Source organism: Candoia aspera, chromosome 4 (assembly GCF_035149785.1).
Source record: "Candoia aspera isolate rCanAsp1 chromosome 4, rCanAsp1.hap2, whole genome shotgun sequence".
In the NCBI taxonomy this organism is placed as follows: Eukaryota; Metazoa; Chordata; class Lepidosauria; order Squamata; family Boidae; genus Candoia; species Candoia aspera.
The window spans coordinates 93645363-93757753 of NC_086156.1; the positions used below are offsets into that span (position 1 = coordinate 93645363).

Consider the following 112391-nt stretch of genomic DNA (forward strand, 5'->3'; position numbering starts at 1 on the left):
TCTGGGAGTTGAGGTCCACACATCTTAAAGTTGCTGAGGTTGAGGAACACTGCTCTAAGGCGAGGGACGGAGGAAAGACTGAGGGGCCAAGCTGTCTCCCGGCGTCGGTTCCAACGGGGGAAAGGAACGGTCGTAGTCGTTTCAATGCTTCCAAAGCGGAGGAAAAGGCGGACGAGGCCGCACGGCCAAGAAGACTCCCTCGCTGCATTCACTGGTCCCGTCGGGCGCAGCCTTCGGATCGAGGCTCGCGCTGGTTGGTTGGCCCTTCCCGAGTGAGGGGCGGGGATAAACGGGGATTTTCCGGGAAAGCTTCTGCTGGTCTTTAATGAAAGAGGAAAAGGCAGCGGCTGTTCAGATCCTTTAAGGTAAGCGAACCTTCCTGCGTAACGGAGCGCTTTCTTGCACCCTTCCCGCAACTGCATTTTTTACTGCTTCGTCTGCAGGAGAAAAAGAACATAGTGTAAGCGTACCCTCCCGATGCGTGGCCTTCGCGGCCTCCCGTCCTGGATCTTTTGCGAACCACCACAAAATAAGCCCCCGCTTTGCTTCTCCGACTCCTCCCGTTTCCACCGAAGTCTCCCGAGGAAGCAAGCCACTTCTGTCCCCTTAATCCACCTAAGCCTGAATTTCTATTTCTCTGTTCTCCTAATCGCACATACGGCTTCTGGTATTCTGGGTCCTCCCATAGAACTAAGCAGACAGACAGACAGCTTTGCACGCATGCTTTCGAGTCAGTGTTGACTCCTGGCGACAGCCTGGACCTGTCCCTGCAGTTTTCGTGGCAGAATTTCAGGAGTGGTTTGCCACTGCCTCCTTCCTAGGGTTGAGAGAAGCTGACTGCCCTATGGTCACCCAGCCAGCTTGTACCTCACGTGGGACTAGAACTCACAGTCTCCAGGTTTCTAGCCTGGTGCCTTAACCACTGCACCAAACTGGCTAAGAATTTACCCCTACCATAAATCTGGAATTTCAGACTGTAACACCCATATGCCCAGACAGGGTTGATGGAGATCATGGGAATTGCAGTCCAACACTCCTGAATAGCATCTGGTTGGCGAAGACAGGTCTATATTAAGTGGCACTGTCAACAGCCCCCACCAGGCCCGCCTTGTTTCTCGACATGTTTATTCAGGCTGAACTTTCAAAATGTTTGCCAAGCACTAGACCCTAGGGTGGATTCCTGCGGCCTAAGGAGAGCGAAGAACGAGACCGAGTGCCTTTTAGACTAGTGCTGAACAGCTAATGTTTCCATTCCAATTCCTATGAAGAGAACTTGCCCATCAGTCAGAGGGTGAGGCAGCTCTTCAGGGTTCCCCGCATTACATCAGAAGTCTCTGCTGCAGAGATGTCTGTTGTGTGGCAGAGTGGCAGTTTAATTACAGGCTGGGGGGAAAGTACTGCAGTATTTGAGATGTATGTTTTCTTCCTTTCTCCCCTCCCTTTTATTGATTAATGTCTGATCTGTTTGTAATGATTCTTTTTCATTCTCATTTTGTTGCTTCAGGAACAGCAGCCTTCAGTGATAAAATTCATGCTTTGCACACCTAAACCCCTGATCAAACCCCCTGCCTTCTCCAGAGAGTTGGCCAACAGCCCAGTCTAAAATCTCAGAAATTCATTGCTCTCAAAGATAACTTCTAGGAGTTATAGCCAACCTCTTAAATAAGAGCAAGCAAAATGGCCAGTTGTTACACTACATTTCCCAAAACCTCTGATAATTAATGATGGTGGCATGGGCTGATGGGAATCAGACACACTCCGGAGGGCTACAAACTCCCAGCTGTATTAGATTGCTGTATTAAATGTTTGGGAAAGGTCTTTGTCTCTTACCTTGATACGTGTAGGGAGCCACAGAGATGACCTTGGAAAAGCCATCTAGAAGCTGTTAAGACAACAGGTGCAGACGCAGGGGTTAGACCATAGTTCTAGTTTTCCTGTGGAGTGGGTCTAACAATGTGGTGTAGGGCTGACAGTGCACAATTACATTATGGAAAGAATACGGGGCTTGGGTTTTTTGCCGTTGCCTTTGCTGTTATCTCTTACATCAGCCTCTCCAGAAACATCCTGTTATGCAGCAGGAATTGATAAATATTGTATCTATTTGCACATATTTTGAAATCTGTTCCCGTAAAGAAGAACATGGAAATCTTTTCCCCAAAATCATTTTTATGCTACTGGGATACTGTAACTGTTAGCTTTTCAATGCATAGAAATTGCAAAGGTATTATTTATTTGTGGCTTTATAATTAGGGTGATGTTCAATCTGAGTGACATTAAAGGGGTCTCATTCCATATAACAGAAAAACGGTTCCACTGCAGTAATGGATTCTGCTGAAGAAAGAGAAAAGTATTTGGCAGGGATTAGCTGTAGGAAGTCCTTCTATGGATGAATTCACACATTGAACTAAACTACAGTACGGCTTGTTTATTTTGGCTTACCATGATGTGTAGACAGGGTCAGTAAATAACCCATGGTTTTATAGCAGTAAACTATTATTCTCTGCAGCCTTCCTGATTGCAGATGTGGCATAATGGCTTGTGCAAAACAGGGAAACATGGTTATTCCTAGTCTGTGTTATGGCCCGTCAAACCTCTAATTAACCCACCGAGATGCAAGGTAAGAATGGCTAAAAATGAAAGAATTCACACCAGGAATTAGCCAAACAAGCCATAAGGACTTTGCTCAGCTAAAACAGTCCCTATGTCATCTCAGGAAATCATTTGCTTAGTTGAAACAATCGTTGACTTACAATGATGTTGGAATACAGCTCTTTTCTTAAATTAAAATAATAATGGAGTAATAACTTTTGTCTTCCACAGTTGGCGTGGCTTGCTTCTTCTCCACAGAGCATCAGCTATGCACAGATGTGGCCTTCTCACATTCTTTAAGGAGCCAGGTATACTGAATATCTGATTGCTGGTTAGTGTGGATTAAAATGGCAAGTTGCATATTAATTAAAAATGAAACTATGGTGTCTTTGAGCTTATGATCTGTAATTCTATAGCTTTGCAGGTCATTTGCATACTCTGCCCTTGAAGAATGTCTGGAAGCTTCAGCTGGTGCAAAATGCAGCAGCGCAGGGAGTTTTGTGTGGTTCAAGAACTGCACATTACACCTCTGCTCTGCAAGCTGCATTGGTTGCCAGTTTGCTTCCAGATCCAATTCAAGGTGCTAATTGTGACCTTTAAAGCCTTACATGGCACGGGGCCGGGTTATCTGAGGGACCTCCTCTCCCCAGTTACATCTACTGTCCCATCGGCTATAGCAGAAGGGGCATGCTGTGGATCCTGTCAGCCAAGGAACTTTGTATGGCAGGAGCCAGGAAAAGAGCCTCTTCTGCTGTGGCACCCACCCTTTGGAACGACATTCCCCCCAAGGTGGGGCTGGTCCCAACCCTGTTGGCCTTCCAGAAGACCCTCAAAATGTGGATGTGCCATCAGGCTTGGGGATGCCATGGAAGTGTGGAGCCCATTAAATGGGTTTACTGTGTATAAGCTGTTGTTGTACTTTTTAACTGTTTTAATTGGTTCTAATAGTTGAATTCTGTGACTGTTAGTTTGTACTTCAATTGTGTTTGCTGCCCAGAGTCACATGCAAGTGAGATGGGCAGCCATATAAATTCCATAAATATATAAAGAAAGATCTTGGGGTTATAGATCTTGGGGTAGGGGCACAGCACCTACAAGGGGTTTCTTCTCAGCAGTTAACTCTCAGCTCAGGGTTTTCTGCTCTGGGCCAGGCCAGATATTGAGTTAAATATCCTCTTTTTGCTATTTCCACACCCCAGTGCCTTTGAAAAGCATTTCTGTGGACATCCTTGTCCGCGGTTTCGTGGCTGACATAGTGTCTGAACTCCAGTACCAGAATGAGGAAAAGAACCCAGTGGAGGCCACCTTTGTCTTCCCTCTGGATGATGAGGCTGCAGTATATGCCTTTGAGGGTCTGATCGGTGGGACACGGATTGAGGCCCAGATCCGAGAGAAGAAGCAGGTGCAGAGCGCTAAAACATTTGGGAATACAAGGGTCTAGTCTTGGGAAGGCAGCAGAAGCTACATCACTGCACCCAGATTGTGTCAAGAAACCTCCATGTCACAATCAGCTATACTGTAGAGGTGTAAATACATTTTCTTCAGTCTTAATATATTTTCTTGACCAAATTTGTTCATCTATAATAGTGAACTGTTAAGTGGTGGTAGGAATACCGTAACTGCCCACACATGTCAATGTATCTTCAATTTCCAGGAAGACTATCTGGAAAGGTTGGTAAACTCCGCTTCTGATGACTAGTTTGGTCTAGTGGTTAAAGCAGCGGGCTAGAAACCAGGAGACTCTGAGTTCTAGTCCTGCCTTAGGCATGAAAACCAGCTGGGTGACCTTGGGCCAGTCACCCTCTCTCAGCCCAACTCGCCTCACAGTTGTTGTGGGGAAAATAGGAGAAAGAAAGGGTATTTGGTATGTTTGCCGCCTTGAGTTGTTTATAATAATAATAAAGTGGGATAGAAAATAAATAAAATGCATGCAATCTTCTTGGCAACATCATAGAAGTGGTTTGCCATTGCTTGTTGGGATTTTTTTTTAATTCCCATCAATAGAGTTGTGCACATTCAGAAACCGATTGTGAAGATACACTTCAGAACACATAAGAGAGTGAATGCAATGCATCTTTAAAACAGCTGCATCTTTTTTTAAGCTATTTTAACAAGTCATATTAAAGACACAAATACTTCAATATGTTAACTTATTAAAGCAGCAAGTTATGTTTTCACTCACCAAAGAGGGCCTACTCTTCTGTGCATTTGAAACACCTCTTCCAAACAAATTTTTATGCATGCACAGTTCTAACCAACAAGATAAGCAATATTACAGTTCCCACGCACCGTGATCTCAGTCGGATCTTGCGTGGTCCGTAAATGAAAATATGCTAATGGGCTTTATTTAGACATGTCCAGTTTGCCCTTTCCTTTTGCCTTCAAAGACTTAATGCAGCTAGATAGCATGTGAATCTTACCTTTAAAAATTCCCATACCATAAATAAACATAATAAATAAATACGTATCTTTAGAAATTCATAATATATTGTCATAAGCATAAGATATGATGGATGGTGGAAAACAAACTAAACCCCAAGTTCCAGAGACACTTAATTTGTGGCCACACTAATCTGTGATCTTGTCCTCTTCCTGCCGGTTTCTCCCTCTTCTCCAATACAGGCAGAGCAAGAATACAAGGATGCCCTGAGCGAAGGCCGTCAGGCTTTCCTGCTTGAGAGAGAAGAAAACACCAGTGACATTTTCACATGCAGCCTGGGCAACCTTCCTCCTGGTGGGGAGGCCACACTGAAACTGCGCTATGTTCAAGCACTATCTGTGGAACCGGATGGTGCCGTCCGTTTTGTCCTGCCCGCTGTCCTGAACCCCCGCTATGTTCCTGCAGGTAACTGTCTGTGCTCCCAAGTCCAGATGGAGCCCCCAAAGCAAAGCCTCCACCAGGCCCCTTCCCAGCCCTCCCTGCTCAGGGGCTCCAAGCGCTGGGACGTTATGGAACAGATAACTTGGCTGCACTTTCATCCTCTTCCTCCCAGGCCCCTTTATTTTACGTCTAAGACTGGAACTCAAGAACCACATCTTAAAAGACAACAACAGTGGCTGGATTCATACAAAACTTGAAGCCGTAATAAAGGATGATGCATGTGGCTTGACATGTTCTGTACAGTCATTGTGGACGTGCAGCTAGCAGTGATTCAGTCACATTGTGCAAACACAGCCATAGTTTGCCATAAAAAAAACAGATTCTTGAAGTAAGAAGCTTGAGAAAGAGGCAGGCTGCCACTGATCCTTTCCGCTTAATTTTATTATTTTATTTTTGTTAACGGTATAGAGCTTAATATTGTGTGCAGTTATTAGACCAGACTTTTGCAAGATGGTGCCCTCCAGATGAGTATCGGAAGGTGCAAAGAACTCAAAGTGAGAGACTTTCAGCCATCACATCCCATTATTTTCCTTTCCAATTTTTTTTAAAAAAAATACTGATATCGGGTGCCTTTCTTCCCTTCCGATTTTCTTCTCACGCCATCTTAAAGAAGTAGGTTAGGTTTGCAGGCTGAGAGATTGAGACAAGATAACATCATCTTCAAGTTGATCGGGATTCCTTGTGACTTCATAGACACCCCCTGCACTTCTCTTGGCAGGAGTCTTTACCATTGCTTTCTTCAGTGGTAGCCAAGTAGTAACCATATCTATCCCTGCGCAGCTTTGGAGTCCAAGCAAAGCATCTGCTGGGATCCAAAATCAGAGAGAGACTTTGGCCAAATGGGGCTCTGAACGTGGGCTGTCTTGGTCCAACCCACTACTCACAGCACCATGGTGCCCCTTTCCAGGTTTGATTGGTGTCTGCTGCCCCAGACTCATGCAGCTACCCTCTGGGAATCCCCTCAGGAGCCTCCCCACTTTTTATAGGCAGAGCCTTGCACGTGTTTTCTCTTGGCAGGCTCAGAAGGGGGCACTGTTTCCCAGAGGATACCACGAGTGCCCACAGGAGCTCTGCCCTACACACTCAGCCTCATTGCCAGGGTGGAGTCCCCCTACGGCATCAACCGCATGGACTCAAACTGCAGTCTTCTGCAGAATATGACAGAGGACCACAGTGCTGCCCAGGTAGGACTGCTCAGGACCTGAGAATTTTGAGTTGAAAGAAACTTCTGGGGGGAAAAAATGTCACTTTTCTAGCACCTACACATCTCACACTCGGCATCAATTGTCTGTAGGGACCGAACAACCAAATGAGATACAGAGTTATTCACACCAGTTGGGTTTCCAGGACTGACTTTTAGAAGGAAAAACAAACAGGATGCAGGGTTCAGACTGAGCTGTAAAGCAGTGGTATCGCTGCCCCACTAGAGGGCTCTAAATGCACAGGAGTTACCAGATGTAGTTCCTTTTAGAACTGCTGAAAAAAACTGGCCTGCTGCAGAATGCAGCTGAATGGTTTCCCAAATAATCCTAATTTCCATATTGGGTCCAGAGCTGCTCTGCCAATATTCAGATGTATGGCATGACTGCAGTGACGGTCTGCAAAATGCCAAACATTTTCCATAAGATAAAAAAAGAAAAGGGCGTTGTGTTGCTGCCAGAGAGCAATGAGAGAGAGGATCCTGGGGATTACAAACGGGGGGGTTGGACTATATTGCAGGACATGAGCTAGAGGGAAAGAGGACATTTTGCCAATAACCTCTTAGTGCCTCTCTGAACCATTAGGCCAGGTGTAAGCAACTTTTCTACAACCAGGATTTGGACTTTCAGGTTTATTTGTCAGCATATAAGGGCCATAGCAGGCTGGACAGTGATGTAAATGGCATCACCAGAGTCAGTGAGTTTGTTAGGTTGCATTGAGATAGAGATGGAACTGCCTTAGGTCAATCAGAAGCTTAATGCTCCTGTCTCTCTTCATTTCCTACTAAATGATTCTGCCATTTCCCTTCATATCTCAATGCTGCAATATTGGGGGCTCCAGGGGCTGACTGGGCTGGCCAAGAGATTACCAGTTGCCTGCTCCGCAACCTGGTAGCCTTCAGGCATTTTGCACTACCAGTCCCATCATTCCCAGAAAGCATGGCTTACCCAAATGGGGGGATACCAGGTTTCATACATGGTCTTTCTCACGAAGAGTAGGTGAGCTTGCAGGGCTGAACACGACTTCTGGAACTCCTCTTAAAGGGGAAGTTTGGCTAGGTATCCGGGTGATCTGTTCCTATCAGTGCTCCTATCAGAATTAAAAGGGATCTTCTTAATGGAAGATGTAAGGAAGAAGGCAAGGTAGCATTTAGTAACAAAAGCTTGAGCAGCCTCCTTGGCTTGGATGCTTAGCAATTCAATGCTTCTGGTGGCATTTAGTTTGAGAATTCATGGCCTAGAGTCTTTAGCAGTGTTAGAACTGCAACCTGCAAGCACTTCAGTTTCTCTTATCTTCCCAAAGGTCTCCTTGGCTAAAGGGCACCAGTTTGACCACGATGTGGAACTGCTGATATATTATGAAGATGTTCACAAGACCAGTGCCATTTTAGAGGCTGGGAAGTCTGGAGCTACCCCAGGTGAGCAAAGTTGAAGGCAGAGGTGGGGAATCTGTGCCCCTCCGCTACAACTCTCAGCAATCCCTGTCAGCATGCCTATCAGTGAAGGATGCTGAGGGATGTAACTCAGCAACATCTTGAGGAACACAAGTTCCTCATCTTTGGCATAAGATTATCATGTGGCTGAAGTGGAAGGTTCCTGAGAACTGGAAGGGCCCTGCCTTGAGTGAAAATGCTTATTGATCTCATTTCCTCCTGCAAAATATAGGTTCTCTGATGGGGGACCCGGCCCTTCTGCTAACCCTATACCCCAACATTCCCACTGTCAAGCCAGGTCAGAGTGTTGCTGGAGAGTTCATCTTCCTGCTGGATCGCTCTGGCAGCATGGATACCACCATGGATAACAATTATGGCTCACCCTCACGCATCAAGATTGCTAAGGTACTTTATGGGTGGATGGGTCAGTTGGATTGTGTTAGGAGGAGAATGAACAGTAGTCTGCTACACTCATAGGCTACATGTATTGCTTGTGCAGAATTGCCTCAGATCTTTCAAGATGCTTAAGCTGATGTCCATGGTCCTTTCCCCTGACCTTTTACAACAACTCTGTGAAGTACAGCAGATTTGGTGACTAGGGAAGGTCACAAAGTGAGGGCTGGGGTGAAAATTGGAGCCCAAGTCTCCCAAATCCTTAGCCTACATCCAGACATGACAGTAGACTTTGCAAAGGGAGAACTACAGAAGAGTAGAGATAATAAACATGGAAACTGTCATTTTGAATCTGAAGGGATGTGCTGGGATATCTAAAGTGACTCCAGATGTTTATCTCTCTCTCCTCTTCCATCTCAGGAGACCTTGATTTTCTTGCTAAAGAGCCTCCCTCTGGGATGTTACTTCAACATCTATGGCTTTGGCTCTACTTTTGACTCACTTTACCCGTGAGTATTACAAGATGCCTTTTGGCCATCTTTTTATTTCTTGGTTTCTCCAGGTCCCACTTGTTTATGTGAAGTATCACTGGAAAGAATCAGATGGATAATTTGTGTTTAAAAGAAATACAGAGTTAAATGGAAGAAACTTCAGAGTCAACTTAGGAGTAGGGGTAAAAATTACCCAGTGAACTGTCCTGCACATGCCACTTCCTTGAAATCCCCCTTCTTAACTTGAAAACCTTCTAAAGCCTCTATCATAGACCAGGGACATGTGAAATTTGGGGAATGCTGGGTCACACTTCACCTTTGAGACACTGCACTCCAAAAAGGAAATAATGCCAGCACAAAGAAATGGGCATGGCCAGCACAAACACTAAATTTTACTGACATAAAGAAACTAGTATTAAGAGTAATTTAATTTCTCCCAGTGTTCCTAATAATTTCCTCTTCCATTACACTGAAAATTATAATTGGATGAAAAGTTTGTGCCCTTGAGATCTCATATTGGGTCCTAGATCATGAGGTATTCTCTTGTCCTCTTTGGCCTTCCTGGTGATCAACATAGCCCCTTTGTGTCCTCTACGCTTTTAGGTTCATTAAGGATTAATATTAAGGATGATAAATTATGAAGAATGGCTTTGATCTGCGTGGTTGTATTTTAAGGCTATGAAAAGAGTGAGACGATGAAGAGTAAATGGATGATTCTGGTGGATGTCGGGAATACACAGAAGGTTGTTTGAAGGGACTTGCCTTAACTTAGTAGTAGCTTTCCCTCTCTGGCACCCTCTACAGGCAGAGTGTGGAGTACACCCAGCAGACCATGAACACATCTGTCCAACGTGTGAAGGAGCTGACATCTGACTTGGGAGGCACAGAGATTTTAAGACCCCTGAAGGCCATTTACAGCCAGCCATGCCTTGAAGGACGTCCTCGACAGGTATTCAGAATTCTAATAAGATCTTCTTCCCTTTCATACAGAATCAGAATTTAAGCACAATCACAAAAAGATTTACAGAACAATACATAACAATGCCCACAACTAGCGATATGAGGACTCTTAGAAGGAATTTTTTTACTATATGTTGTAGATATTACAAACATAGTTGTGTTAGTCCCTTTCAGCATATACAGCTGAATAGATTTAGATGACATCAAATCAAATCTAACATACGTACATCTGAGCCCCTTCATCCATAACTAAATCTACACTTTCACTTCTGTACATGTATCAATTCTATTCCACAAGATCAAACCTCCTTCATTTAGATCTATTACATCCTTCTCTTTCTCTTAATCTCACAGGCACATACCTGTTTTTCCCTCGTTCATTTCATTAATCTGTATTCTCTACCATTTACTGCTGTTACATTCTCCCAAATGTGATGGTTGTCACCCCGTGGGCCCATAAATAGGCTTTCACATAACACTTTTTAATAAGATAGAGGAGGTATAGACTAGGTTACCAGCCTTAGTTATACCAATATCATATGCAGCATTCTTTGTAAATGGTAAGCACACTATTGATCAGTTTGGGAGTATTCTGGCCAGTATGTCACCAGAAAAACCGAACTGAGTTTCACTCCAAACTTGCTCAAGCTTTTTTTATCAAGTTAAAATTTCTAATCTAGAGACTACTTTGCAAGCCATTGTACTGTTACTCAGATCCCATCAACACTGATAGAGCAAAGACAGTAACTGTACGCAGAGCCATAAGTAGAACCAAGTAGATTTGGGGAATGTAGAGATGGTTAGACAAAGCCTTGGCTGCTTTCCAGTCCTGTCATCTCTTGAAACTAGCCATAGGAAGTTCAAATTAAATTTCTTCTCACCTGCTTCCAAGAAGCTTGGTGGTTAGGTTAGACTTTTGACTTCATGTCTCTCTCCATCTCCACAGCTCTTTGTTTTCACCGACGGAGAGGTGTCCAATACGAACGAGGCCATTGCTGAAGTTCGACTTCACAGTAGCTCCCACAGGTAAGAAAAGAGGGTGAAACTGTTTCCTTGATGTTCTTTTCCCCTGGCTTCCATCAGCTTCTGTCCTCTTCCTTCCCCCTCAACAGGTGCTTCTCCTTTGGCATTGGGGAAGGGGCCTCCACAGCTCTCATCAAAGGCACTGCTCGAGCTGCTGGAGGCAGTGCTGAATTCATCATTGGCAAGGAACGCATGCAGGCCAAGGTGAGGCCTCTTCCGCTTCACATGTTTTAGCTCTGCTGCGTGTCACTGGCATTAATATATCAGCTATAGCGGCTTAAAACCTTTCAGACAAGGGGGCATCAGAAATTACTTTACATGGGTTCAGTTCTTTGGTGCTGACAAGAACTAACAAGGAAACCCATTGTTTACTTTGGTTTATAATATTCTTCATGAGGCACAAATATAGGAGCATCCTTTTGGGTAGTAGATACACACACTTGCCTTCTTGTTATTTGGAAGATTTGGGGATTAATAACAAGGTTATTCGGACATAGCTCTTCCTAGACTAGAAGCCATCAGATGGGATGACATATTAACCAAAGTTGCAAGGCATAATTCATAGAATCATAGAAGGGGCTGTTTAGGCCACCAAGTCCAGTGCCCCTTTCAGGGCAGGAATCCAAATTAAAGCATCCCAATTTGCTTCAACTCCATCTGAACACATCAAATGAAAGGGAGCCCGTTTACTTCTCAAGGTAATGAGTTCCACTCTTGAACTGCTCTTACCATGAGAATATCTTGTCTAACTTTCAATCAGAATCTGTCTTCCTGTAATTAAATCCACTACTCCATATTCTGCATTCTGGAACAAGAGACGGTAAGTCTTGTTTGTTTGTTTATTGGATTTATATCCTTCCTTTCACTTAGGAGCTCAAGGCAATGTGTTTATTTGTTAAGATGTTTCTAAGGCCACCCAATGCATCACCAACTCTGCAGTCCCTTTCAGCTATTTCAGGAGCGCCACTGTGTCCCTCCTCAGCCATCTTCTCTCAAGAGTCAGCGGACCCAGCTTCTTCAATCTCTCTTCATGGAGCTTAGTTCCCTGACCTTCTTTCCTGCCTTTCTCTGAAACCTGCCCCGGTTTCTTTCGTTCCTTCTTAACGAGTAATGGCCAGAACTGGACACGGCACTCAAGGTGGGGTCTATATGAAGCAGAATAGAGTTGAAGAATTATTTCCACTGATTTGAAAATTACTTTGTGGTTGCAGCCTAAACCTGCATTTGCCTTCTTTGCAGCCACATCATGCTGCTGCTCATATTTGGTTTTCAGTCAGTCAGATCTCTTTTGCCAATATTATTACCGAGCTTGTCTACATCCAGAGGACTTGTCATCTGTGTCATGGGGATGGGGGTAGGGCAGAATAGAACATTTTGTTTAGCCAAAACTGACTGTTTGTGCAGACACTGTTTCATCATCTCAAAGCTATAGCAGTGACAACCTTGCCATTTTTAAGTAAGCATTGACTCTTATTTCTCAGAGGAGCCTAGAATCTTCTAGAGCCTCTTCACAAGATTCCCGTTTTCCTGCAGGCTTTGCAGAGTCTGAAGAAGGCCCTTCAGCCAGCAGTGACGGGGATCTCTCTGAGCTGGGAGTTGCCTCCTGGCCTCGAGGCCACCCTGGTGGGGTCAGGACCTCAGGTCATTTTCCAAGGGCAGTGCTGCCTCATCTACGCCCAGGTCCGTGGGCAACTTCAGGCAAGTGATCCACCTGAGGTCCGCCATCCTGAGTAATCCCTCCCTCCCTCCCGCGGTGTATTCCGTGTCCTGTGCCTGCTCAGCTAAGGGTATTCAGTTGCCCTTCCTTAGCAGCTCTCATCCTAGAACGTACCGATTCTCAGAAAGGATTTCCCTTCTTTTCCCCCTTCGTCTTCTGTTTTTGTACAGACATCAGGTGCCGTGGAGGGGACAGCAGTTGTTCGGTATAATTTCCAAAACGAGACTCCCACAGAAACGACAAAGTTCTCACTCCATCTTGAGGAGACAGACAGGTAGAACCCAAGCTGAGCAAACCCTTTCAAAGAGGCGCATCACAGTGAGTGGGGGCGCATCCAAAGTATTTCTCTGAGTCCTCAAAGCAGACGCCTTTTTTTTCAGATTTGCAGAGTTCCTTCATAAGCTGCTCCCAGCTGACTCTTCACGCATGATGCAGCCAGGAGTAGCTTGTGAACCAAGAAAAAGACGTGGCTGTTTTGCGGATTCAAACCAAGGTGCCTTTCACCTAGCAGAGCCATTTCCTCTTCGTGATCCCCTGGCCTTTGTATTTCAATGCCAAATGAAAGTAGGAAGCCACCACCTTGACCCACTCTATTGCTAGGTGTGTGTGTGTGTCATCTCTTGCCCTCCGGATTCACAGTCCCTAGCCAAGGGCCCAGAGATTTGGCTGGATTCATAATTGTTCCGGCAGTTTTCAGCAAAAGGACATTGTGTGGTTGACGTTGACTAAAACACAGCAGACCAAGCCAGTGCAAAACAAAACATGTGTGTTCTTTCATGTTACTTCCAGGCTATGGAAGGTGCTCCCCCAGGGGTACATGCAGGCTCTGCTTTCTCTCTCTTCAGGGAAGGAGACAAGAAGGAAAGGTCCTTTTATCCCAGACTTTTCAGCTTCAGTGAGTTAAAATCCAAACCAAGCAGTCAGTCACTGTTAACTCTTTATGTTTATTTACTGTTAGCTGACCCTCTGGGCAGAAAGCCACGATATAAAAGGAACTGACAGTAAATTAAGACTCAGTGTGTGGTGTGATGGCAGCCCTTTCTCCACCCCATCCCGCCCCCTTCTGCGCAGGCTCCCTGTTCACCGTCTTGCAGCTCAGGCACTGTTGCAGGAACTAGAGGAGGCCAAGGAGGAGGTGGAGGAAAAGCAGCGCCTGGCACTAGAGACAAGCCTGAGCTCCGGGGTGGTGTGTTCCCAGACAGCCTACGTGGGTGTGAACACGGAGCTGGGCAAGCCGGTCCAAGGGCCCCTCCTCCACAGAGACGTCCCCCTTCCGGGTGAGTTGTGAGCAAAAGAGGGCGGACCAGTCCCAGGCCCCAAGTGGCCGTTGAATCAAACAGGGGTCTGATTTGCAGCTGAGCCTCTCCAGGTAGTCTGGAGTCTTGCCTGGAGGAGCTTCAGTTGAAAAGCCATTGCTCCCTGGACTTCAGCTGTCCAGCAGTTGGCAGAGTGGGTGGCTGGGGTCCACTCTTGTTGGCTGCCAGGTGTCATCTGTTCCAACATGGCACGATCCTTCATATTCTTGTAGTGGCTTTGCTGGATTGCTAGTTTTCTACCTTCTACCTGAGCTGTCAGGCCCTTTGGTTTCTATTATTTGAATGGGAATTATTGATTGTAAAATTATAAGAATGAATCCAGTAATGACTTCTGCGTTAGACCATCTCCTCTTTCCTTCAGGGAGGCAACCTTTCCAGGCATCTTTCGGACTTCCCCTTGTAAGCAGCTGCAAAACTCTCTTGAGAAAGTTAACATCCTTCTTTCAGGCCAGAAGGGCAGCCTTTTAGTGGCTCAGGGTCACAATTAATGATTAGTAGGTGGTACAAGAATTGTGCAGTGATGCACTGTGAATGTAGCCACATAATGCATGTAAATGTAGCTGACATTCCCCATTTTCCCCGTTTTGAGAGCTACAGACTTGTGTCATTCTAAGAGGCAAACTAGATAATCCAGGCTGCCAATAGTTCTTGGGGAGCTTTTCCGTATTCCAGCCTCAGACTTGCTGTCTCGCTTGCTCTCCATCTGCTGGGGTCTAGACTAGCATTTTTCAACCTTAGCAACTTTAAGACATTTGGACTTCACCTGGCTTGGGAATTTTGGGAGTTGAAGTTCACACATCTTAAAGTTGCCAAGGTTGAGAAATACTGGTCTGGAACATCCAGAGCTCACAGAGGACTGGAAGGACACAAAGGAAGGAAACATTAATCTTCGGTTATTACAGCTTTTATTGCAAAAGTTTTTCCTGTGCTGTTTCACTTTGAAATGTCTGCAGCTGTTAGGTTGGATGCACCAAATTACAGAGCAATGTCATCAGCTTCACATATCATGAAGAAGGGAAGGCGTGAGAAGCGATGTGCTGTATCAGAAATGGTATTTTTGGAGTGTTGCTCCTTTGAAGGTAATTCCCATCAGTCAAAGTGCAAGCCTAATTTCAAAAAATGCCATTTTCTTGAACGTCCATTATACTTTGCGTGCAAGCCAGACATGGAATGTATCAGTTTGTGTCAGTAATTACAAAGCCAATAACTAAAATAATAAAATTGGGATATGTATGTACAGTATGTATGTATGTATGTGACGGCCCAACTTGCCAAGGCAAATCTGGGTGGCCAACGTAAAATTAAACAATAACCAAAAGTCACATCAATAAGAACAAAACATACATCCCAGTCATCAGCCTCCCAAGACAGGCACATTTAATATGCCAAATCCCAGGGAGAAAAAGCAGTTTTTTACTGTCTTTTGAAAAGCTAGCAGGGTCAGGGCTAATCAAATTTTGGAGTCGGGGGCAGGTGGAATCAATCCAAAGGGCAGGTGCTGCACAAAAAAGACATGTTTCTTTGATTCAGCCAGATGACATTGACACAAAGAAGAGACCTGGAACATGGACCAATCCACAAGAGCGCATGGAACGGGAGAGAGGGGGTCCCACAAATAACCTGGCTATCATTTCTGTATATTTGTTTTAGGTTATATTGTAGACTCTTCTAATATCCAACCTTTTGCTTTTGTGAGGTTGGTAGAATGGAGTGGAAAAACAATAGGGGTTCAACATTGGATACCTGGGATTTGTGCCTCCCAAAGTCTCATGTCTGGCCTTGCAGATAACACAGAAAGGATCTTATTCCCAGGTTCCAGCTCATGCTAATAAATTTAAAATACAAAGCCTGGTTAACCTATGTCACTGTTTCCCTTCCCCCCCCACCACCACTAAAAATAAAATTTTTAAAAAAACAGCATAAATTCTTTTATTTAAAACCTACTTCATATTATTTAAACATGGTTTCATTTTACTAAGAGTATTCATGGTAAAAAGTTAAGAAATAGGTCAGCAAATAAATATTTTGGATAAAGGTGGGTCTGAGGCCTGAAAAGGTGAAGGTAACATTTGTGAGATGGACAGCTGTATAAAGTTGATTTCATAAATAAATAGTCCAGAGTTACATAAGTAGTAGTTCCCCTCTCAGGCTATGTTTTTCCCTCTGTATTTAGAGCCAGAATTGCTCAGTTCAGCAAGAGGTAAGAGGAAGGGGTAAGATGACATGTTCAATGTGAAGAAATCAGCCAAGAGGAAATTGAAGGTAAACCTTGATGGGTTCTGAATGTGCTGTGCTATTAAGATCCCCTTTTTCGCCAGCTCAACAGGCAGAACGTTCCAGCCCTGAGGAGGAAGAATCTCCTCATCTGAAGTTGGTATCCCTGCAGAATGCAGATGGTTCTTGGCCTCACGGGTCTGCCCTAGCCACCATACTAGGCCTGAGTGAGGCTGAGATGGCAGCCAAAGCACCAGCCCATGTAAGTTTGTGTAAATTTTGCAGCATAAGCTGAAAAAGCTTTTTTCATTTGATTGTTATCTATGGTTAGAAAAAGCTGTCTCAAGTACATGTTCAGCTGGTTTGAAGGAATGGAGTACAGAGTTAGGGTCGTGGTAGACATTCTAGAACCCTCCAGATGCAGTGGGCATCAAGCCCCTCATTGCAGGTAGCAAAGACAGGAGCAAGGAATTATGAGAATTGTAATCCAGAAAATCTGGAGGACACTAAATTCCAGAGTCTGAACTAAACAAAACATTACATAAATAAACCCTCTTCGTGACATTGACAGAGAGTAAATAGGCATCCTTATGAACACGGGAGATGTCAAAGTAGGTGGGGAGGCAGGGCAACACATGCTTACCCTGCCTTTAATCCAAGATTTTGCCATGATGGGGAGTGGAAGGGCACAGCCACCTTATGTGGTCTCTTCCCCTAAAAACCTTAGCATCTTAACTTCAAGATTTCATACATAATATGGGGCATTTAGATGACTCAACAAAGCTATCTCTGTGGTAGGACATGAAGTGGAATAGGATGCAGGAGATGGTTGCCAATAGCCAGGAAGCTGGAGAGGTAGGGAAGCTGTCTTAACTGAGCTTCACTCCATGGAAAATGTAGAGTCTTAACTATTATTAATGAAAACCATGGTATCCATTACCTACTTCAATCCATTGTTTTGAATTCTGGAGAACAGCTAGCTTGCATTTGTGGTTTAGCTATTGAGTAGTTACTTTTAGCCATCATTTGGAAAAATATTTTACACATCTGCACAGGAATAATGTGTAAGGCTCATTCAGTGTCTTTTTCCCACCATTGCTTTCAGGTGGCCTCAGATATATGGGCAACAGTGTTGGCCATTCTCTGGCTTCATTTGAATGCTGCAGAGCAGAAAGATGAGTGGGAGCTGCTGGAAGGAAAAGCTGTCCATTGGCTCCAAATGAACGCAGGTGATATATTGTGAACAGCTAGTCAAGGGAAACCAACACTGGGATAAGAAATAGTGGTGTGTGGCAGTCCTTAGCCTACCTTGCGTGATCATTGGAAACAGCTAAGCAATATCAGACCTTGTTAGTACGTGGATTGGAGACCACTGGATATCCCAGGGCTGTAGCTAGACTGGAAAGTTGAAAAAAAACATCTTAGCCACCATTCTGCACCACTTCCAAGAAGGCTGTCTTGAGATGTCCATGAGGTCACCAGGAGTTGAGTTTGGTTCGAGGGAATTTTATCTTTTATGGAGAAGAGACTTGGTGAATGCAAGTCCAGTAGCAATACTACTTAATGCCATCCTTCTTGTCCATCCAGGTTCTTCTTGGAGTGTTTTTGGGTGGATCGGTTCCCAGAATCCCCCAGCCAATAAAACCATTGCTGAGAATTCTGGGAGTTGACTTCCTGAAGTTTAGAGGGCATCCAGATTCACATGGACTGTCTTTTTGACATTGGAAGATGATGTGCTAAATGCTGTTATATTATTTAAATTGAGGTGGGTGTTGCTTGAGCAATCCTGATTCTTGACTATTCATTTACAGGAGTTCAACTGGCTAAGTGTGTGAAGGCTGGTAATGCAGTTTTGGGAAGCAGAGTCAGCCACCAAGTATTTGGGCTCTGAGCTCACAGTGTTATCCTATGCCTGAAACTGGAACACCTGCTTCTGTTCTTGCTGAAACGTAACCTGCTGCATCCTCCATAAGAGCCTATCAGGTCCTGGGCTGTCATTCTTTCGAAAGTATCGGTGCCTTGCTTACAAACTCACTAAGTTCTAATGTATCCCAAATTGCTTTATTGGTGCACTGATATCCAAGCAACCTATGCATAAATCTATTTATTTCCTATCCCGCCTTTATTTTTATAAATAACTCTAGGCGGAGAACATACCTAATTCTCCTTCCTCCTCCTATTTTCCCCACAACAACAATCCTGTGAGGTGAGTTGGTCAGAGACAGAGAGTGACTGGCCCAAGGTCACCTAGCCTATGTAGGTTTACTATTCCATTTATATATTAAATTGCAAAAAAATCATCACTTAAAAGAACGAAAATAAAACTGACACCTCAGCTCCAACATTTCTACTTTAATTTGCAACCTAAAGTCTATAATACAACTTTGGAACATGAATATGTATCCATCTTCCACTAACTAAAAGGATTCTTTCCCAATCCCAGCAAAGTATGAATCCTGAGATGGCTTGAGATAATCAGTGATTTTCACTGATCTGAGACAGCAATAAAGGATTAAACATTCTAGTTAAGAATCAAAATCCCAAATCAATATTAACCTCAGAAAAAGTTTAGGATTGGTTGTCAATTTCATTATGTGGGCAGTATAAAATAACGGAAGGGATACTTACAAAAAGAGCCAGTTTGGAGTAGCGATTAAGGCATCCGGTAAAACCGGAAGGCTGTGAGTCCTGCCTTCGGCACAAAGCCAGCTGGGTAACCTTGGGCTCATCACTCTCTCTCAGCCCTAGGAAGGAGGCACGGGCAAGTTTGGAAAGAGGAATCGTTTTAAAGAATGTTAATGGAATGTTGAATTATATACCAACATTTGGAATTTATCAATATATAAAGAATTTGGATTTATTGAATTTGAGGTACAGTATACCAAAGGTTATTCTGTTATACTACCCCAGACATACCATCTTGGATGGATGGTACGTGTTCATCCTCTGCTTATGTAATGGAAAGAGTAACTACTCTGCATAAACGTTGAATGCTGTGTTTAAAAAACTGAGCTTTTTTTGTAGCTTGGATATAAATGTGAGTTTACTTTTTGGTCAGGTACTTATTGTGGACGCACCAATGGTATAGATTACTGAGTGAGTTAAATTAATGAAGCTTCTAAGTTGCATTAATGGTCTACTATTTGACTACGTATTTATTCACTTATTTCTCAAATTTCTAACACCGCCCATCTCCCCCCGAAAAGGGGGACTCTGGGTGGTTTACAGTAAAGGTATGCTACTTAGAGCCTTGAGTCAAATACTTTTTCTAAAGAAAAGAGTTTTCTCCTACTCAAATTGTCAAGATAAGCTTGTAAATAACATTACATACAGTCTTTCAGCAGATGGCAGCATCTCTCCAGCTTTGCCTGGTCTTGGAAGATAAGCAGAGTCAGACCTGCTTAAATAGAAGGCCACATGGCTTAGGACTGATATCAACAAGACCGCCCACTGTCTCCTGCCCATCCAGTAAGGAACACGGGATTCTCTCTAGGTCCCTTCTCTTTAAGAAATGTCATCTGCAGGGACCACTCAGTCTTCTTTAGAGTGGTCCAGCCCAGATTTCCTCCTAGATTAAATTGTCTAAATAGGCTCCCGCCCCTTTAGTTTTTCAGAGAGCCATTAAAACCAAGCTCTTCCAGAGACCCTCCCACTGTGGATTTGGATGTTGTGACTATTTTTAGGGCACTCTTATTTTGTTCAGTTTATGACGATTTATTCTGATACTGTAGTTTTTCCTGTTGTCAGATGCTTTGAGTAGCATATAACCTGAAATAAATGAAGTAAGAGAATTCTAGAGCTGTAGACTAAACTGGGAGGCTGAAAAACATCCTCAAAGATAATGGCAAACCATTGCCATACTGTTGCTACGAAAACTGATGATTGTGTCCATGTCACCAGGAGTCAACCACTTTTTATACAGCAAGTCAGGTTTCACTAAAGTGAAGATAGTACTTCCTTAGATCATTGGTCCATTGTCACACTGCTTTTAGATGCTTTTCCTAACATTCAACTGGAATCTATCTTCCTGTAAGTTAAGATCATAACTCCATATAACTTCAATTCTGGGATGATAAATAGGCCACAGATTTTATAAAGCCTATTTATTTCAATATGACCTAAGTGCCTTTTTTTCCATGACTCCTCTTCAGGTACTTAAAGAGTGCTATAAATTCAACCTCTCTGTACAGAACTTACTTTCCAGTGTCTTAACCATCATCTTTGATCTTCTTTACATCTATTCTAGCGTACAGAGCATTTTTAAAGTAAGGTGCTCAGAACTCTATACTTAAAATGGGGTCTCACCAATAAAAGGAACTTCCATGATTTTTAAACAAGATTTCTATTGATACAGCTAGTTCAAACATAAACATCCTTGTCTTACTTGAGCATGATCTTACAATGGATTTGGCATATTTAACATTTTTCTAGACAATGGAGTTGAGATGAAAGATTAGATTTTCATCTTGTTCCATTCTGGAATGAGCAACTGTGCACTTATACATTATCATAGAAAATCAGGAGGTGGAACAACAATGAAACAAACTTACACATCAAGTATCATGGTCACTCATACATTTGATTGAGTCTCATTTATTTCAACATGAACTATGTACAAATAATGGAATCCAATGCAATATTTTTCAAAGCTCTCAGGATATTATATGAGTAACAATTTGACTTTTTGCCAAATATAGCAAAGGTAAAATATAGGACAGTAACTGGGTAATAATCAAATTTTTTAAAAATGATGCAAAAATTATCTAAAAGTCCTCTGGAGTGAAAGAAATGAATGAAGGGTTATAAAAATGTAAACATCCTGGTAAGAGAGTTAGCAGTGCTTCTCCAGAGGTTATATTCTACAACCCATCAGTTCACATGACCAGTAGATGGCAGCAAAGAATGAAATTTCTGTATGTCTGGATTGCCCTCTAGTAGTCGTTCAGGTTTTTGCAGCCCAGATCTTTATAGCCCTATACTTGGATGATTAGGGCTTATCTGATTTTACTCCATGACAACAGATTTTACTAAATCTACAACTTTTGAGGTTGGGCTGTTGGGGAAAAAAATCCTATTCAAAACTTGTCTTAACCAGAGCTCACCCAGTTGCATTAGGTAAAGTCCTAATGTTAGCCTTCCATTTTTAAGAGAGATGCTAAGCTACCTTAAAAGGTTGCAATAAGGTCTGCTGAGATAGTATGGAAATAACTGAAATCGGTGCTTACTTCGTCTTTTTTCACATCATTCTCGAGGTGCTTCACAATTTCTTAGGTGGTATTTTGAGAGTGTTGCAGTTGTTTTTCTTATACATCTCTCAATGACTCTGCAGTGTCCTGGGATACCTAGGCTTCCTAACTGAAAAAGTCCCATGGGAGAAGTTTCCACACAGTGTCCTCCTCTGGGATTTCAGTGAAGCAAAAAAAGCTACAGACCACTGGAGAAATGAGAAATTAAACGCCAGACATTCACACACGCTTCTCAGTCACTTCAGCTCCTTGAAGAATCTCATGTCACTCAACAGTAGTAAGCGCTAATGTGAAATCATTCATTGTCTTAGTTTGGCCAGTGGACATCAAGGGATGCAGTATAATTTTGCATTCAAGCATCTTCCTACAAATACTGCTAAGAACAGAGAGTAGGCTTAGGGAGAGAAGGTACATGGGACTTACCATGAAGGTCCATTTTCTACACTGGTGACAGGTTTGGCTGGGGAATTCTGGGAGTTGAAGTCCACACATCTGAAAGTTGCCAAGGTTGAGAAACACTGCTCTGTATGTATAAACTGGTTACAGATATGCTAGTTCATTGCATCCCTTCCAGATTATAACTTTTGGTGACATTCTCTCCATACCGTATGACACAGATGTGCATCTTCAGGAAATGTTGGAAGCTGGGAGGGCAAACATGACCTACAAAATGACAGGGGGTGCTACGCTTAGATAAAGAATATTTTTCATAGAGGTCCTTGCCTCTTAGGAGAAAACTGAAACACTGGCTTTTAAAGAAAATAAATAATTTGCTTGCTGAACAAAGCTAAAGACCCAAGGGAGAAAAAATCATTACAACTACAGAGCCGCTGTATGAAGGAGATGCCTCACAAAAAGATGCCTGAAAAGAAATTTCAGACTGCATCCCAGATCAGCAGCTGGGACTGATGGGAGTTATATTCCAGAACATCCAGAGGCACCATGTGTGAAGAGTGAACTTCTTCCTAGGAATGCTACTCTCTCCCCCCTGGGAATCCTGTCAACCCTTATCAAAGATGTCCAAAAGATCAGAGACATCTCACATGGCTGCAGATAATACCTTCTCATCGTCAAAAATCACTTCCTCCAACCTTATGCAAATAATTATCAGGAAAGCAAAATGCTTCTAAGCCAGACAAACTACAGGACCATGATCTTAGACTTCTCTGTATTGCCAGAAATCTGAGGGTCCAAACAACAAATAATTACTGGCGCAAAATACAATTGTTACAATAATGGCAGGGAGTCCTTTGACCGAAGCTGATGATTTCACCATGTTCTTTCCTTAGCCACGATACAAAAGGGACTTGCCTTCTTCCAGGATTTCTTTCTTCTTTCTATTCTTCTTCACATCACAGGCTAAGCTATAATGCTGGAGTTTCGAATCCCAAATCTAGTACTAACCAACCCCAACTTTGCTTAGCTTTTCTGAGGTCAGCCAACATCAACTAGGCACTGCCACCTCCCTATAAATCTGCTCTTAAAGGCACAGCTGCAGACTAAACTTGAAAAATGACCATCTTCAAAAAAAACCGGGGGACCATCTAAAAAAAGAATAATGCTACAGCACTCAAGAAAATTAACTAACAGGAATAGGCAGGCTTTCTGAAACACCAAAACGATACAAACATAAGCAAAGAGTGGACAGCAAATCGCTTTATCAGGTCCAAGCCGCTTCTCACAGTAAGCTAAAATGTGGTTAGCTACTTTGTGCCTTAACCTCAGGGTTATGCGAACCAAGCCAGTGGGAATAGTTTATTAGTGTGTTAAACACAAAGACGAGAGACAGCCTGCATAAAATCGGTATGCGAACTGTATTCCAATTTATTTCCTACATCCAAGCTAGCAGTACAATTCGAGTACTGTAGCTAATCCCTACCGTCTTGTTCCAAGAAGCCTCTACCTCTCCGTTGCCCTCACCCCAAACTCACTCTTAAAAGCTCTCCTACACCCGAAATCCTCTATTTTCTTAGAGAAAATAGTTCTTAGTTCTCCAATCGAGCCGGGCGGCTCTAGGACCCCGAAGACGCCCCCCCTTTCACTCGTTCTCACCTTACTTTCCGCTATCTAAGGATTCGCTTGCAGCGCCGGGAGCTGCTTGTCTGCGCAGAAGGCCTCCGCGCTCGGAATAAATGAATAAGCAGCCGAGGGAGGAAAAGAAGAGGGGGGAAAAAACAGCTCCAAACATTTCCAAAATACCTTCCCGTTGCAATGCATCACCGCAGTCAATTACTACATTTTGGGGATGACTAGGGGGAAGGACTTCCCGGGTCAGGGGAAGTGGCTTCCGGGCAGCTTTGAGCCCCGGCACCTTTTTTTTTTTTTAATTTGGAAATTATCCGCCGGCAGAAGCTCAAGGAAAATAGTCTGCGGCATCCTTGGCCAAAGTTGCATTACCAGGATTCCTTATTTTAAACCATGGTCGCGAGTCTTGCTGGGATTGGTGTTCAGTGCACGCTGCTGGGCAGAACTTAATTTCAGCCAGGGCTCGACAAAGGTATAGTTCTCCCCTCTGGAGCTGCTCCATCAGCTGTAACGCCGTAGGTGTTGGGCCGGGTCGAGGGACCTGGCCGCTGCTCGCCTTAGACCAGAGACCTCTGCCTGATGAAGCGTTCTGTGCAACCTGCTAACTGGCTGAGAAAGGGATGGAAGAAGAAAATTGGGGAGGGGTCTAACTACTCTGCTGACATGGTAAATGTGTGCTAGTTTCAAAAGTCCACCTTTGGCTTGAAAGATCAGTTGGGAGAAGGACTTTGTCAGAGTTGTTAACAGTGGGGAAAGGGGGACTTTAGGGCAGGAGTGATCAGAAATACTGTTCAGGAGTCTGTTTCGTTTTTTTTTTTTATCTTCCTCTTAATAATCAATGGGCGGAGCTGAAACACTCCTCCCAGATCGCAGCTTCAGTCCGGCTGTTAGACAAATAACCCTGCATTATTTTGCGGGGACTGAACTTCATTGAATGCAGCCAGCCTTGCTCCTCAATACTGTATACAGGCTTAGGATGGAGGCACAGAAGTAAAATAAGTGGAATTAAAGGGCCGGTGGATCCAGGGGGGCTGTTAATAAAACAACTTTTTGAATCCCAGATTAATTGATTTCATATTTACAAAGTGCAAACTCTTATACAGTGCCTACATAGGTGTAATCCCAGTTGTTTCAATAGGGTGTATGCTTAAGTGCATCTAGGGTTGTGGCTTTTATACATCAACAGAAGATAATGTATTTATTACGCAGATTTATATACCGCCCCATCCCAAGACTCACACAGACCCATATTCCACCCCAAAAGATAGATGTCCTGGCATCTTTTGTATCTAATTGTTTTAAATCTAGATCTAATCTAAATGTAGTTAGGGCAGTTTGGCATATGTATGTTTTAACAGGCCATAATTGTTGAGGGAATTAAGAAAATATCCCAGAAGAAGGCAGTGATGAACCACTTCTGCGCTGTTGCCAAGAAAACTATATGGATGTATCCACAAATTTCTCCAAAATCAGTTCTGCTCTTAAATTGCTCTATCTTTGCAATCTAAACCAGTCCTTGGGGCAAGTTATTTGACTCCATTTGTTTGAGTCATCTGGATAGTCTGTTAACAGCTGTGTTTCGCCCAGTAATTAGCCCACCACATTTTAGCCTAGTATGTTGTGTGAAATCAACCAGTGTGGTCAGTTTGATATATGTACCCAGAAAATTGGATTGAGTTAATTATGATTCAGTTAACCATGGCTCATGCATGACTATAATAATGTCTTTAATGTTACCTTCAGATAAACATCACTCCTAAAAGCTTTTACTAGCAAATACATTTCAGTGAAGATAAAACTTCTTGAACAGACATTTCAAATCTGCATGACATCTTGAAATCAACTAGTAATACCTTTCCTATTTCCCTACTGAGAATGGTTCCAGTGGATAATTTCAGTCCTTTTTCTCCTTGGAATACTAAATTTATATTCTGTTGAAGTTATTTATAATGTTCCTTAACACATTCTTATTACAAGATCCAGATCTTGTTTTTTCAAGTTTGACCCAACTGCAAGCTTTTAAGTTTTTTTGAAAAGTGGAGGTGCTAGATTCTGTGGCGATAGAATGGTGCACCACAGAAAAATGATGTGCATGTATTCGTAAAGATGTTTATTGGGCAAACCTCTGGAAAAAGGAGGAGCCAGCCAGTCTGGCTAGCTGATGGCCTGCTTTTGTGAAGTTAATGCTCTGTTATGGGCTGGGCTTTTGTTTGCAAGCACACCAATGGCATGCATACTAACAGTTTTCCACTGTTTGTGGGAAATCTAAAATGGGTTGAGAGACCACATGGGTGCAGTGAGGCCTAGTCAGTTGCACAACTCTGTTAATCTGAGCATGCTCTGGGGTGAGGGGTGGGATTCATGGATACCAGGTTCTAGAAAGTGAAGGCTGCGAAGGCAGGAAGCAACTAAGTCTTTGGAGATCTGAAACGTAAAAAAATCTGACTTCAAATAAAGCATTTGGAGTGGGCAAGCAGACACATGCTGGACTGAATCTGCAGTTCTTGGTTGGCAAGGATGGATGAGTAGAAGACTCAAAACTTGTAAGATTTCATTATCTCTCTCCCTCTTCCCCCTTTCCCCAATTTATTCTGGCATTGTACTTGCACTTGAAAATATTCTTTGTCTCTTTGAAACTTTCTTAAAACTTTCTTAAAAATCATTTAACTGTTGCATGAATATCTTAAGCATGCCTTATTATCAGTTAGCAAAACTGGTCTTTGAAATGAAGAATTTGTTTGCAGAAGACTAGATACTGGAATGGTGGTCTAAGGTCCCTCTTAAAGAAATTTGGATATTTTAAGAGTTACTTAAGACTCTGATGTATTCCAGTCTTCTAGGTATTTTGATCCCTTCATTCCCCAGACAGCAAGCTATGCATTTGGAAGACCACAGATTTGGAAAGATGGATGTATTCATTCAGTTGGAGTACAGTCCTTTGCCCACTGAAGACTAAGCTCCTAAATCCTAAATTTGCTTTTGACCAGCATTGCATGCTTAGATTTTTCTTGTACTATGGTGTGGACGTTTGCCTAATGGTTTAATCTTTTCCACCATGAACCAATTTTGGGAGGCTTATCTATATAGAATTGGTAAATTTGACACTTTATCCTTGTTAGATTTCTAATGATGCTATTTATGATCTGTAAATTGAGATTTAAGGTAATTCTTGGTTCTGTCTTGCTGGTCAATCTGAACAGAGAACCTTCCTTCCAATTGTCACAGATTATAAAAGGAGTACATCTGGCTGATATTTTAAAAATGCCACCTCCAAAAGATCCTCTTTTTTTCCTTTTTAAACAATGACCTCAGGATGACAGATAAAGCTGCCACATTTTTTTTATGGAGGTAGCTAAAGCATGCTAGTGTTTTAATTTATTGTAAACATAATTGATTGCATTATATATGTTGAATGAATTTATGCCTTTTATTTTTTTATTGTTAGCCTTTAAAATAGTTGATTCCACAGTGATTTCACACCACTAAATTACCATACTGAAACATCTGGTCAGTTTTTGGTACATGCTGAAAAAGTTTTGGTGTTTCTTGGCTCAATGCCTGATGCATCATTCAGTCAGTAGAATTCAGGCAAAGGCCTGAATGTGTTTAATACACATTTTCTGTGTTTCTGTTTGGGGTAAATTTAAAGAAGAACTTGTATTTCTGCTATCTCCTTTTATTTAGAAAAAATATGGAATCTGGAAGGGGGAAGTTGGAAAATGCCTTCTAGAAAGTTCCCTCATTCTTTGGTTAGCCCTTGTTGGCAGCACTTCTCTGGTCAGAAGTTTAGTTCAAACTATTTTATAATTTCCTACGATGTCCCAGATTTGGGCAATCAGGCCCAACTTGAGGGCAAGGGGTAGGTAAGGAGGGCCATGTAGCTTGGGCCTCAGGCTTAAAGGTGGCCTCAAATTTAGACATTTGCTTAAAAAAAACCTTTCTCTCTCACTTGTAGCAGTTGTCTTTTTTTCATGTGGCTTCATTTTTTAATTTTTATTATTGTTGGACACCTTAAATATTTGAAGTGGCCAAGTGAGTTCTAGTCCCACTTTAGGCATGAAAGCCGGCTGGGTGACCTTGGGCCAGTCACTCTCTCTCAGACCAACTCACCTCACTGGGTGGTGGTTATGAGGAAAACAGGAGGAGGAAAGTAATACTAGGAATGTTTGCTGCCTTGAGTTATTTATAAAACTAATAAAGGTGGGATAAAAAAATCTAAAAAAAAATTCCAGGAGATATTTACCTCACTGCTAGTGCATAAGAGGCTCCAGACCATTGAAGTTGTATAAAAGAACCATAAATATCTTAACACAAAAGCAGAAATACTGCAAAAGTTTCCTTTTTATGTATCTAATGGAGCAGGACTTTAATCTTCCGTTACTTTTGGCTCTTTCCCTTAGGCCTTTCTGCACAGTATTAAAAATTTCCAGCAAACCTAGATAGCAAAAACTGGTTTAACGCAGCATCCGCTGAAGAACTAAAAGATTTCTTTCCATGTAGACGGAAGAATTTAGAAGTTTGTATTTCATGCTATCTGGTGTTGAGAATGTAAAATGCTTCCAAATGTTTTGGATTTCAATTTCCATCATTTCCATCAACCTCAGACAATATAACTAAGTAGTACTGAACATAAGAACAACCCCATTGGATAAGACCAGGGCCCATCTTAGTCCAGCATTTTTTTTCCCTCTGGCCAACTAGATGACTCAGTGATGGTCAGGAGCAAGAGATGGAGGCATACCCCTCTCTTCTGCAATTGGTATTTGGAGTAATGCTGCCCTGGAGACAACATTGAGTTCTCTAGATGATAGACCTGTTCTCCATGAATTTATCCAGTCCCCCTTTAAAACCATTCAGGGTATTGGCCATCATCAAATCTTATGGTAATGAATCTGGAGGATGCAAGGTTTTCAGGCCATGGTCTGGTGCAACAAAGAGTTTTTAACATAATCAATTTCAAATGAGCTAGCCTCAAACCGTGGATTATAAAATTAACTATTGAAAGTAATCTATGAAACTAATCATAGTTTAAACCATTCCTTTCTGCTCCTTTATTCCAATCAAATTTAGACTTTGCCCTTCCCTCACTGATTGTCTTTCTTCTTTCTCTTTAATATTGGTAGATGAATCACGTATCTTCCATGTCATACTTAGTTCAGTTCTTGAGATTCTATAACACAGAAAGTATTACTATTTAATAATATGGGAACATCATCATTTAAAGAGGAAAGTTGAGTTCTTATCTGTTACAACATTGGAAGTATGACCAGCTTGTTGCAAATTGAAGCATTTCAAGGTGCTTGTCAAATAAGATTTATAATCTGGAGAAAACTATGAACCTCATGATTAGTATTTCCAGAAGAACACTTATATATTTGATGCAGCTTTAATTATGCTACTGGATTCAAATAAATATACAAAGGTTGCGGTTTTAATAGCCGAACACATTACTTTAAGCATAATGTCCTGCTCTGTCCAGTTTAGCTAACTGGGAGAAAAGCCCTATAACACAGTCGTTTTACTAGTAATTAAAGATTTTTTAATGCAGCTTGGTCATTCAGAAAAAGCAAAAGATATGTGTAATGTGTTACTTATTTTTCAAATACTAGCTTTATGTACCCTTTTGTAGCCTACCTCTGTAGTCATAGCCAGAGTTTTCTATTAGCTATAGCTATAGATTGTATTGGCCCAGCCATATCTGATTTGTGCTGGTGGTGTGTAAGATCTTTATGGATTGGAGTCACCAATTAACATATTAAAATAGGTAGTGCTATTGTAACTGATTTTTAAAAATAAAAAATAAAAGACTGTGTTCATATTGCCTGTTTGTTGTGTTATTATCTACCTCTCCAGTTTGAGATCCAAACCATTTAAGGAATTTTTCCACTTGATAGTCTCTCAAGTTGGCAAACCAGTTACTGGAAGCTTCAGCAGAAGCCTACATAAACTCCAAAGCCAAACAAAGAATGAGGAGGAAAATAGCAGCAAAGCGGAACATGGTGGCCCAGTACTTCCAGTGTCAGACTCCAATGGAACAACGAGTACAGCCATTGGTGAAAATGGAAAAAGAACCAGACCAGGCAGGCTCTGATTCGTTAGGAATGTCAGAAGGTTCTGTAAAAACGTATCGTATTGTACAGGTGGGAGCAGGAGGAGGAGGTCTCAGGTTGGTAACACCACAGCAAACCAGAAGCGAACGACTAGAGGCGCCCCAGCGCTGGGAAATCCAAGGGCAGGAATTGCCGACTCCAGAACTTACACCAGTCCAATCACCTGCGTGGAGGAATTTGCAAGTACCAGAACTCACCCTGACAGAAGACATTGAGACCTACTTAACAACTTTTGAGGATGTGGCTGAGGCCTGCAAATGGCCACGGGAACAGTGGGTGACCCGGCTTGTGCCAGCCCTCAACGGAACTGCCCTCCAAGCCTACAACAGCTTGGATCCCAGAGAAAGTGCAGATTATGGGAAAGTGAAGGCTGCAATCTTACGAGAAGATGCTGTCAGCCTGGAGAGGCAGAGGCAGCATTTCAGGCATTTCCGTTACCAGGAGGCTGAAGGGCCCCGTGAAGTCTGTTCTCGGCTGCGGGGGCTCTGCCATCGCTGGCTGGAGCCAGAGAGCCGCACCAAGGAACAGATTGTGGAACTGTTGATCCTAGAGCAGTTTCTGACCATCCTGCCTGAGGACATGCAGGAGTGGGTTCAGGAATATCGCCCAAAGACCTGCATTCAGGCGGTAACGTTGGCAGAGCATTTTCTTCTGAAACAGCAAGACAATGAGAGATGGGATCAGCAGGTGAGCACTTTCCAGCATGATAACTGGAAGCTTATGATCTAACGTGCAGTTAGAGTTTTAAATCACTTTTAGAAGTGCCAGCTTCTGCCCTACACTTACAGTAGTATCCAGAAATGATAAAAACCTACCTTCAGGGAGCTGGTTGTTGCTGAAGCATTCCCTCTTTCTTTTTAGTTTCTAGTTTTATTTGGCAGTGCCCAAAGAGGAAGAATTTGCTTTTTTTGTGTATTTTGTTTAAATACAGACTTTATAAGGAGCCCAAAGTGTGACTCAATTCAGATGTGCATAATAGAAATGGTCAAGTCCCCACAGAGGCCGTTTCACCATCTATTTCACACGCAGGTGTTTATTTAATAACATCCCTAATGTCAAAATCACGTCCTCTGTCAAAAGGTGAATGCTATGTTCATTTTAAAAGTTAAAAAGATGTTTACTTGGTTTATATACAACTATTCTTTAAAGTATAATGAAAATGATTTCTGAAACCAACCATGAAAATTCATTGCAATGAGCTGAAGCTAAATCCCTACTGCTTTTTAGATTTTCTGTTTCTTCACAAAAAGAAAACAAGTTAAAATTAAGGAAGCAACGCAAGGGGTATGTGTTCTGTTATATTGTTTAACCATACAAATATTGACAGCCCCTCCTTCACTAGAAGAATTGTTTCCTATCTTTATAGCAGAACACAGTTCTGATAGAGCCCTGAATGATTTAAATGAATATGAGCTGCTGGGGACAACCTTATGCACTATTAAAATTCACAGAAAAAGTACCAGAAGACCCTTAGAGAGATCCAAATTTTGTTCATTTAGGTCAATCGTGTGAATTCTGGGCTGCCAGAGTTAAAAGATCCCATGCATTTTGCCAGGTTTGGCAGTCTGTGATACCCAGCAGTTACTTTAGCCCACAGATGGCTTTGTCTGGTTAGAATTTGGTGAGTCCCAGGTTAAGTTAAATACAGCATGTATAAAGTGTTTTCCCTGGGTTGACAGCTGCACACTTAGACATATTTGAATCTATCTGGAGTTACACGAATGGCTTCCCTAGCCACTGAAGGTGCTTGAAGATGTTCCTCATGTGCTGCTATTTTCTTGCTTGCATTCTCCCTTTACCTGACAATATTTTATCCCTCTACTTGCTGAACTCCATTGCCTTGAATGGTGCCTAACTGCTGTTTCAGGTGCTAGGGCCATATATGCTTGAGGAGTCTGTGAATTTGCCAGAAAGTGAGCAAGTGCTATCAGATACCAGGCAGATGGTGCTTTGCAGAGAAACCAAGGAAGAGCTGAATGAGAACACCCCCTCAGTAGGTAAGAATTTTGGAGACTCCAGGTATCTTGGCTGAACTCTGATAATCCAGTCATTTAGTTAGGGATTATGGGAGTTGAAAAATAACGTATCTGAAGGGACCAAATTGGGACAGAGAATCATACAAGGACTAGGAAGATCCAAGTTCAAATCCCTCTTCAGCCGTAAATGTCATGTGGCATTGTACTCTGTCTTATCCTATCTTATTTTACGAAGTTGTTGTGGGATTACAGTGGCTGGAGAAAAAAACTAAATCAGCCTGTAACTAGATAAACAAAGTGCTTGTCTTGTTGCAGAAGTGAAGATTATGAAACTCTTTCTAATGTATAGTTACATACATAGTAATAGTTATTTTTTTCTTCTTTTTTAATCCAGCTGGTGATGAAATACAGACTAAAAATGAGGAAGCGTGTCTGTTACAGGAAAATACAAAAAGGCAGAGAAATCGACTTCTTCCCAATTTGCAAGCAGCTCCATTCGCTCACCAGATCTCCGACAGTCAGCTTGCCTTGAAAAAACAGCCCTTGCACAAGCAAGAAGCGCTTTTCCCTTGCCCCGAATGTGGGAAGAACTTCTCTCGTAAATCCACCCTCACCAGACACCGGAGAGTACACACAGGGGTCAAGCCCCATCAGTGTGCCGAATGTGGGAAAAGATTCTTGCACAAATTCAACCTGGTGAACCACATGAGAACCCACGTGCGAGAAGAATCAAGCCGTTGTTCACTGTGTGGGAAAAATGCAAAGCGGAATTCAGGGCAGGGGAACCAAGAGCGAAAAGCTGGGTGTTGTGAATGCGCAGGCAGTTTGGAACTGCAGTATGGTGTGGAGCAAACAGCACAGGACACAGGAGAATCCTTTAACTGACTTGAATCCTTGGGAGAAACAGTGTAGCTGACTTGAATGTGCAAAAGAAGTTTTTAGGAAATTTCTACTCAAAATCAGGGAATTTTTCGGTGCCCTGGAATCTTCTAGAAGCCAGAACCACCTTCTGAGACAAGGCAGTTACCCTGAATATTGATCAAAGCAAAAATGACTTCAGCAGCTCAGTTCATTCACATATATAATGTTTTGTTCTTTGTTAATTTCTAAAATTATCAAGGGAAGGGGGGGAAGCAACAAAGTTCTAACCTTCAATGATAATAGGAAATATTTTCTTCTTAATACCAGTCAGAAGAAGAAAGGTAGACAATCATACAGCCAAAGCTAGTAGAAATTCAACCCTGCCCCTCTCAGAAGTCAGAATGTGATTGACTATAGAAGTGTGCAAAACACTTCAAGATCAGCACACTCTAATATCTGAGCATACTAGAGGCTATCTGATCTTTAAATCAGGTTCAAGATTGGACCATCTTTTGTATTCTCAAAACAGATGCTCTCATGTCAGAATGGAACATTCCAAGGTTGGAACAGTTCAATCTCAAAATGTTTTGCACACTCAGTTGAAGAGCATCTACTTAATCAAATTTCTCAGATGACAGATTAGTTGAGGCTCTAAAACTGGATACAGAATTTCTTTCACAAATATCAATATGCCCAACATCCTAAACAGTGAAAAAGTAAACCTCACTTTCAGGATGATCAGTCATCCTCTTAATACAGTGCAAAAAAGTGTCTATTTGCTCGTGCATGAAAATCACATAGATACTATCACATAGATACTATCAAGTCATATCTTAACTAATTAATGATGTATCAGATTTTTGCAAGTTTGGAACAAACTTCTAGGTAATGTGTAATGGAATGTCACCTTAAAGGCCTTCAATCGAGTGCCTGTTTCGTGGCGATCTTGAAAACAGTGTATTTGAAACTGTGATACAGATGTGAACTGTTCTGTTGATTTGTCAATATTTTTGTGTGTTACTTTATTTTTAACAGTGCCTCAATAAGAGATGGTAAAATTCACAATAATATTTGTGGTTCATTGGAACTTTTCTATTAGAGCTTTTTCAACTAGGACTTTTGACTCACTAGAAGTAGAATTATTTTCCAAAAATAATCACTGGAGTCAAGATAAAAGCCAAAGAACTACCTGGCTTAGCAGATACCCTTGTCAGAGATACTGGGAATTTGGTTTAACTCATCTGAATTTCACCTGTTGGGAGAATTTCCAAGGAAATTTTCGGTTTGTCTTTGCCAGACTAATTCTCAGTAGCAAAATACAAACTTTTGAAATGCTGGCTTTAAAAAGTGATTTGGGTAAGAACTGAGGAATCTTGTGTTTGGAAGATGGGACAAAAATCCAATTGGGTGTGGTCTAAGTAGGGGTTTTCTAAATTTGTCATCTGCCTGTTTGTAAATTCCTGTCAAACACATAAAGTATTTCAGGGTCTTCTAACACTACCAGTTTTAATCCCTCTAACACTGTTGATATACCAAAACTGCATGTTTGGAATTTTGCAATGGTCATAGCTGCACATGTAAATGTTAGATTTTTTAAGAGAAAAAATGTTTTTGTAAATTTTTTATTAAAGCTTTATTTTTTTCTAGTTTGCACATTAAAAGAAGTTTAATGTTGTAATCAGAATTTATAGTTCTTCATTTCTCACTTAGGTGGGAGTTCATAATTTTCTTAATTTATAGTACAGTTACAAACATATAGATTTGATTTTAAAAATATGCTTCAGAGCAAGCAAGGCTATGAATGTATTACCCATATGAAATACTTTGGGGATTGAATCAGCTGCGCCACTCTAGTTTGTAACCCAACTGAATCCATTGGGCACTTCATAGGACACTTCATAAGCCCTAAAATGACCTGCATAGCAAAATTAATCACATACGCAATGAAGTATACACTTACCTAGGAATAAGTCTAAATATAATAGCATTTATTTCTCAGTAATACATAGGATAGATACATATGCACCAATTATTTTAACCATTTTTCCATTTAAATTTCCCATTTAAAAAAAGTAAAATTTGTTTACTATAGATCTTTACAGATGTGGATAGAAAAAAGCAGTATTTCCCAACCTGTTGAAGTCCAGATGTATGAGACTGCCATGCTGGTTGTATTTTTGTATTTGGAATTGTAATTCCAACACATCTGGTCAGAAAAGAGATGGATTTTTGGTGGATTTTAAAAATGGCTTTTTCTTTTGCTGTTTTATATTTGGAGTAGAAGAGACCCCTTGCATCCAATTATTTGCTGCCTGAAGCAAGCAGACAACTTTCATGATGTCCCCTAGCAAGCCAAATTCCACACTCAGTGCCCTCATTATAACTCTGTCATTGCCACTTTAAATAAACAATCATAGCTATGTTACTCTATGAGGAAGAAAATCCAAATTCATGCCACAAAAAAGTGCATGCTTTAACATTCTCAGAACTTGTCATCAGGCAAAGCAGTATAGAAATATATTCCAGAATTTTTTTTTAAAGCACACTCTTTTGTAACACTTTGGTTGTTCATAAAAATGATCTTATTCAGCTCTGTATTTTGAATCTTTATCATAGATGTGAGTATCATACTGAGAGAGTTTGGATGTGATACTTAGAATATGCAAAAAGTTATAACATTACTATAATACACACACACACAGTCTAGTAAAATAAAACATACAGTATAACATCATCTAATCTAAAGACAAAATGGCCAATATTATGGTATTTGGGGTCTTGGACCAAGTCAAAGGAGACCCAAGTTTAAATTCCCATTCAGCTATGCAAAAAGCTGCGTAACTTGATGTCGGTCTCTAGCCGTTCTCATTAATGCTATCATGGTTCGGTCTCTAGCCGTTCTCATTAATGCTATCATGGTTTGCTTCATGATAATTTATTAAGAAAACTAAAATCAGCTGGGTTAATAGTTCATCAAAACTAAATAAAATAGGTTAGCTTATTGCACGAACCCAGCCATTACCTCTCAGTCTGACACAGCAGTCAATATCCAATCCAGACTGCAAACATCTAGATGACTATTAGATGGCAGAAAACTAACTTTTTGCTGCCATCTGGATTTTTGCTCCCAGATCTGGTACTTCTAATTTAGGTTAAAATTATTATAACCTCCCACTATCCATTAGGTAATAGAGAATGGCTAAGAAAGAAAAAAAAGGGAAGATCATGATGGCCATATTGAATCATTGCCTCCCTTCCCCAAACCTTTTTCTTTCCTTTTGGAGGAAAGAGAAATACAGAAATTGCTTGCTATGCATTCTAACCCTTACCATAGCTGATGGACATTACGCCATCCATCAATTCTAGCTCAAGCTAGAATGAATGACAATATGTAACATCTTTCTCCAGTGAGGTAGTTTAATTAGGTTTCAAGATACTCACTAAAGGTCACCAGAGGAACATGATGTAATGACCAATTAAGTATTTGAATAGGTATGTCTACCACCATTTCCTTCCTGAATTTAGAAATTTAAAATATTTCCCTACTCTAGGCAATTTTTTCAATCTCCCAAATAACCCTTGACAATTTCCTCATGAATGATAATACCACAATCTTCTTTTGTCCTTAAAAGCTCCATTGCTTTGTTAAGCACTCTCCAAAGAAGATATTTGCTAAAAGATTAAGAGACTAAACCTAAAGCAACAGCACCAAGCACTTCTTTAACATGTTATGTAAGATTCTAAACTATCTGAACATGCCCTACAGGCTGATACTACTTAAGAACAGTGGGGGTGGGGGTGGGGGTGGGGGTGGGGGTGGGGGTGGGCATTCCATGCAGAATTCTGTGAACAAGAGTTTGCCAGAACTCAGAAACACAGAATACCATAATTCAGTTTCCTAATTAACTGCCAGGGAATTTCATCTTCTTTTTAAACACATACATTTCTAGACATTTTGTGGATCCAAAGTATGTAGGAAATGCTTGATAAGATGTTGGACCCCAGACACTTTGCTAGGTAAACATTCCACAGGTCAAAAGGCAGAGCTCCAGTGCTCTTCACCAAGAAAAAGCTAAACTAAACTAAGTAATGCAAAATAAAATTTGTGCAAGTGTGCTTATCTGCATAATTTATACAGATTTCTGCTTTATTCCTTGCAGAATTGAGATTAACACTGTAATAGCAGTTTGATTTGACTTCAGATCAAATTGCACTCTGACTTCAGCTAGGAACAACTGAGTTCCCAAAGGACACTGCAGACTTCACAGATTCCTCAGGTTCATGGTAGTAGTGGAACTCCCAGGTACCAACTTTTCACCCTTATGCTAACAGTGCCCCCTCTCATGATGGCCTTATCTTTCACTTAGTCCTCACATCAGTTTTTGTATCTAGGCTATTATGAGCCTACTTGGCATCTCTGCTAAACAGTGGCACAGCTGAATCACCCACTTCACTTTTGGGCCACCTGCAAACTATGATCATTTGCTCAAAGATAGCCAGGAAGATGTCAATATTGACCCCAAGTCCTCTTATGTGTTTTCCAGAATCCAGCCAGGAACCTAGCATGAAAAATCTTTCAGATATCTCCTGAGGGGTAATATTGATATCAAGATCATAGCACTGAAGATATTACTTGGATGGGTAATGAAACACCTGCAACTGAAAAGCCAAGTTAAGAGAATCCCAACTATGCAACACATCAACCCTAAGTTATATATATTCTGTACTATTGCCTTTAGATCCTGTAGACACTGAATTGCCAAATTAACTTCCCTTTGGGTATAGTCTAGGTACATATTTGAACTATCCATATTGTACATGTATGATGGCCTCCAACTGAACCAGAAACAAAAGCTGGAAGCTCTTCCAGAAACAGCTTTACTTGAGACAACTCAGCCTAGTCTTGAAAGCTCAGCTGAAAATAGTTTTACAGCCCAGCAGCCACTAAGGGGCCTGTGTCCTCAGTCTCTCTCAGTTCTTCAAAAAGACCTAGGAATGGAAGAAAGTATCAATATTAATAACAACTCTCCCACCCATCCATAAAAATCAGAATGAACTAATAAAGCAAACTCAGAAATTTTCATAAAGTTTTACCTGCTTTGTAAATCACTCAGATATGTGCACATTATGGAAAAAGACTTTCAAGAGTCATGTGCCTTTGTAAAGTAGATATTAGAAGGAATGTGTGAACCAACATATGCAAGTGTTCATGTGGAAGCCATAATTTCTTAATTTAGCAAAGTTGTCACAACATCAAAAGAGTACTTGAACTGTGAGCTGCAGAGCAGGACAGGGGCCATGAAAAACCAGTTCTCATTCAAATACATTTACTTCTGCAAGAATAATTTGATTACTCCAGATTCCTATCCATTTCAGCCAAGTCTACCAGCCTTGGCTGCTTTGTCATAAGTTGATCTCAAGGTCATTTGCAGAGCAATCCATCCTGCCACTTAATGTGAGCCTCTGTTCCTACAACAGGAGAGGAGAAGGATCAGCTGTGCAATTCCATTTGCTTTCAAAAATAGTGTAAACTTATCTGGGTCTATCAAGGACCAGGCTCCTACTAAATTCAAACAAGGCATGTGACAACCTAAATAATCTCATATCAATATTTTAAGCAGGTATCATTGTTATGCTGTGAAAGATGGGAAAAGGGCTCATTTATCCCTGGAACAGGATTCAACAAATTAAGTTAGAATTAAAAAAAATAACAGTTTCAGCAGGTGGTTCCCCAGTTCTGAAATGCCCTTTCTAAAGAAGGTTAAGCATCTCCTTTGCAGTCCTTCAGGCAGAAGTCAAGACCTTTTTATTCCTCCAGTATCTGATGGGTTTTTTAAGATGATTCTAAAGTTGCTCTCAAGATCACTAGAGTTAAATTTTTGGTGTGAGTTCTGCTGAATTATTGTTGGATGGATTTATTGTATCTTTAGTTTGAACTGTGTATTTGAGGTAAAGGGGGAGTGTAATATATTTGATCTTAGGCTTTTAGAATTTTATAGTTGGGCTTTTTCCTAATTCTAAACTTTGCAGGGGATTCTGTTGAATATGATTTTTGTTTCTCTAAGAAAAAATCACTTGAAGCTATCTTAGGGCAATAAACCACAGTGTTATCAGTTACATCTGAGTAAGCATAGCACTAAGAATTGAGATATATTTTGTGTTATACAACATGCCAACAAAAGATGAGAATTAAATTACGTTTAAAATATTAAATGTAGTATTGTTCTGTGAAGCTGCATTCAGTTAAAATGAAACAGGAATGTGTATACGCATGGGGATGGATGGATAGATATTATCCACACCCACATTTGAAAATATGTATCTATAAACATGGTTTCAATGTAGATATAGAGGAGGATTTCTCAACCAGGGTTCTGTGGCACCCTAGGGTTCTGCGAGAGGTCACTAGGGGTTCTCTGGGAGGTCAAGATTTATTTTAAAAATTATTTCAAATTCAGACTTCACATTAAAGAGGTGTTTCATTCTTTATTTTTAGTTCAAGAACACTGTTAATGCATATATACAGGCCTACCCATGAAACGAATATAATAATTTTGTAACTTCCAGCCTATATTTGAGCCTGAATGTGCAGGAGTTCCCCGAGGCCTGAAAAATATTTCAAGGGTTCCTCCAGGATCAAAAGATTGAGAAAGGCTGATATAGATGGACAGTCTAATGAAAGGTGGAATCTAAATCTAACATAAATAAATAGAAATCGACTCCCCAAGACAGTTCCTCTCTCCCTGATAGTATCTCCACTGATAATTCAAGCTCCTTTTTCTTTCCTACCAATCAGCACAAACCTTGCAATTCCCTCCCTCCCCATTAACCACAACTCTATTGCTGCCTCCAGAATGTGGGCACCTGCCTGCCACACTTGCATAACTCAAACCCACAGTCTACTTGTTGATTTCTCTCAAATTAACTTTCTTAGTTCCATGAGGACCTGAACTGCAAACCACCCCTCTGGTAGAACTTAGTTTGTTTCTTAGAGAAACAAAACACTAGTAGGAAAAAGGTGTGGGGGGGTGGAGGTTGCTAGTGGCACAAGAGGGGTAACTGGCTTCTGTGCTACTGTCCACAGTCAAAGATTTGCTCCCTGTTTGGCACCAGATCAAGCTACTGCTGCTGCTCCCATGAGATGACTTTGGAAATGCTGTCCCGGTCCTGATGGATTTGGGGGTTTGTTTTAGACGTGACAGTGGGGAGGGGTAGTATAGTGTTCATAAGTGCAGTAAAAGATCTGTTTTTCCTCACAAGAGCAACCCTGTGAGATAGATTGGGTGAGAGAACACAACTGACCCAAAGTTACCCAGCGGGTTAAGGGTAAATTAACACTTGGGTTTCCTTGCTTATAGGCCAATATCATAACCACCATACCACACTGGCTCTGGGTTTGACTGCCTTGCAACTGTGAAGGTGACAGCGTTGTTGAGCATGTGCAAAGGGTAAAGACTTGGTCCACACTTGACACATGCACACAGATATGCTTGCAAGTTTGTTTATTTATTTTATTTATTTATCCAATTTGTCCCCGCCCATCTCCTCCCATCGGGGGACTCTGGGTGGTTTACAATAATCAATTAAAACAACAATAATACAATGAATAAAATATACAATATAAAATTACAGCAATAAATAATATAAATAAGAGTAAAAAATAAAAAGTCCAAGTGGCAAAAGAATCTAAAACAGTCCAAGTCTGGGAGGAGTGGTCTGCTTGAAGCAATTGTGTCCTTAAAGTGCCTTCCCACTCTTCCAAGCTTGCTTTGCACAATAATAAATTCTTACACTTACAAGGCAGCCTCCTCTGTACATGGAATTGCGTCCTTGTCCCACCAATACTGTGAAATGGATCAGCTGGGAGCCAAGCTTCCCGACCGAAAAGCCCTTTTATACATGCCTAGAGGTACCCCTTTTTCTCGTGTCCCCTCCGACGCTGCAAAAGGCTTCTGCCTAACATACTTCAGTTATGTCTCTCCCCCGCTCAGCATCCCTTGGATTAATTTTTCGGGGTCGGAGGTGCGACGCCGCTTTCAAGCTGTCCTGCTGGAAGCTCCAGCAGGGGGAGCACGCGGCTCGCCTCTTCGCTCGGCCGGAATCAGCAAGCGGGAGACGGAGCGCCTGGGTTTGTTTCCCCGAGCGCGGGCCTGCTTTCAGCTGCACCCTGGACAGGCAAAGATCCAAGGCACCTGGAAGGGGTTGGGGGACAGCCCGGCAGGTATGGTTCCACTGCTGCGCAGTCCGGGAGGAGGGGAATAAAGTCTCTGGGCAGCGGGGGGGCGCTCTGCAGCTGGAACGGTTGGGGCCGGGATGCAGGGTTCGGAGTTCTGGATTGGCTGAGCTTAAAAAACATGCCTGTCTCTACGTACTAAATGCACACATACGTATTTTGCAGTGGGCTTGTGTATGCAGGGACAGGTAACTGATATATAAAAATCATAGGATAGAAGCTTGGGAGAAAATCAGATTTCTTCAGGCCAGCGTCATCCATATAGAAGGAATTTGTTTTCAGTGTTGAGATTCCTCCGGTGAATTTAAGGGAACCCAGGTGACAGGTGCTATTGGATTTCATGTATGCAAATGTGCATACTTAAGCGGATATACAACAATGCTATTCTTTCTATCACATGAACATTTTCAGAAGTTAGAATTGACAGCTGTAGTACATCTCCAGTGTTAGGTTTATATGAACAATTCCAGCAAAGTGAAACATAACTTTTGCTTCTAACAGACAAGAAGGGAACCATTAATATTGATGGTTTTTAAAACTTCCTCCATCTTCATATGCAGCACACACATATTAAAATATTCCCATATATATTACATTTATCATTCTTTTTCTTCTTTAGGTTCCCTTTAGGATAAGCGAAGTACTTTAATTCACAGAGAAGCCATCTATTTCAGTAAGAACAGTATGTTGTCACTGTATAGTTACTGGCAGGTACTGATTTTGTAATTCTGAGGCATCATTTCTGAATGTATTTGATATACCTTTGTCACCTTACATAAGTACCAGATGAGGCACTTCATTCTTAAATTCTAATTTCTAGCAACTAGTGAAAAGTAACTTCAAAGCAAACTGCAGAAAAGTTTACTTCCCAAGAAATGTAAAAATATACAACTTGTGGGAAGGAATTCAAATCTGCTTATTTAAATCTGTGATATATTGGTATATTTAATTTTGATCAGATAATACAGTTAATTTATCCAAGGCATGATGTTGTTAGGGCAAAAGCCAGAAGAAGGAACAAGAGAAGCTCCAAATACAGCAGGGATAGCTTATTCCAGATTGATGTAAGTCAAGTAAATATGTAAGTGCAACACACTCTGAAAAGCTCCTTCCTCTTTAAGATTATTCGATGCAGTATCTAAAATGACTTAAATATACATTGTACAAAGTCATCCTTAATAGAATTTACAGATTCAGTACTTAATGGTTACCATGAGGTGAAACAAGGAACCCTTATTTTCTTCCAACATAGCTATGTCTGATGTAATCAGAAGTAGTATACATAAGATTTTTCAACTGGAAACAATAACTCACATGCTTCCCTTTATACTGAATCTGAAGAATGGGAAGATTCCCATACAAACCTTTCCGTATACACTTCCATTATTTATCAAGAGTAAGTTTTCGTCAAAATCCCGCCATCATCTGCAGGACAGTGCGTATATGTATGTCCATCTGTGTACAGACCTCAGTGAGGATCCTTACTTACTAAGGATCCTTAGATTTTTCCTTGTCCACCATTAGGAAACATATCAGAATTAGCTGTGCATATTAATTAACTATTAATATGCACTATGATTAGCTAAACATTTGATCATAGTGCATATTAAAGTTAACATAATCATACACACACACACACACAAATAAAAATTTATTTTCCTGTTTTTTAAATTAAGCCTTTTAGAGAAGGAGTAAAGAAAAAGAGATTAAAGACATGTAAAAAGAATAAAAGAGTAAAATACAAATAAGTAAATGAGGGATCTAAAGTATCATGGAAATTACACTTTTCCAATATATCATTAATTACCTATGGATTATAAAGTATATCACTTTAAAAAGCTAGAAATCACTATCAAGCTTGAAACTAAGCATACATTTTAGGAATCCTGGTCAGCAGAGTATAAATCACTGACTGAAACTATAAGCTATAATAAATTGAATAAATACTGAGAATCTCAAGAAGTTAAAATATAGACTCTATATAGAAAAACTCATATTTTGGATGCCGTACAAATCCATGTATAAAATCTTACACATACAGCCAAATATAAGACTGGCTGATCTGTGATATTTAACCTGTTAAAGCCATTTTCTTATTCTCTCATAGCTTTGCCTTCCTCAGCGAGGTATCTTCCAGATGTGTTGGAATTACAACTTCCAGAATGGTTGAGAATTGACATTTGAAAGGCACCAGGTTGGGGAGGGCTTTCTTAAGAAATGGTTATTACCCATCCTGAAAGTCCCATCTTATCTTGAAAAAGTAGAATGTAATTTTATAAATACTATATGTGAATTGTTTCTTTTTTGATTATTTCCAAGTGACTTTCCCCCCTTCAGTTTTTGGCAACATTTACAGCCAATTCACCCACCTTTGCTGAGGGAGAACAAGCTTCTTAATGGAATGGTCTGCTCTCATTTCTCTTTTCTCTTATGATGCAGTTGACGGTGCTGGTTTGTCCACAAGTAGCATGGGAGACCTGGGCCTAGGCCGGGAATTCCACACCTGGCACCAATTCAGCATGTTCTTTGATGACTGGTGTGAAAAGCACAAGGTGCTGTTCATCATTGCCAGCCTGAAGCCGCTCGTTTCGCTGCGACAGAACCAGCTGCACTATCAGCCTAGCTTGGCGGAGACGTTACGCTTCCGTTTTGTGCGTCTCATCTGCAAGCACAGTGGGACCTACGTGGGACAAAGCACAGTGAAACGAAACCGCCTGTAAGTTCTTATCTAGGTAGCCTCTCCGGGTCATCACCCGTTACAGACTGGAAGAAGTCTCTGCTCCAAGAAGCTTCCGGTCTAAAATGTCATATAGTGAAGATAATGGGCAAGAGAAAGCATGCTCTTAGGCTGAGTAACAGAATGATGGAACATCATGGACACTGGGGTTATGCTGAAAGGCTTTAGGGAAGATGGATTTTGATGAGGGATTTGAAGGAAGAAAACATTCCAGGAACATTCTGGGAAGTATAATATTTACCTATTCAGATGTGTGGACTTCGGTTTTGGAATTCTCGTAAGTGGCCATGTTGGCTGGGAAAGGATATACATTGGGAGGGCAGATCATCCGGGTTAGGAAAGACAGATACGGAAAAACAAGGGAGAAAGGTTGCCACCTCTTGAGGAAGCTGGGCCTTTCTATCTGGGAGAGGCTGAAATCCCTGATACTTCAACCTATCCCTTTCTTAAAGAAAAAATAAAACCACATCCTATCCCATAGCATTGAGACTATGAGTCTAGGACGTTGTCTCCTAGTCTTAACAAGTGTTGTTAAGCATTTGGTCTCTGAATGAATTGACCTCTTTTTTATTTCCCCTGTTGCAGCAGTGAGAAGATTGACTGCCCAGCCTCTATCACGTTGCGCCTAGGCCCCAAGAAGGACCGTCTGGTGGTAATTGAGGCCAACTTGGAGCACAACCACTGCCTGTCAGAACTGGAATTTGCCCACTACTTTAAACGGCATCAACTGAGGGCCAGCTTGGGGCTGCCCATCCGCATTACAAACAGTATTTCCAAGCGCTTCTTGGCGCCTGACCTCATCTGGAACCTGGAGGACTACAGTAAGGCCAAAGATAAGGGGATGTGTGAGCTCTTGGCAGTTCTAGATGGGCTCTTCAAGGCAGATGCAGGAGCCAAAGTCAAACTGGTCTTCCAGGAGGACGTGGCTGTTCTTAACAGCATCTTCTTAGCCACCTCACACATGTGTGAACTGGTGAAGCGCTTCCCTGACCGCCTTTTCTTGGAGCGTGCTGCCTGCCTTGATGAGGATTTTGAGCTCTATACAGTACTGTGTCAAGATGCCAATGGGCATGGACGTGAGGTAGCCTATTGCTTGGCACGTCAGGGGCTCCCTGACCTCCTTATATTCATTGTGGCTTCACTGGTGCAGAGTGTTCCAGACATCAAGTTGCAAGTGAAGGTACTCACGGTAGGAGCTGGTGTCACAGGGCTGGATGCTGTGGAGGAAGTGCTGCCATGTGCCCGGGTGCAAATCTGCCGCCTGCAAGTCTTGGAAGCCCTTTACCGCAAGGCCTGTGAACTGGCAGTGCCAAAAGAGGACCAGATTCGCAATCTATTGCTCAATCTGGCTAATGCTGATTCACCACGGGTTTATAGCCAGTATCTCAGTGACCTGGAAGATGTAGCTCCACTCTCTTTTCTGCAGTACTTCTTGGAGCGCTGGCACCCTCACAAAGGCATGTGGGTAGAGTGTTGGGCCTTTGAGAAGAACAGGGAATGTTCCTTCCTTGACCACCTTAGTACCCACCGCCATAAGCTGCTGACAGCGCTCAATCCTCCTATGGCTCTGGCTTCCTGGGTCCGGGGTCTACTGGATCTCCAGGCCTTGCATGTGGAAACGTCAAGTCTCAGTATAACACCAGTGGTTGAGTTGTACCACACCTCCTGCCCATCTGACTATGCAGATCTGGTAGCTGAGGAACTAGACCTGGTGCCCCATGCACATTATGAACTCAAGGATATGCACAATGGGTTCCTCCTGGAAGGTAGCACATGTTCCTTTCTGGTGAGCCAAGATCTGACCACTTGTAGCTGCTCCATTTATATGGCTCACCAGCTTCCTTGCCGGCACATCTTTGCTGTACGTCTTTGGGTTGGGGAGCCCCTCTTTGACCTCAACCTTCTGCCCAGCTCATCAAACAGAAATCAATATACTGTGCAGCAGGAGGAATGCCAGCTATTGTATTCCTCAGTTTAAATATTACCCCATGTCATACATATACTGAACAACAATACATAGTCTTGGTGACCACCTTGATAGTTGTCATTTTGGCACAATGAAGATGGTGGCATCATACTCCCACACAACTTTGTTATAGTGCTCAGTTTGGAATAAATAATAAATTGAGAGTTGGCCATCCATCATTAAAACAGTCTGGCAATGCCTGCCCATGTGCTCAAGGATCGGTGGCTGTTAAAATACATGCTAGGATTGAAGTACTGAAAATCTCCACAGCTATTGCAGGAAGAAGGGAAGAGAAGCACACCCAGCTTTAAAGAGCTGTTTCTAGATCTCTCTTACCACTGGGTTCTGAGTAAAAAGCCTCCACATATATGTTGATATGTGTTGACATTCTGTATCCAAAACTGAGTTCATTCTGCAGATCAAAGCAGAACATTCCAAAGGATGTCAGTGAGCAGAATCAGCTGAGCAGCTTTTTCTTCAACATTCCATACCAAGATAGTGCAAATCCTCTTGTGAGGGAAGATAGGTTTTGCACAGATTATGCAACTTGAACCTTGATCCTGTGTGGGGTTAGATGTATCTGAAATCACTAAGTTTAACTGTGTCCAATTAAACAGGACCAGGCTGTTAAGACTATTACACAGAACCATCAAAGAATTGTGTGGGATGCTAAAAAGCCATTTTCTAACAACTGAAAGTCATGCTCAACAGCTTCCAGGTTTTTCCCCAGGATGTAGTCAGGCATTCCTGGTACTGGATTCTGCACTGCCATCACTTTTGGTACTTGTCAAATACCACAAAGTAGGAATAAGCAGTGCTTCTAAACCCTGTTGTAACAAGTCTTATATCATCCTGTTTGTTTATCTGATCTAATAAACTCCTAATAGGAGTAAGGATGAGCAATTAGCTATCCTTTCCAGCACTATCGTCCATAAGTTGAGGGACAAATTCTGTAAAATAAAACCTTTCTATCTATGTAGACTCACTGTGATTTCAGTAAAAAATACTGCAGTTTATTCAAGACATCATAATTAAACAATGGCTTATCATGCTGTACAGATCTATATGTGCTGGATGACAGGTCATCTAATGGCATGTTGTGAGGCAGAGCCATTATCCCACCATCAGTGGCTATAATGTGGTTTTGTAATACTTTTGTTTTCAAAATTCTGAATTCAATATTGAAATGTCTCAATAAAAATACATTAGAAATAAAGACTTCGAAGTCAGAATGTCTCTTCAATCCTCATTTAAAAACTAAAGGCAGCAGGAGCACTGTTTTGGCTATTTGTGTAACGTGGAGTGGCAATACTTTATAGCAGTGATTCTTAAAAAATTTTCTCTCAGGACCTCTTCCCACTTTTAAAAATTACGGAGGACCCAAAAGAGCTTTTGTTTGTATGGGTTACATTTATCAATATTTACCATATTAAAAATTAAAATTGATGCATTCACTGCTGCTACCACCTCACGATTGTTTGATGGGATTTTAATATGGTATTATTTTTCAACATAGGCTGGCAAATGATTTTGATTTCGCAGACCCCTGAGAGTATCTTGGGGGTCCTAGGGCCACAGTCTAAGAAGCCCTACTTTATAGTACCCACAACAATAACACGTTTTCTTGGTTTAGAAAAATGGCAATCACTCCTCCTCATGTTGAAAATGTAGAATTTGAGATTAATAACTATCCCCACTATAATAATCTCTACCCATATGGCTAGGAATTATGAGAGCTGATATCTAGCCATCTGGAGGATAGGTGGAGAAGGCTCCCTGCCTGAAAGCAAAAAGGCAACTGCAGTACCACAAATCTAGCCTGCATAGTTTTGCTTCACTAACTTCAGTGGTGACTGCTGGACCTTGCTGCATCATGGTGCACAGGGCTTGCATCACAACACCTGGTTTTGTCAGCCTGAGCCCCCCTTTGTAATCACTGATAATAGCCCACTTGAGTGTTCCCCCCCTTAAGCAGAATCATAGGAACACATACAGAGTAAACTTCCTTTGAGTTGCACTCAACTCTATGCAGTGTTCTTGTCAATGCTGTGTAGGTTGTAAAATCAGGTCAGATTCGCTTAATGATCACTTTGCTTAGTGACCAAAATCCCAGACCTAATTGTGGCCATTAAGCGGGGACTACCTGTACATGTTGATCTGAAGAAATGTGAACTTTATTAAAGGTACCAAGGAAAATAAGTTTTCACACACACACACCACACAATTTAAATACTGTCCAAAAAAATCCCTAACGTGATTCTAAATAAACTAACCATCAACCTTGCTTGAGGTAACCCCCTCATGGGGGGCGGGCTTGTCACCATGGTCTTTTAGGATGCCTTTCAACTTCCCAGTTCTGGTATTTTGTGGTGGTCTCCCATCCAACTACTATCCAGGACTGAATCTGCTTAGTGTCTAAACCCCAAATTAGCCAGATACCTATAAACAATTCTGCCCTCCCACTAAATTTTCCTTATTTCTGTTACTTTGTATTTTATTCGTTAGGTTCCTTCCTCCAGCAACTCAAGCAATAAATAGAGCATTTTTTCCTCCCACAAGGGCACCTGTAATGAGGGGAAAAAAGGCACCCTCGGGGTCAAACCGGCCCCTTATCTGAGGTCCTTCAGTTCTGAGGTAACCGTGCTTTTGGGCAAACAGTAACTGGAAGATTAGGCCTCCTTGCTGCCATCACCCCTTCACTACACACTGCTTTCTCCCTTCCACACCGGCCCTCTGGGGAACTAGGAGAGGATTGATGGGAAATCCTCACCCTACCTTGGGTCTAGTCAAACACCGAAGGGAAACCAAAACAAAACTTAAGGAGCCTGTAGCTCAGCCAAGCTGAGGCGGGTGATAGAAGGCAACCAGTCAGGACTGAAACAAAAAACAAACTTTATTAAAGGTACCAAGGAAAATGGCAATTTTCCTAGCAACAACCGACAGGAAGCTCTGGCGTGGGCTGATCCATGAAGTCACGAAGAGTCGGAAGCTACTTAACGAATAAACAACAAAACCAAGGAAAATAAGTTTTCACATACACCCAATACACAGTTTAAATACTGTACAAAAAAAAACCCTAACGTGATTCTAAATAAACTAACCATTAACCTTGCTTGAAGTAACCCCCTCACCTAAATCACCCCAAAACTCTTCCCGCCAAAAACCTGACAGAACCCTTCTCTTCTTTCATTGGCTTTCAGGGGTCAGGTGACTCCCTCTGGACTCAGGCTGGCTCTTGGTTTAAAGGGCCAGCTGCTTCCCACTACAGCACTATTGAACAGTCAGCTGAGAAAGGGCAAAATTACCCTATGAACTTCCAAGGCTGAGAGCCGACCACTTCAATTACGCTTTCCAACTCCAATTCCTTCTCTCTCTCCTCTTCCTCCCGCAACATCTCTTCGTTTTCAGGATGCAATCTCAGCAATTCTCCAAACTCCTTCAGATAACAGAAAAGAGCGTGACTTTCTCAACCTGGACTCCACTTCCCAGCAGACTTGGAGGGTGACGAAAGAAAGTGACGGACGTTATACGGAATTGCTGAGGCGTCGAAGCCCTGTGACGTCAGGCTCTGGTCGCTCGATTTTTTCGTCGTAGCTAGCGTCTGTTTCCGCGCGAAAAAAAAAAGTAGTGGGGGGATGTTGCTAAGTGAGGGAGAGACACTGAGGCTGCGGCAGGTAATTCTTTTTCCCTTTGCGCGCGCGCGCTTCCCCCGCTGCAGGGGCTGCCGGCGGAGCTTTCGCGCGACGCGGGGACAATTTTGGCGGGAATAATTCGTGCATCCAAGATAGAGCGAGATACGGAGAAACCGTCTCTAAAAGGCGCGGGGAAGGAAGTGGCGGGAACACTCCAATATCAACTGTTCTTGTGGATAGTACTCCCACCCCCACGAACATACACTTACCTCTTTTTTTCTCTCTATACAAGCGAGACTCAAATGTTATATTGGCTCTTCCCCCCATTTAATAGCTGATGGACTCAATTTCAATTGCTCGTTATCTTTTAATGCCCTGTGATGTATGTTTTACAACTTATTTATTTGCTGCTATGGTCATGCCTTGCCCTTCACCAAAGAGTGTAAAATTCGGCACTGGGCAGGGAACAGAAAGTGGGGGGAGGATGGAGGCAAGCCAAATAAGAGAAAGAGCTATCCATTCCTCTTAAGAAGAGAAATTAGTCCAGAGAGATCCTTTTTATAATGTTATTCTGTTGTATGCTATTGAGTACGTTGCCTTGGTAAATTTTATGGGAAGGACATGAGGTGTGATTTTTTTAAAACAGAAAAATAGATATAAAACAGTCCGTTGTCTTATAAGAAATGTATATTATGAAGAGGATTTAAAAGAGGAGAGAAGCAGCATTGCAAAACATTGAAAGAGCATTTGCAGACCGGTTTTTTTATTATAAATTCTTCGTTGTATGATCTGGGATTTCCTTTCTTCCCCTGCTCTTGCATATATATTTCCAAATGTGTGTTAAATGAATGAGGAAGTCTAGTGGCCCTTTTCACAAGCAACTGTCATGCAGATCTACACTGATTAGAAAGAATGCTCTTGTGTTAAGTGAGAGAGAAGTGGAAAAATAAAAACTATGAATGTGTATTTTTTGCATATATAATGTTAAACAATTGTAATTTCTTCCACGTGCTTGCTATTTTGTGTCAATATTAATATGGAATAGAAGGACGGAGAAAGCCACTTTAACTTTCATAGTTACTTTCATTCAATAATCATAGCAGAGTTTTTAACCTAACTGCAGTAGAATACAAATACAGCCTAACTGTCAACAGTGCCATTATGGGAGAAAAAACTAGAAGGAAGTGCTACAATTACTGCTTGAGTTCTTGGAGGAAGGAATCTAATGATGTCATACTATGCAATATGCTAATGCTGATATTACTGCTATCATGGACCAGAACTCAGCAGCAATCCAGTCAAAGGATAATGTCTTTATACCCCAGGGTGCCTGTCCAAGCTTCTGAACCCAAGCATTTTAATACTTGAAGCCAACTCAAATAACATCCCTTCCCTCATGAGCAACCTATCTGTCACCAGATTTGAATGACCCATCCCCCACACCCCTTTCATTTGAATGCCTGTGATTCCCTTTTACAGCTGATCTCTTAGAACAGTGTTTTTAAAAAATTTTCTCTCAGGTCCCCTTCCCACTTTTAATAATTATGGAGCACCCACAAGAGCTTTTGCTTGTATGGGTTATATTTATCAATGTTTACTGTATTAAACATTAAAATTGATGCATTTGCTACCACTATTGCTTCTCACAATTGTTTGATGGGATTTTAATATTGTATTATTTTTCAACATAGGCTGGTAAATAATTTTGATTTTGTGGACCCCTGAGAATGTCTTGGAGGACCCCCAGGGGTCCTAGGACTACATTTTAAGAAACACTATCTTAGAATATAACCAACTAGTGCTCCAAATGATATGATGCCTCCCCATTTAATCACTCTACTAGAGCAGCATGATGACATCTTACAGGAAGCCTAGGAGCAGTCCAGAACATATGGAGGGAACCAGATTACCTGGTTCTGGCATACCTACATCCTGAATCTTATTTTTTTGTGTCAGTGAAAAAATGTAGAAAACTAAGTAAACAGTGGACATGCATGTCAAGTTGTAATGACTATGATTTAAAATTAAATTAAAATTTATGATTTTAAAGAGAGTTGAGCACTTCTCTGCTCTACAACTCAAGTAATCCTGCAAAAGATGCTACTTCAGCATCTTCACTGTGCTTTTGTTTCACCAGCGTTTTCTGTTGTAAAAACTGCTCCCTGCGAGGCTACTTGTTCCCATTGCCTAGTACCGTAATATCCATATCAACAGCTGTCAAATGTTTATCAGTTTCATGGACGAGGTCTACAATTTGACCTATCCAGTGAGAAATAGTACTGTAAAGATTTTGCAGGCAGCTTTCATAAAATAAAAATAAATACAACTGTAGATATATAATTGTGTGCTAGCAGTCATTAAGTATCTGTGTAATAATAGGACTAAAAATTAAGACAGATTAAAGAAGCTGAGAAAAGGTACCTGAGAAGGAAGATTGATGGTATTCTTCAAAATCTGAACGGATGTCACATAGAAGTTCAAGACCTGTTCTCTCTCATTCCAGAGTACAGGACATAGAACAGTGAATTTAAATGAGAGAAAAGTGAATTCCAGTCAAATGTTAGAAGTGGAACCAATGATATAGAGAAGTAACAGTTCTCCTCCATTATATGCATTCAGGCAAAAGCTATATAGCTACCTTTACAAGTATGCTTTAATTTGGACTCCCATATTGAGCAGAGTTGGACTTGATGGCCCAAACAGCTTTAAAAGCAAGGTCCTGCCATGCTTCTACAAGTGGAACCTAAGAACAGCCCTGTTGAATCAGGCCAATATCCATCTTAGTCCAGTATTATGTTTCTTACATTAGCCAACGAGGTGCCTCTGAAGTGTTCAGAAGCAGGAGAGAGAGACATGACTCGGTCCCATTGTTTTTCTCTTGAAACTGGTATATGGAAGCATGCTGTCCCCAAGCCAAAGGAAACAATCTTCCAAAATCTTGATAGACAGGTCCTTCATGAATTTAACCCTCTTTTAAAATCATCCAAGTTTGTGGCCATCATCACATCTTGATGGAATTCCAAAAGTCAAGTTTTTGCGCAGTTCAAATTCAGTCTGTCTCCTCTTTTTCTTTTCTATCAGCTGTATCCTGTAAGAAAATAGGATACATATGATGTTTCATGAACCTGTTTATACTAACTTTATTTTGTGGAACTGATGAGCTAAGTGAAAACACAGATCTCTACAATGCAGAGCAACATAAGGTATGTGCCAGCATGACATTTATAAACAATATAAATGTGTAATCTAAGGTTGAAATACTATTTCATTTCTGATACCCAAGACAGACACTTGAAACTGCAAAAGGAAGTATTTGACTGAAATGATTTTTCTGGACTGAACAGTATTACCATTTTAAGAAGAAATGCTAACATTTCTTGAAGTATGTAAAAGGAGCATATCATCAATAGTTACAATATTTAACAAATACAGTGCTACTATAAGATAATCTTATGCTTCCAAGCAACACTTTTTATTGTGTTACTTATTTATATATTTATTATAGAATTTATGTGGCCACCAAACTCAAGCAATGCCACTTCGTGGCTTACAAGAAACAACCCAAATAAAAACAAACAATATCATTTATCAGTTCTCAGGGGCAGGAAGGTATATCACCTTTTCAAAAAAAAAATAATAAAGATGGAGTATAGTTTTTTGTTTGTTTTGAAGACCATAACTTCTTTTGGGAATAATTAGTTGAGCTGCATCCTCGCCATGAGCAGGAACAAAGCCAAAGTAAACAAATGGGTAAGGCAACCCTTTTCTTTCTGTTTCTGGCACCCTGTTTCCTTAATTGGCAGATTGGCACAAGAGAGACATATCACTGTTTCCAAAGAGTTTTTTAAATCAAGAATCAATTTTGTATTATTATTATTTATTATTACTATATATTTATCTCGCCTTTTTATTTAGGTGCTATTTTCCATTACCTGTTTTAAGCTATCTATGTACTTGAGTTATTATGAAAGCTTTTGGCTTTTTGAACTGGAAGGCTGCCAGAAACTATGATATCATCCTCCCTCTTGTAAAAATTGTTAGGAACTCTGCAGCCCTGAATAATGGGGGAGAATATGTGTAACCATGTTTGTTTATGTCTGAGCAGATCATTCTTCCAGCCTCTGGCACGAATAAAGCCTGAAAAAGAAAAAGCAGAAGATAACCACTTAGAAGAGGAGCTCATTTCACAAAAGTGAGTTACTCTGAGATATGTACTCATACACAAGCTGCAAACTCTATTCATTGTCTTAGGCAGTCTTAAGACACTTCGTGTGCCAAATCGTCAACGAATACCAGTTTTATATACACATCAGTCTTTGAGAAAATATACAATCTTTGCTGTTGAAGTCATAATAGGTCAGAATTGTTCACTTTTTATCCCTCCTTTTTACTTTATCTGAGCACTTTAGACAGGGTATAAATTATTTTTATGTGGTTATAAACTCTGTTGGTTATGTGTTCAGCTTTTTTGAAGTTGACGTGTAAGAGCATGCAGCATTATGAGGCTGAAGAACAGTATCATATTTTGTCTGAATTTGATAAATACGATAATTCCAAGGCAGTAGGAAATATTAAACTATGAGGATCAAAGAAGAGAGCTTAGTCCAAGAATGAAAGAGAAAGAGAATGTGAAAGGACATTTTTCTTTTTTTTATAATGTCAGGCTTAACCATGGTTACTACACTGAAGGAATTTTTGGTTAATAAAATAAAATGGTTTGGGTACAGGGTAATCACATTTAAAGCAGAGTTGTTGAAATAATTTGTACTTAGTGTATCCCATCAATTTCAGTACAATCCAGACTTACCAGGCAGTAAAATGTACTTTAATTTTTCATTGATTATGTACAAATGGTTCAACTACAATTGTTTCTGTTTTTCTAGTATTCCTGAAATGGCAATTTTCTAAGATCTATTTACTGTAACTCTCTTTGTTCCTGTCCCAGTCGATGGCCTATAGAGAATAGAATAGATTTCTATTCATTTGAACCCAAAGAATTGTGTTATGGATGAGGGGACTGCCTTGTGAGTGGAGAAGAGAGTCTGTAATAAGAAAGTTTTAGACTTTGAACTAGAACTGGGAACACAAAATATTCAAATCGTTATTTAGACGTTACATTTTTGGCTCACTTGAAGCCAATCATTCTCTCTCTGCCTAACCTATATCACAGGGTAGTTGTGAAAATAAAATGAATATGAGAAAGTTAAGTTCACTAATTTGAGCTTTAGGGAGAAAAGATAGCTATACATGTTGTATTTGTTTGTTTGTTTATATTTGCTAAATTTGTATGCCTCCCAACAGTTCTGGGCGACTCACAAGTAAAACCATTTTAAAAAATCTATATTCTTCTATAACTGACTTTTAACCAATATATACAATAAATAATAAACAGGATGTTTAGGAGTCCAATGACTATTGCTAAATGCTTTGCTTCTTCTCAGGAAATTAGTAAACAGTTCAGAACTTTATGAAGACTTCCCAGTGAATTCTGCATCTAAAAAAGCTGCCAAGGTCCTTAAGAGTGATGATGAAGAAGATTCTGTGGAATTAGATGGAAAGGATGCACAAGCAGATGACAGCAAGTTGGTATGTCTGTTCCCATAACGTCCTAATCTTTGACTGATTAATCATACAGAACTCTTCGGATTCTGTGATGCAGATTTTCTGCTCTCATCTCTGCTTTACTCATTTAATTTCATTTCCAGCACATTATTCAAGTTAGATAAGATAAACCCTTATTAGAGTAGCATAAAAGTTATAATAAACATTGGTCTGTCCCTCTTTTATTGTAATGTTCAGTCCAAGATGTATGTTTGTCTCTGGTTTTTCTTTCTATCTCTACCCTGTCACTTAGTAGTTCTCCCTTGTTAGATACAGGACTGTGTTCCTGAGCAAGAGATCTCTGAGGAAAGCATCTCTCCAAGCACCAGCCCACCTACCTCCAATTTACCCACATCTTCCAGTATTCCAAGGCGCAAAACTGGTAAATTGCCACTCTTTTGAGTTTGTATACAGAAGAGAGTAAGACATTACTTCCTTCTATACAACTTCAGTATCTTTGCTGTGTAGCTACTTTAATTCCAATACTGTTATTTAAAAGAGTATTGTGCAATCCTAATAGAATTAGGGAGTCTTGCTTAGACAGTAGTTCTGGTTTCAGACAGCCTTCCTCAACTTTCCATGTTTTGGGGGAATCGCGTAAGCTAAAGTCCATCTATCTGAGGGCAACGAGATTGCAGAAAGTGTGTTGAGAATGCAGTGTTAATGACTGACACCATCTAATCAATCTAACTCGGTTTGACTTTGAAAGACTGTTAGTTTTAATGCCTGTGATTTATTATAGGCCCCTCATTCCATCATGTATGGTATATTAGAAATGTCAAGAAGCAATACTACCCAGCCTCACCAGCTGCATTGTTCTGGCATAAAAAGCAGATTGAAATCCCAGCTCCTTGAAAGTATTCTTCCATATTACCAATGATACTATTTTACTATGTAGAGTCAAACAAAAGGTTTGGTTGCCTATGAAAATATAACTTACAGTCTTTCAGAGATTCATAATTGTATTGATTCATGGAAACTCTCCGAATCCCAGTCCTCAGTCAGCAATTAATTTATTAAGTGTAATGGAGAAATGTTATTTGTATTTTTAGAAATGTGGGAAGTTGTCATTTTCTTTATCGATTGAATGCTTATTGTATGCTGACACTAATAAAACCTACCATTAAGTAATATCTGCTAGCATTCTTTTTGTAGCCCCCAGAAACCTTTTGCAGAGACACCAATTCATTCCTTAACCCTGAACAACCTTCAAATAAATTGGGATACTGGCCTTACCCACTTTTGGAATTAAGACTTCAGCATGTTACACAAAGTCCAATCCAGCTTCGATGCCTACTTTCCTGCTTCTTTCCCACCCCCCGTTTTTGCTACTTGAAAAATTTGTGTTGAGTTCTGGAAAGCAGATAAGTAATTTTCACTTCAACGGACATCAAAAAAGCAGAGGAAGTTCATGCTCCCCATCCACACTAAGAATCATGGGGTTTTGTATGGTATGCTGTAGATATCCTTTATCATTTTCCTCTTTTTTTTAATCTCATCCAGTAGCTCTCTATCTTACCACTTTTGTAAATCTTTTCTCCTTAGGTTAAGACATCCCTGTATAGCCTTTTGGTCAAGAAACTACATAGGCAGGGCTCTTGATATGAATTAAATACAGCATATCATGTCTCTGTGATCTTATTTGCTTTAAGTGTGACAAAAATTTCCTAACTGTTGGGAAAAGTAGTGGCAGTTTAGCTGCAAATGAAATTTACTTCTGCCTTTAGCCCGCAAGCAGCTCCCTAAACGTAAAGCAGAAGAAGATGTCAACAGCCATAATAGTTCCCATGATAGTCGCAGTACCAAAAAATGGAAAGAAGACCAGGATAGAGATGGTGAGTGCCTTAATGCCTGGTGATTAGAAGAGCCATAAGACTCAGTGGCATGGAAGAATCAGAAGGGGACTGGGATCACTATGCTACTGAGGCTTTTTGAGTGAGAGTGTGATTGGCTATCAGACAAAACAATAGGAAAGCTAGTCTGGTGTCTTTGAAGTATTGGATGTGACCTGTGGTTATTTTGAGGAATAAAGCTTCTTTGAATTATTTCTGTGTTAATACAGTTTAGTCAGTTTGTTCAACTCAGTCATTAAAACCACTGTGCCTTTTCACATTCTAATTCACGTTTTTCACATTCTGTGAAAAGGTCCACAGTTTCAGTTTGCAACGTATTTTTGACAAGAGATACATGGTGTAGAGTTCACTCATGTTTGTCAAAACTTACATGAATTTGCCCTGCCTTCATATTTCTGTAGGCTTTTCAAGTTCAAAATATTGTTCTCTAAATTTTTGTTTCATAGAAGAAGTCTGCAGCTATCTTGGGCTTTGCACAGAGGTATTAAAAAGCACGTCAAAGTTGAAATGGGTTAGGGTTAAAAATGCTAGTTGAATTTTATACAGATAATGTTGAACATTTGGTTTCTGCTTCTTATGCAGATTTTAAAGATGAAACAAATGAGAAACTCATGGAAGTGGAGGAAATGAAAAGTGAAAATGAAAAATTGGTGGAGCATAAAACAGACAGAAGTGCAAAGGAACAAGAAATCCCAGATTTCCCTAAGCCATCCAGCAAACCCATTACTAGTTTTTTTGGTGAGTGTGTTTGAAATGTACCACCATTCTACATAGGATTAAGACCAGTGAAATTGCCAGTATTATCAATTATTTGGGATGATTTTTAAAAAAAGAACTCCAGAAACCTGTCCCCAATTCTTTTTTACGTAGGGGTGCAGAAGGAGAAGATACTCTCTTATAAGAAAAGAAGTTCAATATAATTAATGTGGCATATTAAAAGAAAAAAGTAATTTCATATATTGCTCTAGGGGTCCGAACTCATTGTGACTGATGAGGAAAGAGATGTAATTGGGCTGGATAGCTGAATATTGGCACTGTATGCAGTTACTGTGGGGAAAAAACAAATCTCTGTTGGTGATAATTAGCAAAGAAATTGCAAATTAAATGCCAATATCATAATGACTTTCAAACAAATTGTGGTGTGACTGCACTTAGAATATTCTGTACAATCCTAGTCACATCTCAAAAATTATATTGAGGAGCTGAAAAAGAGTGTTATAATGTATTTTAATCAGAATCATATAGAAAATTTGAAAATGTATGTTCAGGATTAGCAAATGCTTTGTGGATTTCTAAGATAATACCCTACAACACACAGTAAAGAGAAAATATGCCAAAAAGTCAGCATTCCATATGAGTGAGATTAGCCTAATCCTTACCTCCTTTGATAATTTAAGGGGAGCTATTTTTTTAACCTGTAACAGATTTTTTTTTTTTAGTGTATTTGATTTTATCCCCGAACACCTTAGCCTGGAGTGCAGTTGTGTCCCTGTTTTCACTTACAGCTCCCAAGAAAAGTTCTGTGAAGCCAGAAAAAAAGCAAGCACCTGTAGTATCAGAAAGCATGCAGGTACCAAAGGGCCTTAATGAAGTTAGTAATCATGAGTCCAACAGCATGGCTGACAAGTAAGTGATTGGTGTGTTTTTGAAGGGAGGGATCTGTCTCATATTTATCTTAGCACTACATCAAGATTCCAGAGGATAAGGTCACATAGTAAGCAGATGATCCATAGTACTTCATGCCTCTCTGTTCAGAAAGGATTCAACAATATTCACCAAATAAGAAAGTTACTGCAAGGAATACCAAAGCCAGTGGTAATATTGCAAAGAGAGAACAAAATATAAAATATTTTATCCATAAATGAATACTATGAAAATGTTAAATACATATTTATTATTTATAAATATAATTACTGTAGATTGTCTAAAGATCCCCCAATTGTGTATTAATGTGCTTTTACTGCTTAGGGCTGGTAGCTCTAAACATATTGGTAGCTCTAAATGTACATGTACACTGATCAGAAAGTATGAAAATAAAGTTGCGTTAGTTTTTGCTTCAAGCAATTCAAGCAGAATGTGTAGATTTGTATTAAAATAAAGCTAGTCATTCTCATATAACCTGCTTATTTGTGGATTGTTTAGATTCCCAGCAATGCTCTAAGCTTCATTGGATTCTGTATTCCAGCTAAAGGTAGTATATAGAGTCATTCTAATTATACTGCATTTACCTGAAAGGATGACAAGATTTGTTCTCCAAATACCTGTGAATAGGGGATGTGGGAATTACCTTACATTTCTTGAGAATACAGTAATAGATGAAGATACTCTTGAATGTTGAGAGGTGCAAAGTGACAGAAACAGGCAGGAAAGGAGGAGAAGTTTTTAACTCTCCAAAGCAGATAGGGATGAGCACACTACCCTTGCCTCAGCTGACATACTCCATGTGTAGAGGGGAAGGTCTATAGTGGAGAAATGTCTTTATCTAATCAGTCAGATAAAGAGGCTTTCTATTGCAGACACTTAATTTCTAGCATAAAAGAAGACAACATGTTGTATGCTGACTGAGTAGGACTAGAATTCCTAAGTATACTTCCTTCGGAATAAGAGCCACTGATTTTAGTGTAACTTCGTACAGAATTAGAAAGCATAGATTTTCTTCTACTTGCAGCCCAGCATAAGGCTGTATAGATCCTTTTCCATTATGCAAAAAAAAAAAATTAAAATACAGCTCAGTACTCCAAGGATTCCTTTCTAAGTTTTTCCCCAGTTTACACTGAATGAACCAGGCTAAACAGTCTCTTGTCCAGCATGGCCTCAACATTCACATGCTATCTTGGAAATAAGAGCTATTGAACTCATTGGGCTTTTCTACATAGTAAAGATAGATAGGCTTATGCTGGCTGAACCAAGATTTCCCCAGTCTCTCTTTATATGTTTGAATGTATGTGTAATTGTTAGAAGGAAAAATCCCCAATATTATTTTTACTGTGTTGTCTACAGCTCTTGATGAAAAGCAGAGAGAATAGGTTGTATACAGGATTTTTATGTGTGTTTAAAACATTTTTTTTCTGCCTGATCTTCCGGAGGTGGGATGATTATCTTAAATTTGTAATCATCTTCCTTTCAGGTAAATGTATTATTCATATTTATATTTGGTAAGGCTAGCAAGTTTACTGATCTGATTTTATAAAATGTATTCATCTGAAAACGTTTGGCTCTTAGATTAGCCTTAATACCAATTTGTAAAAAGTCACAGTGATTCTCCAGGCCTTAAGAAAGTATGAATATTTATGCAGAAGTTATTTCTTTCGCATAACACACTTTGCCTATGTCCAGTTTGCTGCAAAAGACTTGGGTACACATGCATAATCAGGTGATAGATCTAAAAAACAAAAAAAGTGAACTAGTCATTTTGTGAAAACTAACTACATACTAACTATATATATTTTCCCTGCTTTTACAGTTTTCTCAAGCCATCTCTTACACTTGAGCCTGCAGAGTACAACCCTACAAAGATCAGCTATCATCCTGTTCATGATGCTTGCTGGGGCCCTGGCCAAAAGTGAGTGTGACTGAGATTAGATTTTATGCTGCAAAACATTGCTTCTTCTAACAGTTTATCTCTTATTATTCAAGCACCAGAGGACATAGATGCATTTCCTATCTGTCTTCAAGTCAATCTCATTTTAAGTTTGACCATAGAATCATCATGTTAAAAATTACTATATTAACCATGCCCTAAACCAAGAATTGCTACATAAGACCTGTGCTACTTCCAGCATCTGAACAGTGTATCTCATCTTCCAGTGTCTTAGTTATATCCCACACTTCTTTATTATAAACTGGCTTTTATTTAGAGTCAAACTATGTATCATAGAGGTACTATTTTTTCCTAAAATGCTAGGGTTTGTTACCTTGATCTGCATCATTAATAAATGATTCTGTGAGTAGCTGAGTTCATATGTGCATAAAACATAATGCATTTTAGCTTAAGCAAGTTATATAAACCCAAACATTGTGGCTTGTAAATCATTGTTTATGGCTTAGCATGGTATGTGTGAGCCTTATTTAAGAGTCACAGTATTTAAAAACCATAGCTTAACACAATATGCAAGCCCAATCATAAAATATATGGGCTTTACTACTGATTTTTGAGAGAGAGGAAGGCCTTTTGGAGATTTTGGCACTCTTTTTCACTGATTGCTGTGCTTTAGCAATTTCAGGCAATATAAAATATGCAAGGAGAAGACAATTCACTCTGTTCTACTTCTGGATGGTGCACTTTGGTTTCACAGTTCTGAATGTTGCTGCTATCCTAATTCTTTTGACAGGGTACCATACATGGCTGTGGCTCGTACTTTTGAGTATATTGAAGAGGAATCTGCCCGGTAAGATGACGTGCTACAAACCACAGAATAAATAAGGAAGGAGGATAGTTGTAGCATTCTACCTTGCCTCCAAAATCATACAGCATCTCTCTATTTCTAGGTTGAAAATTATAGAGACCCTGAGCAACCTCTTTCGTTCTGTGATTGTCCTGTCTCCACAAGACCTGCTCCCTTGCGTCTACCTCTGCCTCAATCGGTTAGGCCCAGCATATGAGGGCCTAGAATTAGGCATTGGCAGAACCATCCTCATGAAAGCGCTGGCCCAGGCCACAGGTGAGCCTGCCCAATTGTAGTCTTCCTAGGAAAAGTAATATTAGGCAATAGCTGCCAATAAAACAACCGTTAGTATGCTCTCATAATAATGGTGAACATCTTGGTTCTTATCTGAAAAGGTAAAAGTGCTAAGAATTAATAATAAATTAGTGACTCAGAGAAACCTTTTTTTAAAAAAAAAATCATGACCACATGGTCTTGTCTTCTCTCTAGGTCGACAACTGGACCAGATCAAGGCAGAGGCAGCAGAGAAAGGAGATCTAGGTTTAGTTGCTGAAAACAGTCGCACGACACAAGGAACCATGTTTGCTCCACCCAAACTTGGTGCTGCTGCTGTCTTTGGCAAACTGAAGGCAATTGGGCACATGGCAGGAAGCTCTGTAAGTAATAAGTGAGAGGATATTAACAGTCTTGGAAGAGAGCCTGCAAAGTTGAGCTATTAGGTGATATGTCAGGGGTACAGTTGGTCAAATATGATGTATGATATTAACTGTAATGTTTATCTGGCACAAAATATTTAATGTTATCATTTCTGAAAGAATGTAGTCTAACAGAATACCAGACTGGAGGAAGATAGTGTTTCTGAAAGGATCGTCCAGAGGAATTTATTTTCGGCCCTTATGCCTATGTGTCAACACAGTGGGTAGGGTTGTAAAACTATTTTTTGAAGTTTCTTGTCTTGGCATGTAGGTATGGGAAGAGCCTTTTTTGTGATCTTACTATTGTTATATGGAATGAGAAAGATTTTCTGAAAAGTACTAGGCCTAGCTATCCTTCCCTCTTTCCCCCCGCCCCCTGTGCATCTCAAAACTTGTTTCCATTTCTGTTCTCCTCAGTCTATGAACAAGAAAATTGACATTATTAAGTCTTTGTTCGTTGCGTGTCGCCACTCAGAAGCTCGTTATGTTGCTCGGTGAGTGCAATTATACCTTGAGTGCAATTGTTCTCCTTGTCCCCACTTCAGTATCTCCACACTGTGTTCCTAAAATGACAAGTTTTGATACTTAGTTTGCATATTTCCAATGATTTCCCAAACTCTGTTAAAATCATTATTTATTCTACTTTACTCATTGGTTTGTTGCAAACTCTCAGCACTCTGTTTCTCGGTGTCCTTGCTTCCAACAAACACAAATCTAGGCATATATGAAGTCCTTGTGCAGCCGTCAACATAATCCCTTTGGTGTTATAATGAAGTTCTTTGTGCATTGCAGGTCACTAGAAGGAAAGTTACGGATTGGGCTAGCAGAGCAGTCTGTCCTCTCAGGTCTTGCCCAGGCAGCATCACTCACTCCCCCAGGACAAAGTGAGTTCAGTTTGCAGCTGGGAAATGGCACTAATGCTGGTTGAAGGGAAATTTAAGGAGTTTTGTCCTGTATATCGGGATACCTGCACTGGCATTCTAATGCAAAAAGACTGAATGTTGTATACAGAACTATCTAGGAAGTTGGTGTCACCCACAGGACAGGAAGTTATGTATTCTGCATTGAGTCAGAAGTAATTAAAAGGCATAAGCTATTTTCATTATTCCTAAATAATTCAGAATTTGAAGATTTGAATCAGGGAACAAAGAATAGAAAGACCTCCTTAACTAGCCATTAACAAATATAGTGGTATCTTGCCACATGATATTAGAGGTATGAAGAACATATTCAGCCTTTTTTTTTTTTAATTTCCATTAGTGCCCTTATTTCTAAATATCCATGGCCTTTAGCATACAGGTAGTCTTCACTTACCAACCACTCATTCAGCGACCTTTTGAATTTACAGCAGTGCTGAAAATAGAGACTTAAGACCAGTTCTCAAAGTTGCAGCCATTGCAGCGTACCTGCAGTCACATGATCACAATTCGGGCACTTGGCAACTGGCACATATTTAAGGCGGTCACAGCATCACCATTTGCAACCCTCACAGCTGGCTTCTGACAAGCAAAGTCAGTGGGGAAGCTGGCAGTAGCTTATAAGTCACAGTCACATGACATTGTGGTTAACAGCCCACAGTGATTTGCTTACCCACTGAAATCAGAACTGATGTCATAAGTCAGTGCGGTCAGGTAACATCACACTTAACAACCACACCATTTAGCAACAGAGTTGCCAGTCCCTATTGCAGTTGGTAAATGAGGACTGCCTGTATTTCTTTGAAGTGATAGTGCCAGTGAGAAATTCTCTACTTTCACAGTAAACATACAATATATGCACATCCTAGCTAAAGGGATCCTAACCATGAATATGTAAGTTAGCCAGTATGCATGTATTTTTCTCCTTCTAGAATTTCCCCCAGATGTTTTGGATGCGGCAAAGGGCAAATCTACAGAAGCACGCAAAGCCTGGCTGGATGAGAGAGCCTTGATTGTTAAGCAGGCCTTCTGGTGAATATTGTTTGGGTTCATGAATCAGCCATAATCTCCTTCCATTGCCCCCAGCATTCAGCTTTCATAAACTGCAATAGGTGAAGTCCCAGAGAGCAATAAATGTGCTAAGTGTATCTGGCTTCAACCATGCCAGTCTTGCTTTTTCACTGGTAAAGCAAGCTTTTCGTGGGTGGACAAGAAAGGAAACCTTCCACTTTCTCCCACGTATTCACACAGGCCCTTCCTAAGTTGCTTTCTGTCCAATTCAGTCTGTATGTGTTGATGTATACATTCTGTGTCTTTTTTGTTCTGATTGTATAGTAAGCAACTGGGAATGCTAGTTGGATTTTTTTTCCCTCTCTAATGGCTTATGTTCTCATTCTGAACTCTCTAGAACTTCTGGAAAAGGCAGGAAAGTACCAGGAAAAAGGAGATGGATCCTTACAAAATATTAAAGGAGTAGTATTAGCTTGAAACCTTTGTGAATTAACAGCCTAGGAGTGTGAGCAATCCGTAGTCATTACAAAGTTTGGATTAGAGAATCTGTATCTTCTGGCTAACCAAGATCAAGCCACAGATCTATTATTTTAAATGCTTTGTTTTCAGTGAACTACCAAATTATGACATCATTGTACCTGTCCTCTTGGAGCATGGAGTAGAGAGCCTGCCTCAGCACTGCAAGATCACTCCAGGTATTTTTAAAATACCTTAGTGGGAGTGGGGGACTTGATAAACCAGGAATCTCTCCCTTATACAGAACTAGTGCTTTCTCTCCAAAATTATATATCCTTTGGAATGTGTAAATACAATTCTGTGCATTTGCTACATCTTTTCAAAAACTGTGCATTTTCAATTTAAAAAGAAAATGGGTTCTAATCCTGAAGGTTGTGTTTGCGCTTTAAAGTACAAACATTGCCAATAAAAGGATTTAATAAGAAGTGGGTATTTCACAACACACCTTGTAATCACTTTCCTTTGATTAATCTTTGCATGTTTGTTACCTTTCTCTCACCTGTCCTCTCGGATTTTACCATGCATTGAGTCAGATGTTAACAGTTACTGCAGGTCCCAGCTTTGTGTATTTTCTCCAACAGGCATTCCCCTGAAGCCCATGCTGGCTCATCCAACCAAAGGAATTGGGGAGGTATTAAAGCGCTTTGAAGAAGCAGCCTTCACTTGTGAATACAAATATGATGGGGAGCGCGCACAGGTAACAATGTTTGGTGTGAACTCAGAAGAGAAGCTCCTATTTTCCTCCTTTCCATCTGTAGTTCAAGGTCAACTCTTTCTTTCCATACAGATCCACATTCTAGAGAATGGAGAAGTACATATTTATAGCCGAAACCAAGAGAACAACACAACAAAGTACCCTGATATTGCCACCCGTATTCCCAAGGTGCGATTGCTTTTGGAAACGTGCACAAGAAGAAGAGAACAACGTGGAAATGGTTTTGCTGGCACGAGAACAATTCAATAGATAGGCTCCTGGGGGAGGAATGCTTTGGAGAATAGAACTGAGGTTGAGAACTTACAGCATGCAGCAGCTCAGCTGAATTGAACCTATATCCTTGTGCAGGTAAAAAACAGCACTGTGAAATCATGTATCTTGGATGCAGAGGCAGTGGCTTGGGACCCTGTTTCAAAACAGATCCTGCCATTCCAAGTATTGACCACCCGCAAGCGCAAGGTAAAATATAGTTGGATGTCTCTAGAAATGTGTTAATTATAATTACCTGTGCCTGCTACAATTCTTTTTATAGGGCATATCACAACTGGAGTGAAATGGATTACATTTTGGATGATGACGGGAGGGGAGAGGGAAGATACCATATGCCCGGAATTCTGGTTTTTGAAAATAAAATACCTCTCATAGGGAAGAAATACTTCTCTTCTAGCGCCTATTAGCTGAGAGTATGTAAAAGCCATGCAAAGAAAAGTAAAACAGAAATACTTTAAAGAATATTTTGCTGTGAAAATATCTAGCCTCCCTTTCCCCTTACTGCGCCATTATTCTCCAGGATGTGGATGCTGCAGAAATCCGAGTGCAGGTTTGTGTATATGCATTCGACATGCTGTACCTTAATGGAATGGTAAGTGTTATGGTTTTTTTCTCTCTAAAACTAAATGGCTGACGTTTTATAGTAATCTTGCCTCTTATTCTATCTGCATATTCAACTGTTTTTTGTAGCTGCCTCTATTCCTTCCTTCCTTCCTTTTCTGAAGACCCTGCTTTGTGCATCTTCTTTAAATTTGTAATTCTGTGTATTTTAGTCTCTAGTCCAGAAATCTCTGTCTCAGCGCCGGACCTTACTGCATAATTCTTTCACTGAGATTGAGGGCCAGTTCCTCTTTGCCACTTCCATGGATACTAGTAATATTGATGAGATAGCAGAATTCCTGGAACGTTCTATCAAAGGTATTGTGTAGCTGATACATAAGCTTCTTCTCCCAGTATTTTTTTTTAATATAAAACTCGACCTTCTATTGAGCCTCAAAGGAAAGCCAGTATTGCAGAGTAGTAACATTTAGAAGAATAAGGTTGACCTTCTTTACCTAGCCTTGTACCTCAGTGGATAACTAGGGTCAGTGTTTCTTTCAGATTCACAGAGCAACTGTGAGCATAAAAAGTGAATCACTCTTTATTCCACTCTAAGCTTTTAGAATAGTGAAACAGGATAACAATGTGCTGTAGGAGATAATAAAGTGGTTTGCCTTCCTCAGACTCATGCGAAGGGTTAATGGTGAAAACACTGGAAGTGGATGCTACATATGAAATTGCAAAGAGATCACACAACTGGCTGAAGGTAAGAACTGAATGCCTGCTCAGCTCTAAGTATCATGTGATAGAATTGCTTGAACTATGCTGACCTATGGCAGGACTGGAGTTATTTATTTATTTATATTTAATTTCTATAGCTGCTCATCTTAACAAGTGACTCTGTTTGTCCCTCCTTCCCCAAATTGGCCATGCTCTTGTTCAAGGATGGGTGGCATTTTATTTACCATCTTACTTGTTTCTCAGTTTGAATAAAATGCCTAGAATGGGCAGCAATAAGGAATGCAAAGAATAAAAGTTACATTCTGGATTATTCTTCCATACCTGACATTTGCTTTCTAGTACCAGAAAAATCTCTGTCTAGAAGTTGGTTCAGCCCTGTCCAGCAGATGACTTACTCCATTTAATAACCATGTTTCCCATGCCAGCTTAAAAAAGATTATCTGGAAGGTGTTGGTGATACCCTTGACCTGGTGGTGATTGGTGCCTACCTGGGCAAGGGCAAGCGGGCAGGCACTTATGGAGGTTTCCTTCTAGCATGTTATGATGAGGAAAGTGAAGAGTTCCAGAGCATCTGCAAGGTAAGGAATCTTTAGACTATCACTTTTAGGACATTTTGATAGCTGGTTTACAGATGAGAAATGATTGGTATTGAATAGCATCAAGCGCTCTGACCCTAATTGTGGGGGAGGGAAGGGGGTTGCGTGTGCCTTTGAGTCAGTCTTGACTCCTGGCAACCACATGGACAAGTCCTTGCCGTTTTCTTGGCAACATCCAGTGCTCTATCACTGGAGATTTTCAGGAAAAAAATGAACAGCTATTTATCCAGGGTGGTATGAAGATTCCTACACTGGGCAGGAATGTAGGAATCCTGCTTCCAAGGTTCCTTCCAAGCCTATGATTCTATGTTTTTGAAAAGTGGTTTGCCACTGCCTTCTTCCTAGGGCTGAGGGAGGGTAACTGGCCCAAAATTACTCAGCTGGCTTTATGGCTAAGGCAGGATTAGAATTCATTGTGTCTCAGCTTCTAGCCTTGTTTCTTTAACCACTACACCAAAAGAGCCCTGCTCATCCTAATTAGAATCTCTAAAATGAGATTGCTGTAATGACAGTTTGTCTTGCTTTAAATTTTACTGGGATAAAGAAAGAAGGATAACTACCAGTACTACAAAGGAAATATACAGAAAGTAATAACTGATGTATAAAATTGGTAGCTTTTATATTTTCCATACCATGTTTCCTAACCCTTCAAGACAAATGGCAGACATTCGATTATTAAGATCTAATTGTCACCATCCTTCACCCCTTAGATTGGCACTGGATTCACAGATGAGGACTTGGAGAAACTCCATAGCTCACTCAAGGTGGGAACTTCTGTCTATTTGTTTGAATATGCTTTACTGATACCCTCTATACCGTCATGTTTCAACATTTAAGTCATTAAGAAGTACTAGAGAGAAAAAGCAGTCTCTTTGGATTTGGCCAGCCAGTTATTCTTGATTTCTGCTCTGGTTCACATGCCTGAGGTGGTAGGTCTATCAACAGAGCTCAGAAGAGCATTATGCAATATTGCTAGTGCACTCAGTAACTCATCTGAAAGTCTCTACTGGATAAATAATAGGCCTTGCTAGTGATCTGCAAAACTGCTCTGAGCTTGAAATAGCTCTGAGTTTGAAATAGCCCATTTTGAGCTGGAAACGCCCTGTCACAAAATCTGGAACAAGCCGTTTAGAGGATTTTGGCTGTGTTTCAAGTTCTAAATGCTTTCAAAGTTGTCAAAACAGTGCATTTTGTATGTGACGTAGAACGTTCCAATTTTTTAAAGAAAATTACATATTCTTAGTACTCACCCTAGTCTCTGTATTGCAGGACTATGTGATTCCACAGCCACGACCATACTATCGTTGGGGTGGGACAGCTGAACCGGATCACTGGTTGGAAGCCCAGCATGTTTGGGAAGTGAAGTGTGCCGATTTATCCATGTCTCCCATCCACAGAGCAGCATCAGGTTTGGTGAGTGATGGGTGAGGCATTGGAAGGGGTCCATGTATTATGGACTTCATGTAATTTGTGCTCGTTAGAATTGTAAACTATTTTTATATATAGCCTAATTATAGATACAATATAAAATGTTAATTGGCTGTCACTATTCAGGAAATATTTTTTGTTCACAGCTGTCTGGCAGTATTAGTTTAGCGTTCTATAGCGATTTCAATAAATTTTAAGCATTTCCTTAGGAAAATTTGTAAAAGTAAGACTACATCTTCAGCTGTTGAAATGATACTTTACCAATGTCAGTTACTGTTTAATAGGTACAGTATCAGGATTTTATTTTTATGCCATGCATATATTCCTGTATTACAATTCCTTTTTATTATAACTTACACAGGCCCTAGTCCCTGGAACAATTTATTTTAGTTCTGTATTTAAGGTACAAACATCTGAATTGTAATGCACATAATTTATTTAATTATAAGGAACAGCTGCGCAGTAATCTATACTCGAAGGAGGTGCAGAAGAACTGCATTGTAGATGATCTGGCTGTAATCTCAAAGTTTAGATTTTATTACTGGTTTGAATGTTTAAAATTAGCCACCATTGCCTAGGTTCTTGATGTTCAGCCTGAAATACTACATTTCCAAATGCTGTGCCAGCAACAGAATGACTGGGTAGAAAAAATATGAAACAATTCTACTCATTACGCATCCTGTAATGGGAAAATAAATTTAGAATTTGCTCTTAACCTAGTGTAACTTTCATTAACGTTAGAGGCATGCCCAAGGATTTGATAAAATCTAGTGGATTCTAAGCCCTTCACACAACTCATACACCCAGGGCCTGTCTAAGAGACTTCAGATCTCAGGGGCTGTTTCAGAGACCAATGAAGAGGCATTCTGGTAGCATTAATTTTCCTCCTCTGACAAATCATATAGTAGGGCCACGCGTGCTTTGAAAATTATTTATGAGTGCTTCAGATCTCATGTAACCACCCTACTCCTCTGCTACTATATATGCCAATGTATATACATTTGCAGACTATGTGTTATATTATAATATTGTCACGGTCTGTGGCACAGACTTATTAGCATGTATTTGCAAAGTTGAAACAATAAATATTAACTATTATAGCCAGTGCCTTAACATAAACCTATATATCTGAATATGATTGCTTTGGTATATAAATTATCAGTCATAATAATGATTGGGTTATAGACCTGTATAGTTGGTCACTGAAGCCAGTTTTTCATGTGTGATCCTCTTCAATGTTTCCCAGGTACATTGATGTATATAAAGCTTGGTGTGGGTATGCGAAATACGTAACTTGCCCCCAGAAGTTATAACCTTGTGGATGGAATAAATAGTAATTGGATTTTTTTTTAGATCTAAAGTAAACTTCCTTCTTAGCAAGAGATTGCTGGGAAAGTAGGTAGCAATGAACTGTTTTTCACTGCCCAAAAAATGTTTTCAAAGGAGGCTTTAAGAAAATAGCCTTATGAAACTTCAAGGATAACTTGTTATTCCGCACAGGTGGACAAAGAAAAGGGCATCTCCTTACGCTTTCCCAGATTCCTGCACATCCGAGATGATAAGAAACCAGAGGAGGCCACTAGCAGTGCTCAGGTAAAGATGGCAAGACATCTATATATAAATTAAAGGGAAGATGAATCAGACAAGAATTTCCAGTTTATGCAGAGTTGGATTTACCTCCTTTTACTACCTTATTACTTGTAATCTTGTGAAAGCAGGCTAAGCAATTTTTTGCAGCCAAGGGCTGCATTTTTACAATAAGTTTTGCTCCAAGTGCTAAAAGAGACAGGTCTGGGCATGGGCCACATTTCCATCCCTTTGGGGTGAGCTTGACTACCCACTTGGCCAGGTCTGGCATGGTGGTGGTGGTGGTGCGTTCATGGTGAAATGGATGCCTTAAATACCCTAAAGAGACCCAGACCTGTGAAAGGGTCATTTCAGGCTGCTCAGCTACAAAGGAACACTGAATGTTGGGGGGAAATAAAGAGGGAATTTGTTTATCTTGGTAGTTATTTTGGGAATTGCAAAGATTGGTTTTTGAAAAGAAATACAGTTTAGTCTAATAAGGAATCAGCCCTTTCCAAAGGTGTAGAAGAGTACTGAAACTGGGATTGTAAGGTTGGATAAGAAGGTGAGCAGACTGCAAGTTTAGGACGGAGACCTTCCTACAATTTTTATGTACATACAAACACACAGCCACCTTTCTCTTAATACAGGTGGCTGAACTTTATTGGAAGCAGCAGCAGATCCAAAATCAACTATCACTGGAAAAAGATGATTTCTACTAATAATTCTGTTTATCTGATTGAAGTTTTTTGGCATGAAGTCATGGCACTGAACATAACACAACCGATTTTTATAAAGTTTGGGGCAGATAATAAAATGCTAAAGTTGGTTCCAGCTTTTTGTTTCTGGTAGCAGCTGTTTCTCAGCTGTCAACCCATTTTCTGTGATCAAGTAAGCAATTTAAGTTGGATATACTGTATAAATAAACCTTGATATTGTGTAATTGCTGTTTGTGTGGTTCAAGACACTTTCCTTGGACTTCTACTAAGTTTGACTCACAGCAAGTGTTTAAAATAAGTGTTTATTAGTGCATAGTTAGGTACAGGTAGCTTAAGAAATTCTAGGAAGTGTACATACAAAAATGCTATTACACAGCTTCAAGACTGTTGTCTAGGTTGGGGGGCAGAGGGGAAAAAGGATACCACCTTAATACAGCCTTCCCTGATAATCCTGGCAATGGCCAGAACTCGCTAATCTTGGCTTCTTCCTACCTCAGCAGCACCAGATTCTTTCAGACAGTATTCACTTCTCCTTCTCCCTCTCTCCTGCATCGTTCCTTAGCTCTACAACTCTGTATCTGTCTTGCATAACTCACTGACTAGGTCCTAACCTCCAAAGGGTAACACAGCCTACTAATTGCCAATATTTCCCAAACTTAATTCCATGCTTGTTCAGTTCTTGTCTACATGCACTGTTCCCTCATGAACCTTTTCTTTCATGAGCAGAGAGAGAGAACTCCCTGCCTCTAGGGGGTTGTACGCAGGCGCTGACTGCGTGCCTTGTATACTTCAATGAGCAGGTCCTTGACGTACTGGATCTCTCTCTCTATAGATTCTGCTTTCTCTCGCAGCTCACGATTGCGTGCCTCCAAGGCCTGGCACTCATCCCCCAGTGCTTCGTGTTCAGCTCGTTTACGCTGACGGTACCGCAAGGCTGCTGTCTTGTTCTGATCTCGCTTCTTCTGCCGCCGATCCCCTTTAGGCATCAAGGCAAGGGGCTGTTGAACTGAGACACACATTTCACTGCCCTGCAGGGGGAGCTCAGCAGGTGTTTCTCCACCATAGAGCTCCAACAATTCTAAGCAGCTTGAATCCAAGGTTTGCAAGGGTACAGGTGTACTGTGGTGGTGGTCCAGGGAATGGAAGCCATCACCAAACGGAAAGTGAAAGCTCCCGTCAGAGGGAGGGGTGCTGGGTGCTACCTGATCAGGTGAGAGAGATTCCTCCAAGAAGTAATCCTCCATCTGCTCCAATTCTTTTTTGAGCAGTGAGGCCATGGCCTCCAGGTCCGGAGCAGGAGGGGAGGGCAGTGAGAGTGGCGAGGACTCCCCTGACACACTCAGGAGCGTGGCCAGGTCTGTGCGTTCCGTCATCCAGTCTGAGAAGCCATCGCCTATGGAATAGCAGAGCAAAAATCACTTCTTGTGAGATGGGTCACTATGTAAATTTGATTAATAAATAAATGGACTCAGACAAAACCACAACTCACAAGACAGACTAGAAAGTAAACTTGATTTTCAGGTGTGTTTTCAGACATGTGCCAGAACAGAGCTTGTCAATTTCTTTTACACACGTGAAGAGGCAGGTGGGTGTTCCAAACATCTGTATTAGTATGATTCCAAATCACTTATGTGTGGAATATTTTAGAGAAATGTGTGTCTGAATCAGTACAGGAACAACCAAATTATAACATGGAGTAAATGGAAGCCATAATGGTGGAGATGGGGAATGAAACTAACGGGAAGTCCTATTCTTTCTTTGCTTAGCCTACCAACTTTGGGCTGCAAACATTTACACAACCCCTAGATGGCAGCGAAGAGATACAAGAAAATGCAAACTCTTCCCTGCCACCTAGTGGTCATCCGAATTTGCCCCCCTATCCTTGGTTTTAGTTTGAAAAAAAGATAGCAATTGACTATGCAGATTAGCCCTCAGATACCTAAATGGACTCATCTTTAAGTCCTTACTATCATCCCCACAGTATGAGGGGCCTTCAGTATAATGTTAGAACTCAACTATTTTAAAATAGCTTAGCAAGCTAATATTTATCTTACGTCCTTAAAGAAAGGATCTTCCTTGTCTCTAACAGATGGAACTTTTCTAGGATTTATTCCACTCTCACTCAAATTAGTTACCTGTTAACAGTGGGCGCTCCATGCTGAGGGCAAAGCCCTGATCCACAGGTCCGGGTAGCGGCTCACTGTGACCGGCATGCAGCAGCCGGTGCTTGAGCAGCTCCGGCCTGCAGGACATGGTGCTAGCTGGGATCATGGTCAGGTCCAGGTCCAGGGTCAGTGCTGCCAGCAGAGACATTGTATTGATGATTACTCAGGACCAATGCAGGATTTGTACGTAGCAGGCAAGGTATGGCTCTGCTCCTGCAGGCAAGGATGGTGGCAGCGGCAAAAGGGGACCTGTAAAATGACAAAAATGCATGTTATTTTCTCAGTGAGATCGCTAGCCAAGAAACAGATTTATTCCATCCTAGATTAAGCCAGGATTTGTTTACCTGTAGCAGGTACCTTAGAACACCGTTACGTGGCACAATCAACTGGAGTGGTAAGATTTGCAGAACAGGCCTCTGTTGGCAGGCCAATAATGGATACAAAACGGAAGGCTGGGAAGATACCCCATAGTAGGTCTCTCATCCCAACTAGGCCCAGCAGGAATGTTAGCCAGATTGGCAGAAGTTAAGGGGAGTGTTTGACTCTTGGTATTTTGAAGGGAAAGCAGGGCACAGGGAGGATGGGCTTGGCTGCCCTGCATCAATACTACAAGCACCATACTTCTGAAATAGTGTAAAACCTTGCTAATTAAGCCAGAACCTCCCTGATGTGTTGGACTTCAATTCCCATAATCCTCAGCCAGCATACGTTTTGTGGAAGCTTGGTCCAAGACCTCTGAAGGATTGAGGGCGTACTGGCAGGCGCTGACGTGCATGCCTGCGGGAAGCCGGGGAGGAGGCGGCGGCAGAGAGATGCGGCCACACACAGGCTCCGCTCGAGCCCCGGCTTTTCCCAGCGGGGTTACGCGAGCCGCACCTGCTTCCTTCCCCAGAGAGCTGAATGTCTTACTCCCCAATGGAAAGAGAGGCGGGCAGGCAAACAGGTTTTTGCACGCTAGTTAACGGAGGGAGGGGTGGGGAGGAGGGGGAACTAGTATTGCTGCTCTGCGCCTACCGAAAGATTTGGAAAACCTCAATATTCTAAACGCATCGTCCCCACTCCGCTACTTTTCCTTCAGCATCTCCACCCGCGGATTGCAAGAGACCTTCTGCCACCGTAAGGGACGCCCCTTTTCCCGAGACCCTGGGCCGGGAGGAGGTGGATAAGAAGAAAGAGCATCCCAACGTCCTACTTACTCCATCTTGCTGGTTCTGTTGCAGCGTGCAACACGCGCTTGTTTTGCTTCGGGATCCGCGCAGCCCTAGAAAGCCATGTCCTCACTCTCGCGTGCCTCGCCGGCGCTCTAACCCAAATCCTGTGCTTGTGTCAAAAACAGAATGAGTCATAGCGGGGTGGAGCCTCCGTATATATCCATCTAGCATCTAAGCCGCATCGCAGCGGCGTCGCGTATCCTTCCACCTGCGCATCTTCCTACCGGGTCCTCCGTTCACTAATGCGCATGCGTCGGAGGGGTAGGTGGGCTGTTTAGTATCTTTTCAATCCCGCTAAGGAGGTGACTGATTCTTAAAAATAGAAGTGTCGGGAATCAACCTTTGGCTGATACATTCAGAGGCATGAAGAGTTAGGCTGCAGTTAACGGAAAGGTGGATGCATTTTGCACATGCTTAAAGATTACCTTGCGTCTTTGATACGAATTGATTTCCAAACTATTTGCTTATAGATAGCTAAGTATGGCTAGAAAGCTTGTCCTCTTATCATAGCTACCTGAAGCCTGCACGGTATTTACTCTTTAGGGCAGGACACTGTGTATATTTCAAAACACAGGCAGAAGCAGGCCTGTTAGTGCAGTAAGTCTTAAGTCTAACTGTAAACATCAGAGTTTGTTTCCATGGAGAATAAATGGGGCCCCCAAGTTTCTGATTCTTTAACATCCTTTTTTTAGCAAGAAGAATTAGAGAAAGGGGGTAGTCAAATAGCCTCTGTTGCCATATGGAACTTTTATTTTGTTGTTAATTATTATTTCTACATACAATTTTAAAATATAACAAATGATTTTAGACTGTCCTCCCTTCCCAGAAAGCTGAACATCAAGGTTTTATTATTATTGTATAGAAGCATAAATCAAAATACTTCAGACTGGATACGTGCATTATGATAACCCAGTGATTTGCTGGGTGGGCTAACTCAGGCTTATGCCACATACTGTAACTTAATATGACACCCTTCATTTACATTAGTAATGCTTTAATTAGAAAAATAGAAAGCTAATATGCTGCAAGTATGCTGTTGCCTCCCCCAACTTTCCCATATTTCCAGGAATGCTTTTGGGCTACAGATTGTCCTCATAAATGTGATAGGCAGCTGTTGCTCAATGCTTTGTAGGGTGGGGGGGCTAAAGCAAGCAGGGGTAGTAGGAAGGGGATGTTCTGGTAAACTGTGAGCTTTATAACCAGTCATGTTCATTCAGCCATTTTGTGAATGGGAAACCAAGCAATGATTTTGCCAAGTGCACCCACAGCCTTCTCTCAATATTTCAAACATTTCCCTGGAGCCCCAAGACATTCAACCTGAGACAATACCTGAATCCAGCCTGGAAAAAAAAGAAGCCTTTTTCCAGGCCTTAAAAGATGGAAGGAAAAGGCAAGCCTTTAAAAAGTCCTTGCGGGTTGAACATTTTTTTTTCCTAACAGGGAGATTTATTTGCCACAGTGATAAACTTGCCTCAACCATCATACAGTGACCTTTATTTCCAACAAGTCTTCAAATATTGTTCCTTTTATTTGGCATATTTTTCTGGCAATCTTTATCAGGGGGAAATGTGTATTCTGCACAGTTAAATACATAAGGGAGGTTGCCAAGTGTGGTCATCTTACAGCACAAACAAATCTGTGACGCTGGAGTCCCCCCCCCCCCCGCAAAAACCTGTTTTCCTTCCTGCTTATTCCTGTTACAGCTATACTTTCCCGTTTCAGCTGTTAATTGGCAGCCTTTGATCTGTATCTTGCCCTCGTTTCAGAGAAAGTAAAACAATACTAACAACAAGATTTTGCACTGGGCAAAATCTTCTTACACATCAAATAATTGATAGTTTTAAATGCCCACTGAATTTTCTATGGCTGAAAAGGTCATACTCCTTTTTCCTGATCCCCATAAATGTAGCACTTAACTGTATACTGAATGTATCGCTTTATGTAATCGTTTCAGTGGAAGTCCCTGATTGTGGCTCACGCCCTTTCGCCACAGAGTCTAGCAATCCACAATCCAGGCTTTGCGATTCATTTCTGTACCGCCTACGCGGACCAGACATTAGCAGCGACAGGATGAGATTTCAGGACTACTTTATCGGCGCAGACAGCGGAATGCACCCGTCCGGGCAGAGATATCGAGAATTGCACCACAGTTGCATCAGCTGTGGGCGTACCTAGTGAACTCTCAGACCTTGGTCGCCTCTGATTGGCTACAAGGCGGGAGAGTGCAAGCCCAAGACTGGCTTCAAGAAATGTCAATCTGAACAGCGAGCGGTCGTTCAATCTTTCCTCCGGTAATTATATTCCAAGGACCTTTTTTTCCTAGAGTTAGTTTGTCTTGAAAGTAGTTGCGCCCTTGCCCAACGCAGGACAATTCTTCCACGTCAGACTAGGTTACTATTTGTTGTCCTCAGTTCTAATCAGACTGACAAAAATTAGATAAGGATTCCACAAGTGCGGTCAAGGAAGGTCTTTTAAAGGAGAAGGGTTTACAGGCTGGCTCCCCGGATTTGTCCCACGGCCATACTATCAGCTGACATGTAAAATGTCCCCAGAGATTCTTGAAATGTCTCCGGGAGGCGGCATGAGGATCTAGGTTTCTGAACATTGGATCTGCGTGAGAGAAACTTGCAGATTGAAACATTCCCGTTTCGTTTCGTTTTGTTTTTGGTGAGGAAAGAGGACAGGTGTGAATGAAAACTGAATTCTTGGTGGCAAAAATCACATCATTGTAGGGGGGGAAAGTCTAGAATTCTTAAGCCCGCTAGATTGCTTACAGTCCTATAAACATCCTTCTGTTTCTCATTCATGTCATTTCTACCTCTGTATATTATTTATCTTACCTCTGCCAAGACTGGAAAAGGACTTCAGGCCATACCTGGACACATGGAAGAGACAAAGAACATTACTGTCAAAGAATTGTAAATAATTATTGAGAAACTCACCAATAATACAATATTTTCTCTTCCTAAGCAAATGTTTCCCTACCATGTTAGTAAATTGAACTATAGTTTCTGATAAACTGAAAAATCTCTGTTCCCATATTTTCCTTTTCTCTCTTACCTTATACAATCTTCCTTAATTAAATTTAATTGCTTTGGAATACTCCTGCCCATCATATAGAGACCTTTTTCCTACCATTCCAAAATGTAGACTTGTGCTGACTTGACTCACTTCTTTTTTAATATAAAGATTGCATTCTCTTTCTTCATAACAAGGATCCAGTATTTTGTTTATATTACTTCATTCAGCATTATGTACATCAAGGACTGTATACATATGTGTGTGTGCATTCCAGAAACTCTTATATTGGGGTGATTATTTATCTACTTCTGCAAGAGGTCCTAGATTAAGAGGTTCACAGCTGGAGGTTGCAGGGACAAATGCAGCCCCCCAAAACTTGGATGCAATTCCCAGAGCTGTCTAAAATACTGTGTAATTTTTATTAATGTGACTGAAGTTAAATTATTAAATGTATTGGGAGAAATTATCTTACTGTATGGAGTTTCTTCTCCTTTTAGTTAAATTTAACATTTGTTTTTGTTTTGACCCCACTCATTTTTTACACTGACCCTACCAATTGTTTGCTGTGCACTCCCAATATACTACTCAAAGGCTGAAGGTAGCCTTTGCCTGAAAATATATACCCTTGTCCTTGATTGTCCTTCCCTAAAAAGAATATGTACCTTGAAATTAGTAACTTAGTTTTGCTAGGACATAATATAATTTAAACTATTTCAGGAATTCCAGAAAGCTTTTGTGGAAGTATTAACATCATTAAAACAACAATCTGGATATCTCCATCTCCCCCCCACAACACTGGAATTTTCAGGCTGCATTTTCACCCAATGACAATCAGGGCCTTGGAATGGTAATTTTGGGAGCACTCATAATACAACATACAAAGCCAAAGACAGTAACTTCCAAATCCATTGACTTACGGTAACCTATGTAATTCTTAAAGATTCAAATTCAAAGGAATACCAAAAGCCACATAATGAACACTTGTGAAAACCTGACTGAATCTCTCCAGTAGTTCTGAACTGTTTGTTTCACATTCAGTACCGAAGACTGGACTACAGATCACCCACTATTGCCTTTGGTTCTGTTGCATCAAAGGGATGATCCTTGCCCTCCTCCAGGTCCATTCCTAGAAGTCAATAGCTCTGACAGGGCAGAGGTTGCCACATGTCACCAACATGGCAGGAACAAGGCCTCTGACACTCAGGTTGTGATTCTTCTCTGTCCCTTTGCCAGCCATGAAAAAAGCACGTGGAGATTGCAAATTCCTGCCTATTGACCAGACTAGTAGAGATAGGGACTGTGGACTTTCCCTTTCCATGTAATTTTGTATTTAATTAATTACATTTAATTAATTACATTTATTAAGTGAATTAAATTTGTAATTAATGTAATTAGAGCCAGTTTGGTCTAGTGGTTAAGGCACCAGGCTAGAAACCAGGAGACTGTGAGTTCTAGTCCTGCCTTAGGCATGAAAGCCAGCTGGGTGATCTTGAGCCAATCCCCCTCTCTCAGCCCAACTCACCTCACAGGGTTGTTGTGGGGAAAATAGGAGGAGGAAGGAGTATTAGGTATGCTCGCCACCTTGAGTTATTTATAAAAATAATAAAGGCAGGATAAAAAGTCTAAAAACAAAATTGGTTAATTGGGTTTTGGCACTATCTTCACTGCACGCAAGAGCAACAAGAAATACGTCTGAAGTATCTCCAAATAGGTCTGCAAATCTAAAATTTGCAATGTAGGTGATGCATTGGGGTGGGGAGTAGCCAGATGAACAGAGTAACTTTGTGTAGCTCTTCTGTTTTTGGAAGAAAAAAGTAAGCTATACATTGCTTATTTAAATGTATAATAAATTGGGAAAGACAAGAACTTAGATTGTTTCAGGAGTGATGAAAACTAAGGGATTATACCAAAGACTTTGAGAAAACAAGGTTCACTGGGTGACTTTGGGGACCCTAGGGCAGTCATTATCCCTTAACCTAGCCTACCCAACAAGATTGTTTTGGGAAGAATTGGAGGAAGGACTGCTGTATATGGTATCCTGTGGAAAAGCAGGATATAAATCAAACAAATGACTAAATTGAATACTCCAGAAGTGATAGGATTTCTCTGTATATTGAGAAATCCTATCACTTCTGGAGTGTTCACTTTAGAGCAACCCTGCTCAATTTGGTATTCTCCAGATGTGCTAGAATTACAATTTCCAGAATTCCAAGCTAGCATGGCTTTGGCTTAGAATTCCAGGAGTTGATATCCAAAATATTTGGAGCTCAGCATTATTGTGGGAATTCATTATAGAATGTAGTGATAGCCACTTGTGGATGGTATTAAAGAAGGCTAAGTGAATTCATTGAGGACAAATCTATCAAGGGCTACTAATGTTGAAGATTCAGTGTCATCTCAAAGTTGGGGGATGAGTTCAAATACCAACTGGAGGGGAACAACATAGGGATAGGGATAGGACTCTGTCTCCTATTTCCAAGAATCTCAGATGCACCTGGCTGGCCCTTGTGAGAAATAACTTGGGCCTTGGCCTGATTTGATGGTGGTTCATATGCTCAGCAGGTTAGGAGTTGTTGATCTCAGAGAAGGTAATGGTTGTCTCCCTCCAGTAACATCCGTCACTTAAGGCAATAATCTAACTCTGCCTGATGTTTGGATTATGTCACCCAACATTGCCTCTCCACTTATTGCTTATATTATTAATTAAATGTATCTGGTACTGTACATTAGAGCAAGTCAGAGTATACCTCAATGGATCACTCATGTTGACTGACTTTTCCCCTCCAACCTAAAGGTACAGGGTGTGAAGGCTGATACCTCTCCATCTTACTGAAACCATAATAGCCTCTCTTTCCTTTTATTCTAGATTATGCTTTTGTTGCAGTGCTACTGTCTGCCCTCTGGAATAGCTTACCCCCGAAATCTGTGTGGCTCCCACTTTAATGCTGTCTGAACAGCCTGGCTCTTCTCTGAGGCCCTGGTATAGGATGGCTGTTGCACCCCTCAGGTGTATTTTATGTAGTTTGTTTTGTCTGCACATTCTGTCTACTGTTGTTTCTATTGTTTTGTTTGTTCTTGTATAATGTAAACTACCCAGGGTCATTCTGGAATCAAGTGGCCTTAAATCTAATAAAATAATATGTAAAAGGAAAATAAAACAAAACACACTTCTTCTTGCAGACTCATAAGACCTTAACATACTTGTCAATTAGGAGAGTTTTACTAAACCTGAAATGCTAAGCTGGGACAGATAAAGGATGAAGAAGGCAAAAGAATCTTTTGTTAAATTTATAAATGGAAATTCACTCCTGAATGTGCCACCTGACCTCAGAAGAGATTAATAGTGTTGCCCTTACACATTTGGAGTGACTATTTTCCAACTTGAAGGGTGCCACTTGGTTGAAGCCTCCTCTACATGGCCAAGTCTGGTTGCCCTCAGAATATTTTATAGATATGGAAACTTTCTGGATCTGATCATTAGGGAACCCCTTGCATGTATGAACAGATTTAGAGATCCAGCCTTGGTTCAATGCAAGCTGTACTGTCTCAAAAGTCCTTTAATAAGTTTTTTTTCTCCGCTCAGCAAAAGTACCATTCTCTTTTCTTATTTCTCACTGCTGAGCAGAGGTCTCCATAGGGGATTGTATAAGTAAGCATTTGCTTATCACAAGCATAAAATCTCCATGGTTACTAGGACACTCCTCTCTCTCTCTCTCTGGGGTATTATCATAGAGACCCCTTTAAGAATAGCAGGAGGTAAAGTGTTCCATCCACCCTTTCCTTAAGGCAAAGGGAGGGACCAAGCATTGCCATGACGATGGGCCACTCAAATCCTGGGGGAGGTCAGGCAGCACCAGCTTTCCCATTGAGACTTTGGAGGAAAAACATATTTGGGCTATGTTAAAGTGAGGTAGCTAACCTCACATTGCCACTTAATCATATAATTCAGCCAGAGTGGTTTGTTGTTTATTCATTTAGTCGCTTCCGACTCTTCGTGACTTCATGGACCAGCCCACGCCAGAGCTTCCTGTCAGTCATCAACACCCCCAGCTCCCCCAGGGACAAGTCCGTCACCTCTAGAATATCATCCATCCACCTTGCCCTTGGTCGGCCCCTCTTCCTTTTGCCCTCCACTCTCCCTAGCATCAGCATCTTCTCCAGGGTGTCCTGTCTTCTCATTATGTGGCCAAAGTATTTCAGTTTGGCCTTGAATATCATTCCCTCAAGTGAGCAGTCTGGCTTTATTTCCTGGAGTATGGACTGATCAATCAGCATCTATTCTTGCTTTTGAGAGAGCATTGTGGATACTTTTTCCAAAGCAGTGTTGCTATACACACAGGCATTTTATGAGCGTTCTCTCTTCTGCTCTGTTGCAAACAGGTGCTGAATGTATGTGACTAATGTCTCCTTTGCAAAAGGATAGAAAGGTATGGGAGGGCGTGTGTATTAAATTTTATGGAGATAGGGAAAAACCATTTCTCTGCTTTACTTTCCTACCCCTGGCTTGCTTGACACGTTTGAGGATAAATTTTTGGCAGTGGTCACACGTCATGCTAATCTTGAACGTATTTTGTCTGGTTTTGGCTTAGCGTGCTAGGTGAACAAGCCAACTGTGGTTCATCCAATAAAACAGTAAATAATCTATGGCTTAGCACAAAGTGTAAACCCAGCCATTCCCTTGCAGGGTGAAGATGTTTCAGGCTGTAGTTGGCTGCTGTCAGTCTCTGGAGCCTTCAGTAGCTCACTCTTTGTGAACCCTTTCAGTGTGCATTATTTGTTTGCTTGCCTTATTTAGGTTCATGGCACTGAACATGTGTACCTTTCAAGTTAGCATCCAATGGAAAAAAACCTTGAAGCACCAACCTAGGCATGATTACTGGACACTACGTTCCACCAAATTCAAAATCAGGGCTGTGATAAGTGGGTGATTTTGAGGAATGGCTAAACCTGTGCCCTCCCTTTTCCTGTTCAAGCCTTATTTGCTGATCAATGGCCTCATGCAGGCAAAAGGGGAAACACAAACATTAGCACTCTTTCAACAATTGTTCCCCCTTTGCCTGGGCAAGCACTCTTTGGTAAACCCCATACCTGTACAAACCTGCTTTACAGCTGTTTGGCTGGTTTGTGTAGGTATGGAGTTTTTAAAGAGCTGCCCAGCAAGTTCTGGGAAGTGCCACTTTTTAAAACAGCCAGGTTCCCCCACTTTATACTGCACCCCCATCCTGCTGATCAGCAGGCTGAGGACATGCCCAGTAAAGCCAGAAGGTCTAGCTATCTCAAATCTGGCATCTCCCAGAGCCCGCTGAACTGCTGATCTCCAGGCTCTAGGAGGTGGTGGGTATAATAGAGAGCCCAACTGGAAAGAGCCAGGCTCTCCAAAACAGAGTGGACCTGGAGGAACATGCCCAGGGACCAGAGTGGAAGGAGAGCACCCATATGAGCCTACAGTGGCCAAGAGGTGATGAGCTGATCCCAGCCCCTATCAATCATTAGACTTCATCACCAACAGCATGAGCAGCAAAGCATATAAGATTTGACCCATCTTGAAACTGTCACCCATCTTGGTTCCTGCCACCTTAGAGGGTGAGGATTTAATAGCAGAACAGGATGGCTTAGGACTGCCTTGGGTAGATGAGATGTGAGCAATGTAGTGGCAATGTAATGTAATGGCCCTGGAAAGTTTGTTCTGTGCTTAGGTGCAAGTGGGAAAAGCCCTGTATATCATACCCTGAGAGTGACACAGGAGAAGGCTCCCCCTGTCCCACGGTCATCTCCTGCAGGTCCCAACACCCAGGCAGTTTTGTAATGGCAGAAGCTGTCCCATAGATGTCTGGCTCAATGCTGTTTAAAGGTTAATCTCAATGGCATAAATTAAGCAATATGCAAGCAGTGAGGATCTTTCAGTACAAATACCATATGATCCCAGTACCTTGCATCAGTTACCATTATTTTGTGGCAATTGCAGCTTCCAACCCCTGTTTAAAGAGCCCCATCAAGGCATGGATGATTGTTGCCAAATCCTGTCAACTCAGAAACAGTTGCCACTGGCACATTATATGTAATTTTGCTTCTCACTACATCTGTCAGCTGTGAATCTGGCAACAGTTGAGGATCAAGATACAATCCCAGACCAAAAATACATCCCCATCCAAAACAGGCTGAATTTCACACTCATAGTCCAGTTTCCTATTTACCTATTGTACCTCTCACTTATATGGATGTAATTTCAACTTGTTCCTCTCATCCAGCCCATTATCACACTTAGGCGAAGTTCAAGAATACCAGCTGCTTCCTTTTGGAATTGGATGGCAAGGGGCAGTAGAGTTGAGTATCATAAGCATGCTGATAAGACATCATTTCAAGGTTCTTGATTACCTCCTCCACTGCTTTTGTGTAACTGCTGAACAGCGCTGGAAGCAAGATGGAACTCTGTGGGACTGCACAGACTAGTAGCCTAGGTGTGGAATGATGTTGAATAATAGTCACTCAGAATCACCCTCTGAATACAGCCGGATGGAAGGAGCCAGAGACATTGTAAAATGATGTTTCCAAGGCTGAATCCTATGCAGTAGTCCTGAAAGCCACCAAAAGATCCAGAAAAACTCCTAGGACAGCAGTTCTCCCATCTGGTTTCCAGTATAGGTCATCCATCAAACCAACCAGAGTAATCTTGGTATCAAATTCTGACTGAGAACCTAACTGAAAGGGTTCCAGATTGTCGGTGTCACCCATTTGCATCTTCTATTGCAAGATTATCACATTCTTGTTCCACTTTCCTCAGAATGGAATATTTGAGATTGGCCTACAAATACATAGATTTCTTGAGTCAAGAAAGACTTGAAAACATCCATGGTAAGAATTCAAGAAAACATACATAGAAATTCTGTGGTAAAAAAAACCAAAAACAACACCCCAGGTTACCAATGAAATACAATCAAACCATTAGCATACTTCAACAATACATACATTCAGCCTAGATAGTGCCAGTCCATCCACATATATTCTATGGAAGAGCTCCTTTTTGTTGACAGTGGTGAAGCAAAAAAACAGAATTTGGATGCTGTATTAATTAATATAGATGGTATCCATTCAGCTCCCAGTTTTTCCAGCTAGTTCCAACAGAATTATAGCTGTGTACAGGTGCACTAATAGATCAATGAATGTTTTCTCTCTCTCTCTCTTTGTCTCTGTATACACACAGACAGATGCATGCATGCACATATGCAGGATCTACAAAGCATATACAACTAAATTAAGAGACCATATCTTGAATGAATAATAGTGTTTCCAAGCAGAAAATATTACCCAAAAGAGTTTGGGTAAAGCATCCTGTGTGATTCAAGGCATGATTCTTCCATAATTTTTTAAACAGCTTCCTTCCTACTGTTTGCTCATTGTAAAACAACATTTGAGTAATGCAGACAATTTTGTTCCTAGTTCTTGTCATGATATCTAAATAAACTTGATATAAAACCTCATTATCTCAATCTTGGGTGAACATTATTTCTGAAAATTCAGGGTTCATCTTCATATCCTGCTTGCATAGGTACAAAGATGATCCTCTAGCCATGTTCCAGGGACAGAACCAGCATTGTCCTCAACCCACCCCTAGCCTACTACAAAGGCAGCTATTTTTATTCTTAATCAAAATAATTTTTTTAAAAAATTCAGACTAAGCAGTGTTGTGTGGTCTGCCTACTGTGCTTCATTTTGCTGCAGCCAATGTTTTATTCCCATTAGTCACTGTGCCCTGTGGTGGGATCATCCCCTTTCCTCCAGTCTCTGGCGGATCAATGAATTGCTGGACTTTTTTTTTAAGTACATTTTTCTTCTTTTTAACTAGATGAAATTGACAAAGAATTCTGCCAGTTTCTTCTTCTACTTCAAGTGACATGAAGATTGCAAATAGGGCATTTTTTATGTTTATCTTCACAAGTGGACTGGATGGGAAGGTGTCAAGTACAAGAGGTAAAAGTAAAAAAAAAAGGGGGGGGGGGCTCCTACAGAAGGTGTATAAATGGAAATTGCATGTCCTCAAAGTCCCACCCATGGAAAGTGTTTTGTGCCTGTTTTCCCAGCATAGGTGGGGGAAATAAAGAAGTAGGGAAATCTACTGATTGGGGGAGGGGTCATACCACCCAGACCAAAGATCTGAGAATACATTGTCAGATTTGAAGAATGGATTGAAATGTTTAAGCCAGTTTAAGGGTAGGAGACAAGTAGGTTAAAGCAAGGGTTTTTGGGCTTGCAGATTATATGCCATCCAGCTGCTCAGGTCATTGGCTAGGATGCAAGGATTCTACCATTTGGAATTCTGAGTTGTCCCATCAGACCTGGAGGGCACCAGGCTGGGGAAGGGTGACCTTCAGAGTGTGCATTGGAATCACAAGGAATATCAGTTATCCTACATGATTATTTCAGTTTAGGTGGCTAGGTATATCCACAATATTTCCACAAAACAACTAATAGTCAAGAAAATATCCTGTCCTTTGTTCCCTCAAATAAGAATTGCTAACTTTTTAAGATCCATCCTTGTTCTTGGCCTTTATTTCTAGAAAGCTGGGGGGGGGGTAGTCAACTGACAATTCTTGCATATTATGGATAAGGAAGACCTGTAGTTTAGATTTTGCTGACATACAGCTTGCAGCAGACCCCAACCAACATAAGCAACAAATATGCTGGGAGCTTCAGCAGAAGTTGAAGGGCTACAGTTTAAATGAATTTATAAATCCAATTTAATAGCATTTAATATATTGAAACTTTATTACATGTACAGGAGCAAACCAGATGTTACTTTTTTTCCTGTTCTGTTGGTGATCTTTGGACAAAAGTGTGTGCATGTGTTTTAATTAATAGCATAAAGAAATCAGTTGATATCCTGCACTTGTACCTTTACCACATTCTTCATGGATAATGTTCTGAACAATTCCCAGAATATGATAATCTGTTAAGTGGACTTGTTAAAAATCAAAATCAGGAGCCATTATCCCTTATGAGTAGATTTAAAAGGTTATATTTATATGTCTCTTACGCTATATAAATCATGGCTGTTCACTGATCTTCAAATGTCTCCCTTTCTTCAGCCATATGCCCTCCAGATGTGATGGGTTTTAGCTGTCATAACCACATATTATGGAAGCTGTAGTCTACTGTACAGTACCTGGAGATTACATCACTGGAGAAAGTGGATTGGGACTCACTTTTCCTCAAAGTTGACTCTGGCCATCCTAATGGATAGGAAAGGCTTAAAGATCTAGAGCAGCCTTTCTCAACCTTTTGAGCCTGGAGGAACCCTTGAAATATTTTTTCAGGTTTCAGGGAACCTCTGCACATTCAGCTCAAATATAAGCCAGAAGTTACAAAATTATTGTATTTGTTTCATGTGTAGGCCTGTATATATGCATTAACAATGTTCTTGAACTAAAAACAAAGAATGAAACTTGCCTCTTTAATGTGAAGTTGCCCAAATTTGAAATAATTTTTTAAATAAATAGTGATCTCCCAGGGAACCCTTAGTGACCTCTCACAGAACCCTAGGGCTCCATGGAACCCTGGTTGATAAACCCTGATCTAGAGGTTCGAGATCTAGAACCCTAACCTTTGACCAATGACTTGAATTAGAACTAATTTAAATCTCTTCGCTTTTAACATGTTTACTCATGTATGGATACGGTTTGATCCATCCTGATAATTTTCTGTTACTTTGTTTAAAAGAAACAGGAGAGAATTAACAGATCTAGATACATTACAAAATACAATTCCTGTGTGGAGAGAGAATGAGATACATGCTCCATCAGAGATCTAGAAACCCCTTGGCCCTTGCCCACTCTGTCTCCCTTCCCCTTCCTCATGCCACTATTCGGGTCAGCCAGCAGGGGGAGAAAGACTGCTGATTAGTCTGGAGATAGACTCTGTAGGGCTAAAGAGTGGATCACCTCAAGCAGAGGGAGGATGGGAATGCATGAAGGTGCTAGTGTACTTGAGGTGGAAAAATAGAGGGAGGAGCAGACTACTGGGGAAAAATGTATTAGTCGGAATTGCTACCTCATCTGCAGAAGGGAAGAGGAGAGGTGGGGTATTAGTTGTAGGTGCGTTCACACACCCTGACTGGAGAGGGGGAGCTGCAAAGTGGCGCAAGTGTGAAGGGGGGCAGAGAAAGCAGGAGGAGGGGGAGGCTGAAGAGTGAGTCACCTCAAAGCCACTGCAGGGAGTAAAGGGGCGGGCTTCTCTCTCTCTCTCTCTCTCTCTCTCTCTCTCTCTCTCTCTCACACACACACACACACACACACACACACACACACACGAATGGTTGCAGCACCTGGGGCCCGGGGTGGAGCTGCCTTTAGAGGGGATTTCCAAGCTGCTCTGCGTCTTCTCACCACAACGCCTGTGATCCTTGAAGTGGGGAGGAGTTCATGAATCTCTCTCTCATATTTCAGCAAGAAAGTGGTGGTGGCACTAAGTTACCACAGGGAGAAACAGGGGCCTACTCTGAAGGTCTCTCTAAAGGAACTGCATTTTTTAATTCACTGACCAAATAATTTAGGAATATTGGGGAAAAGCTATCAGATTTCCTCTGTTGCTTTTACCTTGGGGTGGGTTGGTTTATTTAGGATTTTGGTTTTGCTGTGTAGTTTGGTGTATGCAATATAATAGGCAATCTTCATAGCTCTCCTCCCAAAAGTAATATCAAACTCACTGTCCCTTGTCTAACAATAACTTGGTATCCTCAGATAGCCACTTTGGTTTAGTGGTTAAGGTGCTGGGCTAGAGACCAGGAGTCTGTGAGTTCTAGTCCCACCTGTCCTGATTACCAGGAAACACACTGAGACGAGGACTTGGTCTCTAATATTTATTAGTAGTACTTAACAAGAATCCTAACAAACTGAGAAGGCGTGGGAAAACCCAGCCATATAAACCCCAAAGGTTAAGGCGGTCCCGATCTGTGTCTCTTTGAATGGCTGAACAGTTCCTCAGTGCTACGCATGCGCTTGACAGTCTGGGTGGGAGCCCCCTGCTCGCCATCCTTACTCATGACACCACCTTAGGCATGAAAGCTGGCTGGGTGACCTTGGGCCAGTCACACTCTCTCAGCCCAACCCACCTCACAGGGTTGCTGTTGTGGGGAAAAGAGGAGGAGGAAGGGGTATTAGGTGTGTTCACTGCCTTGAGTTATTTATAAAAACAATAAAGGCAGGATAAAAATTAAATAAGTTAAATAAAAAATAAATTTCAGCTCCTACATTCCTTAGCCCACAATGACCATGTGGGACATTGATATTAAAAACCAATAGAAGGAAGAGTTAGGAAGCAAAAGGATAGATTTTGAAGGTGGGCTATAGATTGCCATCAGCTGATGTGAGAATTTCTGTTCTCTTTTAAATGATGCAGGATGATCCTTATTCCTAAAGTCTTTCTTGTTTTATCCTGCTCTTTTGTGTGTGTGTGTGTGTGTGTGTGAGTGCGCACATGCATGCTTTTGAGTCAGTGTTGACTCCTGGTGATTGCCTGGACAAGTCCCTGCAGTTTTCTTGGCAAGATTTCAGAAGTGATTTGCCCCTCCCTTCTTCCTGGGTTGAGAGAGAGGGTCACTCAGCTCAAGGTCACTCAGCTGGCTTTGTGCCTCAGGCAGGATTAGAATTTACAGCCCCCTGGTTTCTAGTCTGGTGCTTTAACCACTATGCTAAACTGGTTTTCATCCTACTCTTTAGTTTAAAGAAAAACATACACAGATTAGTGCTATCAGTATTTTGATGGTTCAAGAAGAAAAATAATTGACCAGGAAGAAATAACAACAACAAAAGTTATTTAGCTTCTTCTGTTGAAAAGTGTATAGAAGTATTGGTCTTAAATTCCTGAAAGTTCAAAATATCTGAAAGGTACTAAGTTCAGGAAGATAGTTTTATGCCAGTAGGATAATATGACTGACTATCACTAATTCTCGAAAGAAGTTGGTTCTGTTTGCTCAGATTCCTGGAGTTTTCTTAAGATAGCTCTTAAAATAATCTTGATCTTTTTCATTGATGATAACTCAATCTGAGTACAGAGTACAATCTCCAGTAAAATCTACGTAGTGTATTTTGTAAAATGGACATCTGCAGGAGCAGCAAGTGGGGGCATATGATGAAACATGCACAACTTTGTCAGATGTTGGGATGCAAATCTGTAAAGGCAGCATTTGCATGATAACATCACAGTCCATGTGTCATTTTGGCATCATCATAGTTTGCTATGGAGGCTGCTGTGTTGAAGCCAGTTTCATTCCAGAGAATGATTATCAGAAGATGTTGCTAAATCACATGTGTTTGTGTGGCCTCTGAAGCCTGTTGCAAAATATGCTAAATCACTCAGACTACTGACTGGTTTTATGTAATTTGTTTTTATTATTTCATGAAGTTTATGGAGGTTCAACCCTAGTTTTATAAATATCGGAGGACAGTAAAGTATCCAGTATTACATATTTATTGTTGGATTGGTTTTAATTGGTTTGAGATACATAAAAAAGATTTGTTTTGAAAGAATTGTTGTGCCTATATCTGCATTTCATTTCATTCAGCAATAGGCTGAATTAGAATCTTCATTTAGATAAGTGAAAACAATGTAGTAGATACTTTGACTTTCAGGTTTTTCTCAGTTTTGGTTAAGTATAGTAAATTCCTGAGATAATAGTGCCATACTAATTGGCTGCCATTTTATATGACATTTTTGAGAATAATAATAATAAAAAAAAGCTATTGGAAATGTCAGAGCTTGGCACTGCAGAGGAGAAGCCTGAGTAAAGTGCATTCATTTCTCAAATCATGAATAGTGGTAGTTCAATTCCTGTGTATCTGAGATGTGAAAATATGTTCCCAGGCAAGCCAGCATCAGTGTTTTTTCCCAGACAGAAATTGCCACACAAAAAAAAAGAGGATGAGGAGAAGCAAAAATACTTTTCCTTGATTCAAGATCTGTGTAATTACCTCCCTTTTGTGTAATCCCATAGCATGGAAATGTGGTTGGCAACCAAATGTCTTTGTAGTCACTGAATATTTCAGTAAAACTGGTGTGTATGTGCATATGTTTGTGTGCACGCATTCATTCATTCATTCTTTGACATTATACGTTTTGGGAAACCAAACAGCTATACCCTCTCACAGGCATTCACTGAAAGTTAAAGCTTGTTTAGAACATGAAAAAAAAAACCTCTGTATGAGACACTTCTTCTATTTAGGAAATATTCAATTAGTTGCATACAGTATATGCATGTGATGTTTGTAGAAGAATATATTTTGTATTGGTAGGCTTGGAGTGCATGTTCTTCTATATGTATATGTGCAGCAAAATCAGCTGTATTGCTCTGTCTAACTTGATAACAATTCATGAGTCTTGCATATTTCTCTTTGTGCCAAAATGCTTTTTCCTGTAATAATGTATTAATGTCATTCACATTTGGAATGGCTTTTTCTGATTGCCCAAAATGTTATATGCTTGTATTACCAACTGGCTCCCAATAACTCCTCATGGAACCACTGTTGAAGTAATTTCTAGAACCCACTGACATAGGGCGGCAAAGCATCCTAGGGAACCAAGAACACAGTCAAGGGTTCCAGTGTATGAAAAGGAAGAGAGCCATCCTAGCCAGATTGGAAGACACTTGCTCTGAACTGGGTTTCTGAACTACAAACTGAGATCTCACCAAGAGCCATATATTCTCTAGATAATTTTAGACAGCCATCACCTTTCAGCCACACTTCCAGTATGAATAAAATAAAATAAAAATATTGGCATGGCAAACAAATATTGTATAGATGTCTCAAAATTTCTTCAAAGTTTTGAACACTAAAAATACTAGATAAGTGTCTTATTTTGTTGTTGCAGATAGCCCAGCTCACAAAACTAGAAGTACAATATCTATTATGATGGACATTCCCTCTTCACCCACAAGCATGCTAGATGTTTCACTGCATCATATGCAGGCTGACCATATTTCCTTGAGACAAAAACGGGACATTGGGATGGCAAAACAGGATGGTGTTAAACTTAGTAATATTCCATATTCACGAAAAAGATGATAAAAAACGTTATCGACAGTAAGCTGGGAAGGTGCAGGAAGGGGAGGTGTGGCAATGGTTGGGTCCAGAGAGGCTGGTGCAGGGGTGGTGTTGGATGGAGAGGTTGCAGGAGGGCTGTGAGCTGGGATGGAGGAGAGGAACAAGGTGGCAGGAGGCTGGAGAAGTGCAGGAGGGCTGAGGGCAGCCCTGAGCTGGGATGGAGGAGAGGAATGAGGCAGCAGGAGGCTGGAGAGTGGGAGGGCTGAGGGCAGCCCCAAGCTGGGATGGAGGACAGGAAAGAGGTGGCAGGAGGCTGGAGAAGTGCGGAAGGGCTGAGGGCAGTGGCAAGCTGGGACAGGAGGACAGGAACGGGACAAAAAACAGGACAAAATTGACATTTATGTTAAAATGATGGGACGGTCAGGAAATGTTAAAAAAACAGGACTGTCCCGTTCAAAACAGGACATATGGTCAGCCTAATCATATGCCTAAGATTGGCTCTCAAGGATCAGAAATGCCACTATTCCTAGAAGACTCTAGTAGTGGTGGAAAGGAGATGGCCTCAGATGGAAAATTTCCAGGTTTTCTTCATGTCCCTTCCCAAGACAAGGAAGTCACCACTGTTGGCCCTGAAAGAATGGAGAGGGAAGTAAAGCTGCAGCTTATCTGGCTCTCCTGTCACAAACCTCAGTAGTGTTGAAAGCAGAGAGTTGTGGCCAAAGAGGTAGAAAATCCCCTGACTGATATTGGTGAAGCAGGGCCATCCTATGGAAGATGTCTAAAGCTTCAGAAGAAGAGGGCTATGAAGAATGGGAAGAGAGTGAAAGAAGCACATGATACTTCATGTTTAAATGATATTGTGCAACTAATTGATGAGCATGGAGTATATTCTTCAGCTAAGGTAGTGCCTGCCTGTAATTGTATGTGGGAATGACCTTGGGAAACAGGAGGAAGAGCAGCAGACTAGGCAACAGTCAGATAAGAGGCAGCTGAGCTCGCAGAAGGAATGGGGGCATGGAAAGATTTCAGAAGGGACCCTCCCTAGTTTCTTGGACTGTAAGGGCAAGGGGGAAGAGATGTACTTTCAGACTTGCAAGATCCTATTAATGTAACCTTACAATAAAGATAGAGCTAGTACTCCTGGATGTTCTTCTTGTCTGGACTACCTTGAAGGGCTAACACTGCCACAGAGGCAGTCCTCTTGTCATACCTACAGAAGTGGGCAGCACTGAGGATGGGGAGGAATTTGAGATTCAGCAAGTCATTGTGGATGAGAAGCCATTCCAGTGTGCCATCTGTGCCAAGGCTTTCAAGCAGGCATGGGAGTTCAGCCATGAGGTGGTACACAATGAGAAACACCCATTCTGCTGCAAACTGTGCCTGGTGAGGGAGTGAGAATGGGTAGGAAGCGTGTGGTAGGCTGAGACTGTAATCTTCCCTGAGCTACAGATATTGGAGTGCCAGGAGATGAAGGCTATACGTTACAAGGAACACAAAGCAAACTATTGTTTCCACAATGAGGGTCTAGAATGAGTTAAAAATTAAACTACTGTTTTCAGACAGAGCTTTCCACAGCTGGGAAGAATCAAGGGTATTACTCCATGCTTCCCACTTTCCTCCAGTTATTTAAAAAAAGTTTTCAGAGCAAGGAGGTTTTTTAATATCTTTTGACAGTACAGAATATTTTGTGATGTAGATTTGCTGAGCATGGAGGGGCAAAGCAAGCTAGTTTCTAAAACATCAACTGCCCCCTCCCACAAATCAATGTCAAGCCTTTGGAGTCTTTTCCCTCATCCTACTCATTCTTGGAACCAGCTCCTCAACTTTCCCCTTTGCAGCTGCATTCAAGGCCACCAGACTACATCCTTCAGCTGCTGGACAATGAAGTGTAGTGTATTCAGTTCAAAAAGGGGAAATTGAAAGGATGCAAGGAAAAAAAGTTGTAAAATGCCCTACCTATAAATTTTCCCATAGCTGTCTGCCCCCACTCTCTTGTACATACAGACTCATTCATTCTTTTTATGGCTCTTCAGACTTGCAGCATCCTTTTCCCATTTTGTTTAATAACTTGTAGCCACCAGACACCTAAAAGCCATCCACATTCCTTGAGCAAGCAAAGATCTAAGTGAAGAGTAAGCCCTCTGTAAATTTACACGGTCATGGCAGTTGGATAAATGAAAGAAGCTGCTGGTAATTTGTACAACCAAGCCACTGTTTTTCTGTGTCCCACAGGTGATCTCTGGTGCTTGCTCAGTGTGTGTGTGTGTGTGTTGCTTTCTGTCCTGCTTCTCCTCTCCCACTTCAGGCTTCATTCAAGCACCATTCTGACTTCAAGAGCCACTCCCTTGTGCACACAGAAGAGGGGCCTCACCACTGTGAGCTTTGTGGAAAGCGTTTCAAATAAGTGTCCGATGTAGTTGAACATTGCCGCATCCACTTGGAGCAGCGGCCACATTGTTGATCAGCCTGCCCCAAGGGCTTCAGGACCCCTTATGAGCTTCAGAGACCTACCCTGACACACTGCTCCAAATGGCCCTTTGCTTGTGTGGCCTGTGGGAAGAGTTTTGCAGTGGCAGGAACCAGGCCCACAACTAGGGTCTGTGTCACCCAGGGCAAACATGGATTCTGTGCCCCTCCATGGGTTCATGAGGGAGGTGTTAGCAAGTTTTATTATTCTATTATACGTTAAATTAATAGAACATTAAGTATACAAATACTATTTTGTCATTTTGGTGCCCTCCAGCGCAGTGCCTGGGGCACATGACCCGCTTGCCCTCCCCAGTTGTGGCCCTGGCAGGAACCCCCCTCCTGCAACAGAGGCAGCGTTGTGATAAGTCCTATGTTGGTGGCATTTGCTGCAAGTGCTTTGCCTACAGACATGGCCGTTGTGTCTGTGAGCAGGTGCACACTGATGACCGGCCATTCTCCTGTGCCTTTTGTGGCAAGGCTTTCAAGCAGTCCAGTGCCCTGGCCTCTCACAAGCACATCCACATAAGAGAATGGCCCTTTGCCTGTTCAACGTGTGGCAAAGCTTTTAAGCAATCATCCTATTTGGCTATCGCTTGCTTGCTTGCTTGCTTGCTTGCTTGCTTATTTATTTATTTATTTATTAATTATATATATGGCTGCCCAGCGTACAAACAGCCATAAAAATATTTTGAAAACATTCAAAAAGTACAAAAACTAGTATTATAATGAAAAGTCTAAGAGAGCGCATCAGATTATGAATAATGGAGCCACCTCATCATTCCCATACTGGCAAGTAGCTCTATGTCTGTGGGGCCTGCCTTTACCTGACCCTCCCTCCTGTTGCAGCACCAGCATGTCCACAGCACTGCACAATCCCACCAGTGCCAACACCGTGGTAAGTGGTTCAAAGACTTGGCCTCCCTGGCAGTGCATGAGAAACTGCATACAGGGGAAACCCCTTACTAATGCCCTGCCTGTCAGAAGGGCTTTACGCACCCATCCAACCTGCTGCAACACCAGTGAATCCACCAGGAGGCATAGGAAAAGTGGTTTGTCATCTGATCTGGATTAAGGTGATCTTGATTAAAGGACATCTGATAGTGCTACTCTAACCCCTATATGCACTGTGCTGGACTGAGAGTTTCATTTGCACATCTGTTGGCACAGTCTGCAGATGATGTTCCAGCTTTGCTCTTTGATTACACAGATACATTATTCATTCAATGTTTCTCCTGCACTAGTCTGGGTCCTTAAGAAACAATTGTTGAAAATTAAGTTATGTGAACAGCAAGTATATTCAGAACTGACTGCCCTGAGAACTCTTGCTGGATTTGTTTTTGTTCTTGCGGCTAAGTTGCTAGCATAAAGATAAGATTGCTATTCCTGTGTAGTCAAAATATGGACATCTGAGCATGCAGTCGATCAAGGATTTTGTTAATTATAATGCAAGAGCTTCAGTATTCTGTATAATCCTGGCCTGCTGAAAACAATGTTCTAAGTGCAATGTATACATTGGCTTAATTAATTAAATGTGTCTATTAAATTTTTTAAAAGCAATTTATTTGCAGGGTCAGCTCAAATTCCACTGTGAATTGATTGTCCACTCAAATAACTTTGGGAAAAATGCATTTCAGGTTTTATAGGAAAGTATGAATAAATAACATTGCTGACAAGGTAATATAAATGTGTGTACAAACATTGTAAGAATGCTGATTTTTCCTTGCTGCCATTGAATAAGGAAGGGCGTTTGTAGTATTAAAGCAAGAAGCTTAGCAAAATGCCATGAGCATCTCTTGTAGTTCAAGAAGCTCAATTGAAAAGATGTCCTCTAATTGTAAGAAAGTGTTTTATGGTATAAACGTATTTCATTATTTCTAGAATGCAATCATTTCTGCATTCTACCCATATTATAAGGAGTAGCCATATTGCGAAGAAGATCAGAGGCTTCAAGTCCTATGGCCGTCAGGTGGAGCCAGTCTAGCCATTACATCCACCCAAATAAGCTTCCAATTATGTTAATTATATATAGTGGAACTACATACTTAAATTGAAATAAGCACCTTTCAGGAGCTCAATACATTAGCTTGGTTTTTGATGTAATGGTTGGTTAGGAGAATGTGCAACGTTTTTGAACTCTTGCATCCCTGTTCTTCTGTATGCAAGAAAAAAGCATACAGCAGGGTCCACTTTCAGCTTCAAGCCAATTATAATTCAGGACCTCAAATACGGAACTGGGGTAGGCCAATGAAAAGACATCTCATATGGCATTTATCAATCCCTCTGCCCCGCCTAACTTGGACAGTAGATCCTCTTGATATCCTGTATGCTGCAAAGGGGAAGTGATGGACAGTTGCAGTCAGTGTTTCATTCAGAATGGTGCTTTCTTGTCTACCCCTCCGGGACCAAGGTAATAAAGGGTCTCTTGTGGGAGGGAGGTTAAAAAGGTGGCAAGTAGCATTCTGGTCAGAGTGTTGTATTAAAGAAGTATTTTTCAAATTTGGCAACTTTAAGATGCATGGACCAACTCCCAGAATTCCCCAGCCAGCATGCATGAATGCTGACTAGGGAATAAGTTGAAGTCCACCTATCTTAAAGTTGCCAAATTTGAAAAACACTGTATTAAAATAATGCAGAGCTTTAAAGAATACACATAACTCCTGTTGACAACTCATAAAACCACTCTCTTTGGCTCCTGCAAGTGCTGGAGAAGACAGCTACCCAATCCTGGGAATAGCTTGGCAGCTGCTAACAGGTAGCTACATGCGCGCCACTATGTGCACTAAAGCACCTTTTTCATTTTGAATCTGAAACACTGCACAGCTTCTAGTCTTAATGGCAGCTATTTTGTGAAGGAACAGTTCCCCTCAGCAGCCATTTTATGACAGTGCCTGTAACCCACTCATAAATTGTAAGTAAGTCCACCATATTTGGTTGACAAACCTGGGTTATGATCCTACTTTGAAGACAGTCTATGGTAGCCTTCTTCTATCTCATGCTTCCAATATATTTGATTTCAACTTCCATAATTCCCAATCACTGTGACCAAAGTCTCACAGAAGCTGAAACCCCACACCTCTGGAAGGCATCATCTTGGGGTAGGCCAATGTATTTATTGGGCACAGATAATAGTTTATTGTAACTAGAAAATACAGACTAATTGGAAGCTAATCTCTGGCACAGAAGGGAAGAGGAGGAGAGAGAGTTTAAGTCTAAAGCTCACCTCTTTGTGTGTTTTGTATGTGTGCAGATTATAACAACAAACCATCAAGCCATTGAGTAGGTCACGCATTGCTCTAGGCCCTTCCTTGGTAGGATAAGCCACAATGGCCTGCTTTACATATTATACTAAGCCAGAGAAAGATTATGATAAGTGCAACTTTTGAACATAGACTTAGCTATTGTTACAAAAACCAGGTGAGATATGCCAAAACAAGATTCACATGGAACAGTCACTATTGTGGAGCCAAATTCCTTTCATGCCTTTAGGTTGCATGGCTGGGGGTTAGTTTCTGTGTTCCATTCACAGATGAGACACATGCAGGGTTTTTCCTCTAGAGGGCGTAGAGAGTAAGCCACTAAACATGAGATTTCTCTTTATGGCCTTCTGCAGAGCATTGTCTGACAATAATCATTATTTGATCATTGGAGAGTTGGGGAGGAACAGGCAGTTAAAATGAGTGGGAGTAGGGGATGGATAGAGCAGTATCCCATCCTAACATGGTGGAAATTAACCTCAGATGGTTACAGTTCAAAAAGTTTTCTATCCCACTCCAGCTAAGAAAGTTCCAGGACAGCTTACAAAAACCAAAAATAAAACAGCCCTTCCCAGTGTACACCATAAAATAGTGTTTCTCAACCATAGCAACTTTTAAGACATGTAAATTTCAACTCTGAGAATTCCTCAGCCAGCATGCTGGCTGGGGAATTCTGCGTGTTGAAGTCCACACATCTTAAAGTTGCCATGGTTGAGAAACACTGGCCTAAAAGACACATCAGTGTTCATGCAATACATTAAAGAAGTAATTTAAAGATTCATCCTTAAATCATGCTAAATTTGGTGGGTGTTAACCTGAGTTAGACTGTCTTTCCCCACCTGCACCTAATCACAGCAAATGTACCTCAGCAGCATCTTTTTCTATTATGTCCCTGCAATCTTGTTTCTAGTCCATGAGTGAAACAACTTTGGCTGTACCAATTTAAAGTTGAATTTTCTCCTCATTCCAACCACTGCCTCAAGGTTTATAAAATCTGTTCAGTTTTATCCCCAATTATCTTGAAGGGAAGCCAGGAGACTGGTACTGGCTTGAAACAGAAGCAATAGAGGCAGAATAAGGATTGGCAGTGGGTATAGAAAATTTCATGCCAGTATAATTTTCTGTCAACTGAAGGATGGGTGGAGAATGTTTCCACTCAGCTATGGGAAAGGCCTTTACTGTGTTGAATGAGCCCATTGGAATGCATTCTAATGAAAACCCGAGACATGTATTATGTTTAGTACATCATGATATTAGGAGCATGTGAGGAAGTAACATTGAAACAAATGCTTGTGAAAACAGAAAAATGACAGGCCATTCAAAATAACATTTTCCAACAAAGCAGCAGCCATCAAGGATTTTAACTGTATAATGAAGCAGTCTAATTTTATAACACTACAAATATTTCTAAGGGAAATTGGATTGTTGATATTTCAAGGCAAGCTCTTCTAGACAGTGATCCTCCTTTCATACACAAAACACAAATATGTCCTACTTTCCAAGAGTTGTGAGGAAGTCTTTATACCCTCAAGGGAAAATTCTTCATCACAAGAAGCTTTTATTATTATTATTATTATTATTATTATTATTATTATTATTATTGGTTTCCTTTATGTATGTGGGTGTAAAGTCCCAAAACCAAAAGCTTCTTGGTTAAGTGGGAAATACTTTCTTAAAACTTACTCATAGGAGGACAACCACAAAGCTGTTCCTTGCAAACTGACATTCACAGTGCCATTTGGAAATTCCTCCCTCCTGATTGGAAGAAGGATAGGTCTGATACGTGATATGCACAATGAGAAGATAAATTACGTGCCTCCAATATTTATGGGTTTTTTATCCATTCAATTGTGTCCAGTTCTTGGAGACTGCCTGGAGAAGTCCCTGCAGTTTTCTTGGCAAAGTTTTTCTGAAGTGGTTTGCCATTATCTCCTTCCTAGGGCTAAGAGAGAATGACCGGCCCAAGGTCACCCAGCTGTCTTTGTGCCTAAGGTGGGACTAGAACTCATGGTCTTCCACTTTCTAGCCCGGTGCCTTAACCACTACGCCAAACTGGCTCCAATATTTATGGTACATTGTTAACAATTGCACATTTCTTTAAATGGTACTAGAAGTTCCTAAGATGCTGCTTCTACTAGTTTTGGGGTCTTTTGGATGAGACTGCTTTATCTGTTTTTGATTTACGAAGCCTATTAATTGTGGTTTGTAAAGCATAGTTTATGGATCAGCAGCTTGTGTAACCTAACAAATCTATGTTTTTAAGAAATCATTACTGAACAAAATAGCTTAGCAGGATGTGTGAAACAAATTTGAGGCTACAACTGTATCTCGTCTCCACTTCTTTTGACCAAAGAGTACATTTTATTAAATTCAGTAGGACCTCTGGGAAAACATCCATAAGATGTCCTTGAAGCCCTTGAGTTATTGGCTGTATTTACAAAAATGCAAACATAAGTAGACGCCAACAAGTGTCATATCAGTGGCAGACAATTCCCTACTGAGCAATGTCTGGATCTAGCTAAAAACAGTCAGCTCTCCTGATCTCTCTGATTTTGTGTCAGGTACCTGTTTTTTTAGGAAATTGGAAAACTGTACACTGTTGAGGGGGAAATTGGAAAACTGTACACTGTTGAGTAGAGGGGGAATTAAATAGGTGGATAAGGTAGGATTGCGGCAGGAAGGTCAGGCGATGGCGTTAACAATAACACAAGTTCTAGCTATAGAGGGGGGAACAAAACAACACTTTCAACAAGCCATGCCTACAGATGGGATTCAAAACATCTGATGCATGCTTTTCCCACCCACACATTTTCTTTACTTTGGGTTGTTTTATTTTTGTTCATATCAGGCCAGCTCAGCTGAATGGACTCTGAGCAAAGTATTTAGTTAATCATTAGCCTTTGAAGCTGCTTCCCTTGATAAGTCCCTTCGTAAGGCAGTTTCTCCCTCCATGTCCCAGGAAGAGACATTTTATACCCGTGAGTGTATGAACACATATATATTCTTGTCTGATGTATGTATGTGCAACATCAGTTTAGTTTACTCCTTATTTTCTTTAATTTCTGCCTTTTTGTGGGCATGGGCTGGTCCACAATCCATTATATTTCCTCTTCCTTCTGTAATGGCAGGCCAAAGAGATAGCTTTGGTCTTCTATATTTTTCATGCATAGTATAAAGCCGGCTGGGGAATTCTGGGAGTTGAAGGCCACACATCTTAAAGTTGCCAAGTTTGAAAAAACTAAAGCATGAATACAACCCATGATTAAGGCCCATTCACAGTCTGTTCATATTCCATGATTCTGCATGCCTGTGACATACAACATGCAAGATAAAGAGTCATAGCTCTAAGGCAAAAGCAGTTTACCTGTGATTCACAGGCTGCATGCAACTTCCGACTAATTTTTGAGCCCCCGGAGTTCCCAGAACCAAGCCACCAAAATCCACCATCAATATGACAATTTTCCACAGCACAAATTGAATACTGTGTCATTTTAGCTCTGCCCTTCTGGTGATACCAGGCACACTGAAGCCTTTGGAATCAGAAAACAGTAAGGAAAATGTGTGGCCCGGGCTGAAAACAAAGCTGTCCACCGCTGCCGTAAGAGCCATCTGCCTCAACTGGATATTCTAAATCCTGCCCTTGACTTTCATTTTTTACTTTAAAAAGGTAAGTTCTCCCTTCTACCAGCTAGAAAGATAAGGAAAAATAAGGAACAGTGGTAATGTTATTCCATATAATAAAGGTGGGATAAAATAAAATAAAATAAAACAAATAATTTTGCTTGATTTTTGTGCTGCTGCTTGCTTTACAAAGTACACATGTTTCTGGTGGATGCACCACTTGTTTTAAAAATACTGTAAAATGTTTTGTAGGCAATAGTATTTACTATTGAGAATACAGACCATTTTGCCACATGCGTAGACTCAGGATAAAGTACATATCTTGGCAGAGGCAAACTATAAAGCAAGAGTTCAGGGGAAAATAATAATACAATCACCGACATGAGTATGTTCTGACTCCTGTGCAGATGAAGCAGAAGTGGACTGAGACAACAGCTGCAGACACTTGGCAGCTTAGCTTAACAACAACTGTTTTACTTTTTGCACAGACCCTTGTGGAAGCATGATTCCAAAGCTTTTGTGACTTGTCCCATCTTTTTGGTGGAAAGAGACTTGCAGTTCTTGTCTTGGGCAAGAGTCCCCCAGGGGCACATATCTCATCACTCACCCCAAACCGCTATGGTTTTAGGCACTCTGGCATTTTCACATAACATGCTAATACTTAATTATTTTGGGTTAGTGTGTTGGGCTTTGCCTATTCATTACAGTTAGTAAACCATAGCTTATGAATTAGCTTATTGTGTGAACCCAACCAAATAAAATTGGTTTGATAACTTGTGGTTGAACAAGATATGATTTTGTGTGATGTGTGAACCCAGCAACTCAGTTCCCTAAATTTGACCCCCTGTATATGATTTCAAATATGATGACAATTGCAGTGGTGGTTCTTATGAGTTCTTTTTTCATTTCACAGGAGATGGCTTCCCGATACATTGAATATAAGGGGATAACATTTTCCCCTGGATATAATTCTGTGGACAGCCTTTGCTTTGCTGAGGAGAAGTTTTAAGTGCGAGATGATGATATCTTCAACGTCACATACCCAACGTCTGGTAGGAGAAGGAACTGGTTAAGGGGCTGGATTAGGGCTGGAAAGCAAAGGGCACATCCTGCACAACTGGTCATCTGCCGGGGGACACACGAGGGGCAGGTAAAGTCCCATGCATTGTGACATCATCACACAAATGACATGAATGAAGTATACTAACTTATGCATATCATGACATCATAACACAACTGATGCAAGTTGCGTTATTCAAGACATTTGATGCTGATGTCATAATGCATGTGCCATCATTTTGGCTTCTACCAGATGCCTACACCTGCATTTCTTTGGAATGATACAGTGCATAGCCTTGATTTGGATCTGTTCCTAAGGTTGCACATTTTTTTTCTGACCTGAGGGCCACATGTGATCTTGGAGCGGGTGTGCCCAAAACTGTATTTCAAAAAAGAGGTGGGGCCAGGACAAAAATTAAATTTGACTTCAAGTCATTTAAATTTAGATTAACTTTAATTTAACTGAAATTAATATGATTACTTCTTGTGCATTTAGTAATTTTCCCTTCCCATCTTATTACAAACTACAAATTTGTGTGGCAGTCACTGGGAGGGCTTTATAAACTAGTCTAAGTTTTTAGAAACTGCATATGGTGCACAAGCTTAAGGCTATGCCTCTTTAATTTAAAACATTGGTACATAGCCAAGTCAGACACATTCTAGATAAAACCCTGGTATTTTTCTCAATATATGAGGATGAGGACCATAATGCAGCTCATTGCTGGATTGCCCCACATTCCAAAGTCCTGGGAGCTAGATGATATAGAGGGGGAATTTAGAAGAGGCAACTCATTCTCTATCTACCAATCTACATGATGACAGAACTGGCATTGTGAGTGCTCTAACTGGATGGCCTACAAGTACAGATGTTGTGTTGACTTCACACGTTAGCCCAGAAGAGAAGCCAGCAAGATGCTATCATGAGAGAGGAGATTTGCTTAAGGCACTGCTGATCAAATAGGGTGGCCAGGTCGTTTGGCTTGGGCCCATGGGCTGGAGGTATCCGCTCCTTGCAATAGACTAGAGATGTGCTTTCATACTGTTTTCTTATGTTGATGTTGGTGTCATTTAAATAGATGTTATACAACTGAAGTACACTTAAGGGGAAATTTTCAAACAAGTTTTCCAAATTTAAACTTGCATGCAAAAAATATAGCCTGGATTCTCACAGCACACTTAATCAGATCAAAGGTGGATTTCTATAAACACTATAACCCAATCAATAGTGGGGCAGAAGAGAGTTAGTTTTTATACAGAACTGGCCTAGATTTGCTTTGGGTTATGCTCTCCTCATCTGGTGAGCCATAATGGGCAAATACCAGAATCCAGTCAAATGCAGGGCAGTTCTAAAGCCCTAATTAATTTGACATCCACAAAAAACTGTGGCAGATGGAGTGAGACTGAACGCTAGAGTCCTACCAACCAGAGAATATATTTCCCTAGCACTGTGGCACCCAAGCCAAGCACACTGGCCAATGGGGAAAGGATGAGTGATATTCCCTGCCAATATTGTCCTGGTGGAAGAGCTCATGGGATATCAGCAAAGGCATCTCCAAGAGGGCAGGGGAGACAAACGATATGTGCGTCATGAAGTCCTAACTACTGTATATGCCATAGCTTATATATTTGTGTCTGATGTGAAGCAGAATAATGGAAGTTGTGTGATGATATCATGACACACATGTAGCTCTAATAATGTCATTGAGGCTTGTAATGGATGCTACTGGATACCAGTCAGTTTTTGGAGGTATGGATATTGCATATGCATTTCCTAAAATGGCAGCTTGACCCCATTAGACTACATTCTGCCAAAGCATTGTTAGGTAGCTACAGGTGGGTTAGTGGCTGACTGGGTTCAATATAGCATACAGATATGGTCATTGATTATTTTGATTATTTTATATGGCTCTAATTTGATCCTTCGCCAACCTAGCATTCCCTAATTGCAAGCTTTCAGGAGGGAGAAGGAATAAATATAACTGAATTCAGGTATGGATATTTAATCACTTAACACTAAGGAGAAAGACTTAAGATTATAAATTTTGTTCAAATTGAAATGTTAAAACATGTTCAGAAATGAGACTTAAGAAAGTCAAATTTTTAAAAGGGTCTGGAATATTGCTTGATTTTGAATTTTGGAGTTGTTTAGACTGCAGTCCAAAATCCATATGTTTGAGAATAAGTTCCACGTATGCTAGAGAAGAACATTTATAGGACTGTGCCATCAGTCTCTTACCTGCAGATTTCTTCCTTCCTCCCCTTCCATCAAAGAACAGTGTGGATGACTGAGATTCTAAGCTTGATTCTCAATGGAGGTAACCCAACCTGGAATCAAAATGTCCTCAATTCCCTTCGAGCTCCCTGGTTCACCACCTGCCTTGGCCTGGAGACAGCACAAAACCTGCCATCTCCTCGTCTGCTCACCTGCCATCTCCCCATCCAGATGTTCCCCAAAGCTTTCTTCAGCTCCAAAGCCAAGGTGGGGAATGAGACATTAAGTGTGGGTGCTTAATGCTAATTTGTGAAGGAAAGGGCCTCTAATATGTGTATCGGAGGACAGCTCATATTTTCTTGGTGCTGTTTGTCTTGGTGGCTCAACTTTTTCCCTCTCACTAGCTAGCTTACAACTTTTGGCCATGCCCCTTTTTACAGTAACACATAATAATCACTCAGTCACATTACATAATTATAGTGATGGTTATAAAGCAGGTTTGGGCATTCAGTGTGATTAAAATTAGACTCAGTTTTAGTCACACTAAATTTCAAACCTATCTGAATTGCAAGGACACATCCTGTGGATGTACCAAGACTAAATTACATGAGCATGAATTACAAAAGTTGTTTTAATTAGATATGTTGTTGAGTTTTATGGTTTATTGTCGGACTATATGTAAACAGCCATGAGCCTATATGGAATCGGTGGTATGTATAAACATTGACAACTCAAGGATAGGTAACTATGTCTACCTCAAGGCTATCTTGGTTTCTGACAGAATGGAGACAGAAATGTAAGCATGTACAGTATATGTGCTTTATATACATACAATATGTGCATACACATGTGTATTCATGCAGATAAACAAAAATACACATACACACAAAACACAAACACAACTGCTCCCCATTCATTCCCCTCTGCCATATGCAGTAGCTTTGCCAGTCATCCATCAATCTTCTGTGTTTGGTTAAGCATAGGCAAAATATAACATTGTCATATTTCTCTTGGACTGTATAACCAATTTTATTTCTTCATTCCTGGATTATTATTAGTGCCCCCAGACTACTTTCACTGAAGAGATTTTAGGACTAAAACTTGCAAAGTTTCCAATTTCATTTTATGACTTATAGGTTGTTCCTTAGGTAGGACAAGGAAATCTGTGACCCTCCAAATATTGTTGGGCACCAGCTCCCATTACTGGCCACGCTGGCTAGAGATTTGGGAAACTGGAGTTCCACAGCATCTCATGTTGCCCATTCCTCTATCTGACTCTTTAAGGCAGTGTTTCTCAACCTCAGCAACTTTAAGATGTGTGGACTTCAACTCCCAGAATTCTCCAGCCAGCACATTGGCTGGGGAATTCTGGGAGTTGAAGTCCACACATCTTAAAGTTGCTGAGGTTGAGAAACACTGCTTTAAGGTAATCATTTTATTAATTGTTTGCGGTCTTGAGTATTTAATACAAACAGAAAAAGCGGGGTACAAGCTGAATAATAAAAAACTAAATATCTACATAGCCAAGTCTCTGAGAATATCTTCCATTATTTTAACAAGTTTTTTTCTTCCTCCAGGTGATATACACATTGCGAGACCCCCAAGATGTGCTTGTTTCCTACTATCATTTCTCCAAGATGTGTGTCCCTTTTGGGGATCCTATATCCTTTGACCACTTCTTTGTGAATTTCTTGAATGGAAATGGTGAGTTGGAAAAACAGAATGAATGGAGAAGAAGATGGAACATGTAGTAGACCTCAATAGAGATCAAATTACAGAAAATACCACAAGACACAATGATAGTTCCCTATGTCTGGGGGCTTTTGAATAAAGCTTTCTGAGACAAAGAAAGATTGATTGTGTGGTTTTAAGCTACAGGAGCTTAAATGGAATTCCTCTGGAAATGGATTACTTTGTTTACTTGTAAATTTTTTTCAGAGGCATCTGCCTGGAAAAACTTGGAGTCAGAGCATTAAACTAAATGAGCTTTACAGCTGATTCCATTAAGATATTTCTTAGGTTCCTGGTTGTTCTAACCAAGTCCAGGTTCTTTTCCATACAGGCCAAAGAGAGGCCTGGTCACAGCTCTAGTTTTGCTTGGATGTAGTAGTTCTGAAACTGGAAGAGAGAAAAAGCGAATAATCAGCACCCAGGACAAATGTCTCCTTTATCCAAGTGTAGACTTAAGAAGAGACATAACTTCCAACTTCCCCAAGAGCATGGTTGGCTTAAATTCCTGAAGTGAGCCTTCCCCAGCCAGGGTCCCTCAAATGTGATGGGATTGCAAATCCAAGAGTTCCCAGCCAATATGGTCAAGGAAGGCCATTTTAGCCTAGGTCTCCACTTGTGCTTAACCATGGTGCAAACATGTCTTGGCAACTTCTTTTTTTCTGGAGTGTTCCCTTGACATTGTCTTCATGTTGTCCTCAGTGTATGAATGAGATAGGCTTAAATCAACCTTAGCCGTACAGACGTTAAAGCAGTATTTTCCCCTTTATCTCACCATATCCAAGGGCAGCCTAAGGACAACGAAGCGATTGCCTTGAGTTACAACCAAGGAAATAGAGGTGGGGAAGAATCGGTAATAAGGCGAGAGAATTTCATGGTGATCCAGTTTTCTGTCAACTCAAGGAGGAGTGGATACCTTAACTCGGAAGTGAGGAAATGTCCTTAGAGGCCTCCTGTATCTTAAATATTTTTTTCCAAAAAATTTTTTGTCAGATCAACTTTTCCTATCATATTACTGCAGATATAAGAGAAAGGTAATTATGACTGGGGAAGGCAATGGCAAACCACCCTGCTCTATAGTCTGCCAAGAAAATGTCGTGAAAGCTGCGTCCCCCAAAAAGTCAGAAAATGACTTGGGAACCTTTCTTCATTCATAAGAGAAAGTAGACCTGTTAAATTTCTCATGTATATGCTTCTATTGAATCAGTCCCTTTAAAAACTGACCCTGGTAGTGCAGTAGCATCTTTCATGCCTTCTTTCCATCCGTAGAGTAAGAACAGGTTTCCATCCTGCAGTGCACTTACTTGTGTACAACTGCAGGCATATAAAAATAATAGGATGTATAGCATAGGATTTTGTGGTGGTCTCCCATCCGAGTACCATCAAGTCTGACTCTTCTCTGAGATCAGCCAAGCTTTGCTAGGTGCTGCCACCTGCTGTGACACATGAGCATAGGACTCATATTTCAGTCTTTTAGCTCTGTGCATGAAGGTCAGTGATGCTACTGTACTGGGAGGAAGGTTGGCAAGCAGAATCTTAATCTACACATTTTCCTACTCTTGCAACTTGTGAAAAGGAAGCTAGGAGCAAAGCCATTCTGTAGGTCCTACCTTGTGACAGTGTCTTCCTCTCTGCAGTACTGTTTGGATTCTGGTTTGATCACATTACAGGCTGGATGGAGCAGAAAGGAAAACTCAGTATCTTCTTCATTGGCTATGAAGAAATGAAGCAGGTGATTGTATGGGGCAATTCCCTTTTTTTGGTGGTTTAAAGAAGGAGCAAGCAGCGTATTTAAGGCAAGGGTAATACTTTGAATACCAGACTGGGAGCCCTACTCCAAAAAAATAGAAGGGTGAAGGCACAAAAGTGGATAGTGCATTTAATATTTAATGTACTTGTAAATGTAATTTTAAAGTGATTAATAACTATAGCTTTACATTTAGCAGTTTTCATAATTTCTCCTATCTAATTAATAGTTGTAATGAAATATTTAGGGCCACAATCAAGGTTTTTTGGTGGAAAAGGGTAAACATAAGGCTCTGAGCTTCACGTTCTGATCTCCTGATCTGAAGTTATCTCTCCAATGGAAATGATGAAGAAGGGTACTATATACAGACATATTTAATTGGTTCATTAACTGACACAACCGGATATATTTTATCAAAATGAGAAACAGAATTCTAAAATGTTTTCCTAGAGAGGAGAGATTTCAGTATTTAAACAGGAAAACATAGAAGTTGCCTTAGACCAAGATGGGCCATTGATCTAATAGGTCAGCATTAATCTTCCAGGCCCTTACATTCAGGATAAGTAAATCTGTGTACTTTTACATCCATACAGTGCATATGTTAATACTGAGTGCAAACTTCATCATCCAGTAAATACCAAGTTTCATTAAAAAAAATCAAATTTCTAGACTTGAGACTTCCAAGAATGTCAGCCATTTTTTCTGCTGTCTAGTTTTCTTTCCTGTCTTGCTTCCTCTCAGGATCTACGTGGCAGTGTGGAACACCTTTGCCGTTTCCTGGGGAAGGACCTGGATAAGGCAGCTGTCACCTCAGTGATGGAAAATGCCTCATTTGAAGCCATGAGGAGGAACAACATGTGCAATTCAACAATGCTCCCTAAGGAGTTTATGGACCAAGAGAAGGGGATCTTCCTCAGGAGGGGTGAGAAAAGGCTATAGAAGTTGTGTTCTTGTGGGTTCTGTGTAACTTGAAGAACTGGAGAAGGAACATGAACAGAAGCATGCCAAGCTAGTAACCAACAATTGTGCATATTATCCTGCAGTTACCAGTGCCAAGCTAGTAACCAACAATTGTGCGTATTATCCTGCAGTTACCAGTGCCAAGCCACAGTGCCAACAGAGGCAGAGCTGTAATGTAGTGTAACAATTAAGCAGCAAAATATTCAGGATATTTGGGGGTGGGGTAGGGTATGGCAGTGAGTTGCATGTACGCTGTGTATGAATATTTGGAGTAGATAGCCTGGCACCTTTCAGTCAAACTAAGTAAAGGAGGCCAGATTGGTTGATGTAACTGCAACCGTCAAGGACTAGATGGGGAAGAGTACTGTAGTATTTGCTGCAAATATACAGGATAAGCGATAAGAAGGCAGAAAAAGACAAAACAAGCCAATTCAGCAGTTTCAGATTTTGGCTGGTTGGGCACTGTATAATGCTAAACAAGGTGGCCAAGTAAAATCTCTGACTCCCTAGCTCTATAAAAGTAACAGACAGGCTCATGTTCCCCCCTCCTGTTTTGACTTCTGACCTCCCACCTTTGAACTGCTCTATTTCCCCTTAATTTGAAGCATCCTAAAGAATTTCATTGGCATCCTCCAAGTTTCATTTTGCACAATATATTTTATTTGTTTGAAGGAAAGCTGGCAGGGAAGTGCTTTATTCTGATCTAGGAAGCTCAGCTTTTAGATCAGGTTTAGGCTATGTTTACATAGCATACTAATCCAGGGTTAACTGAACCATGGTTAAGGGAATTAACTCATTGCCTAGGTTCCCTTAATACACTGAACCATAAATTAACTCTACAGATTGGATTTGAACAGCATACTAAGCCACAAACTAACCAACCACATTTTAGCCTTGCATGTGGTGCAAACCAAGCTTTAGTATACAACTTATCTCTGGAGATGCTTATGAAGATGTCTTATAGGTTAGACTGGGAAGTCAACAAAACATCTCACAAGAAGGCAGGGAAACTGTTTTGTTCTGTTACATTGTGTTGCCAAGGAGACTACATGGGCATCTCCATATAGCCATCACAAGTGTAACTCAACGTGAAGGACCTTTATGAAGAACTTCAGGTTTCTGTGGACCAAGAACATTTTCATTTAGTTCCACTGTATGTGTGTGTAAGTGTGTGGTCTTCAATCTTATTTTCCAGGTATTTGTGGAGACTGGAAGTCTCACTTTACCATGGCACAGTCTGAATTCTTTGACAAGGTTTACCAGGAAAGGATGCAGGGTCTAAGTTAGAGTGGGAAGGAACTCTGGAAGAAGCCTTAATTCCTGAATTTAAACATGCTGGAGCTTACCACTTACTATGACAAGATGTTTTCTCTAATCCTGATGGCTTGTTGCTGCTGTAGTGACTCAGAAGAGTATGGAAAAGCAGTCTAAATATGCTCAGAGGAACAGGTAGTTCAGAGAACTGAATGTGAAGGACACAAGGGTGCCCATGACACATCTGTGTGAAGGCATTTACCACAGCAACTTTGCTGGGGCTAAACAGGGTGTAGCCCAGCCAGTACCAAGATTTCCAACTTGTAGGCTGCCGTGGATTCCACTGCAAGGAAAAAAATTGGATCTATTTTTTTCCCTTTCTAAACAAATGTTATTAAAGCAAGCAGTGAATAGCAAGTGGGAATATGAATACAGCAAACATCCGAAGTGCAGAGTAAGCAACATTAACTCATCCCCTTGGAGGGGAAGGCAAGCAAAAGAAAAACCACCACCACCACAAATTTAGTGTACATTATATTGCTATAACCCATTGTGACAGTAATCATATTTAGGTCATATTTAGGTCCTGGCAATGTGTTTTTCATATACCCTGTTATTCATACTGTTTGCAGAAACGGCTTCTTCCATATTCCTTGAGATTAAGTTAAAGGAAGAATGGATGTCAGCGGCATGTCTCTAGGGATGGAGGTGATGGGGAGCTGAGCAGCAGGGAACCAATGTTTAAAGGGGAACCAGGGCAAAAACCTCTATGCAGAGCCTATGTACAGAGGGGGCTTCACGTCACTGGCAGGAAATGAGTGGACAGGCAAGGGAGGCTGTAGGAGGGGAGAAGGGGGGGCTGGGAGGCCCAACTGAGTTGGCAGAAAGCTGACTTTATCTCCTTGTCTGCCTTTCCTGGCTATAAGATTTTAATGAAAAAAAAATAGTCCTTAAACTTATTTGTTCTTCTGGCTGAAAGTCTGGAAGCTGATGAAAGCAAAGTCATTTGACTTTCTCTGCAATTGCCAGCTTCTCGAGTATAAAAATCCTTATTCCACCCTATCCTTCTTTCATTTAGGGCTTAGCCCAGCTGGAACCAAGTAAGTTGGAAAGTTTAGTTAGTTCACTTTTTAATTTTTTTTTTCCTGGAATCCAAACAGAGGCTAAAAGAAAAACCTTGAAGAAAGTAGCCCCTCCCTCCTATTGACATACGAAGTACTGCTGAAACAGTGTTGGTCTGTATAAATGTCTGTGTGTGGCCCAGCAGTTAATTTCTAGAAATTGGGGAACAAAACTAATTTAGAATTTATAATTTAGCATTCATCCCATAGCTACGTAGGTTGGTTGTGGTTCTGCACTGGCAAACTATTTTACTCACAGATTGGACAGTTTAAAAAGATTAAAAACTGCTGCAGAAGTTAATTCACTTTATTGGATAACAATCACTTAACAGAAACAGATCACCTAGAAGCATACTTTGGAATTTTCTCTCTCTCTCTCTGTATCAAATTCTTCAGCACTTGTTATACCTTTTTTAAACCAACTTGTTTGTTAGTATCTTATCTTGTTTTCCACTGTGCAAATGAGCTTCCATGTGCAGAGGAAGTATATATCTGCCAAATATTTAGGATAAACAAAAAGGAGATTTATAGGCATCGTGGAGAAAGGCAGTTGGCAACTGTTAAAACCAAAATGCCAGGTAACAAGAAACCCCCTGTCCTCATCCTTCAGGGCTGATGCTTTGGATGCCAACTAGCTATGAATAGTTGGCTTTCTGGTTTAAATAATATCAGATATGATTGTCCATTTGTAACTGTCCATCAAAGCCACTTAACTAGAGTGTGACATATCTCAAACATTCTAGAATCATGGACTAAATAAGCATTCAGAAAAGGCAGGTATCAGCCAATTAAACAAACACCTTCCCACACATTGTTTTGCCTTTAAGAACATAAGAATTTTTTCCACAAATAAGTCATGATTATGATTGCATTTGTGCGTTCTTTCCCATCCCCTCCATTTTTAAAGACCCTTCAAAATGAAATTTTGTAATAAACAATTCATTGAAAATTATTTATTTACTACTTGAATTGTTTTATGTTCTCCATGCCATAATAAACAAGAATTCTTAGTGCAGACTTGCTGGCCAACAAGGTTCTTCAGTGGAAATCTCTGAGCGCTAAAGGCCTTGGAGCAAGAGATCTCCATTCCTCATGAAATCCCATTTTTGGGTATTCATCACAGTATCCCCTATTGCACTTTTCTTTTGTTGTATGGGATTACACTTGGGACAACACATGTAGACTCACACTCAAGATCTGTTCAGTACTGTCAGTTCTCTGAGTGTTAGTAATGCCGCTACTTGCATTAACACTTTTCTGCTTCATGAACCACTTTTTAAGCCGTTGATCCATTTTCATAAACCAACTGAGTGCTGGGGCACAGGGGGAGGCAGGGACTGAGGGGGATCCATAGGGGCAGTCCAAAAGTCTACATACTGATTGCAACTGCACCACTGAATACTGTACACCTAAAAAGGAGACAGGACTTGTCTTGACTTTTTGATCCCAAGTCCCTTGTGAATGGGTCCTATCCAGCTGACTCTTGGCACGTGCAGGGAGGTAAGGCTTAAGCAGTGAGCAAGCTGACCATCTGGTGGACCTCCACGGACCGCTGGTTCCAGATAGCATTTTGGGAATCACAACTTGGGTAGTTTGTAGGTCATATCCTAAAGTGTACCAGGCAGGCTTAGTATTAGAGAAGGAGTGTAAAGCCTTTGGCTCCAGCACCATACAAGACCTGCCAAGCTGAAGATGTGACCTCCCGGAGTGCCTCCAAACATTATTGTCCAGTTCTAGTGTTGAAACTGATAAATGGGAGAGGTGATTAAGTGATCATGGGACTAGTCATATTATTGGTATTGCATTTCAAAAGCAGTCAAATTACATTTTTGTTTATGTGTATGGCCCTTAGCATGCCTCTCAGTGCTCAGAAGCAGACCCTGGCCTGCACACTCTGGCATCAACCTCATTTAGCATGCATGCTAAGGTGTTCCTGCTGAAATTGTTTTTTACACAACTATTAAAGGTGCAATAACCTGTC

General features: G+C 41.0%; 7 protein-coding genes across 12 annotated transcripts; 6 read left to right on the forward strand and 1 right to left on the reverse strand.

Annotated features, from left to right (window-relative positions):
• The first annotated feature begins 314 nt into the window (after positions 1-314).
• On the forward strand, positions 315-14121 carry LOC134495530 (von Willebrand factor A domain-containing protein 5A-like). 4 transcript variants are annotated; one of them, XM_063301038.1, is made up of 13 exons: positions 2821-2897; positions 3789-3991; positions 5212-5434; positions 6488-6654; positions 7973-8087; positions 8335-8507; positions 8916-9004; positions 9791-9935; positions 10893-10972; positions 11059-11173; positions 12503-12685; positions 12875-12960; positions 13758-14121. In XM_063301038.1, the coding sequence occupies exons 1-13, from the start codon at positions 2858-2860 to the stop codon at positions 13972-13974; spliced, it is 1836 nt and encodes a 611-aa protein (XP_063157108.1). In that variant the 5' UTR covers positions 2821-2857; the 3' UTR covers positions 13975-14121. The 4 variants fall into 4 exon arrangements, with proteins under 4 accessions (XP_063157105.1, XP_063157106.1, XP_063157108.1 ...); XM_063301035.1 differs by lacking the exon at positions 13758-14121 and adding an exon at positions 315-365 and having other exon boundaries at positions 5212-5433; positions 6484-6654; positions 12503-12891; XM_063301036.1 differs by lacking the exon at positions 13758-14121 and adding an exon at positions 315-365 and having other exon boundaries at positions 5212-5420; positions 6471-6654; positions 12503-12891.
• Positions 14122-14866: 745 nt separating this feature from the next.
• On the forward strand, positions 14867-78393 carry LOC134495539 (von Willebrand factor A domain-containing protein 5A-like). Its single transcript, XM_063301052.1, has 5 exons — positions 14867-15081; positions 16321-16478; positions 17322-17445; positions 18028-18881; positions 78379-78393. The coding sequence occupies exons 1-4, from the start codon at positions 14946-14948 to the stop codon at positions 18105-18107; spliced, it is 498 nt and encodes a 165-aa protein (XP_063157122.1). The 5' UTR covers positions 14867-14945; the 3' UTR covers positions 18108-18881; positions 78379-78393.
• Positions 23743-34112, forward strand: LOC134495531 (zinc finger and SCAN domain-containing protein 23-like). Of its 2 annotated transcripts, none has more exons than XM_063301040.1 (4): positions 23743-23959; positions 29341-30284; positions 31465-31594; positions 31968-34112. In XM_063301040.1, exons 2-4 carry the CDS (start codon positions 29454-29456, stop codon positions 32456-32458), a joined length of 1452 nt encoding a protein of 483 aa, XP_063157110.1. In that variant the 5' UTR covers positions 23743-23959; positions 29341-29453; the 3' UTR covers positions 32459-34112. The 2 variants fall into 2 exon arrangements, with proteins under 2 accessions (XP_063157110.1, XP_063157111.1); XM_063301041.1 differs by lacking the exon at positions 23743-23959 and adding an exon at positions 25569-26030.
• ZSWIM9 (zinc finger SWIM-type containing 9) lies at positions 40548-46799 on the forward strand. 2 transcript variants are annotated; one of them, XM_063301015.1, is made up of 3 exons: positions 40548-40655; positions 43107-43383; positions 43990-46799. In XM_063301015.1, the coding sequence occupies exons 2-3, from the start codon at positions 43136-43138 to the stop codon at positions 45380-45382; spliced, it is 1641 nt and encodes a 546-aa protein (XP_063157085.1). In that variant the 5' UTR covers positions 40548-40655; positions 43107-43135; the 3' UTR covers positions 45383-46799. The 2 variants fall into 2 exon arrangements, with proteins under 2 accessions (XP_063157085.1, XP_063157084.1); XM_063301014.1 differs by lacking the exon at positions 40548-40655 and having other exon boundaries at positions 43025-43383.
• On the forward strand, positions 48958-70779 carry LIG1 (DNA ligase 1). The gene is made up of 27 exons (XM_063301033.1): positions 48958-49044; positions 52084-52205; positions 53108-53194; positions 54444-54588; positions 54874-54985; positions 56331-56438; positions 57039-57194; positions 57962-58082; positions 59920-60018; positions 60788-60844; positions 60945-61117; positions 61331-61497; positions 61954-62030; positions 62329-62420; positions 63386-63485; positions 64074-64159; positions 64562-64677; positions 64768-64863; positions 65044-65154; positions 65486-65557; positions 65739-65883; positions 66189-66271; positions 66672-66824; positions 67553-67606; positions 68112-68255; positions 69771-69863; positions 70487-70779. The coding sequence occupies exons 2-27, from the start codon at positions 52189-52191 to the stop codon at positions 70556-70558; spliced, it is 2736 nt and encodes a 911-aa protein (XP_063157103.1). The 5' UTR covers positions 48958-49044; positions 52084-52188; the 3' UTR covers positions 70559-70779.
• Positions 70839-74072, reverse strand: ATF5 (activating transcription factor 5). The gene is made up of 3 exons (XM_063301048.1): positions 73917-74072; positions 72691-72969; positions 70839-71948 (listed from the first exon to the last, which is right to left on the reverse strand). The coding sequence occupies exons 2-3, from the start codon at positions 72866-72868 to the stop codon at positions 71302-71304; spliced, it is 825 nt and encodes a 274-aa protein (XP_063157118.1). The 5' UTR covers positions 72869-72969; positions 73917-74072; the 3' UTR covers positions 70839-71301.
• A 15352-nt stretch (positions 78394-93745) lies between the features above and the next one.
• SULT2A1 (sulfotransferase family 2A member 1) lies at positions 93746-111362 on the forward strand. The gene is given in 8 exon segments (XM_063302385.1): positions 93746-94005; positions 94301-94349; positions 101243-101397; positions 103660-103867; positions 105178-105304; positions 106966-107060; positions 107817-107997; positions 109231-111362. Coding segments are annotated over 8 exon segments (1167 nt in total). The 3' UTR covers positions 109323-111362.
• The last annotated feature ends 1029 nt before the right edge of the window (positions 111363-112391 follow it).

What these genes read in the sequence shown, in the direction of transcription:
- LOC134495530 (XM_063301038.1), top strand. Translation starts at nt 2,858, where the DNA reads ATGCACAGATGTGGCCTTCTCACATTCTTTAAGGAGCCAG. An exon ending in TTGAAGGACGTCCTCGACAG is followed by an intron (nt 9,936 to 10,892) that starts GTATTCAGAATT and finishes CCATCTCCACAG; the next exon opens with CTCTTTGTTTTCACCGACGG. An exon ending in CTTCACAGTAGCTCCCACAG is followed by an intron (nt 10,973 to 11,058) that starts GTAAGAAAAGAG and finishes CCCCCTCAACAG; the next exon opens with GTGCTTCTCCTTTGGCATTG.
- LOC134495539 (XM_063301052.1), top strand. Translation starts at nt 14,946, where the DNA reads ATGTCTGCAGCTGTTAGGTTGGATGCACCAAATTACAGAGCAATGTCA. An exon ending in CAGCCAAAGCACCAGCCCAT is followed by an intron (nt 16,479 to 17,321) that starts GTAAGTTTGTGT and finishes CATTGCTTTCAG; the next exon opens with GTGGCCTCAGATATATGGGC. An exon ending in TTGGCTCCAAATGAACGCAG is followed by an intron (nt 17,446 to 18,027) that starts GTGATATATTGT and finishes ATTCATTTACAG; the next exon opens with GAGTTCAACTGGCTAAGTGT.
- LOC134495531 (XM_063301040.1), top strand. Translation starts at nt 29,454, where the DNA reads ATGAGGAGGAAAATAGCAGCAAAGCGGAACATGGTGGCCCAGTACTTC. An exon ending in ATGAGAGATGGGATCAGCAG is followed by an intron (nt 30,285 to 31,464) that starts GTGAGCACTTTC and finishes CTGCTGTTTCAG; the next exon opens with GTGCTAGGGCCATATATGCT. An exon ending in TGAGAACACCCCCTCAGTAG is followed by an intron (nt 31,595 to 31,967) that starts GTAAGAATTTTG and finishes TTTTTAATCCAG; the next exon opens with CTGGTGATGAAATACAGACT.
- ZSWIM9 (XM_063301014.1), top strand. Translation starts at nt 43,064, where the DNA reads ATGGAATGGTCTGCTCTCATTTCTCTTTTCTCTTATGATGCAGTTGAC. An exon ending in ACAGTGAAACGAAACCGCCT is followed by an intron (nt 43,384 to 43,989) that starts GTAAGTTCTTAT and finishes CCCCTGTTGCAG; the next exon opens with CAGTGAGAAGATTGACTGCC.
- LIG1 (XM_063301033.1), top strand. An exon ending in GAGGAGCTCATTTCACAAAA is followed by an intron (nt 53,195 to 54,443) that starts GTGAGTTACTCT and finishes GCTTCTTCTCAG; the next exon opens with GAAATTAGTAAACAGTTCAG. An exon ending in AACTCCATAGCTCACTCAAG is followed by an intron (nt 67,607 to 68,111) that starts GTGGGAACTTCT and finishes TCTGTATTGCAG; the next exon opens with GACTATGTGATTCCACAGCC.
- ATF5 (XM_063301048.1), bottom strand. Translation starts at nt 72,868, where the DNA reads ATGTCTCTGCTGGCAGCACTGACCCTGGACCTGGACCTGACCATGATC. An exon ending in GGAGCGCCCACTGTTAACAG is followed by an intron (nt 71,949 to 72,690) that starts GTAACTAATTTG and finishes GCTATTCCATAG; the next exon opens with GCGATGGCTTCTCAGACTGG.